The 144,179-nt window shown below is 38.8% G+C and overlaps 1 protein-coding gene across 2 annotated transcripts; it reads left to right on the plus strand.

Moving 5' to 3' along the window:
• Window positions 1-12,479: 12,479 nt before the first annotated feature.
• Window positions 12,480-95,350, plus strand: LOC126251810 (uncharacterized). 2 transcript variants are annotated; one of them, XM_049952454.1, is made up of 9 exons: window positions 12,480-12,606; window positions 13,228-13,470; window positions 28,526-28,688; window positions 42,038-42,212; window positions 44,720-44,976; window positions 61,297-61,369; window positions 66,420-66,542; window positions 75,698-75,794; window positions 94,989-95,350. In XM_049952454.1, the coding sequence occupies exons 2-9, from the start codon at window positions 13,256-13,258 to the stop codon at window positions 95,038-95,040; spliced, it is 1,155 nt and encodes a 384-aa protein (XP_049808411.1). In that variant the 5' UTR covers window positions 12,480-12,606; window positions 13,228-13,255; the 3' UTR covers window positions 95,041-95,350. The 2 variants fall into 2 exon arrangements, with proteins under 2 accessions (XP_049808411.1, XP_049808410.1); XM_049952453.1 differs by lacking the exon at window positions 12,480-12,606 and adding an exon at window positions 12,785-12,915.
• The last annotated feature ends 48,829 nt before the right edge of the window (window positions 95,351-144,179 follow it).

Consider the following 144,179-nt stretch of genomic DNA (forward strand, 5'->3'; position numbering starts at 1 on the left):
TTGTAGAACTACTTGAATGCACTTTAGATTACAATTATTTCTCGTTTAATACTAAAATCTATTGTCAGAAAGATGGCTTAGCAATGGGAAATTCTTTGGCTGGGACAGTAGCAGACATTTTCGTATAACTAATTTTATTTTATTTTGTTAAAAATTTTGACATCATTAGACTTTTTCATTCATTTAAAGATTGGTATCTAGTATTTCTTAAAATTTATTCACAGGTCTGATAATGGTTTTATAGAAAAAACCGAAACCGGTTACTCATTAAAACAGACATAACGTGATCAAGACTGAACTTTAATCTAAATATAACAATTAATTGATCACTGTATTCCAAAAATGTTTACCAAAATTGTGCAAAGTTTGTCTAGTCAGGCAATTGGAAATTACAAAAGGTTTACAAATATTAGAACCAAAATTATGAAACTTGGTATGAAAATTAAATTTAATAAAACTTGCCTCATGGAACATATCATACCAAAATATGCTAAAATCAATATTCAATCCAAATCTAGTAATGTAACATATGTACAACAAAAGAGTAGTATTTTATGGATTAAATCTGAAATTAGAGAAGCTTTTAAGATAAAAGATTTTTTAAATGTCGAAATGTATAGTCTGCATTTATTGCTAAGTAATGAACTCTCACCTTTGATTTTTTCTATTTTACTAAGCAGCATTGATGAGAAAATAGACTTTTTACGGAAAGCGATTACCCAAAGACATCAGAGAAAAATTGATTTACTCATAGCTAAACAACAAAATAAGCTTTCAGAAAAGGTCAACCATATACATCAATTTTATCCAAGGACAATGAATCTTACAGATATTCAGTTCACAAAGTCCGAAATGTCACTACTTGACAAAGGCTTAAAATATAACTTAACTCCCCCACTAAATAATACCAACGTTAAACACATAATTGCTGATGTTATAGCAACAAGCAAAATATCGAAAATAAATAAACCTGAAGCATGTAAGATAGCCCTAAAAACGAAGGACTTAATTTTAAAAGAGAAAAATAAACTACATAGAAAAACTGAAGATAAAACACTTAAAAATATCAATAATAAACTACTAGCAGAGAAAGCAATTGTGGTAAAGGCCGATAAAGGAAATACCCTTGTAATTATTAAAGAAGACGATTATATATTTAAAACACTCTCATTTTTTAATGAAAATGGGATCGTTGAAGTAACTAAAGACCCCACTCCAAAGTTCCAATTAAAGATTAAGAAACTAGTCGATAAAAATAATCACCTCTTGACCCCTGAGGAAAAAAATATGATGAAAAATATGAATCCCCAAATACCTAAATTAAGATCACAGATTAAACTGCATAAAAAAGAGAAATCTATATGACCTATTGTCAACTACAGAAGTAGTCCTTCATATAAACTAAATATGAAACTTAATAAAATTTTGAAAGCATTCTATACATATGACAGCAACTTCAGTATCAAAAACAGTTATGAACTAACACAACGAATCCACAATATAGACATTCCAACTAGTGCAAATTTCGCCTCATTAGATATTAAAAATTTATATACAAATATACCAATTACTGAGACGATTAATATAATTAGGGATAACTTAATACAATACAAAAATATGACTAAAGACGAAATAATCGAACTTGTAGAACTACTTGAATGCACTTTAGATTACAATTATTTCTCGTTTAATACTAAAATCTATTGTCAGAAAGATGGCTTAGCAATGGGAAATGCTTTGGCTGGGACAGTAGCAGACATTTTCGTATAACTAATTTTATTTTATTTTGTTAAAAATTTTGACATCATTAGACTTTTTCATTCATTTAAAGATTGGTATCTAGTATTTCTTAAAATTTATTCACAGGTCTGATGATGGTTTTATAGAAAAAACCGAAACCGGTTACTCATTAAAACAGACATAACGTGATCAAGACTGAACTTTAATCTAAATAAAACTGCAAAAAGGTGGGAATTTAAGGAGATGGGACCTGGATAAACTGAAAGAACCAGAGGTTGTAGAGAGTTTCAGGGAGAGCATAAGGGTACAATTGACAGGAATGGGGGAAAGAAATACAGTAGAAGAAGAATGGGTAGCTCTGAGGGATGAAGTAGTGAAGGCAGCAGAGGATCAAGTAGGTAAAAAGACGAGGGCTAATAGAAATCCTTGGGTAACAGAAGAAATATTGAATTTAACTGATGAAAGGAGAAAATATAAAAATGCAGTAAATGAAGCAGGCAAAAAGGAATACATACGTCTCAAAAATGAGATCGACAGGAAGTGCAAAATGGCTAAGCAGGGATGGCTAGAGGACAAATGTAAGGATGTAGAGGCTTGTCTCACTAGGGGTAAGATAGATACTGCCTACAGGAAAATTAAAGAGACCTTTGGAGAGAAGAGAACCACTTGTATGAATATCAAGAGCTCAGATGGCAACCCAGTTCTAAGCAAAGAAGGGAAGGCAGAAAGGTGGAAGGAGTATATAGAGGGTTTATACAAGGGCGATGCACTTGAGGACAATATTATGGAAATGGAAGAGGATGTAGATGAAGATGAAATGGGAGATACTGCGTGAAGAGTTTGACAGAGCACTGAAAGACCTGAGTCGAAACAAGGCCCCGGGAGCAAACAACATTCCATTAGAACTACTGATGGCCTTGGGAGAGCCAGTCATGACAAAACTCTACAATCTGGTGAGCAAGATGTATGAGACAGGCGAAATACCCACAGACTTCAAGAAGAATATAATAATTCCAATCCCAAAGAAAGCAGGTGTTGACAGATGTGAAAATTATCGAACTATCAGTTTAATAAGTCACAGCTGCAAAATACTAACGCGAATTCTTTACAGACGAATGGAAAAACTGGTAGAAGCGGACCTCGGGGAAGATCAGTTTGGATTCCGTAGAAATGTTGGAACATGTGAGGCAATACTAACCTTACGACTTATCTTAGAAGAAAGATTAAGAAAAGGCAAACCTACGTTTCTAGCATTTGTAGACTTAGAGAAAGCTTTTGACAACATTAACTGGAATACCCTCTTTCAAATTCTGAAGGTGGCAGGGGTAAAACACAAGGAGCGAAAGGCTATTTACAATTTGTACAGAAATCAGATGGCAGTTATAAGAGTCGAGGGGCATGAAAGGGAAGCAGTGGTTGGGAAAGGAGTGAGACAGGGTTGTAGCCTCTCCCCGATGTTATTCAATCTGTATATTGAGCAAGCAGTAAAGGAAACAAAAGAAAAATTCGGAGTAGGTATTAAGATTCATGGAGAAGAAGTAAAAACTTTGAGGTTCGCCGATGACATTGTAATTCTGTCAGAGACAGCAAAGGACTTGGAAGAGCAGTTGAACGGAATGGACAGTGTCTTGAAAGGAAGATATAAGATGAACATCAACAAAAGCAAAATGAGGATAATGGAATGTAGTCAAATTAAATCGGGTGATGCTGAGGGGATTAGATTAGGAAATGAGACACTTAAAGTAGTAAAGGAGTTTTGCTATTTAGGGAGTAAAATAACTGATGATGGTCGAAGTAGAGAGGATATAAAATGTAGACTGGCAATCGCAAGGAAATCGTTTCTGAAGAAGAGAAATTTGTTAACATCGAGTATAGATTTAAGTGTCAGGAAGTCGTTTCTGAAAGTATTTGTATGGAGTGTAGCCATGTATGGAAGTGAAACATGGACGATAAATAGTTTGGACAAGAAGAGAATAGAAGCTTTCGAAATGTGGTTCTACAGAAGAATGCTGAAGATAAGGTGGGTAGATCACGTAACTAATGAGGAGGTATTGAATAGGATTGGGGAGAAGAGAAGTTTGTGGCACAACTTGACTAGAAGAAGGGATCGGTTGGTAGGACATGTTTTGAGGCATCAAGGGATCACAAATTTAGCATTGGAGGGCAGCGTGGAGGGTAAAAATCGTAGAGGGAGACCAAGAGATCAATACACTAAGCAGATTCAGAAGGATGTAGGTTGCAGTAGGTACTGGGAGATGAAGAGGCTTGCACAGGATAGAGTGGCATGGAGAGCTGCATCAAACCAGTCTCAGGACTGAAGACCACAACAACAACAACAACAATCAAATGCCTTAGTTAAATCAAAAAATACGCCAAGCATTCGAAACTTTTTGTTTAGCCCATCCAGTACCTCACAGAGAAAAGAGAATATAGCATTTTCAGTTGTTAAACGACTTCTAAAGCTGAACTGTACGTTTGATAGCAAATCCTATGATATAAAATGATTAATTATCCTTACATACACAGCCTTTTCAATAACTTTTGCAAACACTGATGGCATAGAAATAGGTCTAAAATTATCTACATTATCCCTTTCTCCCTTTTTATAAAGCAGCTTTACTACTGAGTACTTTAATCGCTCAGGAAACTGACCATTCCTAAAGGAAAAATTACAAATATGGCTAAATGCAGGGCTAACATGTGCAGCACAGTACTTTAATATTCTGCTAGACACTCCATCATAACCATGAGAGTCCTTAGTCTTCAGTGATTTAACTACTGACTCACTCTCCCTCTTGTCTGTACCACAGAGGAGTATTTCAGACATCAATCTCAGAAAGGCATTTGCCAAGAAAGTTGTATGATTTCCTATAGAAACTAAATTTTTATTTAATTCACCAGAAACGCTCAGAAAATGATTGTTAAATACTATATGTATACCTGATTTATCAGTAACAGAAATATTTTTACTGCGAACTGACTTTATATCATCGACCTTGTGCTGCTGACCAGACACTTCCTTCACAACTGACCATATGGTTTTAATTTTATCCTGTGAATTAGCTATTCTATTTGCATACCACATATTCTTTGCCTTCCTAAAAACAATTTTAAGCTCCTCACAATACTGTTTGTAATGGGCTACTGTAGCTTGATTGTGCCTACGTCTTAACATTTTGGTATAATTCCCACTTTGTTCTTTGTCTTTTAGTGAAATTGAAAGGTATAAGGGGTGATCAAAAAGTTTCAATTTGAGGGCATTGCTGCAGTGCATATGCAACGACACTTGAGTATGATGCAGGAGTATCAGCACCAACATATGGACAAAGGATTAATATGACACTTGTCTCTTTCCTATGACCATACGTTAAACGTAGAAATGTGAATTATGGCGACATTATTACCAAACGCACCTAAACAGGATCAATGTGCTGTTATTCTTTTCTTGGCTGCCGAAGGACAAATACCAGTAGACATCCATTGGAGAATGTGTTTGGAGCAGCATATTCGTTGAAAAGCACCTTTGGGGAATTGTACAACAAGGGGTGCTGCTGCTTCATAATAAAGCAGCCACCATAGTTCAAATGTTGTAATACCCAAGTTACAGCAACAAAAGTTCGAGAACCTCAACCAACTGCCCCATAATCCTGATCTCTTTCCATGCGATTATCGCACTTTTGTCGCTTAAAAAAAGGCCTTGAAGTTACGATGATTCCTGTCGGACAAGGATGTGTGGCAAACAGTTACAGACTTCTCTGCGCAGCAGGACACACTGTTTTATCAAATGGCTATTTTCAACCTTGTGCAGCAATGGGATGATTGCCTCAATGGCCTTGACAATTTCGCACCAGGGGCACACCAATTCTGGACTGTATGGCCTTCGAATGGAAACTTTTTGATCCAACCTTATATTCTGGTTTTCAGTCCTATGACAAAAAAGGGATACAACCTATTGAGTCAACAACACCATCAATAGATTTAAACTAATGATATATTGATAGTGCTATTGGCGACCACCTATCCCTACTTTAACCAAGACCAACTATTGTACATTTTTAGCCTCATATGAGTTGAGTTCTTGATTTGTTAATCGTTCAGTTCTTACTTGTAGTTGAATTTTACGAAAGGGCTGCCATTTACTGCTTTTGTACTGCTTGCTGTCTGATAACTTCTAATTATGAATAAGTTTCTAACAAAGAAAGAGGAGGAAAACCAATTTTGATTTGTCTCCTAGCATTATGACAACTTAAAAATATGTATGTACTTCTGTAACAGCCTAATTACCTATCTACAGCAGTTTAATGTTCGCACTGGAGTTGTTATTAGGACACAGGTAAAATGTTGGAGATGCAATACTTCAGTATTTCATGAAACAGAGCAGTACACATTATTTTGGTGTGTGTGTGTGTGTGTGTGTGTGTGTGTGTGTGTGTGTGTGTGTGTGTTGATGCCACAACCATGAAAATCAAGATTAAAAGGAAAGGTCAATGCCAGCTGCAATTGAGCATCAAAATAATTTGATGGTGAAAGTTGAAAATTTTTCAGGACTGAGATGCTAACCCAGATCTCCTACATAATGCAAGCGCTTGCCTTAACAGCCTCAGCCATCCGGACACACTTCCTGCCCAACTCAAATTCTCAACATGTCAAAAGCTAGTAGCATCCACTGTCCATTCACCTACTTGCTCGATAGACAGAACAGACACCATACATATACATGCACTGATCAGCCAGAACATTATGACCACCTACTTAATAGCCGGTATGCCCACCTTTGGCATGAATAACAGTGAAGACACATCATCACATGGAAACAATGAGGCCTTGGTAGAGCACTGGAGGGAGTTGGCACCTCATCTGTACACACAAGTCAGCTAATTCCCGTAAATTCTGGGCGGGAGGCGATGAGCTCTGAAGCCACTTTCAGTCATATTCCAGATATGTTGGATGGAGTTCAAATCTGGCAAGTTAGGGTGCGAGCACATCAACTGGAACTCGCCACTGTGTTCCTCGAACCACTCCATCACATCCCTGGCCTTGTGACATGGTGCATTACCTGTCAGGAAATGTGATCGTCATGAAGGGGGTGTATGTGGTCTGCAATCAGTGTATGATACTCCTTGGCCATCATGGTGTCTTGCATGAGCTCCACTGAACCTGTGAATGCCCACGTGAATGTTCCCCAAAGCATAATGGAGCTGCCATCAGCTTGTCTCCATCCCTTAGTACAGGTGTCAAGGAGCTGTTCATATTGAAGACAAGATATTTGTGGCCTTCCATCGGCATGATGAAGAAGGTACTGGGATTCATCAGACCTTGCAATGTTCTGCCACTATGCCAACATCTAGTGCTGATGGTCACATGCCCATTTCAGTCATAATTGCCAATGTCGTGGTCTTAACAGCTGCGGACACCCAGTATTATGAATGTTCAGCGCACTATGTATTCAGATACACTTGTACTGTGTCCAACATTAAATTCTGATGTTAGTTCCGCCAGTTTGCCACCTGTCCTATTTTACCAGACTATGATTACATCTGTAATGAGAGGTAGCTGCTCAACCCCGTGACAGCAGGACATTTTCACCTTAGTTTAACCACATGCTGAAGACGCCACAGCAATACGCAAACACCCGACCAATCGCAAAGTTTCCAAAATGCTCATATCAAGCCTCCAGGCCATCGCAATCTGGTCTCGGTCAAAGTAAGAGAGATTTTGCACCTTCCCCATTCTACACGCAGACACCATGCTCACAGATACTATATGCATCATGTACCTATCTGACTTGCAGTCATTCCTCGCCAGATGACACTGCTATCACCTGGACGGGTGTATATCGACAGTAGGTTGGTCGCCATAATGTTCTGGCTGGTCAGTGTATAGCATATCTGCAGGTGTGACTGCCTACAGGGTCCGATCCTCTTGCAGGAATACAGAGCTCAGCGCAAACAAGTAGTTGAATGAACAGTGTAGCTACTAACGTGTGACAAGTTGAGAATATGGGTCGGCCAGTAAGCATGTCTGGATGGCGAAGTTGGTTAAGTCAACCGCTTGCATTAAGTGCGAGATCCAAGCTTGCATCCTGGTCTGACAGAAATAATAAACTTTTGCCATCAAATTATTTTGATGCCCGACTGGGGCTAGCACCATTTCTTCCTTCAAAATTATTGCAGATATCATTAAACAGTGTGTAAAAGTAGACTTTGATTAGCCTGTCACCCAAAAATTGTGTCGATCAATAAAATTATCACCCAAAACGTGATGGTTGCTTCTCTTTTAAGAAATTTGCTCAAAATTCTTTAATAGTCATTTAAAATATGCATTTGCTCATGCACTATCAAACAATGAAACTCATACAATTAAAGGAAAAACATGCATTATTTGAATTCCATCTTGTGTTGTGATGCATTTTCTTTTATTTTAAAATGATGTAGAATAGGTTTTTCCAATTCTTTGCTGACCAGCGTAGCTCTGCTCCTTGAGGCACTGAGCTAGCAATCCCTGGCTTTGGGAGGCGAGAGGTTTGAATCCATCCACTGGCAACCTTGGAAATGATTTTCTATGGTTTCCCATTTATGATTTAGGCAGATGTCATGTCTGGTTCCTTACTACAGGTCAAGTAAATTTATTTATTTTCTGACAGATTCCAATTCTCTTACAGGTGCAGCCTCTCTGCTTAAATGAAAAGAGCTGCATTGAAGGTGAGCGAAACATGTCTTCAAAGACTCCCAGGCCCCAGCACTAAAGGCCATACATTGAAATGCGGCTACCAATCATCATTTTGTACTATGTCTCAGATCTGTACACAAAGGTGGCTCATTCATGGAACATAAATAATCATGTCTTCAAGTTTTACTGCAAAAATGATGTTCTACTGTGAAATGCCTCATTTGTAATATACTTGGAAAGTGACTCAAACCGTATAACTCTTAAAGTATTTGGAAATAAACGTCACATAAATGACAACATATGTTGTACATTCCTGAGGAGTTTATTAGCATCAAAACCTGTATAACCAAGTATGTTTTACATTGCTGAGGAGTTTATTAGCTTCAAAGCCCTTATAACTATATCACCATGGATAAGTCAAAACTTATTTATGAGGTCGCATGCTTCAGAAGTCTAGTTGAAACTAATACTTTTAATTAATGTTAAGGCCCCAAAATTGCATTGAATAGTATTTGTATACTCAGCTTTACTATAGGCCTATAATTTATTCAATCGAACATTAAGATTCTTGTGCTTTGTGATAGTTGACCTTATATTAGAAGACTGAAGTGTATTTTGTTAGCAAACACACAATACAGTATATTCAAATTTTAATTTGATACTGTTGAAAATATACATTGTATTTTTTTAAGAAAAGCTTTTCTTGCTTAATTTTATAGACGAGATACTATTTGAAAGCAGATTGTGTACATACAATTAGTATACAAAGAAATGTGGTTTCAGAATAAAATAAAAAATGAACCTTAAAAAAAAAAAAAAAAAAAAAAAAAAAAGAGAAAGAGAGAGAGAGAGAGGTCCTCTTTAACAAATCAGACCTCCCCTCCTCCCTTTTTGACAAAATGTTCCGAAAAAACCTAGTAGGCCTATCTTATTACTACAATATTACATCTACATGGGTAATTTGCAGTCACACTTAAGTGCCTGGCAGAGGGTTCATCAAACCACCTTCATAATAATTTTCTATTATTCCAAACTTGAACAGCGTGCAGAAAAAAAGAACACTTATATCTTTCGTACGAGCTCTGGTTTTCCTTATTTTATTATGATGATCATTTCTCTCTATGAAGGTCGCCGTCAACAAAATATTTTCACATTCAGAGGAGAAAGTTGGGGATTGAAATCTTGTGAGGATATTCCACCTCAACAAAAAACACCTTTCGTTTAATGATGTCCACCCTAAATCCTGTATCACGTCAGTAACACTCTCTCCCCTATTTCACGATAATATAAAATATGCTGCTCTTCTTTGAACTTTCTCGATGCACTCTGTTAATCCTATCTGGTAAGCGTCCCAGACCGTGCAGTAGTACTTCAAAAATGGACAGACAGCGCAGTGTACACAGCCTCTTTAGTTGATCTGTTTTATTTTCCAAGTGTTCTACAAATAAAACACAGTCTTTGGTTTGCTTTGCTACAAAATTTTCTATTTATTCTTTCCAATTTCAGTTGTCCGTAATTGTAATTCCTAAGTACTTAGCTGAATATAAAGCCTTCAGGTTTGACTGATTTACCATGTAACTTAAGTTTAACGGATTCATTTCAGCACTCGTGTGGATGAAATCACACATTTCATTATTGAGGGACAAATACCAATTTTTGCACCACACAGATATCTTTTTAAATCACTTTGCAATTTGTTTTGATCTTCTGATGACTCTTGAAGTCATTCTTGGGATAGTTTGCATATATTTTCAAGTGTCTGCCAGTTCAACAGTCTTAGTAACAACTGGAGCTGGTCATACATGATACAAATATGTACCTGGGAGTAAAAATTAGTACAGATTTAAAATGTGGTGATCATATAGCCTCAGTCATGGGTAATGCAAGTGATAGAATTTGACTCATTGGTCTATGATTGAGACTACTTACAAAACACTCTTGCAACCCATCCTAGAATTTTGCTCAACTGTTTGGGAGCTGTATCAAATAGGAGTAATACTATACTGAGTATATACAGAGAACGCATGCAAGAATGGTTACAGTTTGCTCACCCACAGGAGAGTTTCACAGAGATGTTGAAGAAACTGAACTGGCAGAAACTTTAAAATTTATGCAAATTGTCCCAAAAATGCCTTGAAGGGACAGCTTTAAATGATGAATCTAGGAACATACTACAACCCGATACATATACTTCTCAAAGGTATCACAAGGACAAGATTATGTCAATTACAGTGTGCAAGGAGGCATTTTGTTTTCTTACCGCCATCCACACAAGACAGAAATAGAAGCCCTAAAACCTGTTACAATGGACAGTACAAGTTGCCATGCACTTTCCAGTGGTTTGCAGTATGTATATGTAGACTGTAAAATAAAATTACACAGTCCAGAAAAGAATGAGCAGAAAATATGGGAAAAAACTAATAACTATAAATAACATCTACAAATATCAAGCAGTAATGAATGGGGAATCAAAAATTCCTGCTGCAGTTTATTGACACTTTCATTACATTGCATGTCACAGAAAAAGTAGTGAAAAGTCAATTTCAGAATGCTAGCAAAATTAAGCTTACAAGAGAAATAGAAATGAATGCTATGGTTCAGAGTTATTGTCTGAAATTAAAGAACAAGCATCTGATTGGAATTTACTTCACATGGAATTTGTATTAAAGTACATAGCAAAGAAAAATGTCATTCAAAGTAGTAATCATCTAGGCAGTAAGATCCTGCTTAAACTAAGAGGCACATCGGAACCAAATTGCTGGAAAGAAAGAAAACTTTCTCCAATAAAATATCTTTAGTAGTTTCAAACCAAGGAAAAAGAATGTGACATCTACATCTGAAGAACAGAACTGTATGGATATGAAACAGTGAAACTGGAGAAGAGGAAATAGGTAGCATTTCACATGTTGTGCTGCAGGTAATGTTAAGCTAAAAGTATAAAATGAAAAATACTAAAGAGCACAATTAAAACGTTGCATATACGGGAAACAACATACAAGCACTTTTTTGGTGCAGATTCGAAACGAATAATCCACAATAAAGGTAGCAGCAGCAGAAACAAGGCAGAACAGGCAAATATTAGAATATGTATTACTGTGTGCATTGCATGCAGCAGGCATTAACATCTGGTTCCATGCAGAAGACAATTCTGAGTAGTATTTGATCATCTGGTTCTTCCACTCGCAAAATCTTTTATTTCATCTACACATACGGTGACCTATCTGATATATTCTTTCAGTACCTGACTTCAATTTTACCACGACAACCCATATTTTCTTTCCCTTATTTTAGTGTTCGATGATAGCTGACTTACAGTCCCTGGATTCATGCATGCGTAGCTAGTGTTCAGCAATCTGCTACGTATGTTCACGCGTCCAACAATGCTGACTATAGTTCCCACTTCCATGTCAACGTTTAAATAAGTTCTGGAATACAAGTCTGAGAATATGAAGGCCAGAATACTACTGAAGCAATCTTTGATGTATGATGGTTAAGAGCTGCTTTATGCATTTTAAAAAGTGGTTGTCATTTTCAGGTTAGGCTACTAGACCTAACAATAGGCTGCTACTCATCAGCTATGGCACGGAATAATTTATTGGTGAACACGACTGCTTTATTTCCATTACATAACGGTGTGGGTATCTGCGTTGTTGGTTTGTGAACTTCGAAATTTACTGGCTTACATGTTCACTTTTCCTAAAATGACTGTACTGGCTGCCAATGGAAGAGCTGAAAACTTATTTGCGGGCTCAACACCTGAAAACTTCGCACATTTCGTACGATGTCATTATTTACGACATATCAAGAAATAACTGTAACTCATACAGTAATGGTAACATTATACATTACTCTCGCCCTAGATGTCTGATAGGCAGATAAGTATTTTTATGCAGAATATATCATCACAAACAATGCGAATTACACACTCCTTACTGTCTTAGTGTCTTAATTTCGAATTGCCCCAACTTCTTCGTGTACAGATCGATCATCACGCGCTTGCGCTCAACTATCGAACAGAGTCAAGGAGGCTATTCGATATATCAATCAGCTGTTCCTTATACGGGAGGGAACAGTTCAAAAGACATCTTTACGCTCCATTTCCGAAGACAATTCACCTGTTGCCATGGTAACAAGACGCAACTGGTCATCGTAACACACTGGCTTGAATCACCTTCCAAATATTAAGATTGGGTTCGGGTAAGTAAACGAAATAATTTTCTAATCGAAGAGTGCGGAAGAGACATCGAAGTTTGTCTGTAGTCAACCCAAGCCTTGCTTTTTTTTTAATCAGGAGAAAAAAAGTAACATTTGCGTATGGTGTTTGGCAGTGTTTTACGTGAAGTAAATATGTGAGATAGCACAATTAACAGAAAAAAATGCAGTTTTCACACGATATTCTATAGCAAATGAGTATTTTACATTCGTCAGTGGGAAAAACTGCTGGACTTACTCATCCCCACTACTTTTGATGAGCGTGATTGACTTTTGGTCAAACCTGAATAAGATGTATGACATTAAAATTTAAGTTATTATTTTATTAAAGTGTATAAAGTTTTCGGTGGTCAAAACGATTTAAAAATGCCATATAAATGGTATTTTGCATAGTTTTCGCCATAAGACAACAAATAGATATAAATTACTGTGGTAATGTGATTGTTACTTTTATATTCCATTATAGGTTACTGAGTTTCAATATCTTATTTATTCCGACGTACGCCTTTTATGAATAAATTGCTGAAGATATCGTAGTTCTTAATTAATTTTTGTTGCGTTGAAACAGCTGCCAGAATTTATAAATGTTTTTTTTTTGTTATGCAGACTACCAGGGGAAATTCCCAAAAGTCCGATGGATCTTGCTGAAACCATGAAGAATATAGTTGCAAAGGGAATACAAACTGAGATGGGCCCTCCGTTTGCTGGTGCTGGTTATGTGACAGAAAAGTTGTACATGCTGCTTCAATTATATTTGCAAAATAAAGGATGGAATCCATCAGTGGAATTGTTACAGTGCTTCAGCGAATTAAAGGAAGCATCAATGCTACCAAGTGCTGCCTACTTACAGTAAGAACTGCCTTGTTTATAATAAATATTTTCCTGAGTTTGTTTTACAAAATGGTTCAAATGGCTCTGAGCACTATGGGACTCAACTGCTGAGGTCATTAGTCCCCTAGAACTTAGAACTAGTTAAACCTAACTAACCTAAGGACATCACAAACATCCATGCCCGAGGCAGGATTCGAACCTGCGACCGTAGCGGTCTTGCGGTTCCAGACTGCAGCGCCTTTAACCGCACGGCCACTTCAGCCGGCTTTGTTTTACATTTCAGAATTGAATTTTCATATATCTTTCATCACAAAGTTGTTTTCTTAAAATATTCTTTTTTTAATGGATGATGATGTAAGGAGAAGAGGACAATTGCTCCACCTCCCACAGACTGCTGGGGGAGGGGAGCAGTATTGCGGAGCACCATCTATCTTCGTCATGCAGTCCAGCAAAATAAACGCATACTTGTGTATTGTGCTTATTATTGAGCATCTACTAAAGTAATGACATACAACATGAATTTTCAGACCAGTTTATACCAACAGGGTGAGATGAACATTTACAAGGAAGGGCAACATGAGTAATCGTGGGAGAGCATCATGGAAATGCCAAAAACTGGAAATTGACATGTACAAAAATACATCCTGACCATCAAATTCCATATGCAGCTGAAATTAGAAAAGAGGATATCTGCTATGCGCAGGACAATGGTTTGCAGAGTGTGAATGGATATGTAGAGGTTATCTTTTAATACTGTTCGACTAATAGCCTGTGGAAAATATATTATGAAGGAATATGGAATAGTCAGTGTCTGTTTGATGACCTCAGCCAGCAGTTGAGAAAACACTGATCATGAAAGGAACCTGTGTAAGGCCTGAGTCTTGGACTTCCACTCAGTCTCTTTTATTGTGCAATACTGTTGATGTGTCAGTTTAATTCTAGTTTAAAGTACAGCATATTTTGTGTTCACATAGTTTGCAATTTATGTGGCTCATTAGTATACTGATGAAAAATGATATAAATGTGTTGCTATTTCTTGCCATGCTGGCTTGTCCACTCCTTGTTTCTTTTAAATTGTGAAACCCAGCATTAAGTAAATGCCAAATTTCAATTTTTTATTTCAAACCATTTCTTAGATATGGCTATGTAAAATTTTCAAAAACTGTCCAAAAAAATTACTCTAGAAGATGTTCTAATTGAGCCATAGACCTGGGAAAGTCATTATTTTGCATCATTTTTTATGCTCTTTCCAGTGGTATACAACACAACATAGGTTCTAATTAATAATTTTTTTTTTTCAAAATACAGATTGAAATTTTAATTAATTTTTTTCCAGAAAGTACATAATCTGAAATTTTGATAATATACTTAGTTCCATTGCAAATCATGTGACAAAATATAAATATGGGATGGTGATGGATTAATTGTTAAAAAAATGTAAATGTTCCTGACTTGGTTTTCACTAAAAAAGTTGAACCTTGACTAACCATTACATCTGGGACCATGAGATGGTTGGAAAGCTGTGAAGGTCAGATAATCAGAGGAGAATGAAATGAGTCATTGACAGAGCTCAAAACAATGTCATAAATCAAAATTAAGTAAGAAAATTACACTTACTTGTGGAGGAGGAGGGGGGGGGGGGGGGGCAAAAACATAGCTTTCATGTTGCCTTGTTCAAGTTAAGACACAGGGGATTGGCATGGGGCTTTATCTAGCATTACAGTTGCACGGTTGGAATTTGAGTATTTTTTGACAGCCAGGACAAATGCACCAAAAACAATTCTTTAACGAAATTACCAATTGTCCAAGCACTTTTTTGGGCTCTTTAGTAAACAGTGCCTATGCAAGTGCCCAGCCTGTGGCTGAGGCAGCATTTTATAAGTCTCATCAGTGTTGTATAACTGATCAGCTACCAGTTTATTTTCCAACACTTCCCCACCCCCAACAAACTTCCTAACAGCACAATCATCAGCAGCAGAAAGTTTTTCACCTGAAATAGCAACTTGCCGAACATTATGACGATTTTTATACCAGTGAACCTAGCTTTCACATGTTTCTAATTGGTGTCTGGTGTAAAATCGATTGCTAATGCTGAAATGCTATTTGGTGTGCGCACAGACCAATGATCAAGACACATAGTCATATAAGTCCCATTTTTACCGAACCTACTTTAATAAATAGGAATTTAATTAAAATATACAGAAAGATAACTAAACTATCAGAAATATCAAAATACCATCATCTTAAAACAAAACCAATCAGCATATTCTATAATTAAGTTCAGCTTACTTTAATTTGATGCAAAACTAATAGCCTGTTAATTGGTAAAACAAAAATGTTGGACATTGGACCTATAAATGCAAATTTAAATAAGGCATGAAAAAAGTTTAATTATTGATGTAATAGCTCTGTTCTATGTTGCTTGGATCAGAATATTAATTACGTGATGCTTGTTTTTGAGTAATGTGTATCTTAATACAGTTGAATGGAACACAATAGAAACTAAGAACAATTTCTAAACAACTATCTACAAAATATAAGTTAATACTAACCTGAGGAAAAAGTTTGAGTTGAAATCAGTTTCCCAAAAAATTATTTTGGGCCTTCACAGATAACATTTTTAAAAAGCCGGTTTGGTTTGGCTTGCATCACTTTCAACAAGAATATATGTTCTAGTCGGAGTTAATGGATTTACTTTTGTGAGAACATCCATAACTAACACCCGGACAGCACACCCGCATGAGTAGGATAGGAGAGCAATGTAGACAGTCTACATGGATAAAGAAAAGTTATTTTCGTTTCATCAACTTCTTCACTCAGTTTTGTCATACTCAGTGGAGGCATAGACTGATATATCTTGTAATTTCAATTTGTCCAGTGATGTAATTATCTCCCACTACCAACTCTGCACATCATATGAAAAGTATTTCACTTTTAGTTGATGTAGAGTTGGGAATGAATGCATGAAACTGATATGTTCTTTTGGTTGTCAACACTTCTTCAAACCAGCTTTTTAAGACCATTTCGGAAGCAGCGTAATATTCTACAGTGGGAAAGGTGGAATATATTTTTGTTGTGTTATCACTCAAATAGCCTCATAGGGTTTGTATCTGGTTGGTATGGCCTTTGCAAACTTGGACGATCTACCAGTATCTTAATGGAACCCCCTACTCCATCACGCGCCCTTCCCATGTGCTGTGGCTGAAAATTGCCACTCGATTTTTATGTTGAAGTCTTCCTCATGAAGGCAAAGGTTCACAAAGTTTTTCTTATTTTTGTATTGAGCAGCAGAACATCTGAAAAATAGTAAATCTTTTTTGAAGCTTTGGAAATTTATTTGTTAAATATGAAATTAGCTTCTTTTGAAAGGCATAAACAGCAATTGCATTGTGCTCTGGACAATCAGAAACGATGACAAAGCTCACATACTCAGTTTTGTGTAACTGTTTGTAGTTAATAGCAAAAGGATGTTTAATAATCTGCTGACTAGTCCAGTGGTAACTGTGAGCTTCATGCTGTAGAAGCATACTGTAATTTTCTGAAATATCACATGCAACAACAAATTCCAGTTCATTAAGATTTTGTTTTGTGGAGTTAAAAAATACCCTTTGCTGCTCGGCAATGAAGTCGTGCTGAACCAAAGAGGATGTCATTCTACAGAATAAAGCTGTAAATCCTTCAGAAGTTTTCTGTATGATTTTCAGATTACAATGGTCAACAGACAGCCACTGGCAGAACTCGAGTCATTTAATCAGATTTTCATCAAGAAAGACTTGTAAAATCTTACGCATTTCAGTTTCTCTTGGGCAATAGTCACAATTTCCCAAGTTGCAATCAGTTGATCATGGGTTACAAAGCATTTTTGCAATGCATTACTTGTAATTGTTTAAGTTGCCATTTGTTACTGTTTTTAGTTTTTCATTTTCAGTTATTTATTTTTTGTGTTGTTGAGTTGTGCGTACGCAGATGGAGTGTGCGCCACTCCGTCCAGCTAATATGCAGTGTTTTGGTCTCAGCCCAGCAGTTTTAGAAAAACCTATTGTTATGGTAGGAAACTTGTCTTTAAAATGCCTGTGAGCTTCTTTAAGGTTTCACAGAATATTTTTTTTTTATTTTTTTATTTTTTTTTTTTTTTTAATTTCCATTTGGTTCTGTAACCATCAAACAGTCTTTAATACCTGGCTGTCTTCATCTTTTTCATAAAGTGAATGTACAGGTTTGACAGTTTCTATTGGTAAACATTTCCCTGCTTTTGGGTTCGGACTTGCCATAAACTTAACGTTTTTTGCTGAACCATGTAATTAACGGCATCAAATTCGCACAGTATCCTCCTGATACTCCACTTTTCAGTTAAAATTATGTGACTCATTAGTTTTTTCCTTAACATTTAGAATTTAGAAAAAGTTAGTTGTGAGGTTTTGGAGAGCAAATTTGTCAATTTCAGTATCATTATCTGATAAAGAAGCTTCAGCAGCAACAAAAAGTTTTTTTTCCGTTGACAAGGATGTGGTTTTTTTCCCTCCTGTTTTTCCACTTTTGATTTGACAGAGTGCTTTGATGTTTTCTTTTTTTTTTTTCAGTTGGGATCTAGTGTAGTTCTTGAAGTGGTGTGTTAAGTGTTCAAACGACCATTGAAATTTTGGTGAAGTCTGGGTCTTCGTCTGGAATGATTATCTTATATCCAGAAGAAACTTCATCTTCAAAATCTTTATCACTGATTGGCTCTGTATTTTTCAATATTGTTTCTTCTTCCCTACATTTATCACACAATTAATTTAAATTGTATAAAATTAAAGTGAGCAATCGACTGAATTTAATTATACAGTATGCTGATTGGTTTTGTTTTGAGATGATGATATTTTGATATTTCTCTCTCTCTCTCTCTCTCTCTTTCTTGTCTGTATATTTTAATTAAATTCATAGTGATTGAAGATAAGATAGGTTTGGCCAGAAGGAACTACTAGTGAAAAACAAGTCAGGATAATTTTTTGTTGATAATGTACCCATCATCATCCCATATTTATATTTTGCCATGTGATTTACAACAGTACTAAGTTTTATTGACGTATTTTGAAAATTTTAAATTATGGACTTTTTTTGGAAAGAAATAAAATTTTAAAATTATATCATGAAAAAAAAATTTAATTAGAACCTACACCATGTTGCATGTCACTGGAAAGAGCATGAAATTGCTGCAAAATGATGCCTTTCCCAGCTTTATAGCGCAATTAGGGCAGCTCCTAGAATGATTTTAAAAAAGTCTGTTCCTGCTATTTTGGTAAGTTTTTGTAAAATTTTACATAGCCATATTTCAGAAACAGTCTGAAATAAAAAAACTGAGATCTGTTATTTTTCTTAGCCTCAATCTGAAATGGCGAGGTAATAATTTTATTTAAAGTGTGTTGATCTGACATGCATTGGCTCATCCCCTTAGCTACACCCGATAGTTGTACAACCGCACCCACACAGAATTCCTAGCCTGATAATATGAGGAAAAATCAGAAAGTCTTTGCCCTTTTCCCAGCACTGGACCTTTCCTGGTTCGTGCTAGCCTTATATGCTGGTAGGTCCGCCACATGACACTGCTGTCAGTTGTTAAAGATGGTGGTTGTGCTTTACTCGTCCACAGCATTAGAGCAACGAAGTGTGATTTGTTTTCTATGGAGCTATGGATAAACGCCCATCAACATTTACATGGAAGTGCAGCCCAAATATGGGGAAAACTGTCTCATTTTGACAACTTTAAGGTGGTGGTGGTGTGAATCCGACAAAGGTTGTGAAGCCATGCATGACAGTGATCGATCAGGGAGGATGTATTCTTCATTGACTGATAACATTTCCCACGTGGATGCAATGGTGAAAGCAGATTGCAGTGTTCTCATCACAGCAGTATTCCAGGAGCTTGGCATATTGCATGGGAGTGCTTACAACTTCGTTCATGGGTCGTTGAGGTGGGTGCCTAAGCAGTTGTATGACAAGATGAAAGGCAAGTGCATGATGTCTTCACTGAAACATGTGGAACGGTAATCCAAGGAGGGTATGGGTTTCCTGGACCCCATTATTACTGGTGATGAAACATGGATAGCTATGGAAAGGTCCTGGTTTGCCTATGACCAAAAAGTTCCATTTAGCACCATCTGTTGGGAAAGTGATGTTAATGGCATTCTGGGATAGCCATGGGCCACTCCTGCTGGATTTCATGCCACGAGGAGCAACCATCAGTGCCGACAATTGTTGTTCCACACTGTCTAATCTGAGAGCTGCCATTAAACAAAGGTACCAAGGGATTCTTGACGTGGCCAGAGTGATTCTGCTCCACAACAATGTAAGACCACATATGGCAACCAGAACTGCCGAGAAGCTTTGGGTATGTCACTGGAAGATTCTGTACCACACAACATACAGTCCAGACCTCGCCCGCAGCGATGTCCACATTTTCAGATCGCTGAAGAAGTTCCTGGCATGATTCACAAGTAATGATGAAGCTAAGACAGCCGTCCGCCAGTGGTTGCATAGTCAGTCAGATGAATTCTACCACAGAGGCATCTCAAATTTAGTGCTGTGGTGGGACAAAAGTGTGAACCGGTGTGAGGACTATGTTGAAAAATAATGTAAAGTACATAAAATAGGATGCATATTTGTCATTACCTGTATGTATTTTTTATTATCCAGAGTGTCTGAGGCCAAAGTTGGAAGAGGTCTCTTGTAAGATCCTAAGCTTGTATTTCCTTCGGTTTATTTGAATTTTCTGGAAGTTTCATTAATTTGCCATAGTATGTATGTGCTATATATACTGCTGGTGAATAATGTCATGGCTGCTGCAGTAACCACAAGAATGTTCTGTTCCAAAACCCAGTACACTTACTTGTCTCTCCTTGAAGGCCAATAAAATATGTTTCCTGGGCCATGTGAGTACATAAAGCTTATTAAAGCATCCTTCTGCTTATTAGAAGCCTCTCAGACATTTCCAGTCCACCATTCTGCTTTTTCATAAATTTGAATTCATTTAAAAAAAGAAGAAATTGAATGAAATTAAGGGGCTCCGGAACGCCCTATACTTGCAATGTTAAAATAACGCTTATAAATTACATCTTTCCTCACAAAGTATTTGAGGTAGGAAGTTGAACTTTTTACAGATTATTTATTGGAATATGCGCCACATAACACAGGGATTTTACAAAATTTTAGTTCAGTTATTAAAGATGATTTTTTTTCAATTGTAATGAAAATTCACAACATTTTTTTGCAATTTTTTATTTATATATTCAAAAATATACAGTTTTTTGGAAAAAGGCTGTGTTAAATTATGCAGAAGGTACTGGTTAACATTTACTGGAAGTTTGAAACAAATATGTTTGGAAGATCCTTAGAAAACATGTAATTAGTATGAGAAAATAAAAGTTTTGGGAATCGAGCGACAAAGATTGGATTAACTTTTTAGTGCATTCCAGGTCCATAGGATGGATTATCTTCATCCTCTGCAAACTCCTCCTCCAGCTTCCTCTTGTTCCTCCTCCTGTTTACTCTTGCTTGTATTTCTAGACTCTTTACAGCCCTGTCTGCAGCCCGAAGGCGTTCCTTGTCTAAAGCAAGCATCGCTCTTACCATGTTAGAACCTATCTTCATTCCCATATTTCTAAATACCTTGCACCTTACAATGTTGCCATCATTGAAAGTCGCAACAGCATCATACACACCAAAGTGAAGTGTTTCTATTCCAACAAATACAGTCTTGGGGATTCTCGACCATATAACGCTATTTACACTTTCATTGGGGTTTTGAGTTTTTCCGTGAATACACTTTTTCAACAGTTCAGGTGCTGCTAAGTCTCTGAAAATAGGTTTTATCACCTCCATTATTGCATGAGGCAGACTATGCTTATGAGTGTACACTTCACCAGTTAGCAATCCTTTGTTATATTTACACCAACTGTCTTCTTCTTTGGGACACAAGCTATGTTGGGGATTTTCATCGTCTTTATTGTTTACAGTAATAACACATACCTTTGGCTTTCCAACATTTCTCCTTTTCTTAAAAGCCTTCACAGGATTTCTAATAACTTTACTTTTACTCATTATTATACTTCAACAAAACAGAGACTCAAGAAACAGAATTAATTACGAATATTTTCGAGATAACGACAGAGTAAATAAACATGAAACAATCGACAATCACACCAGCGATATATATTGAACCATCACAGGTTAGCCACAACACATACTTTATCTCACATCACTAAAATGTACCTGATGAACACGGACGTTAATAATAACACTATTTGACAGCAGTTTAACAGCGCCACAGTAGGTCATGCCCATGTAGAACACATTTCAAAAAAAATTTAAAAATAGTTGTAGTCTTCGGAATTGAATAAATTATATATCTATTAAGAGGTAATAGTCTGCAGATTCAGAAAACGCAAAAAAGTAAAAATTGAACTTTTCATGATTTTGAGCCTTTCGGAGCCCCTTAAGCATTACAAGAAGAGAGGTTTTTAACATGGGTGTACTGTAACAGGAACTATAGAAAATAATCTTGTATTTTTTGCCAACTGATGAAATAATAATTCAGGTCGGCACTATTTCAAATGCTGCATCACCTTTCCTGCCCAAAATGAGAGACAAGAGTGAAGCAGATATATTAGCAAATGACCTCCAGCCAGGGCAATATGCTGCATGCATTTATGAAAAAGAGTGATGAATTGGAAATGTCTGTGGGACTTTTTCTGAGCAGAAGAATGCTTTAATATGCTTTATACACTCACAGGGACCAACAAATTCATGTTATTGGCCATCAAGGAATGACAAGTACTGGGTTCTGAAACAGCACATTATTACAGTGAAATTCAAGTGGCTTGAAGGAAACATAAGCCTAGGCTCTTGAAAGAGACCCCTTCTCGCTTTGGTCTCTGACACTTAACGAAATGTATCGTAAGTGTTGGGATCTTGCATAAAGGAACCCTTATCAGGTTTGAGAACATGTGGTAAACAAACCAAGCCATGGATGCTACTGCACAGCTGTCAGGTGTGGCCTTGATGGCTATGGGAAAGTTGCACAAGTCACACCAACTCCCAAGAAAGGAAATAATCTGCTTAACCCATATCACCAGTTCTGATTTGCAGTAGGATTTTGGAACATATACTGTGTTTGAATTTATTGACAAATAGCCGACACAGATTCCGAAAATATCATTCTTGTGAAGCACACCTAGCTCTATATTCTCTTGAAGTAGTGAGTGCTATTGACAGAGGATGCCAAATTGATTTTTAGATTTCCAGGAGGTTTTAACACTGCTCCTCATAAGTGACTTCTAATCAAAATGCATGTCTGTGGAGTGTAACTGGATTCATGAGTTCCTGTCAGAAAGTTCACAGTTCATAGTAATGGGCAGAAAGTCATAGAATAAAACAGAAGTAATACCTATAATTCCCCAAGGAAGTGTTTTAGACCCTCTTCTGTTCCTGATCTACATAAACAGTTCAGGTGACAATCTGAGCATCCCTATTACAAGGGGCATTCAGTAGGTAGTGCAACACCTTATTTTTCATTTTTTCCTGGCCAACTTCAACTGAAAAAAAATGCAGATTTTTTTTTGCAGATTTTGTTGTAGGACTTTGTAGAATATTCCCACTTCGCCCCTATATTTTCATGACATTCCAGTAGGTGGTGGCGCTATACATAGCCTTCAGGATGGCGCTTTTAATTGAGATGCATTCCAAGTATAGAGCTGTCATTGAGTTTCTTTTGACGGAAAACCTGCGCATTGCAGATATTCATAGATACCTGCAGAATGTTTACGAGACCTAGCAGTGAACAGAAGCACGGTGAGTCATTGGGCAAGGCATCTGTCATCATCACGAGGTTGTGCAAACCGGTCTGATCTCCTGCATGCCAACCGGCTGCACACAACTGTGACTCATGCAATGTTGCACCATGTGGACACTTCACTCGAGGTGATTGACACATCATAAAGAAACACCTCGCTGCTCAGTTGGATGTCTCTGTTCATAGTGGTGACACACATGTCCACTTGTTGGAATACTCAAAGATGTGTGCCTGCTGGGTTCCTCGCCACGGTAAAGTGGCATAAGACAATCATATTGAACTGAGATTATGTTGAAAAGCAGGGTTTTGTAGACAAAAAAAAATGGAGAATGATTGTACATTGGAATCTTGAATAATACTGACCTGCTTTCAGGGGAAAAAATGTGTTTTATTGCTATTTGAATGCCCCTCATAGATTATTTGCAGATGATGCTGTCACTTACCATCTTGTAAAGTCATTACATGACAAAGACCAGTTGCAGAATGATTTCGACAACATTTATATGCTAAAAAAGAAAAAAAAAAGTGACACATGCACGCACACGCGTGCACGCTCGTCAAATCATCTCTCACACACATGACCACATAGGCTGTGTGTGTGTGGGTGGGGGTCTACTTTCAACAAAAGCCTTGTTGCCCAAAAGCTCACTTTCTGACAGTCTTTTTGTTGTGCTTACCTGTGACTCAGCATCTCCACTGTATGGAGAATAGCAACTATCCTTTTCGTAATATTGTTACATTTCATCCTTGATTTTCCATTGTTTAGTCTCGATTTTCCATTGGTTAATCCTTAAAACAAAGGCATTATTCATTATGGAAGGATCTCCTCATGATATTTCAATTACCAACTTGCTCGTTAAACTGTGAAAATATTTGGTTGGTGCTCACCTACATAGGGAGAAATGAACATCAAAATAAAAAGAGAAATCAGAGCTGACACAGAAAGATTTAAGAGTTCATTTTTCCCATGCGCTATTAGAGTGGAATGGAAGAGAAATAGCTTGAAGGAGGTTTTATTTACCCTCTGCCAGACACTTAACTGTGAATTGCAAAATACTCATGTAGATTTATGAGGATACTGGTTTTTTGACTTTACAAGAAACGAGAAGTGGACAAGCCACCAAGGACAATAGCAACACATTTATACAATCGATCATCTTTACACTCTTGTTCCACATGTGGGTAGGTTATTATGTGAAAAGTTTCCAGATGGACAGTTTATCCGAGGCAAGCCTATTAGATTTGGCTGTAAGTTGTGGTCTCTTTGTGGAGCAAGTGGCTACTGTTTAAAATTTGATTTAGACTGTGGAAAGGATCCAGAAGATACTGCAAGGGATGACCTACTATTGGGATCAAGAGTAGTCCTAAACATGTTGGAATGCATTGAAAAACCCACGAATCATTGTGTGTACTTTGACAATTTCTTCATTAGTAGAGATTTTCTGACTCGTCTGAGAAATTTGGGTTTTCGAGCAACTGGGACTGTGAGAGAGAATCGAGTTGGTGACTGTCCACTACTGAGCAGCAACAAACTGAAAAAGACAGTTCGAGGAAACTATGACTACCAGTTCGACAGGAATGGTGAAGTCTTATTTGTTCGATGGCACGACAACAGATGTGTTACAATTGGTACAAATTTTGAGCAAGTTGAACCTTTGGGAGCAGCTACGCGGTACAGTAGACAAGCAAGTAAGAAGACACAAGTGCAACAACCTGCCGTTTTGAAGTCGTATAACGCATACATGAGAGGTGTTGACCACCATGACTGGTTAGATGGAAAATATGTGACGGTAATTAGAGGGAAAAAAATGGTACTGGGTCCTATTACACGTTTGCTGGAAATGTCCCTCGTAAATGCCTGACTCTTCTACAGACTAGTACATGGGAAAAATGCACAGGATTTACTGGATTTCAGATGTGCTGTTACAGTTACATACCTGAAACTGGACACTGGAAGACTGAATATTGGACGTCCAATGGAATACCCACCAAGTCAGTTGAGAGTGATATCAGACATCAGGTTTGATGGAATTGGTCATATGACTGAGAAAAGAAGCACGCAAAGAAGATGTGTAAGAGCTAAATGCAACGGGAAACCAAAAACATATTGTGTTAAATGCCGTATAACACTGTGTGTGAAGTGTCTTGTGCCATTTCACAAAAAATAAATAGTTAAGACTTGAATACAGTTTAGTATAGTATATGATAGTGTTAGATCCCAGTGTCCTATTTTGAGGACGGTCATTATATCAGCATGTATAAATATTCTTTGGCTATTTTTGTACTTATTGTGGTTCATGCACTATGTACATTATAATTAAGGAATAAAAAATTTAATTTAAAAAAAACATTAATTTGGGGCTTAATGGGTTAAAGATAAAATTTACCTTTTATTTTTTTAAACATCAATTTTTTTGGCTGACTTGGCTTCAAATTATCAATATGAAAATTGCTCAAGAAATCTTTTATTCATTTTTTCTCTTAAGAGAGTGCAAAAAATTGTACAAGAAGGCTTAGTTTTCTCTTTTAAGAAAAAATTGCGGAAATATTATACATCAAAGTTGGTGAAACTCCAGGGGTGCACTTTGGATAGCTGCGCTGTGGTATCAACCAAATGACTGTACCTCTGCAAATATTATATTGGCAAAAGTAAAACTTTACCAGTGTTCATAGGGAATGTGCAGATGTTTGCACAAAATTTTATGAAAAACCTTTATGGTCATGCAGGAACTTTTTTCAAAATTAAACCACTTGGGATGGAATGGGTGGTGGATTCTTGATTGGTAGTAATGCCTAAGTAGAAAACTGCACAGTAGTTTCAACAGAGCTTATATATAAAATAGGTGCTTTCACAGGTGATTCTACCTCAGTTGTGGTGTGATACATCAGTGACAAAATTGGAATAGAATGAACTGGATGGATGTGTGGGTGTTTCAAACAAGTGTGACCCATATGACAAAGGGTTGGGAGCAGAAAAGCACGAGGTGAACCTCCTTTACCAAGGCTTTAATTGCCTTTTATTGTTCCCTTCCTCAAAATTCTTCCCACTTCTACCACACTTTGTATTAAACCACTCACTGACCTTACAATATGCTTTTGTTGAACTCTTACTCCCAACTCTCTATTATATACATTATATCCATATGAAAAAGTGCAAAACATTTTTCACATTGTATTCTGTGCTGTGTTCCTATACAAACGGTTTGTACTTCCAAATGTTAATTACAGTGATGTTATCCTCCAAGCTGTTTCTCAGGAAAACTCAAGGGACTAATAGCTGGTATTGAAAGCGTACATATGATATGCGTGACACATTTGACTATTAGATATTATTTCACCATTTATACACAAATATTCAGGCTGTGTGCAAATAAATTCATCTGAAAGATTTCCGACAGGTTGTGTTCTTTCCCTCCTAGCTCTTTTCAACCATTGTGCTTTTGTCTGAATAACACAGATGTAGTACTCCTACCCATCAAAACGAGATCCTTCCTTTCCCATTCAGTCACATGTCTGCTTTTTTTAGGTTGTTGCGTAGTAGACAGTATTACCAAGGCATTTACACTTTTCACTGTGCTGTTTTTATTAGTCACAATTTTGTACATGAAACGGGTAGTAGTATGTCCTACTCTTAATTTTATTTGCATAATCTGTTACATATGCTATGATGTACTGTTCGTGCGTGTGCTGGAAGAGAGAGCTGTGATAAAAAGATGTACAGTTTGAAAGATGTTAAGAATGTTTGTATTAGAGAGAATGCGTGACACTGTAAAACAGACTACTCAAGTGTGTGTAGTTTTGATTGTTGCTGAAAATGATCTGTATTTTTGAAAATGGTTCAAAGTGTGTGTTATTCATAGGATTATGGAACATGTACTGTGTTCAATCATTATGAAATGCCGCAAAGCAAACAATTTGTTGACATACAATCAGCACATACTCAAAAAATATCATTTTTGTGGAACACAAGTGGCTCTTTATTCACCTGAAGTAATAAGTGCAACCAGCATGGGATTTCAAGTTGGTTACATATTTCTAGATTTCAAGAATGCTTTTGACACAGTTCCTCACAAGCAATCCTATGGTGTTTTATTTCAGTTGGGCAACTGGATTCTCAATTTCCTGTCAGATAGGTCACTGTTCATAGCAATTGACATCAAACCATAAAGTGAAACAGGACTGATATCTGGGGTTCCTCAAGGAAGTGTTATAAGCCACCAGCTTTTCCTAATTTATATAAATGATTAGAAGACAATCTGAGCAGCTCTCAGATCGTTTGCAGATGACACTGCCATTTTCTGCCTAGTAAAGTTATTAGAAGATCAAAACAAATTGCAAAATGTTTCAGACAAGAAATCTTTATTGTGAAAAAGTGGCAGTTGACCCTAAAAAGTAAATAGTGTGAGGACCTCCATATGAGTACTTAAAAAGTCCATTAATTTTCAGTCACACAATAAATCAAACAATTTAAAAGATGTTGATTCAATGAGGTACCTAGGGATTACAATTGTGAACAACTTGTTTGTCCTCTTCTGGAATATTGCTGTGCCGTGTGGGGTCCTTAACATATAGGATAGATAGCACATGAAGAACAAGATTGAAGGAGGTCAGCTCATTTTGTATTATCATGAAATAGCGGAGAGAGTATCATAAATATAATATGTGAGTTTTAGTGGCACTCATTAAAACAAAAGCATATTCTCTTTTGGTGAGATCTTTTCATAAAATTTCAAGCACCAACTTTCTCCTCTGAAAGCCAAATTATTTTGTTGATTCCTCCCAAACAGGGAGAATGACAGTTGCAATAAAATAATACAAATCTTAGCTTGTGCAGAAATATCTCTGTGTTCATATTTCCCACATGCTGTTTGAGAGTGGAATGGTCTAGAATAGTCTGAAAGTGGTTTTCTGAACCCTCTCCCAAACACTTAAATGACATAGTAGTCATTTAGATGTAAAGGAAATAATTATGTGCAGTATTTTGCTTGGGAACACATTGTCTAGATGCCTGCCAGTTTTATGTAAATGTCACATATCCAATATTCAGTCCATAAGTCCTTCCATCATTTTTCATGCTCTAACTTTATTTCCCTTATACAGCTTTGTTGTGAGTGGTTCCTATTTTGACAGCTGGTTGTAAGCTGTGGCATTTTAAAACATGAAACAAACTTTTTGTTAGATCGTAAACATTGTGATTTAAATATAATAAAGTGTTTTTGATGTTACCAGTATGTTATTCAATTTTAGGATGATGGCATCTCGTGTGGCACTAGATGCTCAAGGTCGTTTGATATTGAGAGAGAATGGCAAGATAATCCTGCCTTATGAACATTTTGCTAATGCTGTAATGTTGAAGCATATGAATGGGCCACACGGGCTTCATCTTGGATTGGAAGGGACCATCAGAGCTGTAAGTGTTTTCAAATAATTTTCAGTGATACACAGTATCATTGCTTTTGGTTTATATTGGACTTTAATGTCCTGTTTATGGCTTATTGTCTACCTACCTAATCATGTGAAGAATATTTATGTTCCATGATTGAATAAAAATATAACAAATCATTCCCAAAAATTGAACTTCAGTTGTGTCAAGTTTTATTCTTAGCCCATTTTAATATCCAGTTAATACAAATGGAAAAAAATCATAAAATAATGATCAAAATTGGATGTTCAGATTGCATTACAGAACTGCTGGAAAATCTTAGCTGCAATACAGTCAGTTGAGTGAATAAAGATAATAGAAATGACTTCATTCAGGTTGCAGCGCACTTTTACTAATTAGCTTCGTGGTTGCTATGAAGAAGAATGAAAGTCTCATAAGCTGAGCTATAATGTTCTATTTACTGTCAATGCCACCTCCCTCTACACTTCCATCCTCAATGCCCATGACCCTGCCACTATGGAACACTACCTTTTTGAACATCCGACTGACTTCAAACCTACAACCTACTTCCAGGTCGCTATGACCAGCTGTATCCTCACCTGCAATTATTTCTCATTTGAAGGCTTCACCTACAAACAAATCTATGGTACAGAACCCCCAAACCCTTCACTTGGTTCAGATTCACTGGTGACACCTTTGTGATGTCGATCGAAGGTGAGGACACCCTATCCACATTCCTCCAGAACCTCAACACCTTTTCCTCGATTCATTTTACCTGATAATCCTCAACCTAACAAGCCCCTTCCTCAATTTTGACCTCCACATCAAACATACCAACCACCAACAATATCTCCACTTCCGACAGCAGCTGCCCATTGCATACCAAGGAGTCTCTTCCATGGAGCCTAGCTACCCGTGGTTGTGACATCTGTAGCGACAAGCAGTCTCTCTCCAAATATCTGAATGGTGACACTTGGGCCTTCACAGACCAAAGCTACCCTCCCAATCTTGTCCAGAAGTAGATCTCCCATGTCTTATCATTCCACTCATCTCCCACGTCCCACATACACACTGTCCGGTCACAAAGGAGCACTCCTCTCATGACTCAGTACCACCCAGGACTGGAGCAACAGAATCACATTCCCCGCCAAAGTTTCAGTTACCTCTCACTATGTCCTGAAATGAGGAATACCCCTCCAGTATCCTCCCCACCCCTCCCTCAGTGGTATTCCACTGTCCCCTGCTCAACCCCTGCTCGCAACCACTTGACTCATGTCTCACATCCCTGCTACAGACTTAGACGCAAATCCTTCCTACACATCATCCCACTTCCACCTACTCAACTGCAGTACTTCACGGACCTGTCTCATTGAGCGGTGTCCTCAGCGATGTATCAATCATCTTTACTTATGGAGCATTGACAGTGGCTTTCGTTTTTCCACTGACAAACCGTTTGTATGAATTTCTGGTGGCACAATAGGTTTCTCCCCCACATCTTGGACCTGTTGCTCTTCCATTCATTTGAACTATGAAATTTCTGGGGATCATCCTCAATAGGAAACTTCCTTGGTCCTCTCATGCGTCATATCTGGCAGACCGCTGTATGCGATCCCTCAGTGTTCTATGTGTCCTCATTGGTACTTTGTGGGTTGCAGATCGACCCTCCTCCATTTGTACTGGTCCCTTGTCCATTCGAAACTTAAGATTATGGGTGCTTCTTTTATTCATCTGCCTGTCTGTCCCTCTTACACCGTCTCAAGACTATCCATCATCATGGCATCCATTTGGCCACTGGCACCTTTCACGCTAGCCCAATTGAGAGTCTGTATGCAGAAGTTGCTGAATTACTGGTGTCCTACCACCATGACTTTCTCCTCAGTAGAAATGCATGCCGTTTGTCTGCCATGCTTGGCCACCCATCCTATGCCTCCTCCTTCGATGATTTGTTTGATCACCAGTGTGGGACATGTTCCTCTTCTCTATTACTGCCTGGAGTTCGCTCTTGGCTCTCGCTCCTGCAGCTTAACTTCAAGGTACCTGCAATTTTCCCAGTGGGTGTGAACCCTTCACCACCTTGCTTCATGCGGCAGCTTGTGTTCGCCTTGGCCTTCATTCGCTTTCTAAGGACACTACTCCAGCCTTGCTCTATCGCCTTCATGCTTCGCATGGAATTTCACGATAGTACTGTTGTGCACACTGATGGCTCTCGGACTGACCGTGGTGTTGGCTGTGTCTTTGTTATTGGCACCAACGTTTTTTGGTATTTGCTTCTGGAACACTGCTCTCAGTATTTATAGCATAGCTCTTCACCCTGTATTAGGTCACACAGTACATCTGGCAACACAGGCTTTTCAATTGCATCATCTCTCAGTGCCCTTAAAGGCCTCTTTGTGCTGCACACCGTCCATCCCGTAGTGCAAAGGTCCAAGAAAGCTATCACTGCTCACTCTTGATGGAACCACTATGGTGTTCATGTGGGTTCCTGGTCACATTGGTTTGACAAGAAACGAGGCCACTGACGCTGCTGCCAAGGCTGCAGTCCTCGTACCTCAGCCTGCTAGTTCTTATATTCCCTCCGATGATAGCAATATGGCAAAGGTCCTTTAATTTTTAGTTCTGGACATCGGTTTCTCTATGATGTATTTTATAAACACTTTCTCAGTGTCCCTGTTTTTAGCTGTCTTGTCTTTCATTGTTTGGGATTGATGTGTAGTCATTTGGAACTCATCTCTTTGTCTTCGTGTTCTACAGTTTTTCCTTGGGCATGTATGACCCTAGTTGTTTTTGTGCCCTAAAACAAAACAAACAAACCTACTCCAGTCCTGTCGCAGGCATCTCCTACCCCAGTAAAGGCAGGGGTACTTGTGAAAGCAGCCGTGTGATCTACAAATTAAGTTGCAATCACTTTGCCGCATTCTGTGCAGACATGGCAACTAACAAGCTGTCTGTCCACATGAATGGCCTCCACAAACTATAGCCAACAAACAGCTGAACCACCCAGTTGCTGAACATGATGCCCAACATGGCATACTTCACTTTAATGACTGCTTTACTGCCTGCACCATCTGAATACTTCCTACTGACACTGTCTTTTTTGAATTGCATGTTTAGGAACTCTCCCTACAACATATCCTTCATTTCTGTAACCTCCTCGGCCTGAACCTTCTCCACTTATCTCCTCTTCCTCTTCCCCTTCACCACCCTCTCTCCACAGCACAAGTCTCCTGACACTGCACCTAGCAGCCCTATCCTGTCGCTACCACATCCCTGCACACTCCCACAGGCAGCACAGTATCTTCTGATACCCGTACGGTGCTATCCCTGCCCCTTCGCACACAATACCTCCTCCTAATGCCCACCACCCAACGTAGTAGATTGCTGCTCATGTCAGACGGAGTCACAGTCAGGCTCCAGCACCCAGAGACAGTGGTTACATATGTGTGTGTGTGTGTGTGTGTGTGTGTGTCTTCTATTTTAGAAGAAGAACTTTGTCTGAAAGCTTAATATTTTAGCAGTCTTTTTATTGTGTCTTTCTGTTACTCAACACCACCTCTATGTGGTGAGTAGCAGTCTGTCCTTCCCACTTTGTTGTTAACGTTCTATTTCTTTTTGATAAGCCAGTTCATTTCTCAATACCTCCAGTATATGATGATTGATTATCTTAACTCCTGTTATTTCTAAACCACATCAGATCTAGCTAAAATAACACTGCTTGTCAAAAATCACATAGTCCTTTGGCTTGTCTTACTGTATACCCTACTGTATGCAGGTAATCAAAGAACGCAATATTCTGAGGTTGTAGAATTGTCCTGGAGCTGTACAAACCCAGGATGTAAGAGAAAGTATAAAAAAGTAGATAACAACAACACATACAAGAAAAACTCACCGATACTTCAAAGTCATGGTATAGATTTTACAGCCTGAAACGGAAATCGGATATTGCAGATCTGTGCATTAAATTCAGCTTTTCAGAAGTTAATATAGAGAGATGGTGGTTGGAGGTCTAGAGAAAGAGAGATGTTAGAAGATAGTGTACTGAATGGAGTGGGTTGCAATAGAATAAAAAATATAGGTAGATTTGATGGAAAAACTGTAATGATTTATGTTACAGAAATCAAGTGAAGAAAGTGGCAAGAATAATGAAGAGGAAAAGCCAAATAACAGTAAAGACCAGAAAAGAAAAGTTGTAGCACCAAAGAATGGTATCAAATTAGTTGATATGATTGAAAGAAAATCAGTATAGGCATAATGTGCACTTAAATGAACCATCATATCATACCAAAATTGTCTACAGCTCAGAAATCTTTTTTCACGAACATTGTTTTACCACCCCAGATATCTGAGCAAACTTCACGAACAGTGTTTTACTTATCGGAATTCAGGAGTGGCTTTCTTGTGCGTCGCTGTTGGACCAAAACCCAGTTAGAAAGGACAAGATGGTGGACCATTTAGCCTTAGCATAACATTATATTCTGCTAATATATCACTCTGAATCAAATTATGCAGTGAAATGAAGTTTTATGACAAATTAAAATTTTCTGCCAATTCTAAACTTGAACTTGGAACTTTTTTCTTTAGTGGTCATTGCTGTGTAAGCAGGGCTGTCAAGGAACATCTCTGGAGCAATTCAAAGCTTCAGTCAGCCACTACCACCCCCTTCTCCCACCCACCCCCTTCCATCTTAACTCTCCAGATGCCTCAGATATCATCCAACTAATTAATTTCAATTAGCCATTTGACCTTTCCCCCCGTTTTAAAGAATGACCTAACCATAGAGTTAAGTTTGTTTTCCAGTAAAACCAACACAAGAAGTAAATGTGGACATATTGAAATACACAAGTGACAGAATGATGAAGATTTGGCTGAGGACGAGTAGTGGAATTGAAGGACTTCATCTAAATATGTGCATCACAGACAGGAAATAAAGAGGAGAACATAGAAGACTGCTGAGAGAAATTTGAGAATGAAATTATGGATGTGGATGTTGAAAGTGATGGATGATTTAATGTCTAGGTGGGAAATGAACAGCTAGGGAATGAAGAGATAATTGGTTGTATGAAAATGGGAGAAACAATATAGTGGAGATGCTGAGTAGCAGATAGGCACAACAAAAGGACTCACAATTATAGCTTTCGGCCATTAAGGCCTTTGTCGACAATAGACACACATACCCACACAAACATTGCAGTGTGCAGTGTGTGGTTTCAGTTGTCTGAGACTGCAGTCATGTGGGCGAGTTGCATTTGTGTGTGTGTGTGTGTGTGTGTGTGTGTGTGTGTGTGTGTGTGTGTGTACTGTTGACGAAGGCCTTAATGGCCGAAAGCTATAATTGTAAGTGTGTTTTGTTGTGCCTGTCTGTGACTCAACATCTCCGCTATATGGTGAGTAGCGACTTTCCTTCTCATAATATGATTTAATGTCTAGGTGGGAAATGAACAGCTAGGGATTTGAAAATGGGAGAAAGAATGATGAAAAGCTGTAGTGAATTATGTTACAGAAATTATGTGAGTTTTGTAAAATAAATGTATAGATTATTGGTGTATGTGATTCAGTAAGAAAAATAGCCAAATTGTTGGGGAGAAAGAAGGACAAGGAATACTTCCTGGTGGAAAAGCAAAATCGTTGGCAGTTGATGGGTGTAACTGCATTTCCAGGAGATGCTTTTCGTGGAGACCATTGAGTAAAGGTGGCAAAGATGAGGATGGGTAAAATGGCAAGAATACAGGCAATAAAGTAGAAGAAAATAAAAGTGTAAAAGCAAGAAGATAGAAAGGTACAGAAAAAGTTTGGTGAGTTGCTTAAGCTTTAAGTCCCAATAAGTCCCAAGTGCTGACTATTGAAATGTGGAAGAGGAATGGGGTAAGTTTGAAGAGATATATGTAAACAATGTGGAGAACACCTGTGGCAGGATGTCTGGAAGGATGAAGGATAAGGAGACACCATCAGAGAAATAGCAGGTGAAGGAAGCAGTTAAGCAAAAGAATAACTCATGACAAGAATAGAACAGATACAAAATTGAAGAAATCAAATGGAAATACCAGGAAAGCAGAAAGAATTTTAAGGAAGTCGTAGCAGAAGAAATGAAGAAAAGTTGGTGTAATTCATACAAGAGATGGAAAAGGATGTTAATTAGGATAAGAATAAGTCGTGGAATTAAAAGAAGTAAAGCTGATGAAAGGGGCTGGTGGTGAACTAATACCACAACCAAAGGAGATAAGACAAAGGTGGAAGGAGTACTTTGACAAACTACTAAATGTAAAAATAATTATGAAAAGAGAAGTACAACTGGAGGATCTGAATGTGAAAAAAAGAGAAAGATAATACAGTATTAGATGCTTAACTAGCAGTCAGAAGAATGAAAACAGGAAAGACAGCTTGAATAGATGAAATAAATGTGAAGATGATAAAGGCAACTCTACGTACTGGGCTGCAATGTTATGTAGATTTCTAAGGTGCATATGCAACAGAACTGTGTGCTCGCAGAATGGGAAAAGTGAACAGTAATTCCAATCTTCAGGAAAGGATACAGAAATGTGTGCGGTAACTGTCGAGGGATTACACTTGTATCAAAAGCAGTAAAATAATGAAGAGGATACTGGAAAGAGGAGTGAGGGAAAAAGTGGAAGGTCAGTTAGAAGAGGAGCAGTGTGGTTTTTGACATGGTAAATCAGTGGTGGATCCAGTCTTTAGCAAGAGATAGTTGATTGAAAGCGACTGGGAGTATGTGAGAGATCTGGAGATGTCTTAACTTAGTAAAGCCATATGTTAGTGTCGCAGAGGAAAGCTTCAGCTGTGTTCAGGCCCTAGTTGGAAGAAGTAATTGGTTTTGGAAGGAAATGTGCTTTCACAATTACCCATACTAATGTAAGGAGTCCATAAAAGAAGGTCCTAGTTGTAAATTTTAGTAGTGTCAACTGTAAGCATCGTACAGTGTTGGGAATTCAGGGTCACAATTAAAGAGTTACTCACAATTTTCAATAAGTTTATATGCTGGTACTGCTTTGTTGGTTTCCACTTGCAATGCCACATACACAAAGTGTCATCTCCTGAACATGGCATTTTGTGTTGCACAGCTTGCTAAGAGTGACTCTTCAATTTCAGTTCAGTTTGTGTTCCATTTAAAGTTTGTCATCACCCATGTGACGTAGACATCTTCTGATGGTATAGTCAATTGAAAATGACTGGATGTATGTGTGCAGGGAAAAGCACGTGATGACCAAAACTGTTTGAAGATGATGGTGATGACTGTGTCATGGCATCTTAACTGCATAGTCGTAAGATATCTGTTCAGAAACCAAGTCTTGAGCTTCAGTTGCCAAAGACGACAATGTGGGAGGTTTTAAGAGATGTTTACACATGTGTCTATACTAGTTACAGTTGGTACTTGCTTTAGAGATGACTTTCTTGATCATGTGTTGTTCAGTGACAAGACAACTTCTCATCGAAGTGGGAAGGTAAATACTCACAATGTTTTAATCAGGGGTTCAGAACATCTTCATGAACTTGTATGATATCAAAGCGATTCCCCAAAATTAAACATTCCCTGTGTTGTGTCCCATTGTCAAGTATACGACCTCCCCGTCTCTGTTTTTTTGCACTGAAGTTACTGTAACACAGGTGGCTTATTTGAATATGTTGCAAGAACGGCTCTTTCCCCAAGTAGAAGATGACTTAAACTTTGACAACAAGATGGAGCCCCTCCCTATTGGCATCTTCTTTTGTGAGAGTGGTTGAATGTTGGAAGTCTCTGGCTGTTGGATTACTTGTAATGGTCAGTACGACGGAGCTCTTTGCTGCTGACCTACACATTCACCTGACCTCAAGCCATACAATTTTTTCCATTGGGGCTTTATAAAAGACAGTGTCTACATTCTGCCACTACCTAATAATTTGCCAAGGTTGAGACACAGAATTGAAAAGACTGTTGCTTCCTTTGCTCCAGACTTGTTAACCAAATTGTGGGGACAATTGGATTTTGTGTTGGATGTGTACAGTATGACTAAAGGTGCACATACTAAATATTTGTAGGAAAAACTGGGCTAGTTTACTTTCAATTTGATGTACAATTTGTTGTAAATAGTCTAAATTAAACTGTTTTAATATACTATTGAAACTGGGACATTCTGTTGTAGACATCCCGTATTATAAATGCAAAAGTAACTCTGCCCATTACTTTTGCACAACTAAACTGCAAAATCAGTTTAGATGAAATTTTGTATGGAGATAGCTTGAACCCTGAAAAAGAACATAGGCTACTTTAGAAAATTAAAAAAAAAAATCACTGCACTTAAAAATTGTTAAAAAAAATTAAATTTATTCGATAATTATTGTATAATGTACAAGGTGAGTCCATAAAATAAGATCTCCAAGGCACTGGAGCTGTGAGGAATGCTTTCACGCAAGATCTGGCAACACTGATATGTAGCTTGGTTCTCTCCCTTCAAATCCCCACCAACCCGAGTCTACTGCGACACTCAGTCTTGACTGGGCAGCCGTTCGCGATGGAGCTCCCCCTCACTTCTCCTAGCTGCCCTGCGGTGGATTCTTAATCTCCCTGATTCGCTACCCCCGGTGTTAAGAGACAATGCCTCAGTGGCTGACTTAGTATTAGGTTTTATTCATGACTGGGACTTTTACCACTTTCTATAAGGGAGGGCGACTTAACCGTATCGGTCCATTGAGGTGTTGGAAGAACACTGTGTTGCCTTCTCTGCTCAGACCAGACTGTGACTATCTGGGCTTGGTGATCCATCCCAGCCCTTTTATTCTTCCTCCCCCATCTTGTGTGATGTGTTTGACTTCTTCATATTTTGTCTGTGTGTGCTTCTCTTGCCCTGTCAGTGTTGCTAGTCTTTTGTTGGCAGTTTCTGAGTGGGGTACCTCTGGTAAGTGGTGAGGGATGTATGTCCCCCTCATTGCTCGCTGCTTTTGGGGGCTCCCAGCTGCTCCCTGGATGGGGCTCATCGCCTGCCTTTATTCCTATATCTCCCTTCCTTCTGTTTTGTCCCTTATCTGGCCTTTGTTGACCTTTGATAGACCTCCGGATTTTCTTCCTCTGGATTTTGTGCGGTAGGTTGTCTCTGATGTACAGTCATGTTGAGCTATCTGTTCAAGGAAAATGGGACTGATGATGATGTGATACCTTGGTCCCTTTAATCATCCACCCTTACTTCTCTTGCCAGGTGTGAGATGCATGCAGTGATTTCTGATTGGAATTTGAAATGTAATTTCAGAGGTTTTTTGCTTTTGCTTATGACTTGTCACCTTCTGCCAGTTCCCATTTTCTATTTTGCACTTCAACCTGTCTAATTCAAGATATACTATTTCTAATTCTGCCTAAAGGGTACAAATCTTTCTTCCCTGTTCTGTGAGTCTCTTGTCTCGACTGCAGAATCTACAGGTCCATGGGAGAGCCCTCATTCACTTTCTTCCCTGCTTTAGTCAACACAATGAAACACCAACCCGCAACCCTGACATGTTTCTCCCATACTAACGAACCTATGGCAACATCCACATTTATCACGTGGCACTACTTTTCTGTTTAACAGTAATGGAAATTCTGGGATGGAAGAAGCTTAAAATAAAGGAAAGGCAACCACTCACCTAGAGAATATCAATGCAGGGAGCACAGTAATACATAACAGAAAACAAGCTTTCAAGCACTGCTCTTTTTGCCAGCAATAGCACATACATTCACATACACAACACAGACACCAAAATGCACACTCCCATAGCCACTGCAACCAGCTTGGTTGAGTTGGTTGGTTGGTTAGTTAGTTAGTTAGTTAGTTACCTTCCGATGAGTTGCACAGCTAACTTCTAGGCAGCAGACAGACGTGAAACATAAGAATGTAGATGCCACACAGATATTTGATGAGTGTAAGTTTTATGTACCAGAAGACATGAAATGAATGAAAACTAGAAGCCCGATATTTTTTAAGAACAATCTTAAACAGACACTGTCAGGAAGTCATGAAAAGCAGTGCAATTTATCCAAACCGGCACATTGTGTTCATCAACTGCTGTTGATAATGTCAGAGTACTTGGCGTGTGCGACCGTCAGCCATGACTGCAAACTGCCAACATAACATATGTAAATGATATTACACTTTCAGTTTCACATTAAGCATGGTTTTTACTTTTTGTGGATGATACAAATATAGGAATAAAAAATAACATAAGTCCTCTTACTGAAAAGGCAACTAATGAGATTCGAGAACATCAACAGATGGTAGAAAGCAAATGGATTATCATTTAATTTTGACAAGACTTAGGAAATAGATTTCAATACTTCTCACAAAACTCCACAGGCTGCTAAAATAAGTTTCTCAAACAATGAAATATAAGAAGGGGAACATTACAGACAGATCATAACCTTCGTAGGAAACCCACTGCCTAGAATTAATGAAGCACCTGGGTTAACTATGTGTGCAGCAAACATCATTTCTCATTTAGGAGATGATGCATATTTCCATTCACTAATGAGTTATGGAATCATTTTTTGGGGAAATTCGAATTTCAGGGATGGGATTCCATTATACAGAAGTGTGGCACAGGAATCATTTCTGTGTTTATTCAAGAGCATCCTGCACAGACCTCTTCCAAAAACTGGGTAATTTGACAAATAGGATGCTTCACAATACACACATTCATTAATGTCCTTTGTCATCACAAATATTTCATTTTTCATGAGAAATAGTGAAAGGCTTGAATATAATGAAAGAGCCAAAAATAACCCTTGCAAGGTTTCAGTGGGTTTCTCAGATACACATGTACACACATTTTTCAACAACCTACCAGAGCATATCAAATGTCTTGTAAACAAAGTAGTGAAGTTTAAGACTGAATTCAGGAAATTACTGTTGGGAAAGTCCCTCAATTCCATTGAAGAGTATTTTCAAGAAACTCTAAAATTTAATGTAATATGTTAACATAGAATTAGCACCATAATACAGAAATTCAATGTTATTTCATTATTTTACATTTGAATTAAATGTGCATCCTTGACTTCTTTCTGCATCAGAGAGACAACTGTCTGTAGGGTCCATGGAATATGACTATTGTCATGGAGCGTTTAAGATATTATACGAAAATTACAATATATACCAGTTATGTGGTATGTGGTAACCTTGATGTTTACAAAGCGAAGAAGAAAGAATGCAATAGACTGATGAAAATAATTATCTCTAGCTTTTATTTAGATGAAGTCACTACTTTGAATAATATGTCTTAATACTGCTTGATAATGTGCCTTAATACTGTGTGGTCCCCCATAAACAAAAATAGGAAAGGTTCAAATAGGGCAGCCCAGAGATAAAATAACACTGTAGAAGGATGCAAAGCGATACACAGATCCATATCATCACATGAAATCAATAACACTTGTAACTAGTGTTATGGTGAGGTAGTAGACAAACTCAAGAATCCCTGAAATCCTGTAGCAAAAAGCTCAGATAACATCCCCAGACCTAGATGGTATATGTACTACGATAATCAAGCATTGTAGTCATTGGTTGATGCAACAATTGACTCTTCTTGTAAATTCAGTCTTAGAAAAAGAATATTCTGTTGTTGCCTTCGGGGTGGGGGATGTAGTGCCTGTATATAAAAAGGGAGACGGAAAGATCCCTGGAATTATCACCCTAGTACTATTTACTATACCATATCTGAAATAGTAGAGACTGCTTTCAGAAAAAGAATAGTAAATTTCATAAAGAAAAATATCATATTATATGAGACACGTGATGATTTTAAGAATGCAGATCTATGGAAACAACAGTAGCAAACAATTTAGCTTGTGTAGCTGAAGCATTAAGTGAACAGAAGAATATGTCTGTTGTAGTCATTGATCTTTGTGAGGCATTGATTGTGTAAGCAAAACAGAAGTAATTAAAACAAAAACTTAGTAATTATGGCATAACTAGTATTCATAATATGGGTAAACAATGTAATCGTATGCAGATGACACAGCTCTCATTGAAAGGCACTTAGGATTAAGGATTTAGTTTTTGATCAAGTGAAACCAACCCTAGAAGAATATGCTGAAGCAGTAATTTCATTCTCTAATTTCTCTAGGAATTCCTCAGTGCTCTCTTCTTTCTTTCCTGTCTGTGGTGGTTATACTTGGATATAATCATTCGCTACATTACTTGTCCTCAGCTAAATCATCATCATCCTGTCATTTGTGTATTCCATTGCGTCCACATATTCTTGTAGAGTTGGTTTTACTATTGCAGCCCCTCCATTTTTGGCTTCTTGTCTACAGCTTCCATAAAGTGTGCATTCTTTCCTCAGTCTCCTCCTTCCTCTTCCCTTCCACTTGATTTTACTAAGCCCCACCAGTCATGGTCATCACATTAATAATAACCATCAGTGTCTAGCCATCCACTACCCATGGTTCACCCAGAACCCCAAGAACTGCGGGTCACTGCAGAGTATGCCATAACCTTTCCTGAGGCTCGGTTTGAAGTATTCCATATGTAGGCTATTATTACAATGAGCTCACTACTCCCAAAGGCATAGTAGAGCTATTGCCAGCATATATTTAGGCTACCCTACCCCTAACATGGAGAGCAAACACCTTTTATAGCTGCTCCTGTGGAATGCATGCACTATAGGTAATGTGATACAGAGATAGTTGTTCTGCTTTTTACAAATTGAGACTGCTGTATTCTCTTCAGCGTCCAAAAATTCTGACTGTCTTCACCTGTATCCTTGGCAAAGGGCCCTTACAGGCCCAGTCTTTTTTTTTTTACGTGGGTGGTACTCCTCCCCCTCTTCCTCCTCCCCCATTACTTGTAAGGTGAAACCCCAGGCTTGGGAGGACGGAGGTAATTCCTCACTAGATTAAAATCAGATGACATACATCTTGAAATTGATCGTAGTTTTGGATTCATACAGGAACATACACTTCATCTGCACATTGTATCAGAGCAGCTGACCATACATTGATTTTACTACTCCACATTACACTTCCTCCTTTGGCTGAAAGTTGTTCCCCCTGTACATTTTTCTGATTAAATCTCCCAAAGCAGATTGAGTCTAACTCTAATATAATAGTGAAGCAGTTTCTTATCTTGTAGTTTGCCTTTAACAAACATGTTCACACATCTGATTCTTTGATGCACATAAGGGAGAAAAGGCTTATTATTTTAGTTACGTTGGAATAAAACTTCTAAGACTGTAGAGACCTTTTTCTGCTCACATATTATTATTATTATTATTATTATTATTATTATTATTACTGTTACTATTATTACTGTTGTTATATCACAAATTTGAGGCAGTAGGATTTTCTGGTTTCGTTGCATAGGTGTGTAGAATCACAGTTATTGAAAACTAAAATTTGTTGTTGATAAAGTGCACTCTGGTTGCAGGTAATGGAGTCCTATACAATTGGCAGAGAATGTTTTGGAATGGAGAAAGAATTTATCGTGGATGTGGTCCAGAATTGCCCAAATGCTGCTTGTCGTTATTACAAGAACCAACTTGAACTAACACAGAAGGGCATGCACCTTAGTGCACCTACATACATCCCTGATTCAGCAGGAGGTTTGTATTAGCGAGCTGATATGTGTGCCATTGTCTGCAATGTGTGACAATGGAACAATTTAGTTGGCTACACTAATATCTGTGGCATATACTGCAGCTGTAACACATCTCTTCTCATCCTATACTAATCAAAAATAATGTATCTTGATTATCCATTTTCCGTGAGTTGCTGACAATAGTGTTCTTAACTTTTGATTTAACTGATTGATATACTCCCTATTGTTCACTTTACTTCAAAGATATGTAGAATACTTCCTGACAGATTAAAAATATTGAGGACTGTGACTCAGAACTGGAACCTTTGCCTTTCGTTGGCAAGTGCTTTATGACTGACTATCCAAGCACGATTCATGAACCTCTCCCACAGCTTTACTTTCTTTAGTACCTCTCTCCTATCTTCCAAACTTCACAGAAGTTATCCTGCATGCCATGGGATGAGCACTCCTGGAAGAAGGATATTGCGTAGACATGGCTTAGTCACAGCCTGTGGGAGTGTTTCCAAATTGAATTTTTACCCAGCAGGAGATGAGGTATTGGTGGAAGTAAAGCTGTGAGAGTGGCTACTCAATTGGTAGAGTGCTTGTCCGCAAAAGGCAAAGGTCCCATTTTCAAATATTCCAGCACACAGCTTTAATCTGACAGGTAGTTTGAATAGCACAGTCTCTACTGCATAGTGAAAATTCATCCCAGTATGTATAATAGTTTGTCAGTTTTTAATATTGTCTTAACATAAACAGCCTCTTGGATATAAGACATATGTTATGTAGCTGCAGTACAGTATTTGGGAATTAAATCTTCAATCTTGAGGAGGTAGTCAACATTGAACATTCATCTTTGGGATTGCACATTATGAGTAGAAATGGATCAAGTTCAGTAGTATTATGCACAAGCCGTAGACAGGTATGTGCAGGATAGGAGAGAGCCGCCTTGGTTTGTCAGCCATGTTGATAAGCTACTCCAAAAGCAAAGGAAACCTCACAAATCGTCATTTGTTTCATTCTTTGCTGAGTGTCTTTAGCTCCATCATAGTTCCAGAGCAACCAGTTGGTTTCAGGTGTTGTACATATTCCTCATAAGTCAGCATGTTGTACACAACATTTGAAATTGACTAGTTGCTCTGCAATTGCATTTAATCTGAAGATGTTCACTAAGGAATGAAACTAGTGATTGATAAGTCTGAGAATAGACTGCATTAAAGAAATTATAAAAATTGAACTATTTCTGTTCCATATCATTGATCTTTGAATTGTCATTTATTTTCATAAGTAAAACATTGACATTAGGTAATACCATGCGTATCACTTCAGAGTCTTGTTGCTGCTGTTGCTGCCTTCTCACTCCTTCCTGGAGTGCAGTTGTGTATGGAAGTCAAACATGGGCAATGAGCAGTTCAGACAAAAAGAGAATTGAAGCTTTTGAAATGTGGTGCTACAGAAGAATGTTGAAGATTACATGGCTAGATTGTGTAACTAATGAGAAAGCACTGGAAGGAATTGGGCAGAAAAGAAATTTGTGGCATAATGTGACTAAAAGAACTGAGACATCAAGGAATTGTCAATTTATTGTTGGAAGGTCATGTGGGGGATTAAAATTGCAGTAGGAGACCAAGAGCTGGGTATAGTGAGCAGGCTCAAATGGATGCAGTAGTTATTTGGAGATGAAAAGATTTGCAGAGGATGGAGTAGTGTAGAGAGCTGCATCAAACTGTCTTCGGACTGGGTTTACACAGGTTAGAATGCTACAACAATGGCCCCAATCATGAGAGAAATAATGAGCTGCCACAATCCTTTAAAAACCCAAGTTTTTTGTATTAGAGAAAATTCTTAGTCAGATTGTTGGGACGCCAACTCTTTGTCGCTCATCTTCAGCCTTGGGTAACCTCGCAATTCTGTATTTCTCACTTGGAGTGCATTTCTCAAAGTTAAAACTTTGCAATGGTGCCAGTGATTGTTATTTCTGTTAGCTCTCACCCCACAGACTCGGACAATGTCAGTTGTATACTTCGCTTTTTTCTAAAGTTTAGACTTAGCTTTCAGTGTATTAGTTAGTCTGATTGCAAATAAATAGTGTCAATCAGACATTTGAGTATCCTTTAGCCTTCAGCTGCAAGCATCCTGTGGAATCCCAAAATCCGCACCTCCCATAGATGCCATGTGACACTGTGTGGTGCTGATCCAAGCAATCAGCCTACCTTGGCAGGAAGTTTGTCTTCTGGAATTTGCTCCTAACGACTCAGAAACTGCAGACTGACCTGTAACCACCTGTTTCCCCACAACATATTTATTGTAGTAAAGATTTTTATTGGACAGTACTTGCATTTTTGTAAGTTACAGTCGTTTTTGAACATAGGGAAACTGTGTGACTGTAGATTATATTGATTATTTAAACATGTGCTGTTTACAAAGTGTCTAAAGCTAAGGTTCAGATGACTTTTATTTTATATTAATTGGAATTGAAATTACACTGAGCAGGTTTATTCTTAAGATTTATTTTCTGTCTCCCTTCAGGTACAAGCCAGTTAAATCCTTCAGTTCAAGAGGCTGCTGCAAATTTACTAAGAAGTGCTGCATATCCAAGTTCAGCAGCAGGAGCAGAATTCGGTGTACCATTACCACTGCATCACCCAGTGGAAATGGGAGCAGATGCTGCAAATAAAAAGGCTCACCACAAGCAGCAAAAAGCCTATGAGCAAGTTGATTCAAAATTAGCAGACTTTTTAAGGGCTAATCTTGAAAATCTTGAAGGTTTCTCCAGTGCTAATAAGGTAGGGAAATATCTCTTTCGCACACATACTGGTCATTTGATAAATGTCAAAATGTCAGTCAGTTAGCATCCAAAAGTGTAAGTATAGAAGGATGAAGTGTGCCATGCTGTTATGTAACACAAGTTTTCTCAAGAACTTACCGTGCAGCAGTGCTTTTAGAATATATTTTCATTGCTTTAAAAATAACATCCACTCCATTTTACTGTATTTGGAGAATTTCAGCATCAAAGAAATCTCTCTCTCTGATAGCATATTTTCACAGTTTCCATGGTACCATCAGGCCCAAAACTATTCTGTCTCAGAATGAGTCTCTTTGTAAACAGTTCACAGAATGCCAGTTTAAAACAAATATGAGATATGAGAGATTTATGATAGAATATACAGTGGTGGGTTAAAACATCTAGTGTATACCTATTAAACATTAGAAAGCTGGGTTAAGTAACAGAACTGTGTATGGACATAATTCTTAATGGTTTGCCCCCCTCCCCCCAAACAGTTGCAATGTTGAGTTGTTTCTTGGAAGCTGTTGTACGTGATTGATGTCACCTACAAATGAATAAATTGTTATTATTTAAAAGAAAAACATTTGGAAAACTTCACAGAGACTTTAGAATGATTATTGTCGATAAATAAATTTACATGTACTGGTGTGAGCCCTGAAAATTTTAAGTTTTTCAGATGTAAATAATAGATTTCAGCTATCAGTTGTCCTTTTTAAATTTTATTGGCAGATCTAGATTTCAGCTAGAAACTAGCCATTCTCAATGCACTGTCATTTTTGATCAGTGCATATAATGCCTGTTGGTCGGGCTTCATCCACTGTTCATTGAATAGTATTCAGTAGTATTCAATGAACTGTGGATGAAGCCCGACCAACAGGCATTACATGCATTGATCAAAAACGGTAGTGCATTGAGAATGGCTAGTTTCTAGCTGAAATCTAGATCTGCCAATAAAATTTAAATAGGATGACAGATAGGTGAAATCTATTATTTACAAGTCAATATAACAGTTGCTGCATGTAACAACCTTCTGAATGGAAGGTAGCCTGATTTTTCATATGGATATTACAGGTTTCACCCAAAATTAAGGTTGACAAAATTCGTAGTATCGTGATGAAAGATTGAGATTATTGAGTTGGTAGAAAGTTCATAGAGAAGTTTGAGCAGTTCTTAATATCCTGTGAGGTGGGTGCCAATGTTGTTGACTCGAGATCATATACAGGGTGGTCCACTGATGGTGACAGGGCCAAATATCTCATGAAATTAGCACCAAACGAAAAAATAAGAAGAATAAATCTGTTTGAGCGTGATGGGGAAAACAGTTGGTGCTATGGGTGGCCCACTAGATGGTGCTGCCATAGGTCAAATTGATAGAAACTGCATTTTTTTTTTTTTTTAAGAGAGACCCCATTTTTTATTACATATTCGTATAGTATGTAAATAAATATGAAAGTTTGATTTGGAACATTTGTTTTGCTTTGTGATGGGTGGTGCTGTAATTTTCCAACAAGTATATTATGCCTCATCCATCTAGATGAACAGTTGGTAACAATGTGGTTTTTTTAAATTAAAACACAAAAAGTAGTTACGTTTGGACTTTATTTGTGTTGTTCCAGTGTGATACATTTACTTTTGTAATCTTATCATAAATCATGGGAACACATGCTGTTACTGCGTGAGTGACTGTAATAACCTCATTAATGTAATAAATGCTCAAAGTGATTTCCTTCAACTTCATTGCATTTGACAATACGCATAACGAAATTCCTCTCAACAGCAAGTAGATCGCCTTCTGTAATTGTCTCACGTGCATTGACAATGCACTGACCCATACTTTTTAGGCGTTGCCGGTGGATCATCTTAACAAATATCTTTCAATTTTCCCCAAAGAAATAAGTCCAGAGATGAAGGTCCGGTGAACGTGCAGGCCATTGTATGGTGCTTCTACGAGCAATCGACCTGTTTTTAAATATTCTATTTAATACCGCTTCAACTGCACACGTGCTATGTGCCGGACATCCGTCATGTTGAAAGTACATTGCCATTGTGTCATGAAGTGAAACATATTGTATTAGAATTGGTAAAACACTAATTAAGAAATTGGCATACATTGCACCATTTAGATTGCCATCAATAAAATAAGGGCCTATTAGATGTCCTCCCATAATTCCACACCATACGTTAACCCACCAGAGTCACTGATGTTCCACTTGTCGCAGCCATCGTGGGTTTTTCGTTGCCCAGTAGTGCGTATTATGCCGGTTTATGTTACCTCTGTTTGTGAATGACACTTCATCGCTAAATAGAACACTTGAAAAAACCTGTTACTGTCTTGTAATTTATTTTGTGGCCAGTGGCAAAAACCTACACGACATTCAAAATCATCACCATGCAATTCCTGGTGCATAGAAATATGGTAAGGGTGAAATGTATGATGATGTAAAATTTTCAAAATCGACGTTTTTGAAATTCCCGATTCCCGCTCAGTTTGTCTGCTACAGATGTGCGGATTAGCTCCAACTGTGGCTAAAACACTTATTTAGGCATCTTCATTTGTTGTAGTTCTTGGTTGCACCTTCTTCTTTGGCTGAAGACTTCTGGTTTCTTTGAATACATTAACTATCTGATGAAAGGTCCAGGCACTTGGATGCTGTCAGTCAGGATAACGATCAACATACATAACACAAGCGTGTTGGGCATTTTGATCACAATAGCTATAAATAAACACCATCTACCTTTTCTGTGACTGTTAAACATTCCATTTTAACAAGATTATGTATACGCGTCATTATTATGACTAGACAAATGTATTATCATTCCTAATGTAAGTAATGAATTGTGCACAGTGCTATCAGATGTGTTGCTATATTTCTGAGAAGCACCACCCATCACAAAGCGAAACAAATGTTCCAACTCAAACATTTCTATTTATTTACATACTAGAGAAGGAAAATTGCTACTCACCATATAGCGGAGATGCTGAGCCGCGATAGGCACAATAAAAAGATTCACACAGTCATAGCTTTCGCCATTAAGGCCTTTGTCAGCAGTAGACACACATACACGCGCGCATCTGCAGTCTCAGAGAGATGAAACTACACTGCAAGCAGCAGCACCAGTGCATGATGGAAGTAGCGACTGAGTGGGGGTAAGGAGGAGGAGGCTGGGGCAAGGAGGGGAGGGATAGTATGGTGGGAGTGGCGGACAGTGAAGTGTTGCAGTTTAGTACCTCCGTCCATATCAAACCTACCAACCACCAGCAATACCTCCACTTCGACAGCTGCCACCCATTTCATACCAAGAAGTCCCTTCCGTACAGCCTAGCCACCCATGGTCGTCACATCTGCAGTGACAAGCAGTCCCTCTCTAAATATACCAAGGGTCTCACTGAAGCCATCACTGACTATAATTATCCTCCCATCCTTGTACAAAAACATATCTCCTGTGCCTTATCTTTCCAGTCTCCCACCACCTCCCAAAGTCCCACAGTCTGGCCACAGAGGAGCATTCCCCTCGTAAGTCAGTACCATCTGGGACTGGAGCAACTGAATTACGTTCTCCGCCAGGGTTTCGATTACCTCTCGTCGTGCCCTGCAATGAGAAATGTCCTACCCACCCCTCCTACCGTGGTATTCCGCCTTCCACCGAACCTACACTATATACTCGTCCATCCTAACACAACCCCTGCTCCCAATCCCTTACCTCATGGCTCATACCCTTGTAATAGACCTAGATGTAAGACTTGTCCCATACATCCTCCTACCACCAACTACTCCAGTCTGGTCACTAAGTATTCTATGTAGGGATGACAACCAACAAGTTGTTTGTCCGCATGAACAGCCACCGACAAACTGTGGCCAAAAAACAAGTGGACCACCCTGTAGCTGAACACGCTGCCAAACATGATACCCCTCTTCTCAATGACTGCTTCACAGCCTGTGCCATATGGATCCTTCCCACCAACATCAGCTTTTCTGAATTGCGCAGGTGGAAACTTTCCCTCTAATACATCCTACGTTCCCATAACCCTCTTGGCCTCAACCTTCGTTAGTCACTATTCTCACCCATCCAGCCCCTTCCCTGTTCCCATTCCAGCACTACACAGCCGTCATTTCACCGCCACACCCAGTCTTTTAATTTCTTTTATTTTTATTTCTCTACTTTCCGCTACTTACCCTCTCCCCCCTCAACACGTTCTCTCCTACCCTCCATCTAAACTGCAACACTTCACTGTCCGCCACTCCCACCATACTATCCCTCCCCCTCCCCGCCCCAGCCTCCTCCTCCTCACCCCCACTCAGTTGCCACTCCCATCATGCACTGGTGCTGCTGCTTGCAGTGTAGTTTCAGCTCTCTGAGACTGCAGATGTGTGTTCAAGTTGCACTTGCGTGTGTGTGTGTGTGTGTGTGTGTGTGTGTGTGTGTATACTGCTGGCAAAGGCCTTAATGGCCGAAAGCTATGATTGCGTGAATCTTTTTATTGTGACTATCGCGGCTCAGCATCTCCGCTATATGGTACGCGGCTCAGCATCTCTGCTATATGGTGAGTAGCAACTTTCCTTCTCTTGTATTATTTACATACTACATGAATATGTAATAAAAATGGGGGTACCTATTTTAAAAAAATGCAGTTTCTATCAGTTTGACCTATGACAGCACCATCTAGTGTTCCATCCATAGCCCTATCACGCTCAGAACAGATTTGTTCTTCTTATTTTTTTGTTTGATGCTAATTTCGTGAGATATTTGGCCTGGCCACTGGCATTGGACCACCCTGTATATTCCAAGAAAAACATTTGAAAATTATTTTGGAGGAAGTTGAAGCATACTCTGAAAATTTTCTGGTGTCTTTATGTGGCTGTGGCTGATACATGAATCCTTGATTACATCCCTCAGATGGAACCTCAGTAAAAAATTGGGTTGGGGAAGATGGAAGGACATTGAAAAAACTGAAATCCATTTTTTAACTGGGAAAAGTCTAAGGTATTGTAGTGATTGACTGTTTGGGAAAGAGTAAAACATTGAGAGTAGTTTATTATGCAGCATTATTAAATAGTTGCATAGTGTGTTGGAGCCAAAACAAAGCAGAAGAGAGGTACTTGTGGACGTAAAGCTGTAACGGTGGGTTGTTAGTTGTGCCATGAGAGTTTAGTCAGTAAGATCATTACTCATGAAAGTTTAGATTCCAGGTTGGAGTCTCAGTCTGGCACACCGTTTTAATCTGCTTGAAAGTTTCAAAGCGCACACTCTTCACTGCAGAACAATAGATTCAATCTGAAAACAGCCCACTGGGCTGTGGCTAAGCCATTTCTGTGCAGTATCGTTTCATCCAGGAGTGCAAGGTATGTTGAAGAACTTTGAAGTTTTGAAAGTAGGAAGTGGTACTAGTGGCATAAAGCTGTGAGGGTCACCTACATAGTAAGAGCATTGACTGTAAAATGCGTGGTTCTGGATTTAAGTCCCAGCCTGCACACAGTTTTAATTGCCCAGAAAGTTTCAAAAGTGACGAGATTAGCTTGTAAAAACATTGCTGTTTCACCCAATCAGCGAACGTGCCTACATGCTGGCCATTACGAAACCAAAAATGCCGATCTGACTCTAAATTGTTTTCCATAAGCCATATTACACCAATTTGGTGCCATATGTTTGCCTGTTTCCTTGGTATCCAGCTTTGATCCATACATAGTAGATGGTTATGTCATTCTTTTCTATATTGTTGAGTCTATTTTACTGTTTGTAGAACATGGAGCTCCTCTTTTATCTTACTGTTCTTTTGATCTTCTAATTCGTATGCTACCAAAAGCCTCATTTCCCCACTGTAATTCTCAGTAGTTGTTTCATCATTTAAGTTCATACTTCAGATCCATAGACGGTAAAGGTATGGTTATAATATTATAAAATTAGTATTGTCTCTTTCCAGGGTTTATTCGGGAGCATTCTCTTAATTGTGCCTGACATGACTTTTGTAGTTTCTTTCCAGGATCATTATCATAAGTATATGAGATATCACAGCCAAATATGTCTTTTATTTTCCATGTTCTACTGTTATCAAGTTTTCTAGGATGCCCAAAAGTGGCAGCTCCACCACTTAGCCACCCTGGCTACAGGTCAGTTACTTGTAACTGGGAAAATAAATCATTTACCATTCACAGTCAAGGAAATAAAAGCCAGACAGACTTATTAGGCTTCAAGTATGTGGTTATTGAATATGCCCAACATTCTTTTTGCAGGTGTATCCTCTTTCAGTATTTTTTTTTATTTAATAGGTTTCCTTAAACTTGTAACAGTAGATTCATTAATCAGCACACGTGTATGTAAACAAGAGAATGAACATAGTGGCACAGCTTAAAAACACACACACACCCTGACAGAGGTATGTTGTCTGACAATATTGCTCTGTGGGTATGCTTGTTAAGGGAAAAAAATATATGTATGTGTGCGTGTGTGTGTGAGAGAGAGAGAGAGAGAGAGAGAGAGAGAGAGAGAGAGAGCGAGCGAGCGGGGGGGTTACTGGGGAGCACACTAGAGGGTGATATGGGGAATGGATGCAAGTATTCTGCAGAAGATAGTAAGTTCATGTTCTCAGCTACTGTGTTTGTGTTCTGTTTTATGTTTCTATCCTTTACTCGTTACTTAAATAATTAATGTAAGTGATGTTTGTATTCCATCCAAGAGTTTCCATGCAGCTTTCATCATCGTTGTTGATATTACTCTACCATATGTTTAGCTAATTGTATATGAACTAAAACTACATATTTAACACTTTGAATACTGGCCACTAAAAAGCATGTTGGGTCTAGAAAACTGGCCATTTATGCCATTGTTTAAAGTGTCACTGGCATATATGTAATTGATATGTCTTCAATAGTAATACATACTAAAAACAGACCAGGCATCAAGATTTATTTTTCATTTTTACTTTAGTTCTTTGATAGATAACTAATTTTGAAATAATGATGACATAAAATATAATTATCCTTCCAAAAACAGTGTGTGAGATGAGTTATTGAAATGTGACATCATAGGAGAATTGCAAAAAAAAAATTAAAAAAAAGCAGAACCTATTGAGTAAATGCACGAATCTGCAACACATATTGGCTCAGTCATTCGTAACAGCAGCTGTTATTTGCATCTAATGTTCCTTTCAAAATAGTTCTAGAAATTGACAGCAGAAGGCAGCACCCATCAAGGGGCAGGTGGTAAGACAACTGTACTTTGTTCCCATATGGGTCTCAAATGAGTCCAGTTTTTGAAAGATAGGTGGTTCATGCATCAAGAAAATCGCTATACTCAGGTGCAGACTTTTGAACAAAGTGTTTGTGGCCTGAGCCATCCTCAGGCTTAGTATCCAAAGTGTAAAATGTGATAAATCATATGGTGCTTTTGACTCCTCCTTTATTCACCAGGCATCATAGTGATTTTACACAAGTCAGCTTCAAGCTCCAGTGTTGTATATGTAAACAGTATTCTCAAAATAAAGTTTTGGATGTTCCTAAATGATATGGTCGCACACATTAATCGATATGTCTATAAGCTGATACATTATTGTTGCATCAAATGTTATCTTTTCAGCAAACCTATGAGTATGATTTTAAATTCTTTGAAAGTTGTGTTCCATGATTAAATTTTAAATGACTGTTTAATTATACTCATATTCCTTAAACTGTCAGCAATATTTTAGCAAACTGTGGATACTGAAACTACTCAATTGTGGCTAACCACTGTTAAAACATCACAATGTTTGCGTATTTCACTCGGCAGTGCCATATCCATACTATCATAAACTTTCTCCTAGTGATGTTGTGCAGGGTGATTTGTTCAGTGCTGACTTCATTCGTATTACTGTATCACTCTGGCTTTAGTTCTTATGTGCCAACAGCCTTGCCACAGTGGTTCGCATCAGATCGCTGAAGTTGAACACTGTCGGGTTGTGCTAGTACTTAGATGGGTAATTGTTCGTTCTACTGAGCGCTGTTGGCAAGCGGGATGCACTCCTCTCTTGTGAGGCCAATTGAGGAGCTACTTATCTTAGAAGTAGCAGCTCCAGTCATGAAAACTGAAAAAGGCCTGGAGAGCGGTGTGCTGACCACATGTCTATCCGCATCCATTGATGCCTGTTGGCAGAGAATGACAGGACGGTTGGCAGTACTGTTGGACCTGTTCAGGCAGAGTTTTAGTTTTTACGTGTTTGTAGTTCTTCTGTATTATATTGTTGTCATTTGCAGCCAAGCTGTTGTTCCTTAACCATCTTTCTGCTTACTCTGTTGTTGCATAAATTTTCTATTGTATCTCAGTCCATTGTAACATTAAAAAAAAAAAAAAAAAAAGAGTCTGTTATCATTTACCTGCAACATAGGCTCTTCTCAGTTAAGTGGTTTTGTCAATCATTTGTAAATACGAAGAATAGCATATGAAACAGTGGAAATGCCAGGTAGGATTATCAACAATGTAGGACCCGGCCCGAGATGCTGGTGTTGGCAGTCGTGTATGCATGAGGTGTGCTTGCTTGTGTGTATTATCAATGGTGTGTGTTTCTCTTTTGCTGATGAAGGCTGTGGCTGAATCCTTTATGTACATGTCTTTTAATTATGCCTGTCTGCAACTTAATGTGTCTTCTTTCCCACATTGAAGAATAGCTTATGCCTTAATACAGAACTTTGATGTACTCTGTACCTTGCAAAGCATTCTGTGTTTTCATAGCTCATTTCTGCTTTACACCAACCAATGTAGTGGCACAGTGATAAGATACTAGACTTGTAATCAGTAAGAGAGTGGTTGAAACCCCAAGCCATCCAGATTTAGATTTTCTGCAGCTTGCCTAAATCATTTAAGAGTGTGGTAAATGCTGGCATGATTCGTTTGAAAGGACCCAGCCTTTTCCCATCTAAGTTTGTGCTCCATATCTTATGACCATTCTTTGATGTTACATTAATCTTCTTTCTTTCTACCTTACAATGCATGCTAAAAGAGACATACTTAAAATAGTTGTAAGTGACTCCCTGAAAACATACAAACACAATTTTTTAAATCAGTAAACCATTGTTCGTAACACCAAAAACTTTAAATAATTATACATTTGTCCACAGATTAATTAATTGTGATAAATGATGTTATGACTAATCTTCAAAAACAGCAAACAGCTGTTCCACTTCACCTGTTGGTTCTGAAATGATTTTGTGCATTAATAAATAATTTAGTCTGATTCAGAAAATTTTGAGATCAGAGAGATTTTTCTGCCAGCAATATTAACCAGCTGGTAACCTTTTTCCCCCCACTCAGTTTTGTCATGGAAGTATCCATGAAGAAGGAATGTTTGATATGTTCAGAGGTAAAATTCACAAGCACCAGATCAGGCTTAAGAGGTTTGAGGAAATTAATTTCTGTTGTGTCCTTGCATATGCAACCAATGTTGCTGTGTATCTGAACATCATTGGCAAGCATATCCAACACCAGAAAAAAAATGTAGCACCTTTAAGGACCATGTTCAGTGGCACAAGGGTATAAGATGTGCACCCTGAGAGGTTATAGTGCTGGTGATTTCTTTTTTACTGTCATTGGTGATGAGATGGTACCCTGGAGGTCTGCCTGTGCACCCTCTTTTTTGAATATGCAAGCAATAACAGTGCTGAGTTTAGGGGTGAAAAGAGTGTGCAACATTCATTCTAGGGTACAACCACACTTCGCCAACAAGTTTGTACTCCGGTTGAATAATTTCGGGCATTTTAACAGGGCTGCATTATGGGCCTGCTGGAAACTGGATGGACGTATCAGTGGCTTGCTGCACATGTTGGGCACAGTGTATCGGTGGTGTGTCGCTGCTTTCTGCAGTGGTCTGTTGCACACTCTCACATTTGTAGACCAGATCCTGGACATCCAGACAGAACAGACGCTTCCTAAGATTCTCACATTGTGAGTTCAGCAGTGACTGCCCAAACATCATCCATGGAAAAAAATAGGGCACATGTTGCACATGATTTGTCACCAAGGACCATTGGGAACTGTGTGCTTGTAGCAAGACTAAGATCGCATGTGCCACTGGCCGGCCGCCACTGACACCACGACACTGCCGAGCATGGCTACTCTGGTGTCATGAAAGCATTGACTGGAGAGTGGGAGCTTGCTTTGTTGTCTTCAGTGATGAGAATAGGTTCAGTCTATTTGTGATAGATGTTCACGTGTACGATGTAGACCAGGCTTCTTGGAGTGTGTAGGGGGAAGGGGGCATCAGTCACAACTTGCAGTCACAATGTGTCTGCTGGGCAAAATAGCCAGTGCCTGCTACTTTGCACAGGTTGTACAGTTGTTATCCCTGTGCTACTGCCATTTCTTCAAGAGGAAAGTGATGTGCTTTTTCAACAGGACAGTGCCCCTCTACATTTTGCTGCTGAATGCAATGTGCCCTTCACAGTGTACAACAGCTGCCCTGACTGGAAAGATCACCATGTCTGTTGCCAATTGAACGTGTATGGATCATATGGATGTGGGAACTTACTTCTTCTCCAGAGTCTACTGGAACCATTGCCAAATTGCAGGAGAAGATGTAAGGTGCTTGGGACAGTCTGTCACAGGACGCCATTAGACACATTTATGATTGTTTTCATGCAAGAATACACACGTCTGCATTGCCATCACAAGAGTGGGTGATGAGGGGGGCGGGAGGGGGGTTACTCTGTATATGGATGCAACTGTTTGGTTTGGGCACCGTTTGCTGTGATGTGTGTTTCATTTGGTCTGTATTTGTTATGATATATTACTGCAATGATGAACTTACTTTCCCATCACTTCAATAAAATGGCCTGTCCTTGACAGTGTAGCCTTTTTTTGTCTATCAGTGTCCTATGATTTATTGCTGATTACACAAGCAATTATTACATCTCCCCAGCAATATATCTTGCGTGCTCCTAAACACTTCACATGATCTTTCATTGAACAGAGTTTTCTCAGATTTGTTTTTAAAATTCTTCTTGTTAAGCTTTTAAATAAAGTCCTGAGTTACCTCTTTATTATTATTTTAACACAAACTTAGAATCCATAATTTACTTGGCCAACTTAAGAACAAATATATGAAAAATAAAAATCTTGATTATATCACTTCAGTGCTGGCAGTTGAGTGTAAAGTCACTAGAGAACATCGAGTCCAGTATTTATATCCTGACAGTTTTAGTTTTGGTTGAGATGTTTTCTACTAGATATTGTTTTGAGTTTTTACACATATAGATATTCAAAAACAAAATTTATGCCTCTGTCTTGTATTGTTGTTTATGCAGTACATTCAAAAATGGATAGCAATAGTTATCCTGAGTCTGACATTGAGTTTAGCAGCCCCGAAAATGATGAAAAATGTTTTATTGGAGACTGTAAGTTTGCCTGTTTGGTGAGTGATACATAATAAATACATCTTCTATGCTCCAACTAACTCCTCCAAGATTTCCAAGTGCAAGAAGCCCTGCTGTTCCATTAATGAAAAACTACAGAGGATGTCATACCATATGTGATCAATTCATTGACAATGATTGATCAACATCATTGTCACAAGAGACAATCAGGCACAGTAAAGAGCAACATATTTTCAGTGGAAGGACATATCAGCAATGAAATTTGAGTGTTAATGCTTTTGTAGTACCTCAAAGTACTGTGATAAATCCCAACAATCGAGTGTATTTGACAAATTGGACAAAACACCCGATACTTGCTACACTGATGTTCTGACAAGTTCTGGGTTTTTCTCATTTCTGGATGCTGAAAAAATGCCTCATTCTTTTTCACAGCTCTGCGTACGATCCTGTGAACCATCCACCAGCAATGCTAAACAAAATTTGACCTTTACTGGAACACCTCAATAACAAATTCAAAAGTTTGTGCCTGCCAGAAAGATATATAGAGATTAATGGGAGTTTGATGTTGTGTAAGACAGATTTCAATCTTTCACTGAAAAGGGTAAGGTTTGGAATTGAGACATTCTTGACATGAGAGTCCCATAGTGAGTATGTGTGATCTTGCATTATATGTACAAGAAAAGGTATAAAATGTTACGTAATGTATAAAGCCATAACAGATTGTTGTGATATTGATAAAACCTCTTCTGAATAAAGGTCATTGCCTTGCATAACTACTTCACATCTCCTAAATTCATTGACTTGTTTGTTCAGAGAAGTGATATGTATGGATTTGGACTGCCATCCAGAAGAGACACGTCTCCATCATTTTGTTGTTAGAAAATTAAGGAGGAGGAAATTATGGGTTTTCAGAAGGTAAAAGTGACAGCAATTTGTTGGAAGGACAAGAAAAAAGTGTCTGTCTTGACCAGTATTCACAATGCTGAAGTGAAAGCTGTAAACAAAAGACACAAAGAGGGGCTGAAGCCAGCAGGAGCCATGGCATTTGACAACACAATAGATGGAGTAGACAAAGTAGATCAGCTCTTAGTTATCAACCCACCAATGCATAAAAGAGGAAAGAGATGTTACAAGAAAAAATTTTTCATCATATCGAACCAACTTTGTGGAACACACAAGTGCCGTTAAGAAAATGAGGTGACAAGAAAAATTATCTAGAATTTCATGTTCTTATTGAGAATATTATTTCAAAACACCAGAAAGAGTTCACTTCACAAACAGCAGGTCACCTGTCTTCAATCAACAGTGCCAGGCAACTGATTCTCCAACCTTGGCCATCATTAATTCCACCCACTGTGAAGAAAAAACATGTGACATGGATTTGGATGATAAAAAACTGAGTTTGGGAAGGTGATTTGAGGAAGGCAAGAAGGGAATCAAGATACTTTTGTGAAGTATGTGATGTCACACTATACATTGTTTCCTTCTTTCGCACTTACCAGACAGCTACAAATATTTAGAGCCATTGACAAAACTAACGATTAGACTTCATATCTGTACAGAAAGTAAAAAAAGAGCTTTTAAATTCTAGAAAACTCTGCTCAGTGTATAGTGCATTAGTGTAACTGTGATCTTATTTATGGTGTCCTTAAAAAATTTGCAACTTGTTATTTTAAGCTGTGAAGGGTACCTGTACATTCTATATGCGAGATCATTCATTAAATTATGTTTTTTATTAATAAAAAAATACAGTTCCTTGGAACACACTTTGTAAGCAAAATCCATATGTTAACAGACTGATAGTATCAGATCAAGAAGTCCATTGCAACTTTCTGACATTTCATCTTCTAATTAGCATTTGTTGAAGACATACTGTCAAACTTCAGCCTGACAAATGAATGTAGAATTGCCTTTTAAATTTTTTGAATATGAAATGTAATTATGTTATTCATGATTAAGCACTGCATCAACACATACCACCTGTTCTTCAGTCTCTCTTGATGGTAACCAGTTTGGTCCTTCTTTGTAAAGATTCACACATCCTAAACCAAACATTTATTTCCTTATCTCTGTAAGTTTGCTTGGATTTGATGATGAACAGTCAGTCGCTGTCATGCCTCACAATACTAAAACCAAATCGCTGCTCAAATGCAATGTTTGAGCACACTTTCAATTCTGTTCAACTTTATAAACACCTGCCACCATTTTATTCACATATTTAAAACTTTATTTAGTACAGTTACGTGTTTTGTTCAGAGCACAGGTATAGTGGTAAACACTGCCAAGTTTGCATCTTCTGTGCTGCCTTAGACCATTTATTTTTTATCTTTTCTTTCCTTGCTTAATTGCCGAAACAGCTCTGTTTTCGTAGAATGCCTTCCCTTGGGTTGTCAAAAAAACTTTTGAATCTTAATCTGGTTGATAATATAGCTTGTAGGTATTTTCCTAGGAATACCTGCAACCATTAAAACACACAAAACCAAATTCCCTACAGTGGGAGGTGAATAAATAACACACTTTCATCTGACATCGTGTAAAAGAGCAGCAACACCACACTGTTGCAATTATTCATCAATAAAACTCTGTTTATGGATAATCTATCACACATGACTTTCAATTAGTTTAGAAAAAAATCTTTGTATTCCCTTAACCTCAAGGTAGGTAGGCCCCTCTCAGTCTGGGCTCCTAGTGACCTCTGTCTCTGTCTCTGTCTCTCTCTCTCTCTCTCTCTCTCTCTCTCTCTCCCCTTTTAATTCTTCCCAATTTCTATTTCCATCCTGAGGAAGGAACTCGAAGTTTCAAAAGTTGGGTATAGTTTTTCTTACTTTCGAATGTGTCTTCTGAAGCCATTCTGTCTCCTTGCAATTTTACAGCTTTCTTATTTGAATTTTTCTTTTGATATAATTAGAGAAAATGCACTTTTTTGCCTCCATGCATAAGAAAGAAACTCTTAACTCCAGTAGTTCATATTGGTGTTAATTTTTTCACCTTCACTTTGTCATTTAACATGAAAAGCCATTTTATCTCATCCTTGTCACTGTGATACAGGTGTTTATATTTTACTTTTACAGAAATAAAGATATAGTAACTACCTGTGCTCTTAAGAAATGTATACCAGTTAAGTACCATATTTTAAAGACTATAAGACACATCTTAATTATTATCAGTTTTTTAAATAAATTTTGCAATTTTTTTATTAGAATGCAAAGCTAGACTAAAAACAACTCTTAGTTTATAAAACCGAACTGACACTTAAAATCTCTGAACATCGTCATCTGAACTTTCTTCTCCCTCTTCGTCGTCATCATTCTCCTCTTCATATATAAGATGGTCTCCACTGCCATTGAGAGCATTACGTATGTTGAACTTCTTGAAAGATTTAAAAGTAATACCTTCTCTCATTCTAGACCACAACTGTTTCATCCACTGACACATTTGTTTGATTGTAGCTCGTTTTAAAGCTCCCTTCAACATGAATTCATGTTGAGTTTCATCCATCATCCATTTGGTTCATTCCTCTCTCATATACATTTTTAATAGTTTGTTTATCGAGATATCAAGATGTTGCAATTGTGAAGTAAGTCCTCCCTGAATGACAGCGGGCCTTGTATTTCCTTTTCTCAAGTTCTCTTTCACAAAATTATTCAAATGACTACTAAACTGATTTAGCACAAGAAGAGAACTCTTCTTCAATAAAGCACCTTTCCTTTTCTTCCACTCTCTGCTCATCTCTAATTTCATAGCAGCCTTCTCCATCCCACTCTTGTCATGTACATGAACACCACCACCTGGCAGTATTTCAGAAGATTTTGGCATTGTTTCACACTTGAAAATGATCACTGGATTACGATGAGCATCATCAGATTAACATGAAAGGGCAACACTGTAGTGCATTTTTTCATGTTCACTTGTTTTTGTAGTTACAGTTTTAGTACCTTTCATGGCAACAGTTCTGTTACTTGATACATCAAATGTCAGAGGAGTGTTGATCATAATCGCTATATGGTTTAGTTCCACACTGGTTTTCTTTCAGTGTTGAATAATAAAGCGGTAGAAAGATATATTCTCTTTTCATACTCTTGTAACATTTTCTGAGATATTTTGGTTTTGATTCACATGCTAAGTCAATGGCACTTCAAATTTGTAACACCAACCAAGAACACCCTTAAAGTCTGTGAAGTTCCACTGTAGTGCTATCTTACGAGCGTGTATTTGAATAATTTTTGTATGAATTCCAGTGCCATTTTGACAGTGTCCTTGAGTCTATTTCAGTATGTCATCTTCTAGTTTTGGCCATTTTGCACTCAGTCCTCTATTTGCACATCTCAGTCCTCTATTTGCACATAGTCTTCGTCTTTTTTTCAGTTCTTTCTAGCCTGCGAATCACGAATGGTGTTTTTCTTTCTGTTGGTGGAGGGCCGAAATGCTGCACTGCGGCTCTTGTTTCCATGTTCTTTTACATATGCTATTACTTTTCAATGTATAGCCCACATCATATGAATACCTTTTATTTTTTTCCATTACAAAATTAGCTATTAACAAAATTATTGAACTGTTACTGATAACGTAAAGCACTTTCAGTTCAAGTTCACTGGCACCGTAGATTGCAATAGCTGTGCGAATATATGGCCATTTTTAAGACTGGTGGGAATTTTAAATCAAACACTGGATTTTTTATATTTTGAGTACAAGATGCACCTGAATTTTGGAGGCAATTTTTCGAAGAAAAAAGTACGCCTTATAGTCCATAGAATATGGTAATGTCTCAGTGCTTCTTCATTTGGTCATTTGTGCTTCAATACTTCTCTGAATTTTTACATTGTGGGAGAAATTTTTGCATTTAGTATGTTGTCAAATTTTCATAAGTAAATTTGGAAGTGGTTTATTAAAATGACATTAAGCTTCATTCTTCCTGCAGAGCAGAATACATGAATTATACAGTGTCATATACTTTATAAGAAATAATTTTGCTTTGTTTTCAGGATCTTCTAGCCCTTCATAATGGAGCTTGGCCCAACAGTGATATGGATAAAAGAACATCCTCTGGTTCTGAAGGTAAAATTAAGTATTTTGAATTTTTGTTTACAATTGTGGTAAAGGTAAATGAAATGTAGTACCCATTAAATGTAACAAAATGTTGCCAAAATTTGAAAAGACTGCTATATTATGTATCTGGATGGTAAATAGTATATTATCATGGAAGTGTTGTCAGCAAAGATAGCCCAACTAATTTTAAAATGGCTGAAGAAAGAATATTACTTGTAATTTTAAATGAAATCAGGTACAATTGACAAAAAAAACATCACCTACTTAACCTCATATTTTAAGGAGAAAAAGTACATTTGCAAGATATCAGCCCCAGCATTAGATCCTGAGTGAAAATTTAGGCCATGATTTTGAAAATATGCAGTTATGGCCTGAAAGTACAGCTTTTAATCATTTGCAGGCACTGATTGTTTGTCACTCACTCTACCCCACTACAGCTGCATAATGCCTGAGTGCAAAGTGCTGTTTAGTGGAGTGAGTAAGAAGTTTGTGTTCATAATGTGGGTGAACCAACAGGCGACAGTGCTTTGTTCATTGTGCCCAAGTGCACAGTTTCTAATCTGTGGCTGATGCCAGATATCTTTTGGATTTGAACACTTTGTCACGATACTCAAATGAACTGTAAATTAACAAAATGAATGAATGTATCATTAAAGAAGTAGCGTAGTGCTACTTAATCTTTAACATAACTGTTGTGCATTATTTTCTTTGGATTCAAAAGCTGACGCTGCATTTGTGGGATTTGTGCTACTCTTCAACAAGAATGGCATGATTAAATTGTAAATCGAAAATCAGTACATGGAAAAGATAGATCGCTGTTTACCTTAAAGATGACACGTTGAGATGCAGACAGGCACTACGAAAAGCTTTTGACCAAAAAAATGCATTCTGGTCCAAGCTGCTGGAGTGTTGGTCATGTGTGCATGAGGTATGCTTGTTTGTGTGAATAAATGTGTGTGAGTGCTTTCTGAAGAAGATTTGGCCAAAAGTTACTGTGTAAGTGTTCTTTTGTTTTGCCTGCTACGATTCAATGTCTCATCTTTACAGTGAGTAGCAATCTATTTTTTTCTTATATTTTTGATAATCCAACATGGAATTCCCATCATTTGTATATTGTTAACTTCATTTCATAACAATTATTCTCTTGATTAGATATATTCATTTTGATTTTCAAGTATTGTGTAAGTACTGGTACAGAATACCAGTATGAGAATATTGTGAAAATTATATTGGACACATATTATGTGTTTGATGTTGATATATTACATACTCATTTGACTTGCCTCTTTTTTGTGTAAAATAACATGTTCTCTGACAAGATTTCAAAAAGCATTGGACACACGGCAACCTCCCCCCTTCTCTACCCTCGCCTTCAACATCCTGTGAGTAGGAAGGCTCTGGTCATCACTCTGCTGTACAATACTTCGTACTGGGGCATTAGGCAGCAGCAGTGGGACAGGGCAAGTGACAAACAACAGTGTGTGCAAATGTTTAAAAGCTGCAATGTCAGAAGGTCGTAACTGTGTACTATCAGAATTATGGCCCAAATGGTGCTGATATCTTGCAGGTGTGCCTTTTTTTATAAAATTGTAAACTGACAAAAATGTGATGTGAAGTAAGGTAAGAAATTAAAACAGTGATGATGATTAGGTGATCAGCCATATTGAGTGTAATAAATAGAGGGGTTTTGAACAGAGTGACACATACTATTATTTACGCAGGAATATCCTTTGCTAGTTTGACACACAGTATCATTACATTTCTGACCAGTGGGGTAGATGAATGTAGCTATGTTGACAGAACTGTACTGACGTAAGTATGAGGGCATGTTGGCCTTGCCACAGTGACACTGGCTCCCGCCAGATCACCGAAGTTAAGCTTTGCCGGGCTGGGTTAGCACTTGGATGGGTGACCATCTGGTCTGCTGAGCGCTGTTGGCAAGCAGGGTGCACTCAGCCCTTGTGAGGCAAACTGAGGAGCTACTTGATTGAGACGTAGCAGCTCTGGTCTCGTAAATTGACATAAGGCCAGGAGAGTAGTGTGCTGACCACATGCCCCTCCATATCTGCATCCAGTGATGCCTGTTAGCTGACGATGATACGGCGGCTGGTCGGTACTGTTGGGCCTTCATGGCCTGTTGGGTGGAGTTTGTTTCATGTTTGAACTCCTAGTAGAGGTAGCAAGAAGGGTATCATTCCTCTTTCTACCAAGTATTAGCTCAGAATGTGACAACTGCAACTTGTCTTTTATCTCTTTGTAACATCGGGACGTAATAATGGCAATAGAAATCATTACGTGGAGTCACCATTAACCACATGAGACCTACAATTCACAGGCATTGATATTACTGCAATTTAGGAAATATCACAAACACAAGAACAATAAAAAACAGGGTTTTGTAGTAGTGCCGGCAGTGATGTTTTGAAGCTTTCCATCATGCAGCTTCCTGTAGCATACTGTCATGCATTTCATCACTACAATTAAGGCCTAGCTTATGTTGTTGTTGTTGTGGTCTTCAGTCTTGAGACTGGTTTAATGCAGCTCTCCATGCTACTCTATCCTGTGCAAGCTTCTTCATCTCCCAGTACCTACTGCAACCTACATCCTTCTGAATCTGCTTAGTGTATTGATCTCTTGGTCTCCCTCTACGATTTTTACCCTCCACGCTGCCCTCCAATGCTAAATTTGTGATCCCTTGATGCCTCAAAACATGTCCCACCAACCGATCCCTTCTTCTAGTCAAGTTGTGCCACAAACTTCTCTTCTCCCCAATCCTATTCAATACCTCCTCATTAGTTACGTGATCTACCCACCTTATCTTCAGCATTCTTCTGTAGCACCACATTTCAAAAGCTTCTATTCTCTTCTTGTCCAAACTGGTTATTGTCCATGTTTCACTTCCATACATGGCTACACTCCATACAAATACTTTCAGAAACGACTTCCTGACACTTAAATCTATACTCAATGTTAACAAATTTCTCTTCTTCAGAAACGATTTCCTTGCCATTGCCAGTCTACATTTTATATGTACCTCATACATCATATTAACCATTAACTGTAATTGAAGCAGATCTTGTCCTAGCACATCCTAAATGAATCAGTTGTTAACAAATCTGCTATCTTGAAAAGGAACGTTATCAACATACGAATATAGTAAACTGTGTGGTCATGTGCATTGGCCATGCTGTACAGGAATGACTGGTGGTGTTGCCTACAAAACCTAATATACATATTGCTGGGCCACCTTTACATTCATAAAAACCTTACATATGAATAGGATTTATCAGTGCTCTTCTTCCTCAAATCACAATGGGTGTTTCTCTCACCTTACCAAAATGTATTGCCTTCCACTCGTCATTAGTGTTCACATATTATTGCTGGTTTTATTTGCTATCTATATGGCTTCAAAAACTGCAGCATATATTATCATTAACATTAGAACAATATTTTTCACAGAAAAAAGTTTATGACAATTCCAGTTGCAACATTCTATACACCAATCAATATGCAATATTGCCATGTGTGGAGCCCACATTTGCAAAAGCGCGAGTGATTCTTGCCGAGACCAGCAAAGGTTGAGAGTCTCATGACCTGCTAGGTAGCCCTGGATTTGTCTCCATTGTTATCTGTTTGTATCAATGGTTTTGATGATTTACTTTCTCTGTAGTTTTTTTGGGGATTCTGATATGTGTTGTGCATAATATACAATATTCCTTTATCTGTACACACAGTTGTCAAATTACTGTTGTGGCTGCAGGTCCTGCTGAAATGTCTTGTTATGAACCAGCCATCCACCTTGGGGTTCAGTGATTTAAAGGAGGAGCCACAGTGCAGTCTTCCTTGGTGAAACAGTTTTGGAAAAAGAGGTTTAGTATTTGGCTTTCTCCCAATCATTGCAAAACAAATGAATAAATCTCTCCATCACCGTGTTGGACAGTAAGAACAAAATAATGTGTGTATTATATTAATGAAAATTGTTGAGGGTTGCTTTCCAAAGCTTGTTTATTGTTACTCTGAGACAGATGGACCATTGGCAGATGTATTATGATGGCAGCGTTTAGTGTGTATGTCATTACCTGGCAATATATACAATGTGCTGGCAATGAGGCCTTCTGGAGGCACATGCTTAGGGCGAGAGAACATTGGCATGCATAATAGACAAAGATGATGGAGCTAGTGGTGGCTCTGTGGAATCGCTGGCTCTGAATCACTGGCACTCCTTGCCTCCAGTAGCAAAATCCTGAGGAATCTTTGAGCCGTAGTGAAGGGTCTTTCGCAAAGGATATCACTAAAGCCACCCATTTTAGGAGGATCTCTCCCATATCATTCTGCAAAATTTTCTCATCGGTCAAATTATTTAACAGCAAGTTTCATAGCTTTTCATGCTAAAAAATACATATGCACTCACCAGACAAGCTATTCTTGGAAAGCATTCCATTGTTATTGTTTTAGTTTCTCTGGCAGCTGCAAGCCCTGTGTCAGCTCTTTCGTTGAAAAATTGTCTGTATTGTGCAAATTATGAGCATTCTTTTAGGTAGGCAAAACAGTCTGTGTGTGTGATGATCGCATCTGGTCAGACAATGTGATGACTTTCACGGTCCAGCTCCAGTCTCGCTTGTGGCTCAGGGCCTCCTGTCTTGCATTTGGTGCCCTTTCTGGCCAAAACATTACAAATTTTGGATCTTCGTAGTAGAACTTCTTCTATTTCTTCACTGTATTACTGAAATGTTCTTACTTGATAGTCCTAATAAATCATTGGTTACCTCAATATACAATACATAGTGATGCCTGTTTGTTCCCGATTAGAATGGCAATTTTTAATGTTGATTCAGCTTCTAAACTGATTAGTAGTAATAGCTCATGTACTTTTCATTAAATAATCATTAGTGGAAATTGATGCAAGGGATCAAATGAAGTTCAGGTGATAGTGGTTTTCATGTATCTTGTGTGCTGTGTAGAACTGAAACTGCATACACATTACCAAATGAACAATCACAATCTTTTCATATTTGAGTGTTGTTCTCATTTTTGTATTTCTGTTTTGTTTTGTTTTTAGGGGGACAGGAAAAAATAGTCAGGGCATTCACTGAAATAATGAAAAATATGTCTCGAATGAAGACCTGTATTCGACCAGCAATGTGCAAACCATATGGGAAACAGTCTGAAGCACTACAAAAAAGTAAGTATATTTTGGCATGTAGTTAGTAAAATCTGAGTTACAAGCTATCATAGCATACAGAAATGAAATAATGCACATACTGTCTAACCACTGAAACTAGAACAGCACAGGTTTTAAAGAAAAGACAAAGTATTTTTAAATTTTTAGAACATCTTCAGAATTAAAGGATAGGTTGAAAAATATATCTGAATAAGACTGTACCATTCTAAGAACAGATACCAATTAATTTTCATTTCCTTGCTGACTGTAGACAGTGTGACTGTGGAAGAATCTCTATAGACTGGGTGTTACGAAAAGAAGGTCTCATTTGATGAACTGAATGAATTTTTCTCAGCACCAACAAACCCCTGTGTTGTAGTGAATTATCACCTGCCATAATCCTCAGACTACGTAACTAACCAAGACACTTTCCACATAAAATGCATTATGATTAGTACCACAAGAAAAGCCATAACGAGAATAGCTTCTGAGGTGGTAGGCAACAGGGATATCAAAGTAGCCCTTATCAGGAATTTTGCAGATAGCCTAGTGCCTGTCTCAAAAGACCTGTTTAATTCTCCTCTCATGAATGGAACATGTCCCACACCACAAGAAATCATAGTCCAGTCTATCACTGAGACTGAAAACCGAGAGTCATTTTACGATTACCAACCAATGAGCATAGTACCTGGGATATATAATTCATGATCGATTAGTGAACGCTAACACAAAAACTATCGCTCCCATCTTTTGTAAACACCATAGTACAAACACTGCATTAATTAAGGTAATTAATGACCTCACACAGTGATGACCATGACATACATTAATGGTGATTGGGATTGGTAACAATTGACATGTAGCGTTAGTCTTTGACCATCAATACATAATAATAATCAATAATGAGAACCGTTCACTACAGGGGGGTAACAGTTTAATTAGGTAGGGGGTGGGTTGGTGCAAAATACTGCTCACTTCGCAAGTGTACCAGCTAGCTTTTTAAACACCCAATTGTTTTGTGAACATCACATCCCAAAAATACAGTCTTGAGTAATTTGGCTTCTTCCATACCACATTTGAGCTGGAGCCATATCATCAACTGTAATAGGACTTCTGTTCATGAAATAAACTGCAGTTTAAACTGCATAGCCCCACATTTTATTTCCAACTTTGGAACCAAACAACATGGATGTTACATTATTTGTAATAGTGAGATTTATTCTTTCTGCCTTACCATGCAGTTGAGGAAACTCTTTAGTTAATCACTGTACTTTTGTTTTTACACTATTCCTTAAAGTCAGATTTTTCCTGTCTTCAGATTGAAATGAGCTTCACTTTCACTTACAAATTTCTTGATGTGGTCATCTGTTTCACCTTTCCTATGTAAAAGATACACTTTCAAGACATCAGGGCATGTTATAAAATATTCTTCATTGAAGTAATTTGGTGGACATACCTTCACCTTATGTCATGTGAATAATCTCAAGGGGTCTCATTGCTGTATGCCTCACAGTGTTGAATGGTTTTCTAACTTCCTTTGCCATGATACATGTTTCACAACAAGGCATTTCATCTTCTGACACAATTTTGTCCACTCCGCCACACAGTTCTGGCATTTTTCCCCCAGGTAATTGAAATTAAAATGTCTTGCGACACATTTGGCAACAGCACCTGTTATGATTCAACTTCACCAACAAGGTTAGAACACATGAAATTTCACTTTGGAACCTTAATTTTTATATCTTCTTGGCTCTACACATGTGACATAATTTTCCTTTCATGTTGCATGTGTTCATTACTACCTCTGTCTACAACAAACTTGATATCTAAATCAAACAATGGAGAGTCTAGGACAGAACAACATCAATATGGAAAGGATAAGGGAGGTGATGTGTTGAGTCATAGAAAGATAAAATGATAAAGACAGCTAAAATATTTAAGCTTTCACGCAAAATTCCTTTTCCAAAGTAGAAAGCACACACATTTACACAAGTAAAACTCTCACACACATGGCCACTGTCTGGGGGGCACTGAACCCTGTCTGCAACTGCATCTGATGTGAGCAGCAGGCTACTAGGGTGGTTGGTGGGGGTAAGGTGGCAGCATGGAGTGGGGAGGGGGAGGGATAGCAGGGAATGGAGGGAGAAGTGTTAGTGATACCTAAGGGAATGTGCAGGGATGATTTGGAGACAGGATAGGGCTGCTAGGTGAAGCATCAGTAGGCCGTGCTGAGGGAGGGGAGAGGGAAAGAAAAAAGCAGAGTATGGGAATGGACTTTCAGGTGCTTTGGCAGGATATAAGGCAGGCATAGTACTGGGGAGAGAGCAGGGATGAGGATAGATAGATGAAGAACAAGGACTAGCAAAGGTAGAGGCTAGAGGGGTTGTGGATACGAAGAATACATTGTAGGCAGGGTTCCAATTAGTGCAGCTCAGAAAATTTTGTATTAGTAGGAAGAATCCAGATGACAGACTTTGACAGCAGTCGTTAAGGTGAAGTACATCATATTGGGCAGTGTATCAGCAACTGAATTGTCAGACTGCCTCTGCACAGTGGTTGCAGCTTAGTTTGTAGATCAAATGGCTATTCTCACATGTGGCCCTGCCTTTGGTGGGGTAGGAAATGCCCTTCACAGGGCTGGAGTAGGTGGCAGTGAGAGGATGTATGGGACAGGTCTTGCATTTAGGACTGTTGCAGGGATCTGAGTCATGAGGCAAGGTATTGGGAGCAAGAAATGGACAGTGATATTGCATAGGGTTAATTGGTGATGGAATACCTCTGTGGGAGGTGTGGGGATGACATGCCTCTTTTAGGTCACAATGAAGGTTAGTCAAAACACTGGTGGAGAGTGTGATTCAGTTGCTCCAGTCCTGGGTGGTACTGAGTCACGAGAGGAGTGCTCCTTCATGTTCAGTCAATGGATATGGTGGTGTGGGGGGGGGGGGGGGGGGCAGTAGGTGACTTGAGAGACAAGGTGTAGGACATTGTTTCTGGGTGAGATTGGGAGGGGTAATTTTGGTCTGTGAAGGCCTTAGTGAGATCCTTGGCACATTTGGAGAGGGCTGCTCATCACTACAGATGCAACAACTAGTGTTGACTAGATTGTATGGAAGGGACCTCTTATCATGGAATGGAAGGGAGCTACCAAAGTGGAGGTATTGTTGGTAGTTGGAAGGTTTGATGTGGGCAGAGGAACTGATGTACCCATCCTTGAGATGGAGATCGACATCAAGGAAGGCAGCATGTTGGATTGAGGAGGACCAGGTGAAGCAAATGGAGGAGAAGGTGTTGTGTTTCTAGGGGTATGCAGATAGGATGTCATTGTCCTCAGCACTTGTCATGAAGACATCAGTGAATCTGAACCATGTTAGGGGTTGGGGTTATGGCCAGTAAGGAAGGATTCCTCTATATTGCCCATGAATTGGTTGGTGTAAAATGGTGCCTTGTGGGTGCCCATTGCTGTACCACACATTTGTTTGTAGGTGTTGCCTTCAGAGTTGAAGTACTTGTGGGTGGGGATATAGTTGGTTATGGTGACTAGAGAAGACGGTTGTAGGACTGGAGTCAACTGGATTTTGGGAAATGTAGTGTTCAGTTGTGGCAATGTAGAGGGAGATGGCATAAATAGTGACAAGCAGGGTGCCAGGTGGTAAGGGAACAGGACCCGTGGAGAGGCAGTAGAGGAATGGTTGGTGTGTCTTATCCAGGGGACTGGGTTACAAGTAATAGGATGAAGGTGTTGGTCCATGAAAGCATAGATTCCCTCTGTGGGGGACAGTAACCAGCCACATTGGAACATCCTGGATGGTTGAATTTATGTACTTTTAAGATGCGTGTAGTAGGTAGAAGTGCGGAGAGCAGTGGGGAGAGAAGAGACTAAGGTGAGAGGTTAAGGGATGGACATAGGGATTTGAGGAGGGACTGGAAATTCTGTTGGATTTCAGAAATGGGATCACTGTGGCAGGATTTATAGGTGGATGTGTCTGATAGCTGATGGAGTCCTTCCTGCAGTTCATTACCACAGTGATGGAGCCTTTTTGACATGTAAGATTATATGGTTGGGATCCTTTTTTAAGTGGTGGATTGCAGTTCTTTCTGTGGGTGTAAGGTTGGTTTCCGTATTGAGAGATTTGGGGAATGATAGTGAGGCAAGATTTCACGTTAGGAAATTTCTGGAAAGTTAACAGGTTAACAGGGGCAGTGGGGATGGATCACAGTTGGATGGAGGAGTAAACTGAATCTCGCAAGTTTCAGTATTGGTTTTGGATTGAGTCTGACTGATGGGATCGATGGCATGAAAGTGTTTCTGCTGTAGGGTCTGGGATAAGGAGAGAAGACCGTTAACTAGTCCAGTATTATTTAATTGAGGAATGGGGCTAAGGGAAAGGCCTTAAGAAAGGACTGATATTTCCACTTTTTGAGGGCAGGTCCAGGTCTGTGTTGTGGGTCTGAAGTCTTAGTGGAAGGAGGGATTGTTGTCAGAGATGAGTAATTTGCTGATCATTCCATTTTAGGGAATTCCATGAGTCAACAACAATGCGGAAATGGTATGTGAGACTGCATTCTAGCTCAGGGATATGGAAGTTTTTCTGTATCGGCACAGATGGAAGAAGCAAGGATCCATCATAGTGAATAGAAAACACATAAAAATATGTGGTAAAAATCACAAAAAGCATTAAACAGATGAAGTACAGTGGGAAAAAATGAAACCTAATTGAGTAAGGCCTATAGTGAAAGACAAAATGAACTCAAATCAATGTATAAACAAAACGAGGTCAAAGAGAAAAATAAATAAGAAGACAATAATGGTAGGATGCAGGTAGGTAGGTAGGTGGTTACGTGTGATGAGAGGGGCAGCAGGTTTAATTGGATTAGGTGAGGCCAGTTTGTGTGAACTTGAATAAGGGAAGAGAATGAGGGAGGGGAGGAATGGGTTGGTTAGGTGCATGGTGCACCAATGTCTGTGTGGCACAGTAAGGTACAGAAAAACTCACAAGGGTGAAGGGAGATAATGATCAATTTGTAAGGTCCAGGAATATTTATATGAGCAGGAAGAATGTGGATCACAAGATGCTGCAGATACAAATAATAGTAACATGGGAAAACAGCACTGGATTGTGTGGTGGAAGGAAAGCCATTAGGCAAAATCAAACAGTGGAAATTTCAGCATGGAAGAGCAACAATATGGAAAGGAAAATTGGTATGTCCATGTTGAGGTGGTGTTGAGTCACGGGCAGGCACAATGAAAAAGACTGCTAAAATATTTAAGCTTCTGGACAAATTCCTTCTTCTGAAGTAGAAAACGAGCAGGCACACACACACACACACACACACACACACACACACACTAGGCCACTGTCTCCAGGGACTGAGGTCCGACTGCGTGAGGACAGGACAGGACAGCACAGCACAACTAGAGAAGGAGAAAGGACTTGGGAAGATAGAAAGTGTGTGTAGTGCTGGAGCAGAAGTAGGGAAAGGAGCAGGCAGGTATCATGGTATCTATTTTATCAATTTTCTTTACTTGCTTTTCTGTTGTAAATACTCCTGGGGTGGAGGGGGGGGGGGGGGGGGGGGAACTGCCTTTGCTGATTTATTCATTTTCTCGTGTTCCTCTTTGTAATATTTTGCAGCTGGATGATTTGTGTTTTTGCAGTACTGACATAGAGGCAGTCCTTTTATTACCCGACCCCCTCCCAGATGACATTTGCACAGGTAGAGCATTGTGTTTTGTTCTTGTTACTGCTAAGTATCATTTTACTTTCACTGACATAGTGATCTAAACATCCACATTCAAAACACCTCCTAATTTCCCATTGTTTTTATTCTGATGTTTATTCTTGTTGGCTGCAGCTTTGAATGCAATACATATTTCATCTTTATTTTTCTTCATTTTATCTTCTTTTAGTGATGTGTTGAATAAAGGTTTTTCAATGTTTCCTCTTCCTTGGCAGTAAAGTCCCAAGCTCTTCCAAATTGTTTATATTCATCTGGTAACTTTGTTATTATCCATGCATCAATGCTATTTTGTCAGGATTCCGCCCCAGGTGATTCAGTCTTGAATGCTAGGGTTTGCACTTTAGCAATAAAGGACATCGTAATTAGATTTATACCACATTCAGAGTTGTAGAACTTTGTAGGTGTATCATACATTTCCGTGGATATTTCATGGGTAACAAATGTTTTTTAACATGACATCTATGGCCCTCAAAATGTAGTATTTTGCAAGCGTCTCTTTCTGTTCCCACATAGATATTGCCAGTAAAATATCCAACAAGTCCCTTTGCCATGAACATCACATTTATTCTCCATAATGGAAAACTTGTAGTGTCTTTTAATTTGAGAACTCTGTTTAATGCTGTTCCTTCTGCTGATGAAGCCAAAATATAACACACAATGTACAGATCATCTTACTGGGAAAGCCAGTCTTTTTACACTCACAAATTCTCACTTTTCTTACTTTCCCAGATTTCCAGCTGTACAGTGCCCATAACTTGTCAAGGTATCTGATTGTAAAATCTGGTGATTTTCTTTAATTGTTTCTGACACTCCACAGAATTTCTTTTTTTAAAGAACATGTAGAAGCACTTAGCTACAAAAAAAGACTGGTTTCGTTTTTTATTAAAAAAACAACCAACTCATGTTACCAACTTATTAAAGAAACAGTGCTCTTATACCAACTGTAGTCTTACATTAACAGGTACTTATTTTTTTGTTGGCTGTGATCTTTGTAAATCTCTGCAGTTGATTGGTGTATAAGGCCGGAAGTTGATAAATGATGGTTAAGTCAGTTTGTTCTAGAGATGTTACTGGAAGTTAACTCCAAGATTTTCTGGAATAGTATGAATAATGAATAAATAAACAAATAATATACAGATTCTGTGAATCATGCAGTACCAGGGTTACCATAAGTTCTGGAAATCAGGGAATTTCAAACATCTCAGGAAAATTTGGAAAAAAAAGAAAAACATTGGAAAATCTTGTTTTCGTCTCAGTAGATGAAATGGTTTGTTTACTGAGATGTTATGCATCGTCGGTGGGTGACACAGCTGAGTACATGCGCCACTTCCTACTCCCTCATTCTTGCTGCTTCTCCCCTTCCTATCACTCCCCTCAGCTTGCAGTCAGTGCTGCCACCACTTCTTGCCACTAGCCCAGCAGCTGCCGACAAGAGGCAGGGAGGCGTCAGGAATGGTTTATTTGGATCTGATTCTCAGAGATTGTCGAAACAGCTGCTGGAGATGGTGGTCATATGTGTGCATGAGTGATTATGTGAATATATGTGTTTGTTTGTTTGTTTGTGTGTGTGTGTGTGTGTGTGTGTGTGTGTGTGTGTGTGTGTGTAAGAGAGAGAGAGAGAGAGAGAGAGACAGACAGAGACAGAGAGAGTGAGTGTGAGTGTGCGTGCGCGCTCGTTTTCTGGCAAAAGCTAAGGCTCACAATTTAGTTGTGAAAGTGTGATTGTCTTTTCTGTGCCTGTTTGTGGCTCAGTGACCATCTGTACAGTGGGTTGCTACCTATCCTCATTAGTATAGATTCTCAGAGTATTTGCGCAAGTTATCTGTTGCATGGATTTATCACCACAGTCTCATTACACCAACATGGTGTCTGTGACACATGAATAGCTGGCCACATGAGTGGACTTCCATGATGGGACAAACCCACAGGCCATTTCTGTGGGTATGTTTAACAAATCAGGCCTGCTGATCTCAAGCCCACTTAGCACTTAGCTTTCCCACTAATGTGAAAGCCCTGCAAGCCTCACCGATCTGCCCACAGGCCGGGTCTGTTTGTGTGTGGCATAATGCGGCTAGTTTTCCTGGTTTAACCAAGGTCCCAGGACTGTGGTGCTCCTTGACAGGCCAGAGGCCACGAGCGATGGATTTCAGGAATTGCGAGTGTCTCACCACAAGTACATTGTTCAGTGCGGTGTGTTATAGACATTTTATTTGTTCTGGTACATTTTGGCACTTCGAAATTAACTTATATATTAGAAAGTATGGACAGTAAAAAGAAGATAATTGTGGCAGTCACTGGCTGTTTGTATGCTATGTACTCATTAATTTATCAAAAGAAAAATCAGACAATATCTGTACAATTATAGACACAGCGCCGTGGGTAATAACCAACAATAACTGAACATAGTAGAACCAACATTTTATTTGTGGTCACCTGTAGTACTGATTTACATAACTCTTCCCTGCCTTATATACTTCTTTCAAGGGGCCTACTGTTTTCTGAAGTTCTTTTTGAAACCAGTGAAGGTATTTTAAATCTGTATTGTAGCTCCAACGAAATGTGTATCTGTGTCACCAAATGTGTTTCCTTTTATTGAAGTAACAATAGTGGTCTTTCTCCATTTAAAAACAGTTCATTACAAAAGATGTTGATCTTAGTACTCAAGATTTTTGCTCATTTGGGGGAGAAATACAGAAGTCCTTCCATTTGTTGTCAACTTATGTCTTCACTTATACTTGAGATCTCCAAATTTGTCTGGTATAAATGCAGAAACTTGTTGATCAGGGAAATACCATGGAATTTCACATGAGGAAATTTGTGGCAACCCTGAGTACAATTCACTAATGGCCTATCTTAACAGATTGAACTGAAATCAGCATATCCTTTCACTTGTTACTGTTTAATAGATAAATGGCTGATACAGCTCTTTACCTTTCATGATTGCTGAACATTTTATGCCACTGTCTTTCAGTGATGCATCATTGGTTTGAGTTGTAACCGACACAGTTAATTGTCCCTTTAACCACACACACACACACACACACACACACACACGCGCGTTTCAGTACACATGATTCTCTTTGGTCACTATCAAAAATGTAGACGTGTGTGTGTGTGTGTGTGTGTGTGTGTGTGTGTGTGTGTGTGTGTGTGTGTGTGTTTGTGTTTGTACTATCTTTTATCATTTAATAAATGGAGATAATTAGTGATATATGTAGTTCATATTGAAAGTTACAATCTGGTTAACTGCATTACTCCTAGCTTAGTGTGTGCACAATTTTTGCATTACTCCAGGAAAGTCATATGCTGTTTTCTAGATAATATGTCATGCTGAGTATAATCACATTGGTTAACTGTATGCCTAGAAGAATGTGATATCTTATGTAACGACCATTAAAAATGTACAGTAAAACCATGTATCTTTTCTGGATTTACAGCATTGGTAGATACAATTCAACTTGTTCAGTCTCTTCGCTCTTTTCTACCACCTCCACATATTGCTGTTAGCAGCTGGAAAAATGAAGACAAACACAGGTAGGCAGTACCTAACTTGCTTAATTGAGTTGCATCCTGTCACTGACATGGTTCCTAATGAGTGTGGCTTTTCTGTAAAATAAAAATTGGCAGCTGCCATCTTCTTTTAGGTTGTGGGCTAATGCTGTTCAATGTAGAATGCAGGACCATATTTAAACATGCTCTTTTTCAAAACAAAAATGAAGATATCGTAGTTCGTTGTCCAAATAAGTACTAGGTGATGAACTTGTAAATGAATGAAATATGGTACCCCTTTGCAGTTTAAGTGGTACACTGCATTACAGGTATCTCCACAAGTCAGTTTTAGTATGGTTCATTATGATAAAGTATCAGGAAATGTGATGTTGGTGGCTAAACATCCTTTTGCATTGCTCCCTTGCTTGGGTTTGTTCTTGATTTATGTTTAGATCTGGTATATGTGCACCAAGTTCCTTCACTTCCAGTGTAAACTATTTTCAAATGTTGCCCAATAAACTTACACTGAATTCATATTCTACTGTTTGCCAGCTAGCAGTATGCTACAGTTATTTACAAGACCCAAGACCTCGACCAAAATACACTCACAAAAAGGATATTGCTAGTAAAACACTTCTTCCCAAAAACACTATCACCAAGCAAGGAAATTCTTAACAACTAAATATAATGGAACATGTTTTCTTGCACTTCTTTCTTCTAATCATTTATGAAACTGTCACTAGGTGCTGCCACTTATGTTACCTTACTGTAATCCACTCTAGTAAGACATTTATAAACTTAGTGTGCCCTTTCTACAGTGGATGGAACTGTCAATGACACAGAAAAAAAGATTTTCAGCACTATCAAGACATTAGTATTAAATGTTGATTGATGGCATATCAAAATACACTCCTGGAAATGGAAAAAAGAACACATTGACACCGGTGTGTCAGACCCACCATACTTGCTCCGGACACTGCGAGAGGGCTGTACAAGCAATGTTCACACGCACGGCACAGCGGACACACCAGGAACCGCGGTGTTGGCCGTCGAATGGCGCTAGCTGCGCAGCATTTGTGCACCGCCGCCGTCAGTGTCAGCCAGTTTGCCGTGGCATACGGAGCTCCATCGCAGTCTTTAACACTGGTAGCATGCCGCGACAGCGTGGACGTGAACCGTATGTGCAGTTGACGGACTTTGAGCGAGGGCATGCGGGAGGCCGGGTGGACGTACCGCCGAATTGCTCAACACGTGGGGCGTGAGGTCTCCACAGTACATCGATGTTGTCGCCAGTGGTCGGCGGAAGGTGCACGTGCCCGTCGACCTGGTACCGGACCGCAGCGACGCACGGATGCACGCCAAGACCGTAGGATCCTACGCAGTGCCGTAGGGGACCGCACCGCCACTTCCCAGCATATTAGGGACACTGTTGCTCCTGGGGTATCGGCGAGGACCATTCGCAACCGTCTCCATGAAGCTGGGCTACGGTCCCGCACACCGTTAGGCCGTCTTCCGCTCACGCCCCAACATCGTGCAGCCCGCCTCCAGTGGTGTCGCGACAGGCGTGAATGGAGGGACGAATGGAGACGTGTCGTCTTCAGCGATGAGAGTCGCTTCTGCCTTGGTGCCAATGATGGTCGTATGCGTGTTTGGCGCCGTGCAGGTGAGCGCCACAATCAGGACTGCATACGACCGAGGCACACAGGGCCAACACCCGGCATCATGGTGTGGGGAGCGATCTCCTACACTGGCCGTACACCACTGGTGATCGTCGAGGGGACACTGAATAGTGCACGGTACATCCAAACCGTCATCGAACCCATCGTTCTACCATTCCTAGACCGGCAAGGGAACTTGCTGTTCCAACAGGACAATGCACGTCCGCATGTATCCCGTGCCACCCAACGTGCTCTAGAAGGTGTAAGTCAACTACCCTGGCCAGCAAGATCTCCGGATCTGTCCCCCATTGAGCATGTTTGGGACTGGATGAAGCGTCGTCTCACGCGGTCTGCACGTCCAGCGCGAACGCTGGTCCAACTGAGGCGCCAGGTGGAAATGGCATGGCAAGCCGTTCCACAGGACTACATCCAGCATCTCTACGATCGTCTCCATGGGAGAATAGCAGCCTGCATTGCTGCGAAAGGTGGATATACACTGTACTAGTGCCGACATTGTGCATGCTCTGTTGCCTGTGTCTATGTGCCTGTGGTTCTGTCAGTGTGATCATGTGATGTATCTGACCCCAGGAATGTGTCAATAAAGTTTCCCCTTCCTGGGACAATGAATTCACGGTGTTCTTATTTCAATTTCCAGGAGTGTATAATAGAGATATACAGAGACAGGGATTTGATAGAAAAGGCGCAGCAGCTCTGATTATGCACTTTAATTGTGCGTAGCAGAACATGAAAATTGAGTGGAGGATGGTTAATGGCCCTTAGGCTCAAAGAACAGAGGCTTCAGGAGGCTACATTTAGCTAACCAAAATTTCAAGATGCAGCTGTAAGCACTCCCTAGATGTTCAATAATATTGCACAATTTTTCATGATTTGCAATAATATTAAACATCTAGGGATGTGTAGTAATATTGAGACCATCAAGAACTTCCAAAATATTTTGCTTTTCCTGAAAATGCTGTGCTGTCTGTGGGCAGTATTGATAATATCCCTGCCAGTCTCCCGCATGGTACAAACTGTGGATATCATAGTGTGTTCACTGTTTGTCGTTGTTATGATGTAGAAAATAAGTTCAAAACAATATGAAAAAGTATTGTGATTAGTGTGTATCAAAGTGTATGAATAACTGCTAGCATTGTGGGATGTTAGGGTAGACGAGTACAGAAAAGCTACGAAGGACAATGTATTAAAAAAAAAAAATGGTGCAAAATTACGAATAAATGTCTATATAGACATGTACGTGTGTGTTTACATTACCCACCCGGATATAATAGTTTAGCACACATATTACTGCATGACATGTTTCCACAACTGTGTACCAAATACTGTCAAGTGAAACTGCACGTGTAAATTTTAAGTTTTTTAAAGAATTGCTAGTAGCAAGTTATTCAAGTGCAATAGAAAAGCACTGACTTGGTGGAGTTACATCTCCCATTGAAATATTTTGACCATGGAATTAGAGTGTCAGCAAAAATTTAACCGGTAGGAGGAAGAAGGTGCAGTTTATTTTTTATGTAAATGAGTTGGTCAGGTTTGAGGCGCATCATGCCTCCAGAACTAAATTTTATAGGCTACACAAAAAGCAATTATACCCCAGAGAACTGATGATTATCCACTCAGTATTTGTTACATATACATTACTTCGATACTGTACTTAAAACAACAAACATAAGAATATACAGCAGTTGCTAAAACCATAGTATTGTCTCACTGTGATCAGCCACTTAGTGCTACATCATACTCCAGATTCAGATTCCAAATGTTTGGGTGGGGGTGGGGGGGGGGACAAAGTGCCGAAGTGCAGTCATTTTCAGCAATGTATCAAGCGTTTTACCATCAACAGACAAATAGTGTTATGATGATCTTTTTGTTTTGTTGACCTCAGTTCTCAACAATTTTTCGTGAGTGATCATTGACGCTCCTTGACCCAATTTCTCATCCCCCCTTTTTTTTGGCTTGCAACTAAGTAGAGCAATTATCACAGCAGCAGTGTCTTTGTAATCATCACTCTAATCCACACTATCACTGAACAGTGTGGGGAGAATGTCAATAATATTGCACAATGTTTTATACAGTATAAGTGACCAACTAGGGCCACTTTAAGGCTGGCTACTGCCTGTTCGAAAAACATCATTTGATAACAACAGTCCCACAAATGTTTACTGATGTTATTTAAATCCATGTGGGAAGTATTCGAAATTCATCCTGATAATTTAAATTCTGAATCCATTATTGAGACATATATTAGAGTATATCTTTTGGTGCAGCTCCACCTCGGAACCTTTAACTACGAGCAGCATCTGAGTACTGGTAAAGGCAGAAGGGGCCAGCAGAAATCATGAAACTAAAGTTTATCATTGCCATTGATAATTGATGCTGATGCTGACAGAGTGCATCAGATATACAGCTATTACTTATTTGCCTAAAAGTCTGTGAAGTGCTAGAAGAAACTTTTTCCTATTTGTTGTGTGCATGGTCAAATAGCTTTATTTTCTGTAAAGAGACTGGAGGCAGAGAAGTGTCATTGATTTTAGGTTTTATGCTCATAGGATTTGTAAGAAAAAGAATGAGGAATGGCTGAAAGCAAAATTCCAAGAGACAGAAGAACTAAAGAAACAGAATTAGACAAGGAAATTCTGTCATGAAATAGGAAAGATGAGGAAAAATTTCCAACCAACACAAAATGCCTTAAAAAATACATATGGTAAGATAATCAAGAGACCAAAAAATATTGCAGAGTTGAGCAGAATATTTTGAAGATATGCTCAGTGCCAACTCAGACCAGGTTCAAGACGTCTACAAGAACAGAAGGAGGATATAGAGGGAGAAAAGGGAAGTAGCGAATAGATCAACTATGCAAGAAATGGAGTCAATGATATATAAATTGATAAATAACTGTGCACTTGGCGAAGATGGGATAGTATCAGAAGTTATAAAAATACATAAATACGTGCGCTAATAGATAATGTATGGGAAAATGAAAGGATACCAGAAAACTTGAGTAATATACACTTTATATTAGAAAGGAGAAGAATTAGCTATTAAAAATTTTAGAGCCATAACTGTAGTGAATATAGCGTGCAAGATATTTTCAGATGTGCTTAACGAAAGGATAAAAACGTGCACTGAAAGTAACCACACACAACACAAATGTAATTTAAAATTTTCCCGGCGAACTAAATATTCAAAAAGATTTTGGGCTTGCAGCCGGTCGTCGTTTGCTTCCATCCACGATATTTCGACTGGACAACTGCCAGCCATCCTCAGGTGAGCCATCGAAGACTGACGAAGACGCCCTCCGTTCCGCAATATATAGCATGCAGCGAGTATTCCGCGCATGCATCAAAATCATATTAACAGACGAACCACACCACCCGCCAGCAGTGCCCTCGCTAGTGGAACTGCAGAACTCAGCTGTCTTCAGCGTTGTCAATTGCCGCACCCATCGGAGTACTCTGACGTCCTCGCAGTTAGTATGTGGATGAGATGACAATCTACTAAGTGATTCTGCCTACAGGAAGATTGATAACGATCCTACAGGACGTGTGCAACGGAAGACATCTACACTCCTGAATTCTTCCTCGTTGCCCCCAGAAACGATCAAACACTTAAGACCTCATGGCAGCGTACCTCCAAGACTCTATGGCCTTCCGAAGGTACATAAAAACAGACTACCCTTATGGCCAATAGTGAGCAATATTGGTGCCCCCACTTACGATTTAGCCAAACATATTGCATCCTTGCTGAGGCCATTTGTAGGCTAATGTCCACACCACATACAAAACTCGGCCGATTTTATCAACAGACTGGGGCCTCTCCGCCTAAGTACTTCTGATCTTTTAGTTAGTTTTGACGTGGTGTCTCTTTTTTACAAGGGTACCCTTCGCAGACTCCCTGGCACTGATTGGCAATAAGTTTCAGGTGGGAGTCACTGCTTTGTTTCGCCACACTCTCTCCTCAACATATTTTATGTTCAACCAAGAATATTTTGAACAGACTGACGGCATCACCATGGGTAGCCCCTTGTCTCCCTTGGTGGCCAACCTTTTCATGGAGGATTTTGAGGAGAGAGCACTTGAATCAACAGCCCTCAAATCAACTGTTTTTTGGAGTTTTTAGATCGCCTCAACTCCATTCATGAGAACATTTGATTTACTATGGAATTAGAGAAAAATGGTTGCCTCCCTTTCTTGGATGTGCTAGTTAGACGGAAGACTGATGGCTCTCTGGGGCATTCAGTTTATTGAGAGGCCACACATACTGATTTGTATTTAAATTCGTCCAGCTGCCATCACCCATCGCAAACAATGAGTGTACTTAAAACAATGGTACACAGAGCTCATGTAGTGTCAGATGCAGATAGTTTGCCTGAAGAGCTTGCCCACCTGAAGAGGGTTTTCAAAGAGAATGGATATTCTACAAGGCAAATTAGCAAGGCACTTGCAATTAAGCCAAAGAAACAGGGAGTGGAGAAAGAAGAGAGCACACCTACTAAATCTTTTGCCGGCCGGAGTGGCCGTGCGGTTCTGGGCGCTACAGTCTGGAACCGAGCGACCGCTACGGTCGCAGGTTCGAATCCTGCCTTGGACATGGGTGTGTGTGACGTCCTTAGGTTAGTTAGGTTTAATTAGTTCTAAGTTCTAGGCGACTGATGACCTCAGAAGTTGAGTCGCATAGTGCTCAGAGCCATTTACTAAATCTTTAGCTTTTCTTCCCTTTGTTGGCAACATTTCCTTCAAATTGCAAGAATCCTCCACGGTTTCAAAGTGAAAGTGATTTTCCGTCCACCATCGAAGATTTCCGACCTGCTGGGATCAGTGAAAGAGGATCTGGTATTGTGGAAGGCGGGAATTTATAAAATACCGTGTCAGTGTGGCATGTCATATATAGGACAAACATTGCAAACAGTAGAAGAACGTTGCACTGAACATCAACACTGTACTCGTCTTTTGCAACCTAGCAAGTCTGCAATTGCTGAGCATTTCATTTCCACTGGACACTCAATGGAGTATGACAAGACAACAATTTTGGCCACAGCAACATCCTTTTGGGACTCTGTCATAAAAGAATCTGTGGAAATTCACATGACAGACAATCTGATGAACCGTGACAATTGCTACCAGCTAGATAATCCGTGGAACCCCATCATCTCTAAGATCTGCTCCAGACGAAAACGTCATAGTACTCTGATGGCCGCTGCAATTGACAACGCCGAAGACAGCTGAGTTCTGCAGTTCTACCAGCGAGGGCGCTGCTGGCGGGCGGTGTGTTTCGTCTGTTAATATGATTTTGACGCATGAACGGAATACTCGCTACACGCTATATATTGCGGAACGGAGGGCGTCTTTGTCAGTCTTCGATGGCTCACCTGAGGATGGCTGGCAGTTGTCCAGTCGAAATATCATGGATGGAAGCTAACAACGACACTGCAAGCCTGAAATCTTTTTGAATAACACAAGTGTTTCTAGCCAAATAGAAGCACTTCTTACTAGCTGTTTGTTACTAAACAATGGAAAAATTTTATGTATATGACATGAGATATCCATTTCTGTTTGTTAAATTTAAACAAGGTCTACATTGTATAAAACACTGAAAGAATTGGGCATTTGAGACAAGCTAAGAAAGTTTGTTGAGTTAACAATGAGAGACACCAGGGTGAGAGCAATGTCCAACAGCTTTAACGAAATAGCTTGATAACAACAGTCCCACAAATGTTTACTGATGTTATTTAAATCCATGTGGGAAGTATTCAAAATTCATCCTGCACTCTCTTTTAACTTAACACTGCATAATATGATACAAAAAAATCTACATCTACATGGATACTCTTCAAATCACATTTAAATGACTGGCAGAGGGTTCATCGAAATAGGTATAGTAATGATGATGAAATCCAGTCAGATATGTACATATGCAAGTGATATTACAATTGTGGCAAGAGATTGAAAGACAATTAAAGAAAGATATGGAATAATGGATGCAGGAAGAGCAAATTTGGACTCACTGTAATTGAAAGCAAAGCAAAACAAAATATGTGCTACTGTTCAGTTCTAAGGATAGAAGAAAACAGAAGGCCCCTAATGGATGTTTTAAACCTGTCAGCAAATTCCACTATCTAGGTGTCCTTTTAAACAGCATTAGAGAAAGGATATAAGCAGGAAATAGTGTGTATTATGCAGACTTACAGTTACCTAAGAATTCTCAGATTACAAGAACAATCAAGTTAAGAATATATTATTCCTTTGTATGACAAACTGTTATGCCTGGGTCAGAAAAACGAATGATGACAGAAGCAGATACAAACAACCTACGGGCATTTGAAAGACAAAGCCTGCAAAACATATGTGGGCCTGTGTGAGAGGCAAAGGACTGGAGAGGAAGCTACTGGGTGGTTATAACTAAAGTGCATCTATTCACAGAGATCCATTATGGGCTGTGATTATCATATGGCAGCAATGCTTGGTATATATTCTAATGTGTTAATGCAGAACCGATTTACAATGGAAAAAAAAATTAGTCCCAATTTTGGCCACCAGGTACAAACCTGGCACAGTGAATGCAAGAAAGATGTATAGGAATATTCCCATGGGATGTGGGCAGAAAAATTCAAACAAGTAAGAAAGACATAATCTTGATTTTATTATTAACCCTTTTGGTTCCACGCGATTTTCAAGGTATCAGCTGAAAAGTGCCAGCTGATTTTGTAGTGAATTGCAGAAGTTTGTTAAACTTGGCATAAAATGTGAACCGTTTATCGTAGAACCGTAATTTTTTTTTCTTCTATAGCTAGTACCTTCAGCCACAGGAATGTGAGCAGAGTACACCATTAGGCCTCATACTTCTAAAGAAAACAATATTTGTATTAGAGTTTTTGCACGCGAAAAATCAAGACTTTGGTTTTGAGTCATATTTAGCCACATGTAATATAATTGAACTTAAAATCTGTGTTCATGCTATCAATCTACATAGTATTCTGAACAATATAACAACTGTTTGTGTGTTTCTTTCACATATTTTAAAAAATAATGCACCCAGAAAAAACTGATGCGAGAAATGGGCAAAACATCTATAATTTTGTCACTAGTTCCAACAGAAAATAGCATAATACCAATCAAGTTTGAGGATCATTTATTGACACACAAATGTTGACCAACACATTTGGGATGTAATCCCTTCTTACAGAGTACACACATTATTCTTGATCGTCACGTCGAATCTTTTATAGAGCACACCACACAACACAGACTCGATCCTTCTTTCCCAGTAGCATTTCTACACCATACACTGTGGGGGGGGGGGGGGGGGTTGCATTTGCATTTGATGTAGTGAGTGCTACGTTTTTTAACTTGAACCACTCCTGGGACAATGTGCAGATGATTTTGCTGTTGAATTTCAGACGTGTGAGTGGTTTCTCGGACGAAGGTAGATTTTCTTTATAAAGAATGTAAGCATTCAGGAACATTCTGCCAATTATGCTGAAAACCACTTTCTTCCATCATTTCACTGTATTCCTCTCATCCAGATAACAGTTTGTCATCATATCTGAGGAATCAATCCCTTCCATGTATTTATTATATTGTTGTTATATTGAAATAGGACATCAGGTTTCTTCAAAGGTTGTCGTTTGCCACTACATCTCTCTGACGCTGTTGCAGTAGAGGAGGAACTGAGCAACAGAACTGGATTTTTCTGTGGCTTCTTTTTCCTGAAGCCACAGAGAAACACAAAGGCCTTTCTAAAGAATTTTACGTGCCCAGTGTCAAATTTGGAAAGAAAATTAGGTGGAAGAAATTTTCTCTTCCTCCATATTGTGCCAGTGAGGAAGGTTCCCATGGAATACTGTTTTTCCACTACCGGAATTGACGTTAAGAAATTGTCACAGAAAATGTGGTACCCCTTGTTCATGTAATTTCCAAGAGCAAGTAATTTTGTAATAACTACATAGCCTAATTCGTGCTCTTTTACCTCCACTCTGTCAGCTTCACATCTTGCTCCATGGTACACATAAAATTCAAGGCAGTAGTTCACCACAGAATCACATAGCATCCAGAACTTTACACCACATCTGTGATGATGTTTATTAGGGAGATACTGGATGAGTTGAGAATGAGTTTTAGAGCCAGCAAGACTTTCGTCAACACTCAGCTGTCGATGAGATGTATAATGGTGACGAAACACATTATTGGCAATGTTCAGCATAATATCAAACTTTGCACTGGGGTCATATGCTGGATGACCAGGAGGGTGCAATTTTGTATTGTCTGTCAAGTGGAAAAATTTTAGGAGCAACTGAAATCTGTTACACGAAAACATTCGGGAAAACCATGGAGTTGCCATATTTTCGTCTGTGGACCAGTAACTAAAAATTGTTGGTTTCTTTTATGAGTCCCATATTTAGTATTACTGCCAGTACTGGAACTGAGGTAGGATACCACTTTCTCACACAAGAGTTCCCTGATAAGTTTACATTTGCTTCGAGAAATTGCTGAGCATATCAGTTTGTTTCTGTTGCGATTATCGTAAACAGTTGCAATTGGCATAGCATTTATTGGTACCTGTTTGGGGCCTGGTAATTCCGAAAACATGAAGCGGTGAGGAGCAGGATTGTCCAACTCATCAGTTCCAGTTTCAGCAAACATGTCGCTGGCTGCAGTCAATTCTTCAACATCGTCTTCATCGCTGCTGGGTGCAGATTCGGCTATTGATGACTCACATGATGAGATATCACCACTAGACCACTCATAGATCGATCCACTGTCTGAAAAACCTGCAAAATCGTTCTCACTGTCACTGCTTCCCGTGGTCTACATCGCACGCAAATGAGACTTCTTCCTTGGCAGCGCCATAGTACCTTCGAAATGAATGAAAAACAACCTTGTTTTTGGAACTCGAAAATATTGATTATTGGCATCGACAATCGAAACAAAGTACTTGATGACTATCTTTCGACCTTTGTTTGTCTGGACGACATCAATATACCACTTATCTGTGCCGTAGTTTGAAAGAAAAGTGCATGTGAATGGCAGTACGATTAGATCGTACATGGCATTTTTCGCATGTACGGCATGATCCGATTAGATCGATTTGGCACTAAAAGGGTTAACTTCCATTTACACAATTATATACTTAACATGGTGTCTGTTCTTTCAGACATGTCCGAAAGAACGGACACCATGTAAGTATACAGGGTGGTCCATTGATAGTGACTGAGCCAAATATCTCACAAAATAAGCATCAAACGAAAAAACTACAAAGAACAAAATTCGTCTAGCTTGAAGAGGGAAACCAGATGGCACTATGGTTGGCCCGCTAGATAGCTCTGCCATAGGTCAAACGGATATCAACTGCGTTTTTTAACCAGATGGCGCTATGGTTGGCCCGCTAGATGGCTCTGCCATAGGTCAAACGGATATCAACTGCGTTTTTTATATATATATATATATATATATATATATATATATATATATATATATATATATATATATATATATATATATATATATATATATATATATAAAAATAGGAACCCCCATTTTTTATTACAAATTCGTGTAGTACGCAAAGAAATATGAATGTTTTAGTTGGATCACTTTTTTCGCTTTGTGATAGATGGCACTGTAGTAGTCACAAACGTATAAGTACATGGTATCACGTAACATTCCGCCAGTGTGGACAATATTTGCTTCATGATACATTACCCATGTTAAAATGGACCGTTTACCAATTGCGGAAAAGGTCGATATTGTGTTGTGTATGGCTATTGTGATCAGAATGCCCAAAGGGCGTGTGCTATGTATGCTGCTCGGTACACTGGACGAAATCATCCGAGTGTCTGGACTGCTTGCCAGACGGTTACGTTATTTAAGGAAACAGGAAGTGTTCAACCACATGTGAAACATCAACCATGACATGCAACAAATGATGATGCCTAAGTAGGTGTTTTAGCTGCTGTCGCAGCTAATCCCCACATCAGTAGCAGACAAATTGTGCGAGAATCGGGAATCTCAAAAACGTCGGTGTTAGAATGCTACAGCAACATCGATTGCACCCTTACCATATTTCTATGCACCAGGAATTGCATGGCGACGACTTTGAACGTCGTGTAAAGTTCTGCCACTGGGCACAAGTGAAATTACGGGACGATGACAGATTTTTTGCACGCGTTCTATTTAGTGACGAAGTATCATTCACCAACAGCGGTAACGTGAACTGGCAAAATATGCACTATTGTGCAACGGAAAATCCACGATGGCTGCGACAAGTGGAACATCAGCGACCTTGGCGTGTTAATGTATGGTGCGGCATTATGGGATATTTGCCCCCATTTTATCAATGGCAATCTAAATGGTGCAATGTATGCCGATTTCCTATGTAATGTTCTACCGATGTTACTACAAGATGTTTCACTGCATGACAGAATGGCGATGTACTTCCAATGTGATGGATGTCCGGCACATAGCTCGCTTGCGGTTGAAGTGGTATTGCATAGCATATTTCATGACAGGTGGATTGGTCGTCGAAGCACCATACCATGGCCCACACGTTCAGTGGATCTGATGTCCCCGGATTTCTTTCCGTGGGGAAAGTTGAAGGATATTTGCTATCATGAGCCACCGACAATGCCTGACAACATGCATCAGTGCACTGTCAACGCATGTGCGAACATTACGGAAGGCAAACTACTCACTGTTGAGAGGAATGTCGTCACACGTATTGGCAAATTCATTGAGGTTGACGGACATCATTTTGAGCATTTACTGCATTAATGTGGTATTTACAAGTAATCACACTGTAACAGCATGCGTTCTCAGAAATGGTAAGTTCACAAAGGTACATGTATCACATTGGAACAACCAAAATAAAATGTTCAAGCATACCTTTGTTCTGTATTTTAATTTAAAAAACCTGTTACCAACATCTAGACATCGTAGTACAGTTGACAGGTCCTATAGGTCTATTTTCTTAAAAGAAGAACAGACCGAGAATAGAGGTGCTTATGAATCCACACCAGACACTCACTTACAGTGACTGGTGACTGCAACGGCTCTTCATGCACAATATGTGTTTTAACAGTATGCCGAAGTCTCAGTTCTGTGTATTCATTGCAGCCTGTAGTGTAAAATGTGCCTTGTCATTTCATAAAATTTTGTCCAGCCACATGTCATCAACTTCAATGAGTGTTGCTTGCAGCTCATGAGGTTTCAGTTACTGCACTGTCCGGATCCTCTACAGGTGCTAGTATAAAATACACTGCAAAACTTTGCATACTGTTGACCATGAGACGGAAATTCTCATGACACTGCACAAGCACTAGCACTACCTGGGGCACATGCTACAGAAACAGCAATCTCACGAATAACAGGACGTCTTCCAGGTGCCACGTCAAGCTCCCCTCTGCTTTCAAATTTCATTATCACCTGCTTCAAAACGTTCAGTGACATCTGGTATCTCCTCGGATCTTTCTGTCAGCTCTCCTCAGGACTTTCAGTTGGCAGTACACTCTCAATGCAGCACTGAAATTGCTGTTATGTACGCTTTGATTTCACTACAATTACATTTAAAGGACATGTGCTCATCTTTTATTTACCAACGTAAACTTGTTTTTACTGAATATGACCTGCTCCCACGATTATTTATTGATCTATTACAAGATGGTGATTTTACATCCGGCATTTCATGAGGAGCCAATATTTTTCTTAATTTATGGCCAACTTTGAGCTTGACAACATGTCAAGTGTCCTGCAATATATGTTAAAGACGCAAAATCAAATACTTGAAAATGACTTAAAAGGCCGAACCCTGGGTTTTACCTAAATAAACAATAAAACAGTCAAATGGTGGTGTGTTCCTTTAAAAATATTCTATGACAGTTGCTCAGCAACATCAAAAACTGTTCACATAAAACAATGTGACTATGAACCCGTGGCCTATAGTCTTGATAGGTATAATGTTCACTCAGATTATGGCTTGTCAAATAACATTGTGGGTGTCATACCGTCGTACAAACAGTGTACGGTACCAGATTTGCACTAGTGTCGACAATTAGAACTCTCTTTTTCCAGTGTAAATCGGTTACGTATTAATGCAGTAGCATATCTATGAGCTTTCACAGCCATACGATAATTACAACCCATATTGAACCTCCATGAGTAGCTGCACTTTAACTGTAACCACCTGGTACAAGCATGAAATACAAGAGCTTATACAAGGGAACATACAGTAAATTTTATCAAATCTCAAAGAGTATGCTGATTAGGACATGTGGAGAGGATGGCAAATGGCAGGACAACTAAACGAATAATGGAAGGGAGAGTGTACTGCACCAGAAGGAAGGACCAACCTGGAGCTAGATGGCCGACAGTATATGGCCAGTCTTATCAAGACAGAGACCTGATGGTGGAAAAGAGAAGTGAAGAAGAGAGATATTTGGAGGCAGGTTGTTAAGAAGACCAGGACCAGGACCAAAGAAGAAGAAGAAGAAGAAGAAGAAGAAGTTGACTTTATGCGGTGGTGAAGAAATTCTATGAAATCACTGTAAAATCTGTTATGATCGAGGGAAGAAAGACTGATAAGAATATGACAGAAGGCAGTGTAGGGAATGCAACCTTGGTCCTTGTGTACCATGGTGTCTCAAAAATGTCAGATAAAAATAAATATTATGTCAGTCTGAAATATTTATTTGTGTGTTTCTTTTTCATGACTTAAGACTGAATAACAGTTCTTTGCCTGATTTGAAGAAAACAAAGCTTTTTCTATTTATAATTTTCGTTGTCACTTGTTATAATATTGCTAAATCTGTATTGTATCTTATTTCTCCTCTTGCAAGTGCTACAACAAACAAATCCATATATCTTCTTTAATTTAGTAATACTGTTTAATGCTGGCCACATATTAAACCAGATGTAGAGTTCAGCTCATTTCCCATCAACAAACTCTCATTTTAAAAATGTTGTTCAACCCTTAAAGAGCCCCTTTCCTCTTTCACCAAATGCCTGCTCTGCATCCCTGAGGCACCAGTTAAATACAGGGTGACAATTATTGAACTATATGGGAAAAAAAGTAAATTAGTTACAAACTACGGTGTGCACACACTTTATTCAACATGTAAACTTCACTATAGATGTTTGGATTTAGGTTATGACATGTTCGATATACCTGTCATCATTGGCGATGATGTGGCACAGATGAATAGCGAAATTCTGCATTACCTGCTGAAGTGTCGGAACATCGATGCTGTTTCCGGCTCAGCAATGCCTTTGGTGTTATTGCTGTACATCTTGTCGTTAATATAGCCCCACAAAAAGGAGTGGTGTGTGTTCAGATGCAGAGAATATGGCAACCAATCGAGGCCCATGCCAGTGGCCTCTGGATACCCCAGAGCCAGAACACAGCCCCCAAAGTGCTGCTCCAGAACATAAAATGCTCTCCTGCTTTGATGGAGTCTAGCTCCGCCTTGCATGCCATCAAGGAATATAGCACAGATTATTCCGTGAGTGGACATTGCACACCACACAGTCACACATTGAGGGTGAAGAGACTTCTTGATCGTGAAATGCAGATTCTCAGTCCCCCCCCAAATGCACTGATTTTGCTTATTGACAAAACCATCCAAATGAAAGTGAGTGTCGTTGCTAAACCGTACATGCATTCACATACTAAATCCCATCATGCCCCATGTCCAACCATGCAGTTTGAACATCCTAACACAAGCCATTCAGAAGTTATGATGATTTTATTCCATATAGTTCAATAAATGTCACCCTGTATATTTGGTGCTACCTCTTCATTTTACATCAATAATTTTCAAATCAGATGCTGATGTCAGTGGAGTCTTTTTATATACAGCAATTAGGGGAAAAAAGGTAATTGACGAGAAGCAAGAGAAGTACACAAAGAGTAAAACTGCACTGAAGTGATTTAAATAAGCCAAGTGTGACTGCAGAACTAAGTTTTCAATGTGTCTGAAAAAACCTAATAAATGGTGTGTGTGACCAGATTTGACTTATGGCAATGCAGTATGTGATGGAGAAACAAAAACTATTTGAAAACTGTTGATTGCTCATAGGGCACTGGAGAGACGCATGTTGGGAATTGTTAGCATCGATGAGAAAATAAACAAATAGATCAGGGAAGAAACAGAAGTGGAAGATGCGATTGTTACTGAAATGAAAATGAAATGGAAGTGATCAAGACATGTAGCCAGGCAAATGGATTCTAGCTGGATTCAGAACATTGTTTGCTGTATTCCAAGAGTTAAGGAAGAAAATATATGACGACATATTGGAAGATGTGTAGATGACATTAGGTAACATGCAGGAGCGGAATGAAGGTACATAAGTATATACCATAATGCATGGGAAAGTTTAAATATTCAGTAGTGGATGTCAAATTGAATGAGGGTGGTTGTGGTTGTGGTTGTGGTGGTCTGTGGATTTCACTAAGCATAGCTTATATTTCAATAGGACTGAGAAATGGTGGCTGCTTAAGTTCATAACTGTTAATACATCATAGTAGCTGGACTCCCTCTTCTACAGACTTACTGTGGCAAAGAAGTAATTTAATGTTGTGTAATGGACTGAGTGACCTGAAGAAATGGATTCAGATGCCTGATGAGACTTTTTCCGTGATGAAGTGCAGGTGTTGTGTATTAACTGTTACCATATTGTGAAGATTGTGTGTAAAATGTGCCATTGTGAATGGCAAAGGGAGGGACCATAATCTGGTTCGGACACATTGTCTTTTACTCCAAAAAACACTCGAGATGCCCATTGGACGTAACTTCAGTGTGATGTTCAGATCACTATCACTGCAGTGATATGGACTACAGATTTCCCCTACATATGTAGATATTTCTCTAGTAGCAGAGCTAGCCCATTTTAGGATGAAAGAATGAGGTGTCTCCGCTTCATAGAGATTCTCTGATCACAGTCGTCCAGTCTGTCCTGTTACTCTTCCCATTTCCTAAAGCTCACCAGTCCTTTTCCTTCATCCTTCTTCCTTTCCCTTCAACTCTTCTGCTTGAATAGGTAGCCACTGGCTCGAAAAGCTTGTACATTTCTGCATGTTTAAGATGTTTTCTCATGCCTCTGCTTGGTGAGTAGACTTTTTATCTATCCATACTATATCTTCAGTAACTGTCCAGCTACAGATAAAGACAAAGCCTTTTAGACGGTGAAGACTAAATTGGAAAAGATAGGAGAGAGAGGAAGAAAAAGATTATGAAATGAGTTAATGAGTGCTATCAGCAATTCTTTTCATCTAAGATGTGTACGTGACAGGTAGGAGGATTTCAGGAAAAGTTGGAGAAATTCAACTGACTTCTGTATTGAGTGACACGCTCCTCTTGAGAACACCACAAGGAAAAATGAGAGGATGGGGTAATGCTTTTATGGGATACCAATGGAGAGACAAGACTGGGACTTCTGCATGTAGCACAAGTCAGTGGTGGTGAAAGTAGAACTTTACTTCAGTTCTGCCAGTGTTGTGTTTTACAACAGCCCATTCTGCATTGGGTACTCTGTGTTACGTTACCTGCTATACCCAATACCATCCCAGAACTAGATATAAATCTGCAGAACATTTTCGGAACATACATTGTTTGCACAAACTAAGGATACCGACATATTTCGTGGCTTAAGGCCGAAATATATAATGAAAATACATTTCTTGCTCTACTTTTAACAAAATTCTGTTTTTGGAGTAAGGTCCTGACCCATTCAGACCCTGCTCTTGAAACATTAAAAGCATCACTGGATGATAGTACAAAATGGAAAGCCCCAGAAATGCATGAGTACCAATCATATACTGAAAACAAGAAACCTAAGCCAGTACTGTTCCAAATTGGAGAGACATCACATAATTTTTCATTCATCATAACAGTGATTCCATTACTTCCCCTTATGTATTGTAATAATTTCTTAGTAACTTTGATTAAGGTTCAAGAATCTAGTTATCATAAATTTAATGAGTGCACTAGCTGCAGTCTGAAGATGTGTTGGTATGAGCTTCATTTTGTAGTCTATCTCATCAACTTCAATTGATGCTAAAGATTGTGGAGCAATGAGTGGAAAGAAAGCCACCTGTGTGTCTTTTCAAGTAGAATTTTTGAATTTCTACAATTACAAAACAGAAACATCATGCTCCATTTTGATGATAACTGAAATGTGTACCATATCTGTAGGATCTTTAGGTTAGTTGTTGAAATACATAGAATAGGGGAGGTGGGGCGGGGGGCAGCAGTAAAGTCCCACATAGCATTATTGGACTTTATGTAGTTCCACTTAAATTAAGGTGTGGAGTTTGTATATGTAGATCAACACTATAATGATACCTCAAAATGTTAGGTGTATTACTGTCACGATGGCATCATGTAAACTATTTGGATTTCACCGTTCCTGCCTTTGTGCAGAAAATGTGGTGCCATCACAAATTATTTGGTGTCCACTACTGTACCTGAAAGAATTTACGTCTTCATTAAGGATAAGCCACATATTTACTTTAAATTATACAGCGTAAGAAAAGTCCTGCAGCCTACAGTCTTAAATGAAATTTTATTTTGTTCTAACCCTAAATACTATTTTTAAGGAAACAAAAATTGACTCTTGTAAGCAGGAAAACACAGGTGTCTACTTTATAATTTTTGCTGACTGTGTGCTCAGGATTTCATTTCTCAGTGAGTAAATCTTATTTAGATGAAAGAACACTCATTTACAGTGGATTGCTGGCACAAGTATACGGTGTTTGTGACATACTGCTTCACATTTTGTTTAGTATGTTTCATTTGTTCACAGGAGAATATTATTGTGTACAGCCACATCACATGCTGCTGCTGCTGCTACTACTACTATTACTACTACTACTACTACCACCACCACCACTACTGTAGTATTAGTAGTAGTAGCATGTAATGTGACTGTTTGTAATAACATATTACTAATTTTGTTTTTTGATCTTCCAAAATTGTGTGCTACATTTAGTTCTTTCATTGTTGTAAAAGCTGCAGCCTGATGTTTCTGTTCATTCCAAGCACTATAATAGTGGCTTTCACATTTTACAGTGACTGAATATTTCCAGTTTTTCACATACTTTTGTCTCACTGATTTTATTTAGTACATAAATGAATTACCTATTTGGTTTTCAAATTAGATTTTGCAGTTACTAGTAGTAGTAGTAGTAACTGAGAAATCTAATAATTTGAAAACCAAGTAGGTAATTCATTTATGTACTAAATAAAATCAATGAGACAAAAGTATGTGAAAAACTGGAAATATTCTGCCACATTGAAATGTGAAAGTCATAAAACAAACTTAGAATAATTCAGAGAGTTGTGCAAGTTAGGCCTGTGGATGGTAATGAAAGAAATGAGTGAGAATTTTCATATGTGATATTTCTGTAGTATTTGACAGAAGCTGTGTAAGAAGACCACTATCCAGAATATATTTTGTTGAAGTTCTGTGAAATTAATTTTGAATAATTGTTTAATAAATGAGGAAAAGCATTGTTTGTCATTGCTTTTGCCTGTTATTGTTACATTCAATTTTCTTAGTTGCAGTTTTTAAAATTTCAGGAAAACTAGTATGGAGGATCTCTGTGATTCAACAGTTCGCAAGATTGACTGATATGATCTGTCATTGAGCCCAATGCGTGCTGAAGCCATAGATGCAGACAATATTCTAGTCAGACCAAAGACTATAGATGAATGAAGGAAATATCTGTGATAGTCAAAAACCTTGAAAAGGCATGTAATGTGACTGTACGTAATAACATATTTCTAATTTTGTTTTTTGAACTTCCAGGATTGTGTGTTACATTTAGTTCTTTCATTGTTGTAAAAGCTACAGCCTGATGTTTCTGTTCATTCCAAGCACTTTAAAAGTGACAAAATCACATTATTAGTGAATCAGTTACTTTTTTGTTCTGTCACATGGCTGTGATAGTGATCAGCTTTATGTTTGTGTTATTGTCATTTGAACTAAATTGAATCTGTTATATAGTTTATATTCAGAAGATGTTGTAGAGTTCAATGTATTTTTTTGTCAGATGTATATATATCATTATGTGATTACCTTCTAATTTTTGTAAAATGATATGCACAAGATCATTTTTTTTTTTAACATTGTGTTATTAAGTAGCACCGAGAAAAAATCTTTCTTACAATGTTATTTGAGTTACATTTGAAGTATGAGAGTGAAATAGAAACAATGAATAATTGTCTGGCCATAAGAAGCATACATTTTCAAAACTCGTGTTTCACGTTAAAGGTGTATTAAGATCGTCATTTGTGTTTGTGTACGTATATTACCTGAATTCTTTGTATCAAAAGGAGTGTGAGTTAAGTGATAAAGAGTATCTAGAATACTGTTGATGCCTTTTGTAACTCTGCTGTAGAGTGAGGTGAATTAATGTGATTTTTTTTTTTTTTTAAGAAAGAAATACTGTATTCATAAGTGTTTCATACAAATTCATTTTGTACTCGTAGAGTATTTTCTTGCATTTAAGACATCTGTTAAGCAAAATAATATATTGTCAGTAAGTTAAATATACTTTTGTAGTTACACAGTTCGGTTTTTAAACAAGAAGCACACAACGAATGCCCAGGGTACACTGCCAGTTCAATTTACAGATTTTAAATTCACATTTCCCCATGATTGTACACTTTGCCGAACATTCTCGTTGTTTCTAATTTCTCATCCCGATTGCAAACTGCACTGTTACTGCTTATCTCTCCAATGAAGTTGTGTAGAACAAGTATTTTACCACATCTGACTGAATTTTTTTAAAAAAATGCATTCCTGCTTAGGTGATGTGTACTCATTTCACTCTTGAGTAACTGTAATTCCATTAACTGCAGATTTGTAGACAAAGATAGACACATTATGTGAATGATCATACATGCCCAAAGAGATGTATTTATTATATTTTTCATGTGGCAGTTTATTTCTTGAAAACTGGCAACAGCTATGTGTACAGATGTACACTCTCTGGAAGTTTAGTTTTTATATATATACCACTTAAAGTTGGCACCTTGTGTGTTGAAAAATGCCTGTTGTTTGTCTAAAAATGTCAAATGTGTACTAACTATTCTGTTTTCTAGATTTGGTGCGATTTTTAATTATTATTGGATATATTACAATTGAAAAATGAGCTATAATATTTTTTATGAAATGAAATGCATACTTCTTCCCATTTTCAAAATTACATTGAAGTATGACTTTACCTCTAGATATATTTTTATATGGCTTTGGTAGATAATTAGGGCAAAAGCTTGTCTGTTTTTTCATTATCTGTGATTTTATATTGTTTTAGAATTCTTTTATATGGCATTGGACAATATGTGCAATGGGAAGACAGTTGTTTCTGTGGAAAAAGCTGCATAAAATGTTTAGAAATTGGCTGTTCATCATTGTATAATGCAGATAGTTATGGAAAAGTTTCTCAGGGAAGTAATTTGATAGTAATTTTTTATGACCTGTATATGAGAATCACTTCCCGTACAGCTTTCAGTATGTAATTTTATCACAAAATGTATACATTACATTTTCTTTCGTGTTGTGCACACTCACGTATCACATATTGATATTCTTACAACCACTTTTTCAGAAGGTTTTCCAGCATCAAGCTATTGTCATTCAGAATGTAAAAACTGCATGTGTTCAGATTATGGACGTTTCTTGGATTGTTACATGATGTTGTTATGACAAGGTACTGACTGTTGAAAGCAGGAACTTTTTGAAACATTAACTAATTATTTAAATTTATTTTGGGAGTGTTGCAGCATGGACTATCCAAAGTTTTTCCTTACTTTGCCGAGCCTTTAATCAGAGATATTGTTTCAGTGTGTTGTTAAACACTCCAGCAATAGTAACCAAAAATATGTCAATTTATATCATAACATAATATAAAAATGTAAGTTAATATTTAAAAACAACTGCCAATGATAGTGAAATCTTGCACTTATGTGTCGCATAAAGTCACCAGTAATGACATTATCATCTCTTAATTAAGCTTTCAATAATTGTACTCTCTCACACTTTTCTTGAAAATTTTATTATTTTTAAATTTAACATTCCAGTCCTATAAATCTTGCTGATGTTTCTGCTAGCCAGATATGTTCTTATGTGTTTACTTAAGAAACAGAGAATACATTATCTGGTTGACTTCTTTTTTCCCCCTGTTTAAAAGACATGTGAGTCTCATCTTTATCTACAGTAATGATAGAAGCTGAAGAAATGTATTAAAATTTGTGCCATGGTCAGGTCTCCTGCTTTCTAGGCAGATGTGTTTTACACCACCATAGCAGAATAGGTAACACAGGTGCATGGGCCACACTAGTCCAGTGCCCTCCTTAACACAAACTTTAGTTAATGTCTTCAGCCTATTTTCCCCTTCTTAAATTGTCAGTATTACTGAGGCTCTCCAGTATTGGAATAGACCCCAGCTTTGTACATAATGGGGAAGTCCTGCCTGTGCTTCAGGCATAGGTAATCTGTAGATCTGATGTAATTAAATTTTCCTTGAGACATTCAAGTCTCAACTTGATCTACGATAGTGATAGAAACTGAAAAAATGAATTAAAATTTGTGCCACTTACGTTATAAACTGTGGTGCTATTCCAGTACTGGAGAGCCTTGGCAATATTGATAATTTAAGAAGGGGAAAATAGGCTGAAGGGATGAATTGAAGTTTGTGTTAAGGAGAGCATTGGACTAGGGTAGTCCATGCACCTGTTACCTCTACTGGCTGGCACATCTGCTCAGTAAGCAGGAGACGAGGTTCAAGCCCTGGGTGTGGCACAAATTTTAATTCAGTTCCTGAGCTTCTATCATTATAGTATAGTTAATTTAATTACAGCTATTAGCCAAAAACCATAAAACATAATTTTCTGCATTATTTTATCCCTAAAAGTCACATAACTTGACTTGAAATAAATTTGGTGTACTATATATTGAAGCTTTGTCAACGACCATGATGCCTAAGGATGTGTTTGAGCTCCTATAAATACTGAGTCAACACACATTGGCAAAATAAAGATTTTTGTTTAAACGTTACTGTATGAAGGATCTTGTTCAGTGTTTCCCAATCTTTCCAAGGTCGTCACCGCTTAATGAGATCCGTTGTCAATCAGTGTGCCAACTAAGTGAAGCACTAACTAAATTTGAGATAAACAAAACAGATTGTGATCATGATTACTGATGAATATTATTTTGTTTATGTTCAAACTATTATATTCACATATTGTTGAACAAAAAAATTATGTGTCAGTGCTGCCATTGGTATTACTTATTTCTCACCAGGAAACTATTAGGTTTGCGCTGAGCCACTGCATATCCTGCAAGGCACAAAATTCATTGGGTTACTCACTTTTGTTTTCATTGCTACCATAGTTGAAAGTCCACTTTCAGTAAATGGAATCAGAATTATTATGGTTTTTTATGGTAATGAGTACTGGCTATTAGATTTTTTCCAAAATGGTGTCATTTCCATCAAGACCTGCTTTCTGTGTGTTGTCTTTGTGGAATCCAAGAAATAGCACTTGTTTCATCTATAAATGAACAATGTTCATTGTTGAAATTATCATGATTGTCAGATCGAAGGACATCAAAATGCTCTCAAATTCAGGTCTCTTGTTGCTAAATTGTCAGTTTGTGAAAAAAGTGGGAAATCTATTTTGTGCTGTTAAAATATTTACCATATTTTTTGCAAGTTGAGGTTAGTCATAATAATTGTCCAAAGAATTCCAGAAGGCACATTGAGTTATTTTGGCTCTGTTGGAGAGTGGAGAACTTACTAACAAAATAGTGATAACTCAGTCATGTAATTAGATGTGCCAAGTCAACAAGTCACCAAATGCAGTAAGTTGTTGTCATCACTGTCTGTGGACAACATTCAAAAAGTGTTTTGCATGCAACAGTATATTCCATCCTGGATTTTCCATTGTTTCATTTTGCATACAACCATTTTATAAACTGTAGTTTCCACTTTGTGGGACAATAATTATCATATCAGAAATTTTTTGGGAAGTATTGGTTACTTATATACAGTGCTTGATTTGTGATGGTATAGGCCAATATGTCATACAGTTACGTCTAATGAAAAAACAGAATTGAAATAATGCTTCAAGGTGTCTAAATTAAAATAGCGGAACCTCTTTGTTTACAAATCAAGCACTGCTTATAAATATGAGATTCTTATGAAATAGTGATGAGAAAAAATGATTATTTAAAAATAACTTAGTTAAGTGACACAAACAAAATCAAAGCTGCTTTGTTTTTACCTCTCACAAAAGTTTCATTTTACACCTTACCACCCAGGGGATAATTGGTATTACATTGGGAATGACTGATCTAGAGCATATGTATTTCAGTTGGCTCTGTATTCATATTTCTCATACTTACGGAGACAATATATTATGCAGAAATTTGTTATTGGTAAGATGTATTCAATTTTTCTGCAGCAGATAATTTCCATTGCCATTGACAATTCCCTTCTATGGCATTTTTGTCTTTGTCACTAGTACAAGTTGCTGTAATAAGTTTTCTTTTATCCCAATCTTTTTTTCATGGGTTTTATACAAAACAACTGCAATGAATAGGCCAGTTGACTTACATTAATACAGATAAAATAGTTAGAAAGCTCCAAATTCATTTTACAAACATAAATTCAGGAAGTTGAAACTGCCTTCAAAAATATCTGACAAATAACAATTTTGAACAATCTGCTATAGCTTTAGACTTGTCTTTTTTTTCCCTCCCCCCAGAACAAATGTTCCATCAATTTCCATAAAAATTACAGTTTTAATTATGTACATCAATAAGCAAATGTAATCATTGCTATTAAATTGGTAATCGTTTTATTAGGAGGGTAAACAAATGTCAGAAGAGTGTTAATAATGCAAAGGGAAGTTTATGTGGGTGGTTCTATATTATGTCTAGTTAATCATTCAGATTGTGATTTTAACTCAGTTATATACTAACTTATGTATGGCTCTCTATTTCTGTAGCAAGCTGAGTGGTCCTTTTCTCCCCTATTGTACCTTGTAATTTCTGTCAGTGTCTATTTTGTATGAGAACTGTAAAATATATCCATATGACTGTTAGTTGATGAACAAGGATAAATGAATACAGCACAAAGTGTTAGCTGATGAAAGTAGTACCCCGATTTTATACCATTAAATAGTGTCCTTTTAAGTCTCATATCCCCTTGTCGTCATTTTTATGGAAGTGTGTGTGTGTGTGTGTGTGTGTGTGTGTGTGTGTGTGTGTGTGTGTGTGTGTGTGTGTGTGTGTGTGTGTGTGTGTGTGTGCGCGCGCGCGTGTACTGCTGACCTTGTGGAAAAAAGAGAGTTATGCACCAAAAGAAAAATTTAAATGTCTCTGATAACATGAAAACTTCTACAACTCTTTAACTCATAATGTCATAAAACTTTCAAACATTTCTGTACTAATTTAGGGTAGAGAGTGTATAGGTTAAACTGCAGTTCTTTTCTCCAGGAGTCCCCGGGTATCAGCCACAGACTGAATTACAGCCTTTTACTGTATTAACTACCATGTTGCAAATGGCACCATAAACTGCAAAAACATTTGGTTTTATTTGTTGTAGTCATCGCTGGAGAATTTGAGGAAAAAGGGCTATTATTTTACCACTAAATTCAAAGTTATTAGTAAGCCATAATGATTAGTGTATCAGGAGATCATTTTATAAACTGCATAGTTACACAATAATATTATAATACTGGATGGTCGCATATGCTGTACATATATACTCGCGAAGTTTCAGCTGAAAACTTGTCACTTTCCATGACTCAACACAAGCACAGTTTTAAGAGAATATATATGTTACTGCATTTAAAACAGTAGTGTTAATGGTACTATGCCCTTTTCAAGGTTGGCCTAATGTCATCTAAAGAATTTTTAGAATTGGTAGGTTAATTTAAAGTGTTAGTTATAATTAATGACTTATTAAAAAAACTTAAGCTTTGGAAAATTTTTCCTTTCTTCCTCAAAATATGAAATAGTATCTGCTCTGTGTAATTTCAACCCAGAGCTTTTGAAGAAGCATTTAATTCATAAGCATCACATATAACCTTGTTACATCTTACTGTCCAGTTTGTTAAGTAGGGGATTATTGAACTTCCTACAGTTTTTATTTACTATTGTGGTTAACCAGCAGCTGTTATATGCCTCTCTGCATTTTGGGAATTGTCAGTGACTCAAATTAAAATGCTGACTTTAGACTTCAAGTCTAAAGTGCTCACCACAAAAGGAAAGAAAACTTATTCTACCATTTTTACAGGCAGTGTTAATGCTAATGGGAAAGAAGAGATGACATTTTAAAAAGTTTTCATGGTTACAGTAAGCAATTAAAGACCCAAAGTCAAAAATTAGGCATTGAGAAGAGAACATAATGGCTGAAATATTTCATGGTGATAGAGATTTATCTGATAAATAAATTAATAACTAAATAATGTGAATGAAGCATTTGCCTTGTCAGAGACAAGCTCTCCTCAACAACACAAGATGTAGAAGATGAAACTAAAGAAATGCGAGGGGGAAAATGAGAGTGACACAAAGATGATAGACGACTCTGATCAAAATAAAAAATGGTAATAAAGGCAATGAGTGTCTTTGAAAATGTAGTATTTAAGTTCTTTTTTTCTATCTTATTTACCTTTCCTTCTATTTGTCTTCTGAAATCTACAACATCCACTTATTATGATTTTCAGCCATTTTCATCCTAATACCATTAGATTTTATAGAATAATATTGTTTTACATTCTTTTTTTTTGTTAGACATTTGTTCAGGAGTAGTAGGGTTTCAAATACCTCTCTGGCAATCCAGATTTAGGTTTTCAAAACCAGTTAATATGAGACCAGAATGATTGTTTCAAAAAGGGCTTGTTCTTTTTCTCCCCTTTTGGGTGCTGAATTTATTGTGGTGTTAACTCTGTAATACCTAAATTTTCATAATATCCATAAAATCTAATATATGTTTTATTTGAATAATGTGCTGAAAAGTGATATATTTCATCTGTTAGTTAATCCCATGAGTACTAAATCCATTTGCTTATTAGTATTTTAGACATAGTTCATATTTTGAAACAATTATAACTAATAATATGGAGAAAGCTAGCCATGACCAGAAAACACTGCTTCAGTAATAATGGTGCTATTCTTTGTCTTTTATTTTGGTTTTGACAAAAATTGTATCATAGTGTAATCAAAAAACTGAAATAACATTGAATTTATAAAATGAAACAAAAAAAAGCCAATTATGCATTACAACAAACTGTATCCTATTTGAATCACATACCGTTTTAGCTACCTGTTGGCCCAATGAATAGAAAATGTGTGTGGATAAAATCCACATAAAGACTTGGACTCCTCAGACAGGCCTACCTTCATAGTCTTTCCTTCATAGTCTTTATAAGAGATTTCAGTGTAAATTATGTCATCTCATATTTTGTCTGTAGTTTCATAGTGAATATAACTTTTAGTTTATACTTAACTAAATGTTAGTAGTTGTTATATAATACACTTTGTTTCAAATAATTAATAGCTTGAAGATTAATGGCATCAATAATACTCTTAAAATCATTCTGCCACTCTTAATTTACAGTGTGCAATTTCTGAAATTGTCTCATGCAAACATTAACAAAGAAGGACTTCTCCTGTGAACAATGGCATGACACAAACAATAACAGAACATACAATACCCATAAAAATAAAATATATTTGTCAACATAAAAATGATTTTTGTCATGATGTTACAAAGGACAGTAAGTTTCAGAGGAAGATGAGGAACTTTCTGCAATTAAGAATATTCTGCAGCTTACAGAATTTCATCTGTATAAAATTTATCACACTTTTATATCATTGATGTTAAAATGGTGTATAACAATTATACTCAATATCAAGCTATTTTAATAAACAACTTTTTCTGCAAATAAAAGGAAAAAAACATGGTACAAGTTATACAAATATTGCACTGTGACTTTTCCCTGAAAATTGTTTCTTTAAGTTACTTTATTGTACAAATAATATTAATGTATGTGTAGAATTGAATATTTAGAAGCTATGGTAGTAATAATAAATTCTGAGTGTGGTGAAGTGAAGGAGGTCAAAGTTGTGAGCACACACCGATCTCTCTCTCTCTCTCTCTCTCTCACACACACACACACACACACACACACACACACACACAGAGAGAGAGAGAGAGAGAGAGAGAGAGAGAATCAGTTCTATCATGATACAGTGACTGACGCTTTGTCTTGGTGATTTGCAGTCCCGCAAAATTAAATATTGCAATAAATATATATTTTAGACTAAGAGGAACTTGCCCATATTCACTACCAGTATTTCATTCCGTATCCAGTAGTGAAAGACACCCCACAAAATATATTGTTATTGATTCAGTTGTGACAGAAGACTTTCTAATATTACAGAGAAATTATAAGAAATTCAGTTAAATGATTTCCAGACTTCATTTTCACATCTTATGTGCTTCATTTTCATTCTGTCTTATTTTTGCCTATTGGGCTATTTATCTCTGCTATTACCAGCCATGATTTCCACTGTAAGTTTCATATTATCTGTAACTTTTTGTTTTCTTTTCTAGGTTTGTATCAATCTGTTGCTCATTATTTAAGCAATATTTCATATTAGTCCATATGGCAAATGTTTGACTACTTTTCTGGTAACCCAGTTTTATTATTTTATCGCTATAAGATCACTACTGGATTTAATTTGTTACTTAAATGTAGCAAATAACTTCAGAAATATTTCCATTTATTTTTTCAAAGACTATATGCAACACACAGTTCTCAGGAGTCAGTATATCTCTGCGAGGTCATAACCTTCTTCACTTATCTACACATATACTTTGAAACTCAAATTTTGTAATTTTCTTATATGTCCTTGGAGAGTAGTTACACAAATTGATACTGTGTATAGAAATGTTAAAAGTGGCCTGTAACTCATCTGAGGATAACAGCATTCTTTATATTTACCTTTGGATATGCAATTAATGTTAGCTTAAGGCCTATTGTTTTTAATGTTTACTCTGGTTGGTACAAACTAATGTGTATTAATTTTTGTGCATTGTTGATACATGTCTGTTTTCATTGTTCTTGTAGTCTCATTCAGATTATATATGTAGTCAATTAAATATTCAGATATTCAAAATATTTGTCTTTCTGAAATATTCAGGGCCTTTTTACTTGCCACAGAGTTTGCCAATTTTGTAGAAGGTAATGTGAGCTAAGTGACATAGCTTGTGCTCAGTTGTAGCTCAGAGTTTTGTGCATTATTTCATTATATTTATTGTTACTAGTGTGTGCAGTTATGGTACATTTAAAAGATAACTTTGCCAGGATTGTTGTCCAAAGAACTACTTCATCTTCTCTTTAGGTGTTTCTTCATTAAGATCTGTTGTTGTGAGTGCCAGTAAGGAGTTATTATTTATTATGAGAAGTGTTCACACAAACTCTCACTCTTAATGTTGTTAAACTTAAGTCTTATTGTTTCATTGTGAATTGTAATGTAATGCAAGTGATGGTTTAACCAAATGCTTACAATGTTACCTGATAACATTTATTTTACCTCCCAGAGGTAAAAATTGAATACTGCTTATATGGAGTTATTTTGTACACCCAAATGTAAATATCAATTGCGAATTTGTAAGTGTGGTGCATTTTAAGAAATGATTGGATTGTAATCGTTATAATTGTCAACAATTACATTTGTTGTTATTTTAATGATGAAAATCCTGCAAACAGGGTTTAAGTGTGTTGCCTTGTACTAAAATCTCTTTATAAATAATTGAATAAATGCTCATTATTCTACTTGTCTATCTCGTCCATGAAATGAAGACTTTTCGGATGTATTGAGTGAATCAGTTCTGAAACAAAGGAATTGCTATGTCTACTGTCTGTTGCATCAGTAGACTTAGTCTTTTTTTAGTAATCTCCTTGTGTAAAGATACAATATGTCATTTTTACACCACTGAATGAAATTGAAAGTAGTCTGTTTGTACTTCATATTCGTTTTTATTGTATTGAGAAATAATATATACATATATATATTTGTATACTTAGTTTTCATGCATCTGTTAAGTTCACATATATGAAATAAATGTCACTTCTAAATATTTAATAGGTGTTATATTTCACATAAAAATTTTTGACAGTAACTTCATTATACATAAAATATATTTTATGTGAAATGAAATGTTTTGTCTGTAGTTTGTAAAGAGCTTCTTGGAGTTATGTACACAGTTTATGTATCAACAGAGAATAAAAAAAATTAAGACTATCGATTAGTTTTGTTAATTTAAGGAACTGCTCCTTCATACAAGGTATTTTGAGAAAAGGGCTACAAATGCAAAATGTGACTTGGCTAAGAACTGAGCGGGGCAGAAGGCTCTTAATTACATGTTAGTTAGGGTTAAGGGGACTTACCGGGGTAGATTCTAATATCCATTGTAGACACACACATCATCCAGCTGTTAACCATTAAGTAACCATTTTGATGTATCACCTCACGGTGAACAAATTTGGATGACCTACTTGGACAGCAAGCAACTTGATCTCTGTTATCAACATTCTAGACTGAAAGCATTACAGGTCATAGATTTAACAACAGCTAAATGACAATACTGACGTGAGGGCTCTGCTGGCAGGTGATTAATAAGGTGAGCTGGTCTTGTTGATCCCTGGTTCTGAGATTTAGAAGCAACCGAGGTTGGGCTGGAACTGCTGCAAACATAGTGTTGACAAGGTTTGGCACCATTCACATATCACACAAAACTCTTGTGTGCCATCGCCAGTGTTCTGAAAGGTCCTACTACCATGTGCAAATTCCTGAGAAAGTCATCCAGAGTGAAAGACTATTGGGTATAAAGGAATGGGGGAACTCGGGCAATAGCTTCATACCATTGAGCACGACGAGCTAATCATAGACCTATATCTTACAGCACTATATCTTAATCAATTCGTTTATTCAGTCATATACTATGTTCTCATTATGAAGAATATATGTCGAACGAGTCAAGTTGTATAGGCAGATGTAGCTTGAAGTGGTATTCCTCAAGTTATGGGTTATAATTGAATCAACAACTCCATAAATGATCTGTCACCCTAATACTATTCTTAATAATTTTTTACCATCATTATCTTCTTATATGGTTGCCTTTCTCGAATTTTCTTGTGCAGTGAACCTGCTATGGAGTGCCACCAAATCTTGCTGTGAGATTTATTATCCATCTCTAGAGGGTTGAGGGCTGGAAGTGAATCTCAGGCCAGAAGAGAATAACTTTTTCTTCAGCTTTCACTATTTGTGGGCATTGACAGTGCAGGCAGAGCCTCTTGTTCTCTACCTTCCAAAAACTGCCAAGCCACAATGCCAAAACATAAGTGATCCCTTCATAGCAGTGGAGATTCCCATTCACTGTCACACCTTGGTGATGTTCTGTGCTTGCTCACTCTGTACAATCACCAAACATGCACACATAGCGGAAAGTTCTTTAAATGGTAACTACCTAAACAACGTTCCCACATAAACATCTTTCATATGATTTCAAAAAAAGAAGTGGAACAATGTCATACCACAGAACCCCCCCACTAAGGATGCAAGATGTTCTGTAAGATAACTTACTTAACTGATTACAATTCAAGTTTCTTGTGCTGGCCAGTTTCACAGTAGCTGTACATAAATTATTGTAGTTCAAAAGAAAATGTCTTTTGCATGCTGCACATAAAGCTTTTTTTTTATCTTATGCACTTTTCACATTAGAAAATGGCAGTTAAATTGCTACACATTGAAAACAGAGATCACAAGGAAAAGTGCAAATTCTCAACTAGTTTACCATCGGAGAGAAAGCAGATTTGACTTAAAAATAATGAATTAGATGCTGATCTGATACCCATCTCTTGTAACTAAGGCAAAATGTGTCTGGGTGCACAAGATAGATAAAAAAAACTTAATGAGCAGCATGCAAAATGTGTTTTTCTTTTGAACTACTGTAATTTAATTACAAGCCTGCTATAACCTTTAACTTTTTGTTAAATTATTATCAAAGTAGATCTCTGAAGACCAATCTGAATTTTATTCCTTTACAGTACAAAACATATGCGAGTCAGCTCAGTCTTTTCAGTTTATAATTACTAGGTTCCACAATAATCGCATTTCCCTTTTGGTTATGTCTTAGCAGGTATTTGTGCTTACTTAGTCAAAGTTAAAGTGATTTTTTCATAGTCTTCTTTCTTTATCCTTTCCCAGTTTCTTAGGCCACTATTGCCATCCAATTGCTCTGAAATTACATTGTTCATTGTTAGATTTTCATAGATGGAGAAAATCCATCAGAGATTGGTCCTATTTGACCAGCCATGATCATTATTTCATTGCTCTTACTCAAAGGTAACCACATTTACACTGTCTTTCAATCTTACATAACACCACCAAGTTCTCAAATTTATTGAGATAGAGAAGGTTTGTCTTTTATTTACCATAAGGAGTTACGTGCTGAAATTTTAATGTACACCACTCTGCTTGATATTGGATCTCTAATTTGTTTTAAGTCAGACATGTACAGAAACAATAATTCCAAGAATCAATCATTGCCCAGGTTAAGTGTCTCAATCTTTCACTACTTTGGAGAACACTTCAACAGTGTGGCTGATTGACACATTACAGCTTCATACCTATATGAGAGCTGTGCTCTCTCTCTCTCTCTCTTTTACCAAGCCTTCTCTTCCATGTTACTTGTTCTGCATTTGTTATGTCTTATATTTTCATATCATTTATGCACTAATTCCATCTACTGTGGCAGCAGGAAAGCAGCTTGTTTGCCGCACTACCTCCTTATGTTAGTGTGTCACAATCTCCTTTAGAGTTTTGTAGCCATTGATCTGTAAGTCAGTGTTCACACTGTGAAACATATGTATTTGATTATGAGTATCCCTGTACTTAATGGCTTATATTACCTAAACTCCCCACTAAAATGTGTAAAATTCCCAATCTTCATATGAGGAAAGGGAAGGTAGAAAATCTTACATACAAAAGCACATTTGTTTCACTCAAGTAAAGTTTGAAATTTCCAGAACAAAATTTTTCACTCTGCAGTCGAGTGTGCACTGATATGAAACTTTCTGACAGATTAAAACTGTGTGCCAGACTGAGACTCAAACTCAGGACCTTTGCCTTTCATGGGCAAGTACTCTACCATCTGCGCTACCGAGGCATAACTCACTATCTGTGCTCACAGCATTGATTATGCCAGTATCTCGTCTCCTACCTGCCAAACTTCACAGAAGCTCTCCAGCGAACCTTGCAGAACTAGCATTTCTGGAAGGAAGGGTATTGCGGAGACTTGGCTTAACCACAGCCTGGGGGATATTTCCACGAAAGGCAAAGGTCCTGAGTTCACGTCTCGGTCCGGCACACAGTTTTAATCTGTCAGGAAGTTTCGTATCCGCGCACACTCCACTGCAGAGTGAAAAATTTCATTCTAGAAACACCCCCCCCCCCCCCCCACCCCACACACACTGTGAGTAAGCCATGTCTGTGCAATATCCTTTCTTCCAGGATTGCTAGTTCTGTAAGGTTTGCAGGAGAGCTTCAGTGAAGTTTGGAAGGTAGGAGATGAGGTACTGGTGGAATTAAGGCTGTGAGGACGGGTCATGAATTGTGCTTGGGTAGTTCAGATGGTAGAGCATTTGCCCGCGAAAGGCAAAGGTCCAGAATTCGAGTCTCGGTCCGGCACACAGTTTTAATCTGTCAGGAAGTTTCAAAGTTTGAAATTGTTACATATGTTCTTTATACTCAAATAACAGGCTCTTCTTTTTACATTCTTGTTTCAGATAAGGTCATTTTGCCTACTTTTACAGAAATAAAATTAGTACCAGTATCTTATCATCGGTTAATCTCATTCTGTTCAAGGTAAATAACTCCTAGCAATAGTCTTCACGAGTTTGTTGCTGGATCAGGTTGTGCATATTCCACAATATTTCCTCGCAGCAACTGTCCAACATCTTCAGGTGATTCAACCTTGCTGTTGGCTAGGTATGACTGAAGGTATCCGCATGTCGACGCCCCATTTCTAGAAAATGCGCACGAAGAACGCACAGGCATGGAAATCACGCATGCGCAATGATTTGCAGACAGATGGTGCCATACTCAGACGCCCTCTGCCAAAAATCACAGAGCGGCTCTCCTGCGCCTAAGCTATTCTACCAGTGCAACCATATGTCACTCACTAAAAAACCGTACTAGACCAATGTTATGACAGGTCTGTTGTCAAAAAATCTTGATTTTCGCGTCATGATTTATTTAATAGCAGCCAATGCAGGGTTCCAGATTGTGCTCAGTTGAAATCCCGGCACCCCTGTTAATGAGATTTTATCGGCTGTACAGATATGTACTTCTTCCTTAATGACGCAGTCCCAGAAAGATGGTGCTGGGGATAAAACGTCCATCTTTTCATTCATCATGCAATGTCCTGTGTTCCACAATTGCTGATTTTTCTGGTTGACGAAAACATGTATGACACTGATGTTCATTGCAGCATTCTTGTACTGTGCGACATGTCTGACCTACATGTGTTGCTCCACATTGACAAGGAATCCTGTACACACATTTCCTCAGGCCAAGATCATCCTTAACTGAAACCAACAGGTTTCTCAGTTTTGCAGATGGTTAAAAAACACACTTAATGTTTATCTTCCAAGGACTCTTCTGATTCTTGATGACATGGGACCAAAATATGGCAAAAAAGCCAAAGTGGTGCGTGTCTTCGTATCTTCATTCTGGAGCAGACCTGAATATGTCAGACAGTTGCTCCGAGGAAATATTGTGGATTTTGCATAACATGATCCGGTGGCAAACCTGTGAAGACTATTTACAACATATCAACCGGGAAAGCTTGAAGGGTCACACCTCCCAGCACTGCTTCAAGCCTACGTGAAGGGTGCCATACACATCACTATCATAAATCTTTAACACTTATTATATCCATTTAATGTTCAATTCTAATAAAGTGAATAACAGGTGTAATACACAGCAACACTTTAGCACCCATGACAAATTTGTACAGCACTAAGCTTATGCTCTGATGCTGAACCATTGATTATACCGGGTGATTGTAATAAAACTGACGGTGTTCCGAGTGGTGCAGTGTAGGCAGTATAAATTGCAGGATGCTGAAACAGCAAAGTATGTTAATTAATTGTTGCACTTGTGGAGTATGCTGAAAAAAAGTAATAATTCTGCGTTCTGCCATCAGAAGAAACTGTGGTGCTGTAAGCTGTCAGAATGTGATGTGGATGCAGGAAAAGACAAGGAATTATCAAACATTTGATAATGGTGGTTCTCTCACATTTCTTAGGATATGATCACAAGCTACAACCTGAGTTCAACTTGGTCTCCCGACTTGGCAATATGCTGTGCTTGTAACATCGTGTGGTGACAGTTGTAGTATATCCAGTGTAACCAAAGTGATGTATCATCTTATGCTATACTTCAGATCAGGAAGAGTTTGGATACATCTCTGAAAGATACGGTCTTTCAGATATCCCCACAACCAGAAGTGACTTGAATTTAGGTCGGGTGATGTGGAAGGCCACATATCTCAAAACTGCGTAGAGATTTTGCAGTTGTTACTGAATGATTCTCAATGCACATCTTTCACCTGCCAAGTGACCTTTGATGTACCCTATCTTGCATGAAGATAGTGGTGTGAACATAGTTACGTTCTTGCAAAGCTGGAGTCACGTGTTGCACAAGGAGGTCCTTATAACATGTAGATGTCATTGTACACCTATCAAGCCTGGTGGGGGGGGGGGGGGGGGGGGGGAGAAGAAGAAGAATACCAGGACTGAAAGAGCTTATGAAACCACACCACATAGTCATAAACTGAATGAAGTGTATGTTACTGCAAAATATGTGGTGGAGTAGAGCCCGATATGCAACAGTTTTGTGCATTCAGCACTGTGCAGAGTAAAATGAGCCTCATCTGCCCAAAGAATATTCCACAGCCACACATCATCCATTTCTGTGTGTGCCAAAAAACAAAGGGCAAAGTTATGGCATTGTAGCCCATCTTGGAGCCTGGGTGCACACTCTGGATCTTGTAGGGATACCAGTGTAAAATGCGCCGCAAAGTCTTTTGAACTGTTGACCAGGGCAGAGACAATTCTCGTACACAGCTCGAGCACTGACTGCAGGATTTGACGATGCACGGTTGGCTATATCTACAGGAACTTCATCAACAACTGTCATAGTAATGAGCCGCACATCCCTCTCCCTGCTGCACCACCTAATTCATATTTTTATTCAGATTTCTTGATCATATTCTTTCACCCATTTACTGACATGGGGCCTCTTCTCAGCTGTTTCTGTGGTGGTATTCCTGCAATGCAGTGTTGCTATAGCTGCCATTCTGATAAAACAACTTTACGAACAGTGCACACTCTTTCTTCTCAACAGCAATTGCTTTCCGTACAGAAAACTTTAACTTTGTTAGCCCTTTCCACCAACAGTCACTTCACAAAAGAAATCAACATGTGTCACCAAGTGCCAAAAAGCATATTGACATCAAAACAGGAAACATTTCATTTTCTGACTGCTTGCAATACCATATTTGAACCTGGTGGCAGAAGAAAATATTCAGCACACTCCACAAGCATATCGATGAATGAACATACCTGCTATGTTTCGGCATCCTGTGATGTATACAGCCCACAATAAAGCACTTGGAAGACCACATGGCATTTGACACTGAACTTTAAGCTACAGGAGACAAAAACATATGAATACATAACAATATTAATTATGTTACATAAATATGTCAACTTCTCAGTTTTTTTTATTTATGAACCAATAAACAAAACAAAAATTTAAGGCAAAATTCACCTCAGGCAATTCATTCAGTCAAATGTAAACGTACAACTAAAGTGTGTAAAAGTGCTTTTCCAGCAGTGTGACTGCTAATGTGAGGCATACTACATCCGTAATGATTTGTAATGTCCTCTATATTAACTACTGTTAACTTCATCCTGGATCAGGAGATAGAATGCATCACAAATCTTTCCCACCTATGTCACTGTTAATTAGTACAATTCTCCATAATAAGTACCTATGTAACGAAGGATGCCTGATACATAATCACAGAGTTCGCCACTAACAAATTTTCCTCCTCCAACTGATGATACACTACTGGCCATTAAAATTGCTGCACCACAAAGATGATGTGCTACAGACGAATTTAACCAACAGGAAGAAGATGCTGTAATATGCAAATGATTAGCTTTTCAGAGCATTCACACAAGATTGGCGCCGGTGGTGACACCTACAATGGGCTGACATGAGGAAAGTTTTCCAACCGATTTCTCATACACAAACAGCAGTTGACTGGCGTTGCCTGGTGAAACGTTGTTGTGATGCCTCATGTAAGGAGGAGAAATGCGTACCATCACGTTTCCGACTTTGATAAAGGTCGGATTGTAGCCTATCGCAATTGCAGTTTATCGTATCGCGACATTGCTGGTCGCGTTGGTCGAGATCCAATGACTGTTAGCAGAATATGAAATCGGTGGGTTACGACCCATTTGATCCCTGCAAAACCCTACATTTCAGCAGGATAATGCACGACCGCATGTTGCAGGTCCTGTATGGGCCTTTCTGGATACAGAAAGTGTTCTACTGCTGCCCTGGACTTCACATTCTCCAGATCTCTCACCAATTGAAAATGTCTGGTCAATGGTGGCCAAGCAAGTGGCTCGTCACAATACTCCAGTCACTACTCTTGATGAACTGTGGTATCGTGTTGAAGCTACGTGGGCAGCTGTACCTGTACACGCTATCCAAGCTCTGTTTGACTCAATGCCAAGGCGTATCAAGACCGTTATTACGGCCAGAGGTGGTTGGTTGTTCTGGGTACTGATTTCTCAGGATCTATGCACCCAAATTGCATGAAAATGTAATCACATTTCAGTTCTACTATAATATATTTGTCCAATGAATACCCGTTTATCATCTGTGTTTCTTCTTGGTGTAGCAATTTTAATGGCCAGTAGTGTAGTTGATAGTTTGCATATCATGTAATTATAACATAAAGTTTCCCTCAGATAATCTGAAAAGCACACATACTTACTGCCACAAACCTTAAAACACAAACCCATATTAGTGTCATCGTATGTACTGTCACCAGATACACTGCTTTCACGGGTCAAATAGTTGTCATCATATTTGTTTGTATCTTAAATATTTTTCAAAATTTAGCTTACAAACATTGTAGAGTCGAATATACTCACTAGGACATGCAAATTCTTACTTAAAAGCTACTTCAAATTACGAGGGTCGGTCAAAAAGTAATGCCTCCCATTTTTTTTCTACTTAAAGAAATTAAGTTAAGTGAAAAATTTGAATTTGGCGCCATTCCTCAAACCTTCTTCTGCAATCCACTGCAGTAGTAACTTTCTGTGTCAACAGGTGGCAGCACAGCAGAAGTTTGTAAGATGGCCGACATCGATGTTCGTTTGAGACAGCGTTGTGTGATTGAATTCTTGAATGCAGAAGGTGAAACGCCCATACGCATTCATGAAAGACTGAAGAAGGTGTATGGTGTTGTGACAGTGGATGTCAGCACTGTTAGACGATGGGTTCGTCGTAAGGAAGCTGAAGGGCAAACACCGTTGACTGACGAAAAGCGGAGCGGCAGGCCGGTGAGTGCAGTGACTCCACACAACATTCAGCAAGTTGATGACATCATTCGTGGTGACCGTCGGGTGACTGCAGATGAAGTGTGTCGCATTATTTCTCTTAGTAAAGGCAGTGTGATCACGATTATTAAACAATTGGGGTACTCAAAAGTTTGTGCACGGTGGGTTCCAAGAATGTTAACCGATCAGAATAAAGAGGCAAGGAAAACAATAGCCTCCCAACACTTGCAGCGCTTCCGTTTGGAGGGAGATGAGTTTCTGAAAAAAATTGTGACCGGGGACGAAACATGGGTGCATTTTTTTGAACCCGAATCAAAGAGGCAGTCAATGGAGTGGCGTCACACAAGCTCGCCGAGGAAGAAAAAATTCAAAACTGTGCGATCGGCAGGGAAAGTAATGCAACAGTTTTCTGGGATACAGAGGGTGTGATTCTGGTTGATTTTTTGGAGCAGGGATGCACAATAAATTCTGTTCAATACGTCACAACCCTCAAAAAACTTAAAGCACGTCTTCAGCGAGTTCGCCCAACAAAATCAATGGCAGATGTTCTTCTTTTGCATGACAATGCAAGACCACACACCAGTCGTCACACCTCTGATGAGATTGTCAAAATTGGATGGGAAGTTTTGCCTCATCCCCCATACAGCCCTGACCTGGCACCATCAGACTTCCATCTGTTCGGGCCACTAAAAGAAGCTCATCGTGGGATTCATTTTGAAGATGAGGAGGCCGTCAAAACATCCGTGCGTCAATGGCTTAGGAAGCAGAGCTGTGATTTTTACCGTGCTGGGATACATGCCCTTGTTCAAAGATGGACCAAAACTGTAGAGATGGGCGGAGATTACATTGAAAAATGACAAAATGATCCTCAATGTTGTGGTTTTCAACCTATGTAATTGCATTTAAATTTCCTGACAATTAAACGTAGAAAAAAAAATAGGAGGCATTACTTTTTGACTGACCCTCGTAAATCAAAGTCTTAAATTTATTTCTGCATTTCGAACTCCAGTTTACTGCTTATCATTATAAATGTTTAACAGTAATGTTAATTTTAGTGGTGTCAGCCCAATCCTTGGGTAGCACTTCCTTAAATTGCTTCAAAAAGGCAGATGGATGTACATAACCATCTGATATATACTGTAAACATTCCTGCTGGTTTTAGATTCTACCTTTTCTTGTGCTTTAATGCCCACAAATTTTTGTAACCATCCTTCCAAACTAGTCAAAGCATTCATCTCACTAGTTAATGTCAACTATTTCTCTGACACCTCTACTCCTCCTTTCATAATTGAGATTTGATCATTTAATGCCTTAAATTCATCATGTACCTCTTTAAACTGCTCTTCCATCTCCTGTTTTACTAAATCATATTTGGCTTTAATTTCTTTCTATAACTGCTTAGGCAACTTTGGTAAGATAGCTTCTGTACTTAGAAATCTTATCTACTTCTGCAGATATTGCTTCTAATCTTGGCCATGATTATCAATGTTATTAAATAATTCCTCTTTACTGGTTTTAAACTGCATTTTAATTCTTCCCCTAGCCTTTTTAACTCATCTAGCTCTTCTTACTTTTTTAGTTTTTCTAATGATCTGGCTGAAGTGCTATCCATGTTGTGTCTAGTAATCAGTATATAATAACTACAACAATCTATACTCCTAAGGATTTGATATCCTATGATTTTGTTTTGAAACAAACACATAGAATCAATCGAACTCTTTATCTACTACACTTCACAAACAGATCAATGCATAAAAACAGTTTCCACTTGGGGCTGCTACACCACACCTAATTAGCTGTACTATTGGGCAACTGCATTGCTGATGTGTTGTACATGGGCAAAGTGATGTCATGATGAACTGCTGTGTAGCCATTTTGATAGTCAGCTGACCAGCCGCCATGCAGACATTTTCCAATGTCTGACTGACTCCAAACCTCCAACATCCTTCTTGGTTACCGTGACCAACTATATCATTACCCACAAGTACTTCTCTTCTGAATTCATCACCTACCAACAAATCCATGGAGCAGCAATGGGCACCCACTTGGCACCATCCTCTGCCAACCAATTGATGGGCTGTCTAGAGGAATCCTTCCTAACCATCCAAAATGGACACCCTATCCACATTCCTCTACAACCTCACTACTTTCTCCTCAATTTGCTTCACCTGTCCATCCTCAGACCAACAAGTCACCTGCCTGGATGTTGACCTTCACCTAAAGGATGGCTACATCAGTACCTCCAACCACATCAAACCCACCATCCACCAACGGTAAACCAATTCAACAGTTGTGTCACCCATTCAACACGAAGAAGTACCTTCCAGACAGCCTCGTCACCCATGGTCATTGCATCTGTAGTGACGAGCAGTCCCTCTCCAGATATGCTGAGGGTCTCACTAAGGCCTACACAGATCAAAACTATCATCTCTGCCTTATCCAGACACAGTCTCGTGTGCTCCTGTGCCTTGTTTCCCCAGTCACCTACCATCCTCCACATAGCCAAAGTCTGGTGAGAAAGTGGTGTGCCCCTTGTGACTCAGTACTATACAGGATTGGAGAAACCAAATCATGTGCTCCATTGGGGTTTGGACTACCTCTTGTCAGTCCCTGAAATGAGAAAATTCTCTACGCTATCCTCCAGACCTCTCCCATAGTGGTACTGCGCAACCCACCCAACCTATGCAATACATCCCTATCCCACCACTGCTCCCAGTCCTTTGCCCCATAACTCATAGAACTGCAATAGACCTAAATGCAAGATCTGTCCCATATGTGCTCCCACTACCAACTACTCCAGTCCTGTCATGAGCATCTTTTACTCCATCAAAGACAAGGCCACCTGTGAATGCAAGCATGTGATCTAAAACTTAGTTGCTACCATTGTGTCACATTCTGTGTGCATATGACAACTAACAAGCTGGATGTCCACATGGATGATCACTGTCAAAATCTGGTCGAGACAGCTGGACCACCCAGTTGCTGAGCATGCCACCTGTACAATGTGTTTGACTTGCTTCATAGCTTGTGCCATCTGGATTCGTGCCACCAACACGAGCTTTTCTGAACAGTGCAGGTGAAGACTCTCCCTGTGATGTACACTTTGTTCCTGTAACCTACTTAGCCTCAACCTTTGCTGGTCCTTGTCCTCCATTTGCCTATCCCCTTCCCTGATCACACTCCAGCCCTACACACACAAACCTTCTATGATGCCAACACATCTGCATAGTCCTGCCCCTTCTCTACTTCTCACTTTTGCCCTCTTCCGCCACCCCCCTTCTCAGCGCAGCCTGCTGATGCTTCACCTTGCAACTCACCATGGCCGTGCACCCTCCCACTGACAGCACTAACATGTTCCCCTGCCCCTACTCTGCTGCCCTTTTCCCTGCCTGATCCACACATTTTCTTTACCCCCACTATTCACCCCATCGAAGATTGCTGCTCACCTCAGATGCAGTCAGGCCTTGGTGGCTAGATATAACACCACCATGTGTGTTTGAATGTTTTGTTTTGTCTACTTCTCCTGAAGGGCTTAGTCGTATAGCTAAATTATATTTATCGATCTCTTTCCAATGCCCTTGCCTGCCGCTCAACACCTCCTCTGTATCGTGAGTAGCAATCTATCCTTGGAATATTATTACGTGACTTTGTTAGATTAAGGGTTAAACTGTGGCTATGAACCAGTTTTAAGTTTATGCCCCTGTTCACCTGGGTGTGTTTGAAATTGGTGTGTTTGTGTCATTTATTAATATTAATATGCTTATGTCATCAGCACACATTAAAGTATTGGAAGAATCCTCCAAAGTTTCATGTACCATATTTATCTGATTGTAAGATGGGGCTTTTTCCCAAATTTGTCACTCAAAAAAATACAGGGTTGTCTTATATTCCCAGATTAACTATTGCTGATGTTAACATTTTTACATTGTTTAATGGAGTATGTAGAAGTTGGCTGAAGCTTTGGCTATTGGGGTCATGTGCAGATTTATTTTGATCAATTTGAAAGAGCAGGACAGTGCAAACAATACTTGCATTTGAACAGGCTCAAGATTTCCCAATATGCCAATATGCTCAACACTGTGTTGATGTTGCTCTAACCATCACGTGACACTCGACTCACGTGGCATTAGGGCAAGGGATAAGCATGAAACTATGAACTAGCCACTACAGTCATCAATATTGCTCTGCTTAAAGTTTGACAGTTTTGAAACACAAGAGGAGATAGCAGTAAATACTACAACCTTAAAACTTTTGTTTGCAATAAAAGTTCTCATACATGTAAGGATTCTGCGTACAAACATCACCTGGTAATGCTGCTTTTTAAGTAAGGATAACATTCAAAAGGGGAAATTTTGTCCTTCAAAAAACATTACTTGATTCTGAACCCATATCAATATCCCATTTGATTATGAGAGGCTGTAATGATTTACCAAGTGGGTTGCAAATGAGAAATTTGGTCACTGCTCACATATTACCAGCTCTTAATCAGCTCTACAAAATGGTGACATTCAGATGAAACAAGAAGGAAAATTAATTCAGAATGAAATGTCTAACAAGTGAAATACATCATAGTAAACAGTAACTGTTGTCGCGAGAATAAATAACACCAGCAAGACCCATAACGGGAACAGTACCAACAAATGTCAGTAGATAATGGGATGTGCGAAGTTTGAGAACTGGACTGAATCATGATTGTGGTCTTTTCTTATCTATTAGTTGCTGTAGGTACATGTGACTTGCAAACTAAAAGAGTGTTTCTCAGTTGCTCTAGAACAGCACTATGGAAGGGAAGGAGGTGGAACAATGGTACCAGCCTGACTGAGAACTAGACAAGTGTGTGTGGGGGGGGGGGGGAGGGGGGGGGGGATGGGAATAGCGAGTTGGCAGTAAATTACTTCGTGTTGCCAACCATGGGAATCTATACCACGTACTTTGGCTTTTTAGGAACATCTACCATGTATAAATTGCAGTTTTCTGAATTTATCTGTAGTCAGAATTGCATTAACTTTAAAACTGGACAAATACTCAACAATAGTCTTCATTTCTGCAGGAGTATTAAAAGTCTAGACAGGGGCCAGTGGTGTACATGTGTGTTTCATGCTGCAACACTCACTGCAACATGACAGGAATGAAAATGGGTGTGTCAGTTGCTGGTTCTACGGAGCCAATGAGAGTGCTGCAGACAGACAATATATTTGGTGGTAAGAGACATTGTAACATTCTCAACTCTGTATAGATGAGAAATACAGTATGTATTCGGATAAAAATAGCTGTGTTCTCAGGCCCCATGGTAACCACAACCTTAGAAATCACAACGTATTCGGAAGAAACAGCCAAGTACTTGTAACAACAAAGATGTAAATTTCACTTTTCTGCTATTTGTATGACAGTTAAAAATAATGATACCACAGACAACAGGGTCATAAGTAAAAAATATAGAAAATGGTCCATAAATGAATGTAGACCATTCCTTTCCATTTAATTTTTATTTCTCCTAGTGTTATCAAAATGTAGCCAGTAAATGGCATAAATTTAGAACAGATGTAATGTTAATTCTTTAGGCAGTATTTTGTGTAAGTAAAACAGTTTGTTATTTTTTATTAGGCAGAATGTGTTAAAAAACAAATAAATTTATTGCAAAAAAATTAAAAAAAAATAAAAGGAGAGAGTCATCTTGTAACCAGGGTCATCTTATACTTCAGTAAATACAGTATATTGTTTATATAGACCAACAATAAAGAGCAGACCATCCACCAAACATTGTGGTATACTATTTTAATACTCCTTCATTCTGAATTTAATCTTATTCCTGTTGTATAATTTGCTATTGTAATTTTCTGTTTTCTGTTGTTAATATAAGATTCCAACCATGAAAGGGGAAAGGCATGTAGATCCCATTCCATGGTGGACCAGCTCCAATAGTGGTAGTGCTGATCCTGAGGATGTGAGTCTGCTAGGCATCTGAAGTTGTATCAAGCCAGCTCCAGGGGTAGTAATGGTTGTTTCGAGATGGAAGCTTTTAAGCATGGACACAGCTGGTTGGTGTGTCATACCAACATAGAAGCACTGGCATCCACTGTGAGCATTTGTCATCCCTAGGTAGCTCTGAAGACACTTGGTGTCAATCCTGAGTCCTCCGAAAAGTGCAAGCTCAAAATTCTGTGACCACCAATCAATGGGGGTGATAACTGGGTTGGCATGGCCATGTTGTAGGCCTCAGGAAGTACCAGAGGGTCTGTTGTCAGCAGCAGTTCCATCAGATGGTGCCCTGTATCAATGTTGTCTGTAGGAGGCCAGAAAATGGGTCAGGATCTCAGCAGTTGGTGTGGCTGACAGCACCTTCCCCATCTGCACCTTAATGATGTGGACAAACCACTTAGCTTCATCATTGGAGGCTACATAGAGCAGCACCATTGCCAGATGCATTATGTGTCATTTCTTGAGCAGAAATCCTGAAGCATACTGGTTGAAAATTGAGGGCCACTAGGGGCACTTCAGTGGTGAATATTTTCTACAAAGTGCTTTTCTCTTGACTGCTGTGGTATTTGTATTTTAACTACATAAGGAAACTTGGAAAACAAGTCTGTGACAGTGAGACACTTCTCTCCCACCAACGGGTTAGCGAAGTCCACATAGACAAGCTCCATGGTCACTCTGTCATTTGATAAACATGGAACTGTTGTGGGGCCGCTGACTTCGTTGATGCACAGGTTTAACTGAGTCCTGTGTGATAATGTGCCAGAAGGCATACCACCTTGCCAATATCATCATGTGTGTCATACCCCAGTGGTCACTGTGCAGTTGGTTTATGACATGCTGACACTGTTGCAGTGGGACGACTACCAGCAGTCATAATTGTCATCTGATGTCAGCATCAGTAGTCCCTGTACTATCTAGATTTAATTTTTTACAAATGCATTTCATAGGCTGTTTGAGGATAATAATGTCCTCAGCTGTATCCTTCGTCATTATGAGAATCGAACAATGAGATTAATGGTTTATGGTCTGTTCTTAGGTGAAATTTTCTGTCTTAAAGAGTAAAGAAATGTATAGACTTTTTAGCTGCCAAATATGATTTTCTGATTTGTGAGTAGTTGATCTGGACTGAAATGAGCATGCTGAATATGAGCTATACTTATTTGTGCACCAAAATCCCAGTGAAAATAGATCTTAAATTCAGTGCACAATGTGGTCAAGATCATCAAATGGTAAAAGTGTTGATAAAATGTTTATGTTCTACACTATTTAAAACCAAAAGACAAATAACTGTCCATCTCAAAAATGTTTTGTGCCTGACATGGTGGCACAACTAAGAAAGTAATCGGATGGCTGACTTGTTTCTACTATGATATTACTGTGGATTTTATTACGAGTACCCAGAAGTACGTGGTGCTTGCTGTAGGAAATTAACCTTTGTGATGTTGTATGAAGAGATGGAGATCCACTCTTCAAGAATGCATACAAAATCATATTGGTCTAATGGAGTGATGAGAACTGATGGAATGTGATGGCATGCAACCAAATGCAAAACAATCTGTCATGGAGCTTATTGTGAAAGGGGCTATTCTTTAAGGCATAGCTGCACATAGTGCGTATTTTTTTCTTTTCTCCAAAAAACTTCCTGCCGCGAGATACAGGCCTCCAAAGATTACACTGCGAACACCATTTTGAAGATTCAAATTTCGGATGAATTCTGAAAATGCTGTATCCCTGTAACAGTTCTAGATTATTTTGTTAAGAGTTTTTTTATTTTAAAGATTATAATGGTATCCTCCGTTTGGACATATCCGTCAAAGTTCTTTTACTGTCGCCTTTTGAATTTTTTTTTATAATTTACAGATTTTTTTTTTTTTTCAAAAATGCCAATCCAGAAAAGTTAGATTTTTTTGTGTTGATTAGTACCTTGTAATACTATATTCTCTGTAAAGGAGAGCTTCCACTTTTAAGTTGGACAGGTTTTGTATTAAAAAATCATTTTTTTTTTTTTTTTTTTTTTTACTTTCGAGGGTAATGTATGTCTTCATTGAAGTTGTTTCTTACTAATTTCTTTGTTACAATGTTTATTTCTGTTGTCTTTGTTGCACTTATTTCTTATTGCTTTCTTTGTTGCAGTTACTTCTTTTCACTTTCATTGTTGCAACATGTTGTAATTTCTTGTCAGTTTCTTTGGCATAGTTGTTCATTGCAGGTTTCTGTATTGTAGTTGTTCAGTGTTAATTTGTTTACTGAATAGGCTTCTAAGAAATCTGAAACCATCCAGTGTTTTTCACAAAACACACTGCAACTTTGTCAATTGGCAAATTCCTCATGAAAACACGAGGAATTTGCCAGTTGACAAGGTTGCAGTATGTTTTGTGAAAAGGACTGTTTGAAATGTCTTTTGACTGGGGCCACAGGAGAGTGAAGTGTGCTGACTGTTTGCTTATCAATAAAAGATTGATATATAAGACAAACAAGAAGACAGACTTTGTTTAGTTTGGGATTAAGTGTTCTCATTTGAAGATGTTCCCAGTGACAACTTTTTGTGCTCTAAATGTTTTGACTGAATAACAACAATGATAGTATTTGCACAAGATGAAGCCTCCCATGCTGCAGATGCTGCAGATTTTGCATGAATAGAGGAAGAATTAAATACCCTGAATCAGTCAACTACAGAAGTAGGCGTTAGTCCTGTTAAGAAATCATAGTCAGTGAAGTTGAATCATAAGCTCCATGCATGAAGAAAGTGCAGTGAAATTACTAAAGCTAAGGATGAATACACTTAAGAGTCTCCAAAGCAGGAATTCCATCTTCAGAAGAAAATTAACCAAAGCACATTTGCATCTCTTGCCAGGAATTTTTCACAAACATCAATCCAGCTGTTGAATATTATACATCCTACAGTGAAAAGGTGCAAGTTTTAACTATTATTCCAAAGACATTTTCAAGGAAAACAATTTTGAACTGCATTCCATTGGTATCAAAGTACATTATAGACAAATCAAGAAATGTAAGGTCTGTAAAAGGAGTCTTTGGAAGACCAGATCCCTATTATGATCATCCTGTAGAAGCAGCTTAAGTTCAAATAGTGCAGTCATTTTATCTGGAAGATAAATGGGACTATTCTTACCAGAGTGCAAACAAAAAAAGACACTTTAACTGTAACAGCTGAAGGTCAAAACGTTGTGAAAGTGAAGAAGTACATGACTCACAGTATTAAAGAAACTTTTGCAATTTATAAGAGCAACTATACAATTTCACATATTGGAAGATCAAAATTTTATGCACTATGACCTAAGTGGGTGTTCCACACGCACCTAGAGATGTCTGTTTGTGTGTGTACTGCATGAATTTTGAACTTTGTGTGGTAACTTTGAAGAACTTACTGGAGCACATGACATATGACACCTTGGTTGGGTGTGTGAAGTCATTAGTAGTCTGTGACATAAAGCGAGTGGGATGCTTGTTTCAAGAATGTGGTGACTGCCCTGGAAATGGAGGACTGTCTTTACAGACACTTGGCCTGGAAGACATAGCAGATAACTCTGCAGAAATTACACATGCAACATGTTAGGAAAATAAACTAATTAAGAAAACTGTTGCCTTTGACAGTTTCATTGATGAACTTGGTAAATGGTCTGTGAAAGCAGTAACTCACCAGCATCTGAAGAAATTACAACAACAACACATTGTGGAAGTGAAAGGGTGTGTACAGGCTGAAGAACTATGTTTAGTGCTTGACTGTGATTTTGCTGAGAACCAGTCTGTAATTCTCCCACAAGAAGTACAAGAGTATCATTGGAGTAATGACCAGGTTTCAATTTTTACAGGAGTGACATATTTTCAAAACAAGACCACAAGTGTTGCATTTATAAGTGATGACCCAGGACATGACTCAGCACATGCTTTGCTAGCAATGCACAAAATTGTTCAACAGCAAACAGGGGCAGAGAAGATCATCATTATTTCTGATGGTGTTCCTAGTCATTTTAAAAATTGTTACCAGCTGTTTGAATTGAGTAAGTCACATGTGCCAACTGATTGGATATACAGTGCTACTGGTCACGGGAAGGGGCCTTGTGATGGTGTAGAAGGCCTGCTGAAGCACCATGCTACAAAACATAATCTTTCCAGACCAAATACAGCTGTGATTTAGAATGCTGAGGATTTTACAAGAGTCACAAAATCTGACACCTCCACAGCCCTCATTCTTTTGTCAAAGAGGAAATTGAAGAAAAACAGAAAAAATCAAAATTTTATGGATTGGCATTTTTGAAAAAAAAATTTTTTTCCATAAATTATAAGAAAAAGTTCAGAACACTGTAGTAAAATAACTTTGACTGATAAGTCCAAATGGAAGATTTATTTGTAATTATAAATTATCTTTCAAATAAAAAAACAACAAAATATCTAGCACTGTTCCAGAGATACAGCATTTTAAAATTTTTTCCAAAGTTTATATCTTCAAAATGGTATGCGCAGTGTCATCTTTGGAGGGTTGTACCTTGGAGTAGAGACTTTTTTGGAGAAAACAAAAAAAATACGTGTTCCTTACTTAGTCCTTCATTTTAACATATGCTAAATTCAATAACATCTGAAACTATGAAGGCAAGATTTTTCCTAGCCTGCCTGAATTGGTATGGACTGTTCCACATGTTTCTTACTTACTACTGAATTTTAACATATGCTAAATTCAGTAACATCCGAGACTATGGAGGTAACCTCCCTGCCTGAAGTGATACGGATTATGGCTGTGATAATATGTTTTATATGCATGGATATGAACTGCTCTAACTGGGAATGGTACTTGCATGCAGACAAGGAATCACACAAAAGCAAATTATTTTGACCAGCTATTGATCAAAAGCAGGGCTCATGTCATTGTTGTAGTTCTCTTATACCCATTTTTCCACTCTTGCTTGCTGTGACGTAAATATTCCCTACTGCCCTTGCAAGATCACACACACTAGAGAGAATCATAGGGAGCAGAGCATCTCTAACTTCTTACAGCATAATAAATAACTTACCAGCCAATTAACAACCCAGACTAATAGTTGGCATAATTTTATATGAGTGCATTGAGGCTTTGATGCTAGTTGATCTCGATACAATTCTCTTGGTACCTCTAATTTCCAGCGATCCTTTCATATGCATTTTCTCTTCAAATCCCAACTGGTCAGAGTTGAAAACAAATGATGTGATAAGTTTATCTCACCTACAAATTTTTAGGGTGATTCCACAGTTTGCTGCACATCGTCAAGGTGATGTTTTGTTTGAAATTTTGTTATCTTACATCTTCCAATCCAGTTTGAAGTTGTGCAACCGTTCACTGGTTTCCTTGAAATCACTGTAATCTATGTCATGTGCAGTTTGATGTGCATAATGTAATAAGTTACTATCTTGAACATCCCATAAATTGTATCGAGCATCCTTGAATGCACAAATACCAGTTTTTGTAATAAGTGTGCCTCGTCCTTCCTTGAATATCTGTAGTTTTTCTTATCCACTGCATGGTCTTATTACTGCAGACTTATTTGAAATCTGTTACTAACTGTATTTTAGTATGAATTGATCTTCCATGTACTTAATTATGTGTAATACCCACTCCTTGGACTTGCCATTTACTACATTTCACTCGAGACAGGATTTGTGGTTCCCTGTCCAACAAGGACAAAGAACTACATGGTTCAGCATCTGTTTCAGTATCAGTTTCCATGTTAAGCATGTATCATCATCATTGTACTCCTCATGCACAGTCGAGCATACACAACACCACACATTCCAATGACTCATCTTGTACAAACGCTAATATTTCATCTGCCACTTCTTTCTCCCTCTGCAAAATTCCTTCTGTTCCTTTCTGATAAAATGTCAACTTTGGCAACTTTTGTGGCAGATATAATGCAATGTTTGTTTCGTTTTGTATAACACCAGTAGCACCGTAGCACTGTTGTGAGTTACTCGTCAACTAAGCAGCTCAACTACGCTCCATAGCCTCATGCTGTGCTGACCATTGGATACCTCCAGTCCCGTCCCATTCTGCCATTAGCTGCCAGTATTGTGGTTGCACGGTAGACAATATGTGAGGTGTCAAATGCCATAAATATCATTGGTGTTTTGCAATTTTGTCCCCAAGAGTTCCTGGCAAGTACTAAAAACTTGTGTGTTTCCTGATCTAAAATAGTGATTCAGAATTCAAAAAGTTGTTAACACAATACTGATTAACCTGAAGTATCTTGGGACTTAACCCATTTTTAATGAATAGCCAGTCTGTCTTTTCTTTTACTAGTTGTACAATAGTATAATATTGGACTGAATCCATCAAGATGTATCTGCTATGTTTAAATGATTTCCAAGTGGTATAACGAGTGAGCATAACAAATTTGCTGACATTATAAGGCTTGTGTTTTGATGAAAGATACTAAGTAAATGTTCTTTAGGATCCATTGATTCGTGCCAGCAGCAGTATTTTGTATTAATGTAGCTGTTTCAACCGTAACTGTATTTTGCAATTCTCTCTTTTGAGAGAATTTACACTTAAAAAGGCCTAGGGGACACACTGGAAATCACAGGGACAGGAAGAATACTATTCTTTATACTGAAAGTTTCTGGTAAATAGCCATGCAAGTATCCTCTTACCAGTAACAGATGCAAATCATACCATGTATGACATGATTCAGAGAGGGGTGATGTTCATTCCTTATGAGAATTAAATGGTGTCACCATTAAATGATAAGTAACGTACTCCTACCACTCCAAAAAATTTGAGGCTGGATTTAAAAAAAGAAAAAAAACAACAACGTAAAGTTAAGATGGTGGTTTGAATGCTTCATGTGTTTTACATAACCTCCCCCACTTGAGTACAATGTACAGACAGCTTATATAATGACGTGAAACTGGAGAGTCCTTCTTTAGGATATTGTTCAACTCACTCTTTGGCTAGAATGTCATGGTGACAAAGTGGTGACCCTTCATGAGATTTTCTGCACCTTGTCATTTTGTGATAGGTTTATACCAATAACACTAACACTATGGAATTCTTGTTGAATGCTGGCAATACCGTGTTTTTAATCAATGAGTACATTTATTACTGCTCAGTTCATCTCTGCTGGAATGTCCCTGGTGTTGGGTCCTACTGCTGTAGGGCCAATCCTCTCCTCAGAGAACTGTCATTAGTGGCTAACTATAAAAACACTGAACTGTATTATCTTCTTAGTTATGCACTCCCATTCTGCTACTAACATTTTTGGATTAGACAGCTTTACCAGTTTTGGGTTCAAGGGAGAGGACCACGTAAATTTAGTTTTTGTTGATCAATCATGGACATGGGACAGTGGTCAATCAGATGTTTATCACAAAAAAATTCCAAACAGCCATATGTTTTCAGAAGTTAGACGACCAGTTTTGGCATCTCATTAGTACCATCTTCAGGCCCCTATGCAGTCCGTGTATAGACAATCAGATACATCAATGTATGTACAGGGTGTTTCAAAAATGACCGGTATATTTGAAACGGCAATAAAAACTAAACGAGCAGCGATAGAATTACACCGTTTGTTGCAATATGCTTGGGACAACAGTACATTTTCAGGCAGACAAACTTTCGAAATTACAGTAGTTACAATTTTCAACAACAGATGGCGCTGCGGTCTGGGAAACTCTATAGTACGATATTTTCCACATATCCACCATGCGTAGCAATAATATGGTGTAGTCCCTGAATGAAATTACCCGAAACCTTTGACAACGTGTCTGGCGGAATGGCTTCACATGCAGATGAGATGTACTGCTTCAGCTGTTCAATTGTTTCTGGATTCTGGCGGTACACCTGGTCTTTCAAGTGTCCCCACAGAAAGAAGTCACAGGGGTTCATGTCTGGCGAATAGGGAGGCCACTCCATGCCGCCTCCTGTATGTTTCGGATAGCCCAAAGCAATCACATGATCATCGAAATATTCATTCAGGAAATTAAAGACGTCGGCCGTGCGATGTGGCCGGGCACCATCTTGCATAAACCACGAGGTGTTCGCAGTGTCGTCTAAGGCAGTTTGTACCGCCACAAATTCACGAAGAATGTCCAGATAGCGTGATGCAGTAATCGTTTTGGATCTGAAAAATGGGCCAATGATTCCTTTGGAAGAAATGGCGGCCCAGACCAGTACTTTTTGAGGATGCAGGGACGATGGGACTGCAACATGGGGCTTTTCGGTTCCCCATATGCGCCAGTTCTGTTTATTGACGAAGCCGTCCAGGCAAAAATAAGCTTCGTCAGTAAACCAAATGCTGCCCACATGCATATCGCCGTCATCAATCCTGTGCACTATATCGTTAGCGAATGTCTCTCATGCAGCAATGGTAGCAGCACTAAGGGGTTGCCGCGTTTGAATTTTGTATGGATAGAGGTGTAAACTCTGGCGCATGAGACGATACGTGGACATTGGCGTCATTTGGACCGCAGCTGCAACATGGCGAACAGAAACCTGAGGCCGCTGTTGGATCACCTGCTGCACTAGCTGCGCGTTGCCCTCTGTGGTTGCCGTACGCGGTCGCCCTACCTTTCCATCACGTTCATCCGTCACGTTCCCAGTCCGTTGAAATTTTTCAAACAGATCCTTTATTGTATCGCTTTTCGGTCCTTTGGTTACATTAAACCTCCGTTGAAAACTTCGTCTTGTTGCAACAACACTGTGTTTTAGGCGGTGGAATTCCAACACCAGAAAAATCCTCTGTTCTAAGGAATAAACCATGTTGTCTACAGCACACTTGCACTTTGTGAACAGCACACGCTTACAGCAGAAAGATGTCGTACAGAATGGCGCACCCACAGACTGCGTTGTCTTCTATATCTTTCACATCACTTGCAGCGCCATCTGTTGTTGAAAATTGTAACTACTGTAATTTCGAAAGTTTGTCCGCCTGAAAATATACTGTTGTTCCAAGCATATTGCAACAAACGGTGTATTTCTATCGCTGCTCGTTTAGTTTTTATTGCCATTTCAAATATACTGGTCATTTTTGAAACACCCTGTATAATTGGAGCCATCAGTATCTGGATTCCATGAATTTTTGTGGAGTGTGCACATCAAAGACTTGACAGCAACTCAAGTTACTGCCAAATCTTAGAAGTACACACTCCACAAAAAAAGTGGGATTCAAATATTGCTGGCTCTAGTTATTCATACATTGATGAACCTGAAGACGGCATTAATGAGATACTGAAACTGGTCATCTAAATAAAATAATTTCTGAAAACATGCATCTGTTTGGTGATTTTTCTTTGGTAAAAGTCAATTTAGTGTCCAGTTCAGTGCCTGCTTTGGATCTTGATGCCCTGTGCACTTCATACAAAGAGATTTTTTAACCAAAGCTCAGGTCTGCATGTAATTTTACAGCTCACATTTCTTTGAAGTGTTCTGCAGTGCCTAAATTTTACGAAGCTCACCCTCTTGCATTTGTGGTTCATTAGGCTGTTCCTGCAGAGCTTGCATGGCTTCAGAAGTGAGGCATAATTTCCCTGGTTTCCACCAGTCAATGGATGATATCTATGGTGATTACTCGACATCCAAATGGGTTATTAGGTATTTGTGGTGATTTTAAGTTCATTAATAATTCCCAATCTAATGTTGATCTCTGTCCTCTGTCTCAACTGGAAGTGTTGATGAGTACACTGGCTGGGACCATTGTTGTTCAAAGATAGATATAAAGGATACCTATCTCCATCTGCCACTGGATAAGGCTTCATATCAGCTGCTAGTTTTACATACACTGCTTGGTTTATACATTTACAGTCACTTACTACACTCCTGGAAATTGAAATAAGAACACCGTGAATTCATTGTCCCAGGAAGGGGAAACTTTATTGACACATTCCTGGGGTCAGATACATCACATGATCACACTGACAGAACCACAGGCACATAGACACAGGCAACAGAGCATGCACAATGTCGGCACTAGTACAGTGTATATCCACCTTTCGCAGCAATGCAGGCTGCTATTCTCCCATGGAGACGATCGTAGAGATGCTGGATGTAGTCCTGTGGAACGGCTTGCCATGCCATTTCCACCTGGCGCCTCAGTTGGACCAGCGTTCGTGCTGGACGTGCAGACCGCGTGAGACGACGCTTCATCCAGTCCCAAACATGCTCAATGGGGGACAGATCCGGAGATCTTGCTGGCCAGGGTAGTTGACTTACACCTTCTAGAGCACGTTGGGTGGCACGGGATACATGCGGACGTGCATTGTCCTGTTGGAACAGCAAGTTCCCTTGCCATTCTAGGAATGGTAGAACGATGGGTTCGATGACGGTTTGGATGTACCGTGCACTATTCAGTGTCCCCTCGACGATCACCAGTGGTGTACGGCCAGTGTAGGAGATCGCTCCCCACACCATGATGCCGGGTGTTGGCCCTGTGTGCCTCGGTCGTATGCAGTCCTGATTGTGGTGCTCACCTGCACGGCGCCAAACACGCATACGACCATCATTGGCACCAAGGCAGAAGCGACTCTCATCGCTGAAGACGACACGTCTCCATTCGTCCCTCCATTCACGCCTGTCGCGACACCACTGGAGGCGGGCTGCACGATGTTGGGGCATGAGCGGAAGACGGCCTAACGGTGTGCGGGACCGTAGCCCAGCTTCATGGAGACGGTTGCGAATGGTCCTCGCCGATACCCCAGGAGCAACAGTGTCCCTAATTTGCTGGGAAGTGGCGGTGCGGTCCCCTACGGCACTGCGTAGGATCCTACGGTCTTGGCGTGCATCCGTGCGTCGCTGCGGTCCGGTCCCAGGTCGACGGGCACGTGCACCTTCCGCCGACCACTGGCGACAACATCGATGTACTGTGGAGACCTCACGCCCCACGTGTTGAGCAATTCGGCGGTACGTCCACCCGGCCTCCCGCATGCCCACTATACGCCCTCGCTCAAAGTCCGTCAACTGCACATACGGTTCACGTCCACGCTGTCGCGGCATGCTACCAGTGTTAAAGACTGCGATGGAGCTCTGTATGCCATGGCAAACTGGCTGACACTGACGGCGGCGGTGCACAAATGCTGCGCAGCTAGCGCCATTCGACGGCCAACACCGCGGTTCCTGGTGTGTCCGCTGTGCCGTGCGTGTGATCATTGCTTGTACAGCCCTCTCGCAGTGTCCGGAGCAAGTATGGTGGGTCTGACACACCGGTGTCAATGTGTTCTTTTTTCCATTTCCAGGAGTGTATTTGGGGTTGCAAATACACTCACCATTTTTCAGTACTATTTAGAACATCTACAAACTGTGTTAATTATTTCAGTGATATTACTGGTACATCATCAATGCACATGGAGCATTATAAGACTCTTGAATCTCTTTTTCAGCAGATCCAGGAACATGATTTATGCTGTCAGTAGGAGAAATAGTTTCTATCCCCCTAGCACAAATGCCTGGGATGCATACTATGTCACAAGAGTTAATGACAACACAACCACATTGACATGATCATAAAAATGCTGGCTCCCACAAATCTTAAACAGCTGCAGTCATTCATGGATAAAATCATGTACTATGTGAAGTTTATTCCCCAAGTGGTGTAGATCATGAACCTTCTCAATCAACTGCACAAGAACAGCATCAAATTGATGCGGTCAACCAATTGTCAAAAGGCTTTTCAGTGCATTAAGTCTTAAGGACATTCTCAAGGTAGCTCGAGGTCTGATGACATACACATCAAGCCTGCTGCTGTCAACACGGGCAATGGTAACATCCTAGTTAGGCATTGCAACAATTTTGTCCCCCAAGTTACTAGATGGTTCTCAGCCATCACCTCCAATATATTAAATATGTAGCTCACTTGTTCCCACATTGAGGAAGGTTTGGCAGTTATTTATGGGGTCAAGAAATTTCATCTGTATTTGTATGGCAACAAGTTCCACCTAACCAACGGCCTTGCTAGAGTGGTAACACTGGTTCCGTTCATATCACTACAATGCTATGGGCTTGGCTAGAATTTGTATGGGTGACTGTCCTGGTCCGCCATGTGCTGTTGGTAAGTGGGGTGCATTCAACCCTTATGAGACCCATTGAGGAGCCACTTGAGTGAGAAATAGCGGCTCCATAAAAACTGACAATGGCCAGCACAGCGAAGTGCTGACCACATGCCCTCCAAACCGCAGCCAGTGATGCCTATCAACTGAGGATGACATAGCAGTTGGTCAATTACCATTGGGTCTTACTAGAACTGTTCAGATGGAGAGGCTTTCCATCATTCTTAGGTTCCAGACTTATGCCACCGCATCTGCAGTGCTGGACATTGTTCTTAATTGGGTACCAATATGAAATCCACTTTCACCCAATTGTCCAACAAGCTAATGCATATGACCATTTATGCCTCACCTGTGATCCAGTTTCGAGTAGGGTTTTGTTGGTGGATCAGAAGGTGTGACCACAGCATATTTTTCAACAAGCCAACCCAGTTTTTCACAATTATTTCACACTTTGCTACCAGCCCTCAACACCTCATGGTGCACCTTAACATAAACCACAGAGGAGCCTGACTGCTAGGCTGTTATTGTGCTCCCACTCTTGCCCCCTTCCTTCATTACCTTTATAATTCACAGTGGGGGTGACATACATTATGACACTGGCCAGACAGCACCTTCAATGGTCCAGCATCAATGCCAGCATTGAACATATGTGCCACTCCTACTGTGTCTATTCCTCAGCATGACTTTTTTTTGCAATGGCCCTACCCTGACTACCCATGGGAGAGGGTCCAAATTGATTTTTCCAGGAAATTTCAGGGAACTATGTGACTGTTGGAGGTGGAAGCCTCTCAAATGTTGCCATGACGACCATCTCTGCTACTATCCATGCCCTTGAGAGGAGTTTCACCATTGATGGAACCTTGCTCCCTGGTGTCAGACAAGAGGCCCCAGTTTATAGTTGAGTAGCCACCAGCCACAGGGGGCTCACATTCTGAAGATGACCTTAACTTAAAGTCAAAACCAGTCATAATAAATAAACATCATCACAATCTAGACTGTTACTTGGGGCATCTGTGTCTAGGGTACACATTCAGCTGGAATCTGGGATGGATGCTAGGGGTCTTCATAGGCTGCAGGGGCTAGCAACTGTTTGATGTCAGACATGGGAACATCCACCCGACCTGCCACTGTAACCGACTGCAGTTGCACTTGGCACCTTCACCCTTGTGTCTGCTTCCGACCCCAGAATGGACATCAGGGTCACTCTTAACTGGGTCTCTCACCCTCTTGCTTTGCCTCAGTATCACCTTTGCTCCCGCTCACTGGCAGGTGGGTGAGAAGATCACAGGTTGTGACCCTATGGAGATGGAACCACTCCCTCTGTCCCAACCTACACTCACCCCAGTGGCACCAGAACAGCCTCCAGCTGCAGGCACATTCCACCTCTACACCTCTACCACCACCACAGCCCTGGACTGGGATTCCTGACAGGCTAGGCCCAGAGCCAATGGTACTGGATCTGCCGGCAGAGAATTCTGCTATTCCAGCTGCACCCCTCCACCTGCACCAACATAGACTAGGACATTTTCTGCACTAAGTTCCGATTTGGGGGGGGGGGGGGGATTTAATACCTCGCCAGGAGGCAATATCAGTAGCAGCTCAGAATGAAAAGAACTGCCAGCTGAAAGCTGTATGCTGCATGTGTAGTTATTGGTCACACCTAGCTTCTATATGGATACTGACCCTGCTGTGGACTTGGAGTTTCTGGTTATAATTCCTGACAATTCTTCTTTGCTCTGCTCACAATGGACTTCGCTTTTTTTATGGGTGATATGTTTGTGTCAGGGGCGACCACAAAACAAAACATTCTAGAAAATGTGGCTGAATCAACATATGTTGTTAACAGTTGTTAGATCAAGCTGCCACTGTAGTTACTGTGCTGACATCACATATACACCAGGAAGAAAACCAGTCTCAGAACTTATTGGATGGGTGATACTTGTAAATGGACTTTCATTCATTGAAGTTACACATTTAATGGAAGAACTAAAATTTTAAGTTTCTATGAACATAAAGAAGATAATAGATATTTTAATGGCAAAAGATCTTTGTAAATTCATGCAAGTGAATATATATGTAAACAGATCAGTAAAGCCAAAAGATGTTTGTCATAAGCTTAGACAGTCACTTACAAGTAGAGAACTATGTATTCTTACTTGTTACAACTTCTTGCAACCCCACCAGACATACCGATGGATCAATCATTATAATTATGCATATTTCCAGCAAGGCCACTAGGCAGGGCATGGATGGATATATCCACTGGTGCTAGCTCACATGGAAAAATGCCCATGGCAGATTTAAGGGCTGCTGCAGACCACTACAGCATCACTTGTCAACCAGCTGATGTTTTACAGCAAGCTCTGCAGTGTATCTATTGATGACAACAATGCACTATGTGGTTTACGCCTGCACTGTGATTTGGACTTGGTTATCCATACCACTGACATTCGGCTAAGCCACAGAATTGCTTACCTGCCCAATGCAGTACTGTTTCTGCACATTGCTCTGTCAACCATTGTGCTTTCAGTGAACAAAGTGTGATTCATATTTGAGTACTTTCCCACTGTACAAACAGTGTTATTCTGCTGCAAAATGTGAATTATTTAATAAGCTTCCAGAGTATTGTACTGGCCAGAAGTTTTTCATTTAGTGTATTTCCAGAATAGTCAGGAACTTTTTTTCTGTGATTTATTTGTAAATAATTTGTGCTTAATAAAATCTGTGTTGTTGAAGAAGCACACTTATAACACTAAGAACAGCAGGGGAGCATCATACTAACAAAAACTTGTTCCAAAATATGCGTAAGCATATATAACTTTTAACAATGTATTATGGCTTATTCTATCCACAGTTGTTACAAGAAAATAAATTTCAGGATAGAAACAATAAAACAGCAGTATCTTAAAAACTAAGTAAGGGTCTGTACTATTATGTGTATGTGTGCCCCCCCCCTCCCACACACACACACATATCTCACTGTATCATGTTGTTGTTGTTTTGTGGTCTTCAGTCCTGAGACTGGTTTGATGCAGCTCTCCATGCTACTCTATCCTGTGCAAGCTTCTTCATCTCCCCGTACCTACTGAAACCTTCATCCTTCTGAATCCGTTTAGTGTATTCATCTCTTGGTCTCCCTCTATGATTTTTACCCTCCATGCTGCTCTCCAATACTAAATTGGTGATCCCTTGATGCCTCAGAATATGTCCTACCAACCGATCCCTTCTTCTAGTCAAGTTGTGCCACAAACTTCTCTTCTCCCCAATTCTGTGCAATACCTCCTCATTAGTTATGTGATCTACCCATCTAATCTTCAGCATTCTTCTGTAGCACCACATTTTGAAAGCTTCTATTCCCTTCTTGTCTAAACTATTTATCGTCCATGTTTCACTTCCATACATGGCTACACTCCATACAAATACTTTCTGAAAGGACTTCCTGACACTTAAGTCTAAACTCAATGTTAACAAATTTCTCTTCTTCAGAAGCGCTTTCCTTGCCATTGCCAGTCTACATTTTATGTCCTCTCTACTTCAACCATCATCAGTTATTCTGCTCCCCAAATAGGAAAACTCCTTAAGTGTCTCGTTTCCTAATCTAATTCCCTCAGCATCACTGACTTAATTCGACTACATTCCATTATCCTTGTTTTGCTTTTGTTGATGTTCATCTTATATCCTCCTTTCAAGACACTATCCATTCCGTTCAACTGCTCTTCCTAGTCCTTTGCTGTCTCTGACAGAATTACAATGTCATTGGCAAACCTCAAAGTTTTTATTTCTTCTCCATGTATTTTAATTCGTTCTCCAAATTTTTCTTTTGTTTCCTTTACTGCTTGCTCAATATACAGATTGAATAACATCGGGGCTAGGCTACAACCCTGTCTCACTCCCTTCCCAACCACTGCTTCCCTTTCATGTCCCTCGACTCTTTATAACTGCCATTTGGTTTCTGTACAAATTGTAAATAGCCTTCCTCTCCCTGTATTTTACCCCTGCCACCTTCAGAATTTGAAAGTGGCAGGGGTAAAATACAGGGAGCAAAAGGCTATTTACAATTTGTACAGAAACCAGATGGCAGTTATAAGAGTCAAGGGACATGAAAGAGAAGCATAATATAAAGAAATGCTGAAATGCTGTCCATGTACATATAAAGAGATTAGTAAAGACTTGAAAACTAGGTAAGTGTCTGTACTATTATGTGTGTGTGTGCTCCCCACATATCTTACTGTATCATAATATAAAGAAAGGCTGAAATGTTGTCCATGTACACATACAGACCTTAGTGAAGCTATAGAAGATGGTAGCCAGAGGCATTAAAAATCTGCATCCAGGACATTCCCACAGAGATAAATTTAGCAACATAAATATATTACCTGTGCCCTCATCATATAAATACAAAATAAATTATGCACCTAAAAAGTAACTGCACAGATTTGTTGCCCACATACATGTACAGTTACAGCATATAAAATGGAGATGATCACCATCCTGAAACGAAACTGTTTGAATTAACTGAAAAAGAGCATAAAATTAAGTGTTCTCTACAATAAACTACCAGACAGCACTAAAACACAGAACAGAGAGACACATATGGGGATATCAACCTTAACCACTACAGGAACCTCACTGATGAGGCAAACAGGAAAGTCTTTGATGAACAGTGAAGAGGCAGTGCATGACTGCTATTGCATGGACATTTTAGAGGTAGCTCATGCTAATAAAGGGTTATACCATATAACATACGGTGTATTGCTAGCGGTATCCTACTGACCCATAGTTTGATACTTCCTACATTGGCGACCACACATCTACTGTGGAACACACATCCATTCGACAATCACAAATATCCAGTGCAGACTATTGTATTGCAATAATGTGGCTGTCCCACACCAATTTGTCTGCTGCATTGATTTCAGCAGACACCAGTTCAAGGATTGTAATGCAAGAGGTGCAGTGTTGTCAGTGTGTTAATTATGTGACCAAAACTGAGTGCAATGTTCAACAGTGTGCTATTTCTGTTGTTAACACTGGCCTTGTCATTCCTCAACTATGACTGCCCTCTTCTAGCCTATCATCGGACTTTGAGGACAATACCACATCTGTCTCTCCCTCAATTCGACAGTGGCCACAAACTTTGTATGATTCTATGTTTGTGTCTTCTGTGTCCTCTGCACTGCACACTGAATTTGACCATCCGCTCCCCGTTCCACCACAACGAGTTGTGAGCTATGCAGATCTGGTAGCCACGTGGCCTAACATGTCAACTGAAATGACTGTTCACCCACCTTTCTCACCTCAATGGTCAGACACACATTTCAAACTACCACCATTTGATACCACTCAGCCAGCATTATAGGTCATGTCTGCAGAATGTATTTTTGAGACTTTTTGCATTTCTGACAGTGCCAACAAGTATGTGCTCTTACTGAGCCATCTAGTGGCATAGGTCAATCTCTTTAGTGGCATTATCCCAACCCTACCACATATGAACAACTATGGTGCAGTGAAAGCTACTGTACTACAGAGACATTCACACACTTCACAACAGCAACTTCAGGAGGCCATGTGTGAGCAACAATTCCAGGAGGCCACACTGTTGCAACTTTGGTGTCAACTCTGCGCAACTGTCAGTACACCTCTTATGCCAGAGATGACATTGTGGATCCTTTGGTTGTGAAGTTACCAACCTACAACTCAGAATGACTGGCCATGAGAAGATCAACTCACACTGGTAGTTTTTGTGACTTTGGTGAACTGCCAGTGCCGTTATACTAACAAGTGCAAGGTGAAGATAGCGTCAGCAACGAAGCATACGAGTGTGGGATTTGTGTCTGTGTTGAGACGCCATGATCAGCCTCATTTGAACTCTTCTGTAGGGAGGGTGAACTTGGAGTTGGAGTGGCTGCTTAGGACGGATATAGGGTCCCATATTGGTTTGATTCCTGTGGATGCTATCGATAGGTGGGACTACACTAGGCATGGCCTTCACCTCAATAGGAAAGGGAAGGGAAAACTGTCTGGGTTGATTGCAGAAAACTTAAGGGGGGACACTGGCACAAGTGGTAAAATACCAGTGGTCACAGGTGTCAGAGGGATGCCTTTTTTAGGATAGGGAAGGGAGAAAGAAAATGAGTTTTAAGAGAGATTGGCAGACACACTCAGTTTGAGAAAACAGACGAACAGGAGTCAGATTTTATCATACAGCCTCCATTTAAACAGTGTTTAACAGAAAGTAATCAGAAACTGCCAGTTCATCTTCGCCAAAGCAGTTACAATCCCATTAGTATGCAGTATCAGTTATCTTTATTACACCAGAACATTCCGGGACTTAGAAATAAAGTTGATGAACTACTCATTTGTATCGATGAAATGAATTCATCTAACCAAATTGACATAATCTGCCTCTCTGAACATCAAGTGGCCACTGATATAGATATGTTAGACATTTCAGGATTTAAGCTAGCTTCCTACTTCTGCAGAGTAGATATGGATGGAGGAGGAGTTGCCACATTTATCAAAAACTGCCATAAATTCAAGAACATTGACATTAATAAATTCTGTTTAGAGCAGCATCTAGAAGCATGTGCAACAGAAGTAGCGTTCGATAACAGATCCTATATAATAATAACTATTTACTGAGCACCTGCAGGAAATTATAATCTATTCTTAGATCATCTAGAAGCTCTTTTGGGTTATTTAACAGGAAGAAACAAAGAAATTTTGATTGCTGGTGACTTTAATACAGATTTTCTAATGCAATCTTCCAGTAAACATTCACTGCAGTTAGTAATGTTGTCTTTCAATCTAACTCAAACTGTAAACTTTCCAACTAGGATCACTAAATCCTCAAGGACAGCCATTGATAACATTTTTATAGACAAACCAAAGGAACAAAATCATATCATAAAACCTGTTATAAATGGACTATCAGATCATGACATGCAGCTCCTTGTTTTAGATGTAAATTCTAAGCAGATTATCAAGACTGCTAAATCTGAGTACAGGAGAGTAGTCAATCAACCAAAAATTGAGTGTTTTAGAAAACTGCTCAAAGATATGAACTGGAAAGATGTTTATAGTGCTCATGACATGAATGAAAAATATAACACATTCATGAACAATGTCAGTACCATGTTTGAAAACTGTTTTCCTCTAAAAGTTACTCAAATTAAACAGAAGTCTATAATAAAACCATGGATTACACAAGGAATAAAGATTTCCTGTAAGACAAAAAGGAAAATGTATCTGTCGACCAAGAATAGCTCCAATGCTGATGATTTAGAAAATTACAAGGAATACCGTAAAACATTAAAAAGTAATTCAGATGTCTAAACAAATGCAATACGAGAAGAAGATAGCAATGTCAGGGAACAAAATAAAAACAATATGGGATATAGTGAAAGAGCAGACTGGTAGAACCAGAAAGGAACAGGAGCAAATAGCACTAAGGGTAGATGACACATTAGTAACTGATGGGCATAGTGTGGCAAATCTATTTAACAAGTACTTTATATCCGTTACTGATAGAATGGGACTTTCAGGATCAGTAAATAATGCCCTTGAATATCTGAAACTAGCCTTCACAAATAGTTTCAAGTACATGAATATATCACTCACTTCACCAAAAGAAACAACGTCCCCGATAAAATCTTTAAAAACAAAGCATTCTAGTGGGTACGATGAAATATGAACAAAGTTAATTAAGGCATGTTCTTGTTAGTTTAGTACAATTCTATGTTACTTGTGTAACCAGTCAATTATAACTGGGACATTTCCTGACTGGCTAAAATATGCAGATGTTAAGCCTCTATTCAAGAAAGGGGATAAAGAGATACCATCAAACTACAGACTGATTTCACTTTTGCCAGCATTCTCAAAAATTTTAGAAAAAGTAATGTACAGGCAGCTGCTCAACCATCTGACCACAAATAACATATTATCAACAACACAGTTTGGATTTCTGAAGGGTTCTGATATCGACAAGGCTATTTACACCTACAGTGAAAATGTACTTAATTCATTAAATAACAAATTACAAGCAGCAGGTATTTTCTGTGATTTTTCAAAGGCATTTGATTGTGTGAACCACAACATCCTTTTAAGTAAATTAGAATTCTATGGTGTCATGGGCAGTGCTGCAAAATGGTTCAAGTCATACCTCACTAACAGGAAACAAAGGGTGTCAGTGCAAGGGACTAGTGAATTAAGTCATCAGTCATCATCAGAATGGGAAGAAATTACATGTGGTGTCCCACAAGGATCCATCTTAGGGCCATTGCTTTTTCTTGTGTACATTAATGATCTCTCATCAGTTACACTGCCAGAAGCAGAGTTCGTTTTGTTTGCAGATGACACAAGTATTGCAATAAATAGTATGTCAAGTGTAGTTCTAGAAAGATCTGCTAATGATATTTTCATGGATATTAATAAATGGTTTAAAGCCAACTCACTGACATTAAACTTCGAAAAGACTCACTATATGCAATTCAGAACCTGTAAGAGGTTTCCACCCAGCATATGCATAAAATACGAAGAAGAGCAGATAGAAGAGGTTGACAGTCTTAAATTCCTGGGATTACAACTTGATAATAAATTCAGTTGGGAAGAGCACACCACAGACCTGCAGAAACGCCTTAACAAATCTGTATTTGCAATTCGAGTGTTAGCAGACATAGGCGACATAAAAATGAAAAAGCTTGCATACTTTGCCTACTTTCATTCCATAATGTCATATGGTATAATATTTTGGGGTAACTCTTCAAGTCAAACAAAAGTTTTCAGAGTCCAAAAGCGTGTAATACATATTATTTGTGGAGTAAATTCACGGACGTCCTGTAGAAACCTCTTCAAAGAACTGGGTATACTAACTACTGCCTCTCAGTATATTTACTCATTAATGGAATTTGTCCTAAATAATATATCTCTTTTTCCAACAAACAGCTCAGTTCATACATACAATACCAGGAACAAAAATGATCTGCACAAGTGACTTAAAAGCACTTACTTTAGTTCAAAAAGGGGTCCACTACTCAGGAACACTCACCTTCAATAATTTGCCAGTAAACATAAAAAATTTAGTTACAAATAAACATCAGTTTAAAAGGAGCCTGAAAGACTTACTAGTGGCCAACTCCTTCTACTCCATTGACGAATTTTTTAATAGAAATAAATGATGTATTGTATATATTCATACTATTAGTATTGTTATTTCAGCTTTAAAAAAAAAATGACATGTTCCACATCCACAAGGATCTCCTCAGCACAGATCTATGGAACGTAAACTAATCTAATCTAAAGATTCCATACTTAGTGATGCTGGAGGTATGACCGTACCCACCTGAACCAGCATGTCCACTCACAAAGAGGATGCCACACCCCCATAACAGCTGGCAACCCGCCATGACTCAGTCACTTGGCTTGCACCACAAGGCAACAACACACTGGAACTCTAGATACCATTCCTACCCCCTGACTGATGACTTTCTGGTTTCACAGCCAATTCATTTGTGCCACCCATAAGCGGTGCAAGCCCTGTTACGATCCAAACAATGCCAGCAGACAGATATAGATGCACCAGCCTACACATTGCACAGGCATGTGACACTGTGATGCCACCCATGCAGGCATGCCTCTTTGTGCCCAACATCTCAATGCATCAGTACTTCTTGATAAAACAGGGAAATGGACACTAGCTTCCTCCCACAACTCAGCATGTCAACATTCATTTTAACAATGGCCTTGTACCTCCATTCAGCGAATGACTCAGAAATCACAGTCCACAACACCTTCCACTACACTATGGGCCTTACAATGACCCTGCAGCAGACTAGGACATTCTACATCATGGAAATCACCAAGCCAGTTATCGGCATGGACTTCTTATGCTTTCACTAGCTCTCACCAGACACTGTTCATACTGCTCTCACTCAACATTCCACCGGTGGTACTATTCTGGGCCTCTCCACCTTGACCATGCTTACACCACTCACACATCTGCCCCACGTCTGCTCAAACAGTGTTGTGCCAATAATGCATACTTTGATATGCTTCATGAGTGTGTTGACCCAGTGGATGATATACTGATTTCACATGAATGCTATGTTGACTGTTACAATCAACTCCAGCAGCTTCACACCAAAAAAGGGGACCTTAAGCACCACATTGACGATGTAACAACAGATCTGCAACTGGTCCAAGGATGCCTCCTTGTGGTGGAGTCTTAACATCCACAGATGATGGGCAACACACTGGCATCTGCTGCCCCCCTCCCTCCCCCCATGCCAGCTCCCACAGTCAAGGATCTCAGGATCTCACAAGTTCAGTACAGTGCTGCCCTTAGTGTTAGTGAACTGTGTCATTGACTCTGCTGCCTCTTGTGTCACGCCCATGCATGTGTGTTTGTGATGGGACAATGCATCATATTGTGACCACTGATGATCCCCCAGCTCACCACACACCTTAGCTCTTACGCCACGCTGTTTTACAGACAGCTAAATCAGCTAGTAACAAGCTGTTCACAAGCAGGGATTGTACATCTCTCTGACAGCCCTTGGGCTTCCTGTATTAAATTTGTGCCCAATAAAGATTGTTCAGTCAGACTCTGTGGTAACTATCACATACTGATCTCTAGAGCTGTACACAATAGTTATCCCATACCTAATATCCAGGAATTCCCTCACACCCTCACTGGTGCAACAGTGTTTAGTGTTATCAACTGCAAATGAGCATATTTACAAATCCTGATGCATTTAGATGATATACAGAAAACAGCAGTCAGCATGCCATTCAGACTGCCCAAATATCTCTGAATGCCTTATGGTCTTGAGAATGCTGCTCATACATGGTAGTGGTTATCTATTGTCTCCTGGGTTTTTCCTTCAGTTACATATACCTGGATGACATTCTCATTTTCTACAAAAACCATGACGAACACTCGAGACATCTAGAGCTAGTTCTAGCCACAGTAAAAGATGGTGGTGTGGTTATTAATGAATCCAATCACAGTTACATTAACTGGAAGTCATGTTCCAAGGTTACAAGCTCAATGCTTCTGGCATCAGACCAATGGCAGAGCATATCTCTACTGTGAGTAATCTTTCCTTTCCTGAAACATATCAAACTCTACAATACTTCAAAGGGATTCTAATTTTCTGTTGTTTCCACCTGCTTCGTGCAGCTGAGCTACAGATATCTCTCAAGAACACTCTAGCATGTACTGACAAGCAGGACAAGAAGAAACTTCACTGGACTTTAGGAGATGGTAAATGCATTTCCATGCACCAAGCAGTGCTTAACACACACTGTCACCTTGGCACATCCCAACACCCAAAACTCAATTGCATCTTACGACTAATGTGAGCAGTTCCACTATTGGGTCAGTACTGCACCAGATAGTCAACAGTGAACTTCAGTTGCTCTGGTTTTTCTCCAAGAAACTTTTACCCTCCCAGGCCAAGTGGCCCACACTCAACTGGGAACTTCTGCTAGTCTGTTCCACTATTTAGTACATCTGTGAAGACAATGAGGGTCTGCAAGCTATCATATATACAGACCACAAGCTGATAGTAGATGCCATATGAAACCCATCATTGGATGCCGGCCCATAGCGATTCAGGCATTTGGGCCTTATCTTGCAGTATACCTCAGACATCAGATGTGTACACAGTGAAGACAAAATGACTGCAGATTATCTTTCATGGGTCAGTACTATATCTGTACAATAGAATTTCACAGGCATTTTGAGGGACCAGATGAATGACCCAAGCATGAGAGCTGCAGAACAGTCCAGACACTGGGCTCTGCCTAGAACATCATTCATTCTCTTCATATAGTGAACCATTGTTATGTGATGTGTTGAAAGACACATCTCCTACCTTCCAAACTTCACAAAAGCTCAGTAGCTGTGGCTAAGCCATGTCTCTGCAATATCGTTTCTTCTAGGGGTGCTAGTTGTGCAAGGTTCGCAGAAGAGCTCCTGTGAAGTTTGGAAGGTAGAACTGAATCTGTGAGGACGGGTCATGAGTCATACTTGGGTAGCTCAGA

Source organism: Schistocerca nitens, chromosome 4, assembly GCF_023898315.1.
Source record: "Schistocerca nitens isolate TAMUIC-IGC-003100 chromosome 4, iqSchNite1.1, whole genome shotgun sequence".
Classification (NCBI taxonomy): Eukaryota; Metazoa; Arthropoda; class Insecta; order Orthoptera; family Acrididae; genus Schistocerca; species Schistocerca nitens.

Excerpts from the sequence above, each read along its gene's own strand:
- LOC126251810 (XM_049952453.1), top strand. The coding sequence starts at position 12,878 with ATGAGCGTGATTGACTTTTGGTCAAACCTGAATAAGAT. Across the intron at positions 28,689-42,037 it reads TGGAAGGGACCATCAGAGCT|GTAATGGAGTCCTATACAAT; the intron begins GTAAGTGTTTTC and ends CTCTGGTTGCAG. Across the intron at positions 44,977-61,296 it reads GTTTCTCCAGTGCTAATAAG|GATCTTCTAGCCCTTCATAA; the intron begins GTAGGGAAATAT and ends CTTTGTTTTCAG.